At 34.0% G+C, this 144,179-nt stretch overlaps 1 protein-coding gene and 1 long non-coding RNA gene across 9 annotated transcripts; both read right to left on the bottom strand.

Moving 5' to 3' along the window:
- Positions 1 to 38,646: 38,646 nt before the first annotated feature.
- On the bottom strand, positions 38,647 to 140,902 carry GPCPD1 (glycerophosphocholine phosphodiesterase 1). 8 transcript variants are annotated; one of them, XR_012486093.1, is made up of 23 exons: positions 140,145 to 140,231; positions 132,288 to 132,363; positions 127,743 to 127,839; positions 118,962 to 119,046; positions 113,036 to 113,111; positions 110,947 to 110,988; positions 104,271 to 104,394; positions 97,502 to 97,730; positions 96,021 to 96,183; positions 94,911 to 95,043; positions 93,367 to 93,421; positions 92,286 to 92,378; positions 88,195 to 88,272; positions 84,369 to 84,411; positions 82,860 to 82,921; positions 79,148 to 79,213; positions 78,135 to 78,271; positions 70,975 to 71,110; positions 70,619 to 70,779; positions 69,828 to 69,867; positions 44,447 to 44,529; positions 43,458 to 43,639; positions 38,647 to 38,926 (listed from the first exon to the last, which is right to left on the bottom strand). XR_012486093.1 is itself a non-coding variant. In XM_074287916.1 (22 exons), the coding sequence occupies exons 1-22, from the start codon at positions 140,175 to 140,177 to the stop codon at positions 43,633 to 43,635; spliced, it is 2,019 nt and encodes a 672-aa protein (XP_074144017.1). In that variant the 5' UTR covers positions 140,178 to 140,231; the 3' UTR covers positions 43,196 to 43,632. The 8 variants fall into 8 exon arrangements, 6 of the variants coding, with proteins under 6 accessions (XP_074144017.1, XP_074144021.1, XP_074144018.1 ...); XR_012486094.1 differs by lacking the exon at positions 38,647 to 38,926 and adding an exon at positions 56,313 to 56,562 and having other exon boundaries at positions 43,196 to 43,639; positions 140,204 to 140,902; XM_074287916.1 differs by lacking the exon at positions 38,647 to 38,926 and having other exon boundaries at positions 43,196 to 43,639.
- On the bottom strand, positions 124,108 to 125,280 carry LOC141555213 (uncharacterized). Its single transcript, XR_012486095.1, has 2 exons — positions 125,182 to 125,280; positions 124,108 to 124,288 (listed from the first exon to the last, which is right to left on the bottom strand). It is a non-coding gene; the product is annotated as an uncharacterized LOC141555213 (long non-coding RNA).
- Positions 140,903 to 144,179: the final 3,277 nt, after the last annotated feature.

The following is a 144,179-nucleotide window of genomic DNA, read 5'->3' as shown; positions in this document are numbered from 1 at the left end:
TAAAGTTTACAAGATCAGAGGTACAAGTGTCAAGATAAAGATAGAAGTATAATTTACAAGATTAGGGTAGAGGTATAGTTACAGAATATGACCCAAGTGACTTGAAGTTACCTGAGTAGACTTGCAGAAGTAAGAAAAAGCAAAGGGAAATGTTAAATCTAGCGTGATCATTTTAACAAAAGAGAATTAAAACTAGAATTTCAATTTCACACATCAATCATAATATAACATTGTTGGAAAAATAGTAATGTTAAAATAGAAGCATTTGTTTAACAAAGTTTAGTATTATTAAAATTCCTATGTAATTTCTCAAATGCAACTTACCCTACCTAATTAAATTCATGATCCTCATATAGCATCTATCTCAAGATATGTCTTCTGAAGGGAAGTTGTCCCTCCACCTGCATGTTATAGTCTAGATAGTGAACATTTGTTGTTCATCCACTTAGTTTTTTAAAAAATAAATAATCCAAATTTTGTTTGAGTGACTGTCAGTCTCATTAAGGAAGACTTGAAAATTTTTCAGACCTTTAGATTTAATTCACAAAGAATAAATGGAGTATCTCACCATCTGTAGGGAATCTTTCTTTAGTTTAGACTTTTAGGTCTATAGCTCAATAATGAACAATTGGTCAGCTAATGTCTTCTTGCTTTGTGCTTCTCTTGATATTAACAATCAGAGAATAATTGTTATTATATCTTTGAAGAAATGTTAGATGATTTTGACAAATGTCAAAGAAACACCTTGCTTGAGGATAATTTTTTAAAGTGGTGTTTTGATGAACTAAATGATTTTTAATGAACAATAAATAGTAACCCTAAGGATATCTTATCTCTCCAATTCCTACCTTTAGATCAGATTTTTGAGATATGGAAAATTATCTGCCTAGGAGGTTAGGAATGCCATCTAATCACCTTGTTTCTGGCTAATGTTAGGAAACATAAGTCTTTGTTATTTATGCCGTTAACCTATTGGGTAACTGCTCTCTGCAGACTTAGTTCAGTGGCACAACTTAACTGGAGGAGCACAGTTTTATTCATGTCAGTGCCCTCATTAGGGTTTCAAGTTTATTACTTTTGTCTTCTCTCTTTGCTCTAACTGTGGTTAGGAGTGTGGCCTATTTGAAGTCTCTCACTCAGTTTTCTACAGATTATGTCCATACTCAAATATCTGCCTGAATCACCTCTATCACATGATTTCTTTGTGGCTTTCTAAATTAAGTCTCATCTAGTATACATCAGTGTGATATCTTTTTTTTAATTATAGCATTTTATTTACAAAACATATGCATGGGTAATTTTTCCAACATTGACCCTTGCAAAACCTTTTGTTCCAAATTTCCCCCCCCTCCTTACTCCCTCCCCTAGCTGGCAGGTAGTCCAATACATATTAAATATGTTAAAATACCTGTTAAATCCAATATATGTATGCATATTTATACAGTTATCTTGGTGCACAAGAAAAATCAGATCAAGAAGGAAGAAAAAGAAAAACTGAAAAAAGAAAACAAAATGCAAGCAAATAACAGAGAGAGTGAGAATGCTACATTGTGTTCCACAGTGTGATATCTTCAAACAGTTCTTGAAAAAAAAAAAGAGGACAAAAGGCATGGATAAATTTTTTTATTTAAAAAGGCCAATCCTCTTAGAACAAATATATCTGCTATGATAAATAGTCAGTTACACTAAATATTTGATGCAAAAGAAAATCGGTACAGCAAAAGATCTTGCATAGGCTCTTGAAACTTTTTGTAATTGAATTAGCTCTAAATCTATATTTATTTGAAATTTTATGATGGATTTGAAATTATATGATATTGAAGGTCATATGAAACTTGTTCCAATACTAAAAAAATGCCAATATTATCAAAATTAATTACAAATGTATTATTATGCCAATAAAATTATCCAGAAAATACTTTATGGAACTAGTCAAAACAATAATAAAATTCATTTGGAAGAATGAAGCATGTAGAATCTCAAAGTAAATAATAATAAAAATTACTTCCTAAACTGTGTGACCTTGGGAAAGTCATTTAAACCCAATTGCCTCAGCAAAAAAAAAAAAATCATGTTCCAGGTTACTAAAAATAAGAAATATATAAATTAAAAAGACTTTGAGTGTTAACTTCATGTTCTTTAAATCGTCAATAAGGACCAAAAATAGTTAACAGTCAATGCTGGAGAGATATGAGAAGACAAAATCACAATACCCTACTGTTGGAGCTATGAAGTAGTTCAATTACTCTGGATATTAATTCATAAATATTCAAGAAATACAACCAAACTATTAATTTTCTTTGATTTATTGGTCCTGCTACTAGACTCATACCTGTTTAGTATTTTATTTTTCTAAGTTTCATGCAAAAATAATTGTTAACATTCATTTTTAAAACTTTAAGTTCCAGATTCTTTCTTTTCCTTCCTTTCCTGCACCCCCATTGAAAATGCAAGCAATTCAATATAAATTATAGTGTAGTCATGGAAAACATTTCTATAATAATGATGTTGTAAAAAAAAATAAGTTCCCATCACCTCAAAAAAACCTTCAAGAAAAATAAAGTTAAATATATATATGCTTCAATATGCATTCAGACTCTGCATTTCTTTCTCTGGGTATAGAGATCATTTTTCATAGTTCTTTAGAGTTGTCTTAGATAATTGTATTGCTTAGAATAGTCATGTCATTCAAAGACAGTCATCTTATAATATTATGGTTACTTTTTACACAGTACATTTTACTTTGCATCAGCACATGGAGGTCTTTCTTTCCAGCTTTTTTGAGAACATCCTGATCATTACATATAATCATGTTCCACAATTTATTCAGCCATTTCCATTTTGATGGACATCCCCTCAATTTCCAGTTCTCTGCCCCCAGAAAAGAGATACTATAAATAATTTTTGTACACATGGACCCTTTTCTATTTAAAAAAAATATCTCTTTGACAGTATAGACCTAGTAGTGGCATTTGCTAGGTTAAAGGGTATGCATGATATTATGCCTTTGGGCACAGTTCCAAATTGCTTTCCAGAATGATTTGACCAGTTCACAACTCCACCAACAATGTATTAGTGTTCCAATTTTTCTACATTCCCTCCAACATTTATCATTATCTTTTCTTGTCATCTTAGCTAATCTGAGAGGTGGTACTTTAGAATTGTCTTAATTTATGGTTCTCTAATCAATACTGATTAGAACATTTTTTCATATGATTAGAAATGGCTTTATTTTTTTCATTTGAAAATTTTGTATTAGTATCCTTTAACTATTTATCAATTGGGGAAAGACTTGTCTATATATTTTAGAAATGAAGCCTTTATCAGAAACCTGGCAGATTTTATTTTAAAGAGAAAAACTTAAAGGTGAAACCTAATAAGTAAGAAGAGCATCATCAAAAAGTAAACAGAACCTACAAGACTAGATTTAAGAGGAGCTTGAAGTATTAGGAGAAAGGAAGGAATGGATTTATGTTTTATTGACTAAATACTGTGATACTTAAATCAACCTTTAGTGTAAAGGAAAATGCAGGAGGATGTTATGCGAATGGTAAGAAGAGAGGTAATAGAGGGGAGCTAGAGAGAGACTTCTAGTCCATCATTCAGAGAAGGCATAATAATTTTCATTTTCTTAACAAAAGTATGGATTGTGAGAAGATAAAACAAAGGAAAAACAAAAGGAAACAAAAGGAAAAGAAGCAGAAATGAGAAACAATAGGTAAAGGCTAACTGTTTCTAGGTGGTAAATGAAGTGGGAACCACTAAAGAATATTTCCATAGAGTGAGGAGAAATGTCTATCTGTGGTGGGAGATAAGCTCATCATAATGAGTTTTTATCTGGAAGGAGTTTACATATTGGGAGACCAATATCTTTAAGACAAAAGTGTACCTCCCAAGACTTTAGTACATTGTTGAAGAGAATTATAAATCCTTTGAGCAAATACTACTTAGAATAGGAATTGGGTGGGAATACAGAATCAGAGAATATTGAATAAATATGGTAGGGGTAGGAGATAGCTCAAAACCTCACAATACAGAGCAAAACATGATTCCATTTTTGTATTTTTGTATACTATACAACGCTTTTTACATTCAATATTGTTTTCTTTATAAATGGCTGTTTCTAAAATTAACAGAGAGTAGGGGGAAAAGAGAGAGGATTAAGGTAAAATATAAAAAATGCAATTTCATAGAAATGGAGAAAGGGAGTTCAAATTTAGTACCTCAGAAACTCTACTTTCATTAGGGACATAGAATACAGAAGTCTGTCAATAAAAAATAGAATTTGGAATAGACTAGAACAGAAGAGTTATAAGAAGGAAATCAAAGAAATATAAATTTTCTTGGGAAAACATGTCAAAAAAGTTCAAGATGGCTAAGTGATTAAAAGGAAGAGAGATTTTGACCCACACTCTTAATTGCCCAGGAAAGGAGGATAAAAATATAAGAAACTGACAGATAAAGTAATAATTAAATATTTTAAACAAAAAAGCAAAAAACAAACAAACAAAAAACCCTAAAATTAAAATAGTCGCCCAGGTCAGAATTCAGTTCTGAGAAAGCTGGGCAATTTGGAGCACTGTGGCATGTCCAGTATGAGCACTGAAGAGAACCAAGAGGCTGCCACCTAGTGGTAAATATCTTTTTTATGCCCTTTGTTTTCATATTTTAAAAAAATATATATAATTAGGCAAATCCCCTCTAAGTCTCAGCTATGTCTCTTCCTCAATTCAAAATGGCCTATTATACACAAAGAGGAGATATTGTTATCCTCATCTTACTGAAACTGTACCTGAGCTTCAAAAGATGAAACAGTGACATCATAGAAAAGAAAGAACGATTTGCTGAAATTTAGTGGAGTTACAATCAAAGGACCATTGTCACCAATATTGGGAATAGAATATTGTCCTGCTTCTCAAAATAGTGAAAATCAGTTCATGCACTGGTCTTGTCGCAATAATATTAACTCATCTGGCCATTTTTTCACACTCCTATAGTCCTCCATTGATATATGTCAAAAGAAGAAACCCTGGGGACTTCATTAAAAAAAAATTCCTGCTTCTTTACTATGTTCTTTGTTGTGTTCCAGAACATGTAGCTCATCTTCAAGAAGCAATCCGGAATGGAACCTTGATCTTCTACACATGACATTACTAAGGTTATTGTGATCTTGGTCAAGTCATTTAGCTCTATGCACCTCAATTTCAGTGTTTGGGAGGCTCCAAAGGAAAGTGTGTGAGAGAAGGTATTTGACTTCCAAACTGTAGGTCTACAGAGCCATAGTGCTGTAAGGAAACTGAATAGCTTCCATTTGAATCATCTTAGGAAGATTCTGAAGATCATTTGACAGGATAAGATACCAGACACTGAGGTCCTTTTTCAAAATTCCACTAGGCTGGCCACATTGTTTGAATGACAAATATATGATTGCCAAAATGATTATTTTATGGACAATTCACAAAGGGCAAGCACTCACAAGGTGGTCAGAAATAATAGATACTCTCAGGAATTTTCTTAAGAATTTTATAATTGATTGTATGATATGAGAGACACTGGCATAGGACCTCTCAGCATGGCATGCCTTCATTAGAGAAGGTGCTGTGCTTTATGAGCAAAGCAGAATTGAATTAATTCAGAAGAAACTCAAGATGCACCCCAAGTGTTCATAGGGACTATTTGTGTCTGAACTGTGACAGGGCATTCCAAGTCAGCATTGGTCTGACCAGCCACAGTCAGACACACTATAATTCAATTCTAACATAGTGATGTCATTTGGTCCTCTTTGAGAATGAAGGATAACAATCAATCAACCTCAATTTCCTCAAATTAAAATGAAAGATGTGAACTATATCCCCTAAAGTTTCTACTAACTCTGTAATTCAATGAACCTATAATTGCTAGTTCAAGTTGCTTTTTGTATCACTTTTAAATTTATATAGCATCCTCTTAGGGTGCTTAGATTTGAAAACAGGATATGAAAACCTTTTTGATTATCATAAGTAGAAAGACTTTTTTTTAAGGGCAGAAAAAAAATGATGACTATTTCAACAGCTTCAGAGAGCCAAAGTTGGATAAATGGTTATAGGAAAATAGTCTTTGGAGAGGAAGTAGGAATAGGATCTTTTAAATAGATTCAGGAGGTCATTTCCTGGATTTTTCTTCAGAAAACCACTATTTGTTTTACTCAGAGAAATTGTACTGTCCATTTCTGAGCCCATATTAACAAGAAACTTGTGCATTTCCTCTGGGATGCTCTGTTTCTTTTCATTCTCCATCTCTTGGTAGTAAAAGTAGTAGAGATAAGAAAGAATGACAGGTTCAGGAAGAACAATGATGAAGATTCCAGGAATGGTACATCTGGTATCTACAATCTCCCTCTACTCCTAGTGTAACCCACTGTCATCATGGTGATCACTGCCCTAGAACCTATCAGGGAAAAGTGAAATCCTGGCTCATCTACTTCCATAGCAAAGAAAATGCTGGACAAGAAAAAAGAGAATCTATGTAAAAGATCAAGAAGCAAATCCATGGAGAAACTGATTTAATTTTCTGATTCCAGGCAGATCAGCTGGAATATAGGCTCCTTAAGAGCAGCAACTACTATTTTGGTTTCTGTATCTTAAAGACACAACAATATCTTAAACAGCATTTAATACATTCTTGTTGGGTTGAATTGAATTGATGCTATCTGATTGCTCTTAGCTTATTTCAAAATTAGCACAAAATTATAAGCAACAGATAAGTCAGACATTACCCTAAGGATCAGAAGAAAAAAACAAGGGCAACAAAAAAGAAGAAATAAATATTTGGATCTGAGGAGCAATTAGGTGGTGCAGTGGCTAGAACACCATCCCGGAAGTCAGGAGAACCTGAGTTCAAATCAGGCCTCAGAAATTTAGCATTTCCTAGCTGTGTGACCCTGAGCAAGTAACTTTACCCAAATTGCCTCAGAAAAAAAGAAAGAAATAGTCAAAATGATTTAATATCAATGTCACTTGTTCAAGTAGACATTTAAAGGCTAGGATGGCATGGCCACCACCCACCTGATGAAGCAATTAATGATCCAAGAATGGGTTTTGGTTTGTCTTACCTTATTGGCAGTTTTAAAGTTTCTTGAAAGCAGCAGAAACTTTTTATTTCTGGTTCTATAATCAAGCAATCAATAAACATTTATCAAGCCCCTAATATGTCAGACATTGGGCCAAATGATGGGGATACAAAAAGAAGCAAAAAACAGTCTTTGTCTCAAACAAAACAAGATAGGCAAATAGGAAATAATTAAAAGAAGGAAAGCTCTTGAATTGAGAGTCAGAGGAAGCTTCCTCTAGAAAGTAAAATTTTATTTGATACTTAAAGGAAGCCAGGAGTAGAAGGGAGAAAGCATTCTAATATTCTAGAGAAAATGCCTAGAGCCAAGAGATGAAGTGCCCTGCTCATGGAGCAGCCAGGAAGTCATAGTCACTGATTTGAATACTCTAGAAGGAAGTGAGGTGTAAGAAAACTGGAAAGGTGGGAGGATACAGGTTATAAAAGGCTTTGAGGGACAAACAGAAAATTTTGTTTTTTGCTCCTGGACTTTGTAGCATAGTACTCGGCATGTAGTAAGTTCTTAATATATGTTTGTTGAATCCTCCCTAGCCATTAAGAAGTGGGAATGATAAAGACTCCAAGAAAAGTATAGGCAAATTATGGATTATAATTATCCCTATTCTTGACTTACTTTACCTAGAAAGCACTAGGTTAAGAGACATAATCCCTATTTTCTAAAGCAGGACAGACTTCCATCATTCATCCTAGATAACAAGTTTAGCAACTTGCATCTGATCTAAAAAAAAATCTTTATTTTGTCTGTGATGAACCCAGTAGGTAGAAAGAATTATTTGCAATTAGTTTGAGAAACAGCTAAGAAAACATTTCTTATTCAAGAATTTGCCATACTAAGGGTCCTAAATGCCAGTTTACAGCTGGCATTATCTAACTTTAATCCTCCAGAGTCATCTTATCTAACAGATCAAAAAATATAAGTGGAAAATCAACACACATATTACATGAATAATGTATGTATGTATATGTTTTTATTCTTGCTGATATTAAACTAGTGCCACAGCATCCTCTGGTGGCAAAGACTAAGCAATAGTCATTAATAATGCTTTAATTGAAACAGAGGAAGCTCCAAGCAGAAACTGCTGCATTTTACAGGGTGGCAAATAAAATTGCAGAATTTGTAATTATTGTTACATGCAAATTAAATTAGTTTGGAGTGGCTGATCTTTATTATAGCAAAAAGAAAGACAAAGGTCATGTGAATGAATCCTATAGATAGATAGATAGATAGATAGATAGATAGATAGATAGATAGATAGATAGATGTATAATACAAAACAAAATTCTCCCAAGTTGGAAAGGGAGCTACAGTTGATCCCTATAGGTACTTTATCCAGGATCTCCCAAGATTGTAGACTCACATAAACAGGTCTGATCTTGGAAATTGAGAGGTCATTACTTTTCTTAGTCTCGCACTTGCCACCTTACATTATTCCAGTAAAAAAAAATTAATATGGCTTAAATATACTTAAGTTATTCCCAGATTTGGGTAAAACAATTACAGATTTTATAAAAGAACTTTAGGTAGTAAAGTAAGATAGAGTTTATTTCACCCCACTAATAAGTAGAGAAGATACAAAGGACTTCCAGGGGCCCATGAACAGTTGTGACTTCCCTACCCCCACTGCCTATTCTTGCTTTTGTTTTATATTTCAAGACAATTTCATTAAGACCAATCTTTGCCCACAAATATATTACAACACGCATTTTGAAATCACCTGGGATTGTAAGAGAACTAAACATCTTCGAACTTCGTTCACATATAAATTATCTTATGAATTGTCTAAAATAACACTCTTCTTCAAAGTCATTCTGAAAAAGCTAACAAAGTAGATACTCTTTTCATTCATTCAACAAATATTTCTTTAAAGCCACTCATGTACAAGACTCAGTGCCAGGCCTTCTAGTCAGTAGTGATAAATACAAATATATGCCTGCAGGCCACATTCTGACTTAGAAACACATTTTTTTTTTGTTTTAATTTTCCTTCTGTTAAACATTTCCCAACTACATTTTAATCTGGTTCAGGGCCCACTTGAGGATTTTGGTGCTATGAATTTGACATTTCTGTGAAGATATAAAGGTGAATTAGATATCCTCCTTCCAGGAATTTATAATTAAGTTGAAAAGTCCCTCAGTGAATCTTCTCTGTTCTCAAGAATATGACAGGCACAACAAGGCTATGGAGAATAATGGCCATGGACATTTTTTTGGCTCAAACCATTGATTATATACTATATGCTTCTCAATAAGTATGAACTTAAGACTATGTTTGGAGGATCCTTTCTGATGCTACAGAATATAGGTTGCCTTTCCTTGTTAAATCCAGGAAGGTACTCGGAAATAATGACAAGCACAGGTTTCCTGTAGCATGAAATCAGTTGGTGTAACAAAGCTTCTAAACTCTTCTTTGTTCTCACTTGTCTTTGTTTTCTTTTTCTCTGTAATATTTGAAAGGAACTTGTTTGCACTTGGAAATATACCATATCTAGAAATAAACCAGCATAAAGCTTATCCTAACAAGCAGAGCTATTCTACAATACAGATGGACTGTCTTAGGAAGGAGTGGGTTCCTTGGCAATTAGAAACTGTATGATAATTTAACAAGAATATTGCAGAGGAGATTCCAGTCCTGATACAAGGTATACTCCGTCTTCTGAGAATCCTTGTAATTTCAGATATTTTGTCCTATGTGCAAAGATAGCTGTAATATAGGGTACGATATTCTGAGTGCCCTGAGTGGTATGAACAATAAATACTGTAACAGTTTGGAAAGGTGACTTTTGCCTGGCTGTGGAGGTAACATTTAAACCTTGAAAGAAAAAGAGTATCTTGATAAGTGAAAGGAAAGGAGAGAAAAGCAAGGTATATATATACAAAACAAGGGGTCAGAGATAGCAAAGTGTCAAGAATATTTAAGAAATGGTGAGTAAAACACACCTAGGAGTCAGAGTTCAAGTAAATGATAAGGCTGGAAAAGCAGATTGATTTAGATCATGGAGGACCTTAACAAGTGGAAGGATTGATATTTTATTCCATAGGAATGAATGGATATAATCTTTAAAGAAAAGCAAAAAGGGCACATATCCTTTTGATATATGCAAAATTAATTGGAAAGAAAAGAGATTAAAGGAAGAAAGACTAGTAAAGTGACTTTTGAAATAGTAAAATAATACAATTGAGAGCTCATAAGACTGATGACAATCGTAATGGAAAATAAAGACATGGGGAATAAACTGCTGTGGAAGAAAAAGCAACAGGACTGATTAAATCCCAAACTTGCCAGTTTATGATCCCCCACTTATGTTCTTATGATGCACAGGTCCCTTTCATATATCAGAACATACTTATTAAAATCAAAACCAAATGTTCTCAATCAAATAGTCCTTTATTTCAATAAGCACAAGTTCAGAATACCTATGACTTGGATTCTAAAGTTGTTGTTACTTATGATTCTGTGTCTGGACTTGAGTTAAATCTTAAATCTTTTTTTTTTAATACAGTTGTCAATTCCTCAGAGTAAAGGTTCTGATTATAGGCTAGCCTTGAGACTATTGCCCATACGGATCTCTCATATATATGACATTTTTATTCTATCCTCCTGGGAAATAACCCTAAATAAAACCTGTATTCCATTTTCACTTTTTATCACAGAATAGTTTCATTTTTGTGCTCAGAAATAAACATATTACAGTAAAAAAAAAAAAGGCACTGGATTTTGAGTCAGGGATTTGACATCAAATCTGAGCTTTACTACTCACTATCTTCGTGTTACTTTGATCAAGTCACAATTTTCTCATCTATAAAAGAGTGGGGGTTGGGAAGAAATAGATCACCTATTCTCTCTTCTAGCTTTCAGCCAATGACTATGTTCAATGACAGATAAAATGCTCCTTATGATAGATTTTGGAGTTGGGAATTTCTCAGAGTTGTAATTCATGATAAAATCCATTGGGTGTCATTGTTATGCTATGTGAAACTAGAACAGATGGGTAATAATAGAATCACCCCTTTTTATAAGTCCCTAATTTGGAATGATTTATTTCATAGCATCCCTGAACACTTATATTTTATGCCTAATTAAATAGGGTTGGTTTTTTTGTTTTGTTTTGTTTTGTTTTTGGTATCTCATCCAACATCTAGCATTATGCTTCCTAAATAGTGAACACGCAAGTATTTATTGAATGAAGATAAATGTGTTTTGCCACAAAATTCCCAGATCTCACATTTTTCTTTCATGTCCTATCCCTCTGCTACCATAAGATTATTCAGTTCAGTAACCTCCAAGTGACCCCCAAGGTGCACTCTGCTAAGGAAGAAAGAAAGAAGAAAGTTGGAGGGGGACAGAAAGGGGAGATACTGAAAAAAAGAAAAGAGAAAAAGGAAGGAAGGGGTATGCATTCTAATGAAGGAGACAAGTATGTATATAAGTAAAAGACAAGTATATAAATAAATTAAAACAGCATAAATATGAAGTGAATAAAAGATAGTCTTTCCCCTTTGAACATCAATTGATATCTATTAACCAGCCATACTTAATTTTTTTTAAGGGTAACTACTAAAATGATATAAGAACAATTGGTTTTGAGAGCTTGCCCTCTCATAAGTACATAGAGCCCAAGGAAGAATGGGCTCATCCTTAGTTCATATGTGATAGAAGAGGTAACAGAGTTTCTCGATATACTTTTACTAGAGGAAACAAAATCTCTTCTCCTCTTTCCTAAGCAATTTCTCCTCAAGGAGCTTTGGAGAGAACTCCGTGTTCCTTGATACTGTTAGACATTCAAATTCCTGATTCCAAACTAGCTTGTCATTTTTGTTTAAGCCCCAGAGGGCACAAGTGAAACCTCCACACGGAATATATGTTCTGGGTAGTGCTATAAGCAGGAGTCCAGGTCTTCTTAATTATTTAAGTAGGTATATGGAATACCTATCTCACCCAGGGTAATTTGGGTTAAGGGTATCAAGAAAAGATTTATGCAAAAGATTGTGCTTCCCCCAAGGGAAAGAAAGAAGTGTATGAGAACAGAGGGATGGAGATAACAAATGTCCATTAAAACACATGAAGGTAGAAGAGGGAATGATATGTATGAGAAAGAGAGATAAGGCCAGTTTGACTGGATTGCAGAATGAGAAAGAAGAACTGAGACTCAGTTGTATAAGACTTTAAAGACCTATACATAGAAACTCCAAAAGGAGTTTGTATTTTATCCTAGAGGCAATGGGAAGCTAGAGGAATTGACTGAATAGGAGAATCATATTATGATTAAGGAAAATTATTTGGCAGTGATATATAGGATGTTGGTTATTATCCTTCATTCTCAAGTAGTAACACTACTATGTTAGAGTCAAGTTAGGGTGTCCAACTGTGCCTGATCACATCAATACAAGATCAGAATGCTCTGCCACAAGTCAGACACAAATAGCCCATATGAACATTTGGGGTGGATTATCTAACTTAGTGCATCTTACAATTTATCTGAGCAAATTTGCTCTTGTTTTGCACATAGAGCACAATGTCTTCTCTCATGAGGGTACATCATGCACTGGCAGTCCTGTGCCAGCGTCTCTCATGTCATACAATCAATTTTAAAGTGTTTAAGAGAGACCTTGAGAGAGTGTCTTTGTATCACTTCTGATCACCTTTGAGTGTTTTCCCTTTAAGAGTTCTCCATAATATTAGTCTTTTTAGCAAGTGTACATTTGGCATTAGAACAATGTGGCCAGTCGAACGGAATTGTGCTCTCTGCAATAGAGTTGGAATTCTTGGCAGTTTAGTTTGAAAAAGGCCCTCAGTATCTGGTATCTTATTCTGTCAGGTGACAGTTCAAATGGAAAGGATTCGGTTTCCATGGTACTGGTACTGGCACACTATATGGGTTTTATAGTTAAACAACAATCAGATCAGCACAACAGCTCTGTAGACTATTTCAGTTTAATTCCTCTCCTCTCCCACACTTTCCCTTGGAGCCTCTCAAACACAGAACTCTCTCTGGCAATGTGTGTGTCAACCTCATTACAACATGGGCATCAATGGAGAGTATTCTGCCAAGGTAAGTGAACTTATCCACAACATTCAAAACTTCTACACTTGCAATAATCAATGGTTCCATATATGGATGGTGTGGTGCTGGTTGATGGAGCATCTATGTTTTCTTAGTGTTGTTAGGCAAGAATTAGCACAAGCAGCAGAGAATATAGTTGAATAAACACACAATTGGCAACAGTGGAGCAGAAAAAGAGTGAGTAGCTTTCAGAGATTTGATATACAGCACTGCACTGGCTCACATGAATCAGAACATTCACAAACATCAACACTGATCTGACAAAAATTATGGGGAAATTCAGAAGCTGCTAAATGAAAAGTGAGAACTTTAAGGGTATTCCAGTGGGATAATTCATCCATCTCCCAAAAGGTAACCTTCAAATTTATCAAAAGTAAAGTATAATCAAAACTTAGAAAGATGCAGGATTTTTGGTTTAGTAAGAAGGCAGCTGAAATTGAGGTTTTTTTTTTGCCTATAGCAACAATCCAATGTTTTATGATTCATTGAAGGCTATTTATGGGTCAAAGACCTATGATGAATCTCAACTACTCAGTGCTGGTGGAGCTATATTGATTAGTGATAAGGACATAATCTTAGAGAGATGGGCTGAACATTTCCATAGTGTTCTCAACAGACTGTCATAATTAATGTTGAAGCCTTGGGTTGAAATCAATCACTCCCTAGCTGAAGCTCCAGCTAAAGGACTTGGCAAAGCACTTGGTGCTGATTTTATTCCAGCTGAGATTTTATTCCAGCTAAGATTAACAAGGTGGGGGGTCCACTCATGCAAAGGTTGACTGAAATTTTCCAGATTATATGACAAGAGGAGAGTGTGCCCCAGGAGTCCAAGGAGGCTCCGTTGTCCATCTCTATAAAGATAAAGGGAATACACTGTCTTGTAACAATCACAGAGAACCTCTTTCCTAGGTATTGCTGGAAAGAATCTTGCCAGTCCTTAAAGCTGATCCTACACCTGGAAAAAGGTCATCTACTTGAGAACCAGTGTAGCTTCAGAAGAGGCCAAGGAACAGTCAGTACAGTGTCTGCTACCCAACAACTCCAGTAAAATGACAGAAGCACAACAGAAGTCCATATATAACATTTGTAGATCTGATCAAGGCCTTTGATACTGTCAGTGGCAAGGGCACATGGAAAATTAGATCCGGCCCTGTGCCCTGTGCTAGGGATACAAAAAGAGACAAGATTTGTTTGCCAACACTTGGGTCAAAAACTAAGAAATTTCCTAGAATAAATTCTGGTTAGGGACGCAATGAATCAAAGAAATTATGGTCTTTTAGTGGACCCTCAATATAAAATCCAATCCTTATAAACCCAGAGCTTGCTTGGCACTAGCCACAGGTTAGAATAGTATTCTTTCTATCTATCTATCTATCTATCTATCTATCTATCTATCTATCTATCTATCTATCCACACACACACACACACACACACACACACACACACACACACATACACACAGCTATTTCTACATCCTGGCATTCTATCTAGCTATTTCTAGCATTTTAAATGGAAGCATGGGATTTAAACTAGAACATCTATTGTCAAATAACCGAGAACTAATTACTGGTTCTATTATTTACTATTTAATATGATCTTAGTCATATGACTCACCTGACTTCCATAATCCTCAGCTTCCTTTCTAAGATCTCCAACTCTAAATTCTATGACGGTATTCTGACTTTTCGAAAACCACAGAAACATCTCCATCCTGGAAACTCACATAAATGCATGTAAGAACTTTGTCAAATTTATAATTCATGCCATTCTCCAACTGATAAATGGTCAATGCAAATGAATAAGCAGTCATTGAAGAACAAAATGAACAAAACCAAGAGAACATTGTGTACAGTAATAGCACTATTGTTTTAGGACAAACTTTGAATGAATGTTATTTTTACCATTATAAATATTTTAGTATAAAAGACTTAGCATAAAGGACATATGAAGAAAAATACTATTTGCATACAGAGAAAGAACTTATAAATAGGAATATGTATAGAAAAAATTTATGCATCTATTTGCATTTAAGGGCAGCTATCTTTAAGAAGGGGGTGGAGAAGGAAGAAAAAATTTAATGGTAATAACAAATTATGCATAGTAGATTTGCAGTTTCATGCATAATCATCTTTTTATTGTACTCTGTTATGAAAATTCTTGTTTTATTCCCTAAGTTAAATAATAATAATAATGAAAAATATAAATAATGCCCAGGCTAGTCATATATTTAATTCTTCTCCAGATTATATTCCCGACTTTCCAGCACTTTTCTATAATGCCCCCATACAATTTTCATCTCTTCCCTCCTCCCAACTTTTTAGCTTCCTTTTATATGTTGTATCCCTTGGTTCAAATGTATGTTCTTTGGTATTGCCTTTCTTTCTGTTTTTATTTGTATTTCCTGTGTTTAGCATTTTGTCTGGCACATAAATAATAAATGCTGATTGACTTGATTTGATTATTCTTTCATTCGTCATTCAGTAATAAATCAGCAAATATCAATTAAGCATCTACTATGTCCCAGACACTGCTAAATACTAGGAATATAAATTACAGATATTGAAATATTTCCTGCTTTTAAAGGGTTTACATTCTAATGGTGGTGGGGAGGAATAATAAGTATATTTATAAGTAGATAAAGATAACAAATACAATTACAAAAGTAGTTAAATGCTAGGTAGTTTGGGAAGGAGGGTGCTAGTTGTTGGAGGTAATGAAGAAATCCTTCATGTAGAAGTTAGTGTCTGAGTTACATTTTAAAGGAAGAATGTTTCTTTGTGGTGAAGGTATGGGGGGAAATAGTCCAAGCACAGAGTATGATATGAAAAGGAGATGGAATAAGGAGTATGATATGAAAGAAACAGAAAAAATAATTGGGCAGGATCAGATTTGGGGGAAGGAAAGTGATCTGTGATAAAGCTAGAAATACTGATTGTTTTAGTTATCTTAAACCATTTGTAAATTCCTCGTACAAACTCTATTAAACATTTATTAATGTTTAAGCACCTAATGTTTAAACATCATGCTATGTGCTAGGAATAGAGACTAAAACATCATAGTCCCTGCCCTCAAGAAATTTATATTTTACTGATGGATCTATGAATCTTAAATAAATGTCACTTTACTTTCATAACCTCAGTTTTCACTCCAATTATGTAAAAAGATTGCAAAGACATCAATTACTGGAATACAGAATCCCTATTTGAAATAACTGATGACAGAACTTAAAAGCAGCACAAATCAGATCTGGTCAACATATGTCAAGAGGTGGCCGATTATGACCAAAGAGACAAATCTAGCTCCTTCTTTTCTTTTTTTTCTTTTCTTTTTTTTTTTTTGCATGGTTCAGGAATTAAGAATTATTTTTTACATTTTTAAGCATTAAAAAACTATGTAAAATATGTAAAAATGTTTTTTTAGCTCATTGCCATTTAAAAATAGACTGTAGACCAGATTTGGTCTACTGGCTATATTTTGCCAACCAAACCCTGTCATATGCTATAACAAACTCCAAATGAATTTAAACTTTTAAATGCTCAGAAAACAAAAGGTCATATCATTTTTTAAAATACAGGACAAAAGAAGTAGAAGCTCTAGATAACTATGATTAGGAAGAGAATTATTACCTATGTAGTACATAGAAACTCTGAAACTACTGATCCAAACCACGACTCAATAGCAATTGGGCTATCAGAGCCAGGATACAAGTTGCCTCTCAGAATTTTGAAAAAGCTCTAAGAGCTTCAGTCAATAGCTTTTTAAAGACTAACAACAAACTTTTATCAGTATGTTTCCCTTCATATTATCAATTAATATAAATGTCAGCCAGTCTTAATTAGCTTTTAGAAAAGCATAGTCAACAAAGGTGATATAAGAACAGAAAGTACAAAATAAAATGTCTGTTAGTAGTAATCTCTCCTTGTATAAAATCTAAGTGAAACCGGACTCAATTATTAGAGTATATGTGTGTATGTAGTGTGTGTGTGTGTGTGTGTGTGTGTGTGTGTGTGTGCTCACGTGTGTAAGGGGGAAGGTACTGTTGCAGTAACTTAGAGCTCCTTCTGCTAGTCTTTTTTTTTCTTCCTTCCTTCCTTCCTTCCTTCTTTCCTTCCTTCCTTCCTTCCTTCCTTCCTTCTTTCCTTCCTTCCTTCCTTCCTTCCTTCCTTCCTTCCTTCCTTCCTTCCTTCCTTCCTTCCTTCCTTCCTTCCTTCCTTCCTTCCTTCCTCCCTTCCTCCCTTCCTCCCTTCCTCCCTTCCTCCCTTCCTCCCTTTCTCCCTTTCTTTCTCTCTTTCTTTCTCTCTTTCTCTCTTTCTTTCTCTCTTTCTTTCTCTCTTTCTTTCTCTCTTTCTTTCTCTCTTTCTTTCTCTCTTTCTTTCTTTCTTTCTTTCTTTCTTTCTTTCTTTCTTTCTAGAAGTGTTAAGTGTCTGAGGCCAGATTTGAACTCAGGTCCTCCTGAATTCAGGGCTGGTGCTCTATTCACTGTGTCACCTAGCTGCCCTCTCTGCTAGTCTTAAAAATGTTCTGCTTAGTCATGGTGTAATGTATTTCTTCTAGGTTTTTTTTTTATATAAAGCCTTGAATCTGCTTCTATCATTTTATACAATTTATTCTTGGTTCCTCATTTGGCCAATAGTATCAGCTGTTCCAGAAATATTGCTAGGATGCTGATGGAAATATGGGAAATCCACAATTCTCTGGGATATCTCTGGTCAAGATGAAAAGGGAGGGATTTAAGGTATTCTCCTCTTCCCCTAAATGGTTCCTTCTCTTAGTTTGGCTAGAACTCTTTTAGGGCCAACTTTTCCCTATCTTACTATCTTAATAGTTGTAGGGGCAGTAAGATGGTGCAGTGGTTAGAGCAACAGCCCTGAAGGCAGAAGGACCTGAGTTCAAATATGACCTTAGACACTAACACTTCTTAGGTGTGTGACCCTGGGCAAGTCACTTAATTCTAATTGCCTCAGCAAAAAAAAAAAAAAAAAAAAGAATAATTGTAAATAGGTCCTCTATATAAAAATCAAGTACTTTGACCAATCCAAACAAACCTCCAGTCTCCCCCAGAAAGGTGCCTAATTCATACCTAATGAATGAATATATTCTCAATGCTCTCACTTTATCTATCTATCTATCTATCTATCTATCTATCTATCTATATCTATATGTATCTATCTATATCTATATCTATATCTATATCTATATCTATATCTATATCTATATCTATATCTATATCTATATAAGCTTATGGGAGAGATGTTGAGTAGACTTTACCTCAACATCTAATCATGAGATTAAAAGAAAAAACGAACAGTTTCAATTTAGTAAAATAAAAATGAAAAATGAATGTAGTTAGATAGAAAAAATTAACTGGTGTAAATCTTCATTTAAAAAAAAATCTCCCATAAAGATATGACATCTAAGATATATAAGAAATTGACACAAATAATTAAAAACAAGAACCTTTTGACAATAGATAAGTAATCAAAGGATATGTATGGGCAATATTTTTTAATAAAAAGCTCAAGCTCCGTATGAAAAAATACTCCATATCACTATTACAATGAATGTAAAGCAAAACAATGTTGTGATCCTACACCACAGCTATCAGATTAGCAAAAACTTATAAAAGAGGAAAAATGAATTATTGTATAGAAGAACAGGTATATTAAATGTTCCTTAATAGTGAAATTATAAACTCATTTAATCACTCTGAAAGACAGTTTGGAACTATAATCAAAATGTCACTAAACCATACATACTTTTTTTAATACTTTGTTTTTTACTAATTTTATAATTATAACTTTTTTTTTGACAGTACATATGCATGGGTAATTTTTTTGCAACATTATCCTTTGCACTCACTTCTATTCTGAATTTTCCCCTCCTTTTCTCCACCCTCTCCCCTAGATGGCAGGCAGTCCCATACATGTTAACTATGTTGTAGTATATCCTAGATACAATGTATGTGTGCAGAACAGAATTTCTTATTGCACAGGAAGAATTGGATTCAGAAGGTAAAAATAACCTGGGAAGAAAAACAAAAATGCAAACAGTTTACATTCATTTCCCAGTGTTCCTTCTCTGGGGTGTAGCTCATTCTGTCCATCATTGATCAATTGGAAATGAATTAGATCTTCTCTTTGTTGAAGATATCCACTTCCATCAGAATACATCCTCATACAGTATTGCTGTCGAAGTGTATAATGATCTCCTGGTTCTGCTTATTTCACTCAGTATCAGTTCATCATATATGCCTTTTGACCCAGTGGGTAGCTTCCCTTAGATCAATGATGAGGGTCAAAAGATTCTTATGTAAAAGAACATTTATATCTTTTTGATGTAGCAAAGTAATGAAACAAAATAAATTTCAAGCAACCGAGGAATGGCTAAAGAAATTAACATATGAATATAAAGGAATTTTTTGTGCCAATAAAAAATTATAAATATGATGCATTTGAAGAAATATGGAAAGTCTTCTAGGAATCAAGGAAGAATGAAGTGACTAGAACTCAACAGTTTATCCAATGATCATCATAACATGAAGAGAACGATTTCTAAAAGATCTCAGAATTGACCAGAGCTTGCAAGACTAATCCCCATTTCTTGGGAAAGAGAGCATTAACTAGAAATTTAGGATGAAAATGTATTCTCAGACATTGCCAATTTGTTGCTATCTACATATTTGTTACTAAGGAAGGTGGACAGGTTGTTTAACACATGGTAATAGTTTTGAAAATAAAAAAGTATCAATGTGATTTTCAAAAGTGCAAAAGGAAATAAAGTGTATAAAAGGTCCCAAAGTGGGGTAGGTAAATGGAGTACTGGCTCTAAAGTCAGAAGGACCTGAAATACTTAAAGCTCATTAGCAATGTGACCCTTGGCAAATCACTTAACTCTAATTGCCTTGCAAAAAACAAAAACAGAAATGGCCCCAAAACAGAAAAGGCGCATTTTTTACTACATTGTTAAATAGAATACATATTTCTTAAATAAAAAAAAAAACAGATTAGTTTTTTTTATTAATACAGTACTTTTCTAAATTCTTCTTCGTAGTTTGAAATGTTTGTTGGAGGTTTTAAAGTTTACAATAAAAAAGATTTTGGAAAAAAGACATTGAGGAGGTTGTACTAGAAAATCCTTGGAATCTATTCCTGCTCAAAACCCTAAAATGAGACCAATATAAAAGTTAAGGAAAACTATAGTACTTCAAATGGCCACCAGAAAGCAGCTGAGAGCCAAAGACACAGGCAGAGCAGTAGCTTGCAATTTGTGGAACGAGTGGTATTTAAGGGGCTATGCTTGTATTTGATGATAATATTACCACAGCCAGAATATACCACAGCATCAAAACGAAGCAAAAGGGATACAAAAAGCATTTCCTTGCTTTTTTCAATTCCTCTCACCTACCCTGACATAGAAAACTCTATACAGCTTCTCTTTCAATATTTTCCCATCATGAGGCAAATTATCATTTCTACACAAATGACTTTCAAATTTATATATCCAGCCATAATCTTTTTTTTTTTTTTTTACCAAAACTGCAATCCTGAATCAACTTTCTCCTAGAAAGCTTTTAGATGTCAGTATGTTGAATTAAATTTAACTGATTTGATTTATTTATTTATATTTTATATTAAATATTTATATTTATATAGATCAGGACAACTGGAGATGCCCCTGAATGCAAAGGCAAAGCCATATAGTTGGGAGATGGAATAGTCAGAGGGAAAAGTAGCAAGTAAGCTAGTTTGGTTACCACATAGAGCATATTAAAGGGTGGGGGAGTAAAATGTAACAAATGGCCCCGGCTGCTAAAAACCTTTAATCCCAAAAGAGTTTGTGCTTTATTCTCATAGAAGAAATAGCAAGCTATTGAAGCTTTTTGAGTAAGAAGTGGCATTGACATACTTATAATTGAGGAATATAGTCCTATGTGGGACAGATTAGGCAATTAGTGGCACAGTGAATAGAAAGTCAGGTTTGTAGTCAAAGATTCATCTTTTTGAATTCAAATGTAGTCTCAGACACTTATTAGTTGTGTGACCCTTCTCCAGTTCATTTTACAAATGAGGAAACTGAGGCAAACAGAATTAAGTGGCCTGGGATCACATAGCTAGTAAATTTCCTAACCTGTATTTCAAGGTCCTATACTATACATAGTCATGCTATAGAGAAAAATTGGGGAAAAAACATGAGAAAAAAAAACATTTAAAATAAATTTTTTAAAAAAGTAAAAATAGTATGCTTTGAGCTATATTCAGCGTCCATAATTCTTTCTCTAAATATGGAAGACATTTACCTTCACAAGTGTTTTGGAATTATCTTAGATCACTGTGTTTCTGAAAAGAGCTAAATCTATCATACTTGATCATTGCATAATCTTGCTCTCTACAGTGTTCTGATTCTGCTTACTTCATCCAGCATCAGGTTATATAAGTCTTTCCAGGTTTTTTTTGAAATTTGCTTGCCCATAATTTCTTATTGAAAAATAATATTCCATTATATTCACATACCACAACTTATTCAACCATTTCCCAATTGATTGACATCGGCTCAATTACCAATTACCACCACAAAAAAGAGTTGTTACAAATAGTTTTGTACATGTGGGTCCTTTTCCCTTTTTAATGATGTCTTTGGGATAAAGAGTTACTAGTGGTATTGCAAAATTGGAGGGTATGCAGAGTTTTATAGCCCTTTGGCAAAATACTCTCCAGAGTGGTTACATTAGTTCACAACTCCATCAACAGTGTATTGGTGTCCCACACCCGTCCAACATTTATCAATTTCTTTTTCTGCCATCTTAGTCAATCTGATAGATATGAGGTGGTCTTTCATAGTTATTTTAATGTAATTTATCTAATCAATAGTGATTTAGAGCATTTTTCCCCCATATAACTATAGATAACTTTAATCTCTTCATCTGAAAACTACTTGTTCATATCCTCTGGCCACAAATCAATTGGAAAATGACTTGTATTCTCTTAAATCCAGTTCTCTAAATATTTTAGAAATGAGACCTTTATCAGAAACACTGAGTATAAAATTTGTTTTCAGTCTTTCATTTCTCTTCTAATCTTAAGCTACATTGGTTTTCTTTGTGCAAAACTTTTTAAATTTAATGTAATTAAAATTATCCATTTTGCATTTCATAATGTTCTCTATTTCTTGTTTGGTCATAAATTCTTCCCTTGTACATACATCTGATAAGCAAACTATTGCTTGCTCTCCTAATTTGCTTATAATATCAACCTTTATGTCTAATTCATGAACTCATTTCAATCTTATCTTGATATAGGGAGTCCAGAAGTTTTTATCAAATAGTGAGTTCTTATCCCAGAAGTTGGAGCCTTGAGGTTTATCAAATAGTAGATTATTATGGTCATTAACTACTGTGTTTTGTGTACCTAATCCATTCTATTGATCTACCACTCTGTTTCTTAGCCAGTGCCAGATAGTTTGGATGATTATTGTTTTATAATATAGTTTTAGGTCTGGTACAGCTAGGACACCTTCCTCTGCAGTTTTCCCCATTAATTTTCTTGATATTTTTTACCTTTTGTTTTTTCACATGAATTTTGTTATTTGTTTTTTCTAGTGCCATAAAACAAATTTTTGGGAGCTTGATTGGTATGATACTGAATAAATAGAATTGTCACTTTTATTATATTAGTTTGACCTACCCATTATTAATTGATATTTTTCCAACTTTTTAGATCTGATTTTATTTGTATAAGAAGTGTTTTGTAATTGTGTTCATATAGTTTGTTCTTGAATTTGTCTTGGCAGGCAAATTCCGAATATTTTATATTGATTACAGTTATTTTTAAATGAAAGTATTATTTTAAATGACAGTACTCTTTCCCTTGCTGCTGGACAGGTTGGTAATATATAGATTACTAATGTGGGTTTAATTTGCTAAAGTTGATAATTTTTCCAAGTAGTTTTTGAGTTGCTTCTCTAATTCCTAATCTAATTCTCTATTTCTTTTTCTTCTTTTATTGCTGAAGCTAACATTTCTAGTATAATATTGAATAATAATGATGATAACAGGCATCCTTATTTCACTCCTGATCTTACTGAGAATGCTTTTAGCTTATCCCCATTACATGTAATGCTTGCTGGTGGTTTTAGACAGATACAATTAACATTTTAAGGAAAATTCCATTTATTCCAAAATTTTCTAATGTTTTTAATAGAAATGGGTGCTATATTTTGTCAAAAGCTTTCTCTGCATCTATTGAGATAATTATATGATTTCTGTTAATTTTGTTATTGTTATGGTCAATTGTGCTAATAGTTTTTCTAATATTGAACCAACCCTGCATTCCTGATATAAATCCCATTTTGTCACAGTGTTTTACCCTGGTGATAAATTGCCATAATCATTTTTGCTAATACTTTATTTTTTTAAAATTTGCATCAATATCCATTAGTGAAATTGGTCAATAATTTTAATTGATTTTGGCTCTTCTGGAATAGGTATCAGTACCATATTTGTGTCATAAAAAGGAATTTGCAAGGACTCCTTCACCTCTTTTTCCATACTGTTTATATAGTATTAGAATTAATTGTTCTTTAAATGTTTGGTAGAGCTCACTTATAAATCCATCTGTTCCTGGAGATTTTTTCTTAGGGAATTCATTGATGGCTTGAAAGTCTTGAAAATTCCTTTTTTAAAGATGGAGTTCTTTAAATATTATATTTCCTCTTCTGTTAATCAGAAATGTATGTTTTTGTAAATATTCATTCATTTTACTTAGATTGTCAGTTTTATTGGCATATCATTGGGCAAGTTAGCTTCCTAATATATCCTTTAAGTTTCTCTTCATTGGCGGCAAGTTCACTCTTTTCATTTTTAGTACTGGTAATTTGGCTTCTTTCCTTTTTCTAATAAAATTAACCAAAACTGTATCTATCTTATTTTTTTTTCATGAAGCCAGCTCTTAATTTTATTTATTCACTCAATAGTTTTCTTTCAATTTTATTAATCTCTCTTATTTTGTATTTAATTGGGATTTTTAATTTGTTCTTTTTCTAGATTTTTTTAGTTACATGTCAATTCATTGACCTCCTCTTTCTATTTCATTCATGTTAGCATTTAGAAATATCAAATTTCACCTGAGTATTGCTTTGGCTGGATCCCATAGGTTTAGGTATGTTGCCTCATTATTGTCATTCTCTTGGATGAAATGATTGTTTCTATGATTTATTGTTTGTCCAACTCATTGTTTAGGATTAGATCATTTCATTTACAATTAATTTTTTAATCTACCTTTCCATGGCCATTTATTGTAATGTTCAGGCTAGCTTTCTTGGAGGTCCTTTGGACAGACCTTGGTCTCAGCAGGATAGTCACCAGGAGGATAGTCAGGAATAGAGTCTAAAGTTTTTGTTCTTGAATCTCGAGTCTGAGATTGAGCTAGAGCACACTCACACTAACAGTCTCCTTCACTCAGTCTCTCCTCCACAGTCTGACTCTGACTGACTCAGTCTTGATCTTAGTGGAGGAGTGCAGAAATGGGAGAACCACCAGAAGGATGGTCAAACATTGAATGCCTTTTTTCCAGTCCTTCTTAGTCCTTATATACCTTTTTGTTATTGCATCATTACAGCATACTGATTATGTGTGAACTAGAGAACCATTACATTCCCATACTAAGTACTAAGTATATAAATACTAAAGAACTATCATCTCATCAATTCCACTGAGTTAATACCTTATAAGTATCCTTGTTTCAAGCATACTTCTCCAGAGTTCAAGCCCTTTACAATTTATTACCCATAATTTTTATTGCATTGTGATCTGAAAATTATGCATTTAATATTTGTCTTTCTGCATTTTATTGTGAGGTTTTTATGCCCTAATAAATGGTCAGTTTTTGTGTAGGTATCATATACTGCTGAGAAAAAGGTATATTCCTTTCTATAGCCTTCATTTTTCCCAGAGGTCTATAATATCTAACTTTTCTAAAATTCTACTCACCTCCTTACCTTCTTTCTTTTTTTATTTTATGTTTTGATATATCTAATTCTGAGAGAGGGAAGTTGAAGTTCCCACTAGGATAGTATTGATGTCTAATTCTTCCTGTAACTTTATTTCTCTAAGAATTTAGCAAGATGTTTCCTTCCTTATCCCTTTTGACTAGATCTATTTTTGATTTTGCTTTGTATGAGATCAGGATTGTTACTCCTACTGTTTTTTTTTTAAACTTCAGTTGAAGCATATATATTCTGCTCCAGGCTTTTACTTTTATTCTATGCATGTTTCCCTACTTGAAATGTGTTTCTTGTAAACAATATGGTAGGATTCTTTTTGAGCTTTTCTGAGAGAACTTTTTGAGCTTGAGATCAATTCATATTCCCTATCTAGGCTTCACATATAGGCATTTTACTACTACTGTCCTCTTCTGAATTTTTGTTCTAATCTTTTCTGTTGTCATAATAGCTTTCTATGGTCGGGACTCTTCTTGAGATGTTTTGCTCATTTTTAAAAGTTGAACTCTGCTTCTGGGGCATAGGGGACACTGTCCCAAGCTACTTTTTCATGGATACAAAGTCCTCATCACTGGCTTTCCATGTTGGGGCCTGAGATGGTGTGGCCTGTTCTTTATGCTGGCATGGCCCAGCTTACTTTCATCTGTTGTGTTAGGGTTTCACGTATTGCAATTTGCCTTCTGTGTGGGGCTGGAAGCTTTATAGCTGGCCTGATGTGTCATTGACTTCCTAAGTCAGGATTGATGGGCCTTGGTTGATGTTCTGTGCTGCAGATAAAAGTCTTCTACCAGATTGCCCAAGGGAGACATACTTTTTCTGAATTCCTAAATTATTTTAAGCTGGAAAATTGTTTCACTAAGGCTTTTTATGGTTTCTGTCACTCCAGAATCCATTTAAAGGCTTGATTTAGTATTTATTTCCAAAGGAAATGGGGGAGAGCTCAGGCAACTTCCTGGTTTCTCTCTGCCATCTTTCAACTTTATTTATTTGTTTGTTTGTTTTTGTAACAAGAGACAAACATCAGGAAACTTTACAGCTATTATAAGCATCCAAAAACTTCAGAAGATATGGTTATCTGATCAACCAATGAAAATGAATGGCCAGTTAAGATTTAAAATATTTGCTGTTTTACTGACAAGTGAGAAATTATTTATTAAATAATAAATATGCTGAAAGTTTGATTACATGCATATTCTTGTTAAAGAAGAAAATGCATTGGTAGGTAGCTTAATTAAATAATTGTATGTACATACGCATACATACACAGAGATCAACATACACATATCTCTCTTTCAAGCCTTTATTTTTTCCCCTTTTATCCCTCCCTACCCGCAAGCAAGCTACAGTTAAGAAAAGACATGTTGATGTATAGATATGTAGATGTACACATATATAGACTGACACACACATAAATTCCATATACTCACGTGTTTTTCCTATCCCTGCTGACATTTTCATTAAATTCTGCTCCATAACTTGGCTTACTATTACTTAACCTTCCCTCACCCAGGATCCCACTCTTTTCTTCTTCCCTCACCCTTTGCTTCCCCATCCACCTATCCCTCCCCCTTTATTTCTTCATAGATTTTGGAGGATTCTAAACCCTTCATAGTATATATGTAGTGTTGTCTATTTCCGATGCAAATAGGTTTTCAGAAATGAGTCCTCCCTTCTCTAATGCCTTTGAGTCTATTCTTCCTCTGCACCTCATTTGCACAACATGATTAGTATTTTTTACCTATATCTGCCAAACTTTCTTTTGAGAAATCAAACAACTACAAAAAGAGTGGATCCATTCCCAGTAAGATCAGGGGTGAAACAAAGTTGCCCACTATCACTATTATTATTCAATATTGTATTAGAAATGCTAGTTTTGGCAATAAGAGAAGAAAAAGAGATTAAAGGAATTAGAGTAGGTAATGAGGAAACCAAATTATCATTCTTTGCAGATGATATGATGTTATACTTAGAGAATCCTAGAGAATCATCTGAAAAAACTATTAGAAGTAACCCACAACTTTAGCAAAGTTGCAGGATACAAAATAAGTCCACATAAATCATCAGCATTCTTATATATCACTAACAAAATTCAACAGCAAGAGATACAAAGAGAAATTCTATTTTTAAAAACTGTCAATAGGATAAAATTTTGGGGAATCTATCTGCCAAGGGAGAGTTAGGAACTATATGAGCAAAACAACAAAACACTTGCCACAAAAATAAAGTCAGATCTAAGCAATTGGAAAAATATCAAGTGCTCTTTGATAGATCAAGTGAATATAATAAAGATGACAATGCTACTTAAACTTATCTATTTATTTAGTGCTATACCAATCAAATTCCCAAGAAATTATTGTACTGACCTAGAAAAAATAACAACAAAATTAATCTGGAAGAACAAAAGGTCAATAATTAAAATTAAAATTGCCCATTTTACCATCAATGAACCTCTCTATAATTTGGTGATGAATTCTTTCCTTATCCGAATTTGCTTGTTACCCTTTATGCTTAAATCACACATCCATTTGGAATTTATATTGGTTTATCAGGTGAAATGTTAATTGACTCCTAGTTTTCACCAGACTACTTTTCATTTTCCCAATAGTAATTTTTTTTTTTGTCAAATAGTTTTTAACTCAACAGGTAAGATGCATGTTCAAACTAGTTTTTCAATAACCTTTTTTTTTGTTATTACAACTTTGTAATTTTTTCAAAAATATAAATTGCAATCTTATCCTTTATGATTCTTCTTTATGTCCTTCTATTCTTCTTAGGAAAGGCGTGATTAGGTTCAGTTTGAAGAGTATACGGGACGTCCTAGCTCAGAATCCTGGATTTCTGTAAGAAAAAGCTAAGCAATACACCTTAAATTAGTATGGGTAGAAGACAGACAAGTTGGCCTTTATGTTTCTTTGTTCTCTCTTGCCCCTCTTCCATTACAGTATTTTAGGAAATCCTCATATTCTTGGGGGCATACTTAGTTCCTTAAACATGACTTCTGACTGCCTATATTCTACAAAACATAATAGCCAAAATTTTTTCTCTGAGTGAACCCCTCCACACAAACCCCAAATGCTTTTCCTCGAATTTAGCATTTTCTTACCCATAGTATTTGCATTTCTAATGCTTGGAGTGTGACATGGACATGAATGAAGTACTTTATCCCTTAGTATTGAATCACTGGTCATTTAAGCTTCTACTGAAAAGCACTTTCAATAGGGGTCTTTCAATGTTGCTGAAGGGCTGTACTTCAAGTCCTCACATACTGTTTCCCAGGGGAAAGTTGCTATCCAACTAAGGAGTGAACCTAAAGCCCCCAAACTACTAAAGTAAACTAGTGTCATGGAGGCTCACAGAATTAGAGCTAGAGGGAATTTGCATAAATAGCAACATACCTTGAATGTTGTTAGAGAACCCCTAGAGAAGGATCTCTAGAATGAATATGTAGCCTCAGATGAGAAGAGTTAGATGGACACCATAACAGGGAGTACTTATATTTTTAAGGTCATATATCTTAAGTATTGAATTAAATAATCATGCTATTGTCAGGTTGGATTTCTATTATCCTTTGTTCTTACTATATAACCATATCCTATTATGCCATTCAGTTAATTAACTAATTCACTATGAAAATGAAAGAAATAAAGGTTTTGAAATAGGAGAGAATGATGTGGGCTATAAATGTTTTTATAATAACTTATTTTTCAAAATACATGCAAAGAGAGTTTTCAACAAAATTCACCCTTGCAAAACCTTTTGTTCCAAATTTTTCTCCCTGCCTCCTCAGCTTCCTCCTTCCCTAGACAGCAATTAATCCAATAACGTCAAACATGTTCAATTCTCCTAAACATATTAACATACTTATCATGCTGTACAAGAAAAATCAGATTTAAGGGGGGAGGAGATGAAAAAGAAAAAAACCAAGCAAACAAACAACAATAACAAAGATGAAAATACTATGTTGTGATTCATGTTTAGTTACCAAAGTCCTTCCTCTGGATGTGGATGACTCTCTCCATTACATCTATTGAAATTGTCCTAAATCACTTTGATGTTGAAAAGAGCCAAGTCAATCACAGTTGATCATCAAATAATCTTGTTGCTGTATACAATGTTCTCTTGGTTCTACTGACTTCACTTAACATCAGTTCGTTTAAGTCTCTCTAGACCTTTCTGAAATCATGGGCTATGAAATTTAAGGATTATTTCATGCAACAGAAGAAATTAATCTCTCTTTAAAGAATTTATAGGAACTGAAAGGGGAAAACATTTCTCCTAGGGAAAACATCATCAAAATCTGCATTGATGGGGCAGCTAGGTGGTATAGTAGCTAGAGCACCAGCCCTGAGACCCGAATTCAAATCTGGTCTCAGATACTTCAACAGTTCATAGCTGTGTGACCCTGGGCCTCAGCAAAAAGAAAAAAAAAATCTGCATTGATAATGGGCATGGAATATAAGTTAAATCTAAACCGAACAAACAGAAGTATAAGGAAATACAGTAGGGTAGGCAAGGAAGGGGAAAATTATGACAGATTTTGGAAGCCTGGCAGGAATTTAGAGATAATAGGGAGTGATTATAATTCTTGAATAAGGAGGAAAGTCTGATTATTATGGAGAATATAGCATTCAGGAAGGATGGCAGCATGTTTGGCCTATGCAATTCCGAATCTTGAGAGAGGCTAGGTGTAAGGGGCCTTTAAATGGGTGCCACAGCGCATCGGGAGATTGAGGCCCGGAAGTAATTTCTGTGGATATTAGGACTGCCCTTGGGCGGGATCCTGGCCATATTGAGATAGCTTCATAATGGGTGACTCTCTCGCTGATTGGCTGTGTGTGTGACCTCACAGGCCCTATGTAAGCCCACTGCAGGCAGCAAGCGCTCTCTTTAACCTGGCCTTCTTCACCCTGGCTTCCCAGCCTGGGTGGCCAAGCCAAGATGGATAGCCAAAAGAGGTAAGGGTTTTGGTAGTGAACACATGGGTCTTCTGACCAGGTGTTCACTCAGGAACCAACAAGTCAGGGCATCAGTTAGGGCATTATGTGAGTAGGTATAATAAAGGCTTTTAAGATTACACGTGGCTGTTCTTGAGTGCGCTACCGGTTATTAAGCTATAGATTCAAGAGATTGTGGCCAGAGACCTTAGAAGGCCTCAGAGGAGGCGAGCTGGGTAGAGTTCACACTGCAAAGGACAGTGGTCAAAGGTACTCTGGTGGGTCTAGGACAGACTAGTAATTGTAACTGCCAGGAGAGCACATTACAGCTAGGGATCCTGCTTCTGGTAGAATTGTGATAATATGTAATGGAATGACTTTGGAGAAACTTTGGAGCACAAATTTGTTTAGTCATTTTAATCATGTCTAACTCTTCACAACCCATTTGGGATTTTCTTGTTAAAGTACTAGCATGGTTGCCATTTCCTTCTTCAACTCTTTTTACAAATAAGGAAACTGAGAAAAGCAGGGCTAAATGACTTGCCCAAGCTTAGTGTTTGAGGTCAAATTTGAACACAGTGATGAGGGGAGCCCTGAAACTCTAACTCACTCTCTCTCAGACTTTGGGGGGAAACTCCCTCAGAGAAGCAATCCCCTGAGAGACCCGCTCCAGGGAATCAAGATAAAGTGGTTTCATTCCATTATTTGAATGGGACTAGTTGAGTCCATGACCTTCCTACTTAGAGATTTCTATCCAACTCTATTGAGTTGGAGATTAGTCTAGAGGCATTCATTCAATACCAAAATTTTCTATTTTGATTTCAACTCAAACTGCTCCCAGCCTCCACCAAGAGCTGCCCATAAGACACTGATACATTGTTGGTGGAGTTGTGAAAGAATCCAGCCATTCTGGAGAGCAATTTGGAACTATGCCCCAAAAGTTGTCAAACTGTGCATACCCTTTGACCCAGCATTGCTGTTATTGGGATTATATCCCAAAGAAATACTAAAGAGCGGAAAGGGACCTGTATGTGCCAAAATGTTTGTGGCAGCTCTTTTTGTTGTAGCTAGAAACTGGAAGTTGAATGGATGTCCATCAATTGGAGAATGGTTGGGTAAATTGTGGTATATGAAGGTTATGGAATATTATTGCTCTGTAAGAAATGACCAGCAGGAGGAATACAGAGAGGCTTGGAGAGACTTAAATCAACTGTTGCTGAGTGAAATGAGCAGAACCAGAAGATCACTATACACTTCAACAACAATACTGTATGAGGATGTATTCTGATGGAAGTGGAAATCTTCAACATAAAGAAGAGCCAACTCACTTCCAGTTGATCAATGATGGACAGAGGTAGCTACACCCAGAGAAGGAACACTGGGAAGCGAATGTAAATTGTTAGCACTACTGTCTATCTACCCAGGTTACTTATACCTTTGGAAGCTAATAATTAATGTGCAACAAGAAAAAGGTATTTACACACATATATTGTATCTAGGTTACATTGTAACACATGTAAAATGTATGGGATTACCTGCCATCGGGGGGAGGGAGTGGATAATTTGGAAAAATGAATAAAATAAAAAAAAAAAAAAAAGAGCTGCCCATAAAACAAGCCTCCTTCAGCCCAATTCCTTGCAGAGGCCTTAAGGTGCCACACCAAACCTCTCTCTCCTTGGCATAGCTGCAATCCTCTGCCCATTGAAATAAGATTCTCTTTTCAGTGTTACTCCCTCTTTATCTCTCTCACCTATTCCCTTACAAGACCTTATTCACCTCTCTGTTGGGATTTTTCTGCTAGATCTTTAATAATAAACTTTTGCTAGTTTAACTTTTCAGGTTTATAAGTTCATTTATGAAGGACCTTTACTGATCAGAAGGGGGTTCCCACAACTCCCTGCCCTGCGCCAAACCTCATCACTTTCGGCTCCCTGACCAGGAATCGAGGGGAGCCAAATCTCATCAACAGATGAGTCTTCCTAACTTCCTACTACTTTGTGCACTATGGCACCATCTACTTGCCCCTTGGAGTACAACTAGATTTTTATTAACTTCTGGTTTGCCAACCACAGTAAATTTTTTAACTGCAACATTTATAACATAAATACAACTTGAGGTGCTGTCAAAGAACATTAGTTGATCTTTTTTTTTTTTTTCCCCTATTTTATGGACATCTGCTAAACATCTGCTTTTAGTTTGACTCCTTTTCTGACAGTCTCTAGGGGGAAATGATGCTATAAAGGAAAAGAACTTTAATCCTTTCTCTCTGAGACCAACATATGAGCCCAAGAAAAGCAGTACTTTTTGTCGTGGCCTTGAAAAAGGAAGATATCTAAGGGTCGAGGCATCTAAGTGCCCAAGAGTGAAGTCTCTGTTAAGTTTTGCAGCCAGTTTAGCACTGATGTACCAAGAACTGAAGAACAATATTCACAACCCAGTCAGTAATCAGAGACCAGAACTCACATGATAAGCATAACTCATTTAAAATGAACTTGGTGGGAATATGTAGATACTATGTTGAGACTTTTCTTCCCAGAAACTAGTGATACAGGGAAAAGTATACATCTGAGGTGTTGGGAGGGAATGCTTGTAGTTTTGCTCTTGCCATATCTTTGAAATAAATAAAACTTTGTAAAATCTCAATGATGGGGTGGCTGATATGGGAAAACTCCCAGTGGGGCTTGAGCTAATGGCATTGGAGAAAAGACACTTCAACTCATTAGAGGTATACCTATAATAGTAATGGGGAGGTAATACAGCCTGATTCTGGAATGGTGAGCCACAGAACATATTTAATACACCACATTTTTAAAACCTGTATTATCATAAAAATTGTAATATCAAAAATGGCCAGACACTGCAGCACAGACTTCTCCCTCTGGACAGCAAATTATTCATCTTACAACCACATGCCTATAGTAATTTTGATAGTAATGGTAACTGGGGTCTTGCAATGGTGGTTGGTGTAGTCAGTGGCAGGGCAGATCCTAACTTTTAAAAATTAGGCCCTAAATGGAAACAGGAACAAAAACAAAGCCTTCTTCCTCATCAGAGGAAGAATTTTTGACATGTACCTTTTAGGCTGAAACCATTTCAGTTTCTCTGCAGTATGTAGAATCAAGAGCAAGAATAGTCTCTTGATTCCTCTGTCCAATTGACATTTTAATTAAATTATTATTACTCCAGGATGTGTTTCATGATATATACACTCACACACAATGGAGATTTTTGATTTCTTGCTTTCATCTTCCATTAAAACATAGCAGTTCCTAGCAGAAGGTTTGAAGAACAGCACAGTCTTTTTTGACCCAGGCTCCAACACTCATCTTTTTAAAAATAGATTTTTATTGATATCTTTCATTTGACATATTTACATTTCCTGTGTGTTTTCTCCTCCCTCTTTATAAAAGCCATTCCTTATAACAAAGAATAAAAGGGTGTGTGGAGAGTGGAGAAGGGTAGGGTGGAAACAAGCCCAGAAAAGTCAGCAAAAACATAAAGTAATTATTTGTACTGTTTTACATGCACAACGCCCCACCCATGGAAAGACGTGGTGAAGGACCTTCTCACAGCTCTTCTTTGGGGTTCAGTTTCAGCTTTGTTGTTGTTATGTCCAATTATATTACTGAAGTTAATAATTATATTGTTTTTCTGTTTGTGCTTTCTTAACTTTAAATATTTAATATAAATCTTACTAGTGTTCATAATACTCATAATTTTCACTTTCTTACAATGAAGTAATATTCTATTAATTCATGTACAGGAAGTTATTTAGTCATTTTCCAGTTTATGAACATTGACTTTATTTCCAGGTCTTTGCTACTACCAAAAAAAAAAATTTCTAACATTATATAAATGGAACCAACCTTTTTAAAAAATGTTTATCGCATGGAATAAATATGTGGGAGTAGAATCTCTGGGTCAAAATGATGAGGTCCTGAATGGTATGGTAGACAGAGAAACTAAAGAACTGATCCCTGAGGTAAGCAGGGAAAAGGGACTGGTCCCACCCTTTAGGGAGATCGTCTAGTCAGAAAATCAAGTTATGTCAAACCCCTAAGATCCACCCTCTATCGGGGTCTTGAACCATTTCACCTTGCAATGTCTTGTCAAAAATCATAATCATGTCCCTGAGGTTTAAATTTTCCCTATAAAATCTACTTATAGGCTATGCCTTTGCTTCTGCCTTCCTTTGGGTCAGTCCACCAAGGCACTCTGCTTTAGGTGTCTTTTCCCTTACCTCTCCCTCCTATCATGTGTTGTCTCTTAACCCCACCATGCCTTGTGGTGTCCAGACTCCACTTTTCTTCCTCATACTAACTACTTTTGGGATGCTACATCCCTTTCAGGATTTAGTCTCCCAACTAAAGGCATAATGGAATGTTTCCTTTCTCCTGGTAAATGGCAAATTTCATTAGTGAACTTGCCCTTTCCCTGAATAATTATTAAAACTCCTTTCTATGTTCTCCTCTTTCATATTTACCATTCCTGATATCTATTGTACCCATTTATTTTGTTTGTAATCTGTTCACTAAATAAATTTATCCTCTGCCAAAGATAATGGCCACTGTGAATTCTTCACATGCTCAAATCCCAACTTTTGGTGCCTACCATTATTTGGTGTCTATATTGCCCATATCAAAAGGGTATGAACATTTTAGTCACTTTCTTAGAATAATTCAAAACTGCTTGACAGAATGATTGAACCAATTTATTTTCACCAACTATGCATCTGTGTCCAGTCTTTACATAACTACTCTAACATTCACTAGTTCTATATTTTGTCAACTTTGCAAATTTATTGGATTTGAGATGAAACTTCAAAATTGTTTTGATCTACATTTTTCTTATAATTAGTGATTTGAAGTATTCTTTCATGTGATTTTAATAGTTTAGAATTCTTTTGAGAACCATTTGTTCATATTCTTTGACCACTTTGACCATTTACCTGTTGGTGGAAGCTTTTGGTAATATGTTGCTATTATTTGCTTATATGTCTTAGATATCAGACACATCATATACACATACAAATATATGAGCTAAAGATTTTTTTATTTATTTTTTCCTTCAAATCTTAATCTAATTTTGCTAATGAAAAAAACCAAAACTTTTCAATTTGATGTAACTGAAATTATCCATTTTATGTTTCCTTTGTTTGATTAAGAAGAAATTGTTCTCTACCTGTGAAAGACACCTGATCTAATTCTCTTGTAATTTTAGAGTTGGAATACCTGCAAGTGCAGGTATGCAAGCTGGAGAGCCTGTGCTTGATCCTTTCTGCTCCTTCCTTATTGATGGGGTAGGGACTAAACTGAATCCTTTCCAGGCAGGTGGGTTTAAAGTAGAGGTTTGATTGGGCTGTCTTTATGTGGTATACACCAACAAAACTCTCAACCTAACTCAGATTAAAACAATTGGAAATTCTTTTTTAAAAATACAATAAAACACGGGTAGCATTACATTTTAAAAGTAAGTCTATATGCAATGCAGGGATACTTATGTACCAATTAGTGGCCTGTTTCTATTCAAGTTTGACACTATTGATTTAGAATGTGGTTTTTTTTTTTTTTTTTTGCTACCTTCCTCTTCTTCCTAACCACTTTTAATTCTGGAGATTTAAGCAATTGCACCCTGTTACAACAGTTAACTTGGTTTTTTAGTTTGAGGAAAACATGTTAGTTCCTCATGTCTATGTGTTCCCTTCTGCTATTTTATGGACTCTATAATAGATTTTTAAAAAGTTTGTAGTATAAGATTCAAGCAGAGGTTTGGCTTTCTGTTACAATTTACATTTATATTTACCTTCAACTAATTCATGGACTCTTGGAGGCAAAAATAAAAACACAGGAAATTATTAAATAAAAGTTGTGGGAAGAAGGAGGATCTTTAGAACTTTATTATGTTCTTTGACATAAAATGAGGATACCTCATCTTTTCTTCATAACATCAGTAGTAGGTGCTATTATTATCCCCATTTTAGAGTTGAAAAACTCTAGCAGATAGAGGTTAAGTCACTTTTCCTATGTCTCAAAGTAAATAAGTTTCTGATGCTACATTTGAACTCGGGTCTTCCTGACTTCAAGCTTAGCACTCTATCCACTGTATCATCTAGCTACCCCATTCTCCACAGGATATTCAGAGTTTTTGTTACTAGACAGAAATAGAAAGGAGAATGAGGAAAAAGCATGTATGTATGTAATTTGAGATCATTCTAGGGAGCTGACAGAACCCCTTGACCGAGTCTCCTTTCTTGCTGTATAGCTCAGTTTTCTTTCATGTTTTCAATTTTTCTTTTCAGTTCTTTTTTCACCTGATGTTTTTATTCATTAATTCTTTCTTGCTCTGCTCACTAAATCATGGGTAGGACTGAGAATACTGTCTTCCACTGATGCTGCTTCTTGGCTCTTCTAACAACATTTCTTGTTGTAACCCTTTAAGAATGTCTGAGTGTGACAATTCTGCTTTAAACCTCATCCCTTCTAAACTACAAATTCTAGGATTCCAATAAGTTTTAAAAGTCTATGTTACAACAGTATGACCATTTAACATCTAATTTAGTATTCAATTCACATCCATTTTAAGTTTATTTAGTATACAGTCTATGATATTTTAAATCTAATTTCTAGCAGATTTTTCCAATTTTCCGAACAATTTTTGCCAAATAGAGAATTCTTTCTCAGGTAATTTCTTTTGGTATCATATAATGAGTTGTTGAATTCAGTTATCTCTTATTCTTCCTTAAATTTTCTTTTCTAATGTGACTATTTCTAGGTTTAGGGTGGCTTGTTTGCTTCACTAATCTGGGCTCCAGGCCTGTGGAAACAAGTTCTGAAAGTCTTTAGGGTGATGGAAAAAATGTCTCTGTGATTTCAGGTTTTCTTCAGTCTATCTATTCCTCTCCAGAATTAACAAGTGACAGACTCAGCAACTCATGAAAATTGAAAATCACTACATGTGTAAATATAAAGTTTAGCTTTTCACAAGAAATATAGTCACTCAGTCCAAGAGAAAACTCTTACAAATTGCTCTTCTTGTTGACCTTTTGTTCCTTCTCTGTTTTTATGAATTTTAGCAGACATTTTTTCTGCTGTAATATAAAGAAAAAAGCCAGTAATCTATTTCAGAAAATGCCACAGACAGTTTCAGACAGGACCATAAGGGCATGGGATTCTACATCGTTGGCAAGATTTTAAATCTAACTGCTAACTTCAGATCTAAATGTTATTAGGTCAGCCAGAAGTAATCAAGCTTTGGTCAAATGATTCGCACTAGCCAAATTCATAAGAGATTGACAAATCAGTATGTCAATTTATTAATTGGTACTGAGGAATCTTTGTAGTCTATGAGGCTATTTATGCTTGTTAATCTACATATCCTCTTTCTAATAATCAGGAGAATCCAAAGGTTACTTGGTGAATATAAGATTCTTATCAAAGGGAGTTGAATGATCTTAAGGCAAAAATGTACTTACCACAGGAGCAGAGTGACTCCATGGGTACTGTATTTAAGATAATAAAAATTAATGATTACACAACAAGGACATTCTGAGGGTTTAGCACCAGGCATGATCAGGGGGCAGATTTTAGCTAGCAGATCCCTAGGTAAGCAGTTCCCCTCTCCCTCTTTCCTCAATGTGTCACTCACACACACACACACACACACACACACACACACACACACATTTTTTAAGTGAATATAAAGAATTTCAAAATTAAGGTTTCTCATTAGTGGAGAGAATGACTATTAGAAGCTGTGTGTGAACATGAGGAGAACGTAACAAGAGCTTGCATATCCTTTCTCCAAGCAAGAGACAAGAAGCTTTTCAAGTCTTGTCATCTCTGTCCTCAAGAAAAACTTATGAAGCTTTAAGTTATCTTTTTTTCTTTCCCACCAATGAGAATAGTATGTAGGGGGCAGCTAGGTGGCACAATGGATAGAGCACCAGCTTTGAATTCAGGAGGACCCGAGTTCAAATCTGGTCTCAGACACTTATTTCCTAGCTGTGTGACCCTGGGCCAGTGACTTAACTCCAGCCTCAGAGGGGAGGGGAAAAAAATACAAAGAGAATAGTATGTAAATATGACAGGGTTAAACGAGAGGAGAGGGAGAGGGAGAGGGAGAGGGAGAGGGAGAGGGAGAGATATGAAAAAGCTCCTAAGATCTTATTCTTGCATTCTTGTCTTATTTTCTCACTTATCATTTTACTGTAGTCCTCCTTCTTAACATTAGCAAGTAATTCCTTTCTCTTAAAAATAGATTTCAGGGTACCTGTGAGGGTACACAAAGGGAAATATTTGCATCTCTAATTTCCCTAATTTCTAACTGAAATGTAACATTTCTTTCATTTACAAATGTATATAATAATTCTGGGAAAGAGTCTATAAGGCTTCACTTGACTGCCAAAGTAGTCCATGACTAAAAAAAGTTAAAAAGCCCTATCTTAAACATTAAGTGAGGTAAACTAAAAAGTAGTCACTGCCCCCAGGATAGATAGGGTAAGGTTGCCTCTGAGGTCTTGGGCTCTAGATAAAGGTTTGAAAATCACTATACTGAGAATGCACTATATTGAGAATGTACTTCCACTTACACAAGACAAATAGGATACACTGCTGATGAATACACACTCAAAGCTGAGAGTTCTCAAAGCCATAATTGTCTGGGTGTGGCTAGAAAGACTAGTTCCTACGAACAAGCCTTTCCACAGGATACATAGATGAAGATTCTGCTTTGATTTTTCTACTGGAATGGCTTCTTGCAGAGCTAGTTGTGATTTGCAGACTGACTATTAGACTTGTGATCAGCTTCACTCATGGAAGGGCAAAGGGAGCTGGAAGGAAAGCAAACAATTTCTTTTAAGCAACATCTGTAGTGAAGGAAGCACAGTTAAATATTACGGAAAGAACTATATAGCAACGTATGGGGCTTAGTTTGTAGCCCAAAACATACTTGCAGAACTGTTCCTCTATCACTTAAAGTCTCTCTTTAGCAAATAGGTGTCAAAAATATAGTTTCAATATAACAGAAGAAAACTAGAGCAGAGACAGGAAATTTGAATACATTGCAAAGTTTATCTCTTAAGAGTCAGCATGTCATACTAAAAAGTAGCACATCGCATAACAGATCATCCTGACACAAGGAAACTATCTGTTTACTAGCTCTGTGACTTTTCTACAAATTATTTAAGTTCTTTCAATCTATAAAATGGGAATAATAATACATTACTTATTTTATAGGTAATTTACTGTGAAAAGTTTTTTCTTCTCAAGATCACCAAATTACTTAACTCATATGTGTACAAACTTTTGTACAGACCTTTGATGTTAAGAAATGCAGTACTACCCCCATTTTATAAAGAAACTGAGAAGTCCTTTGAACTAAATGATCTATAAAATTCCTAAAGTACAGTAAAAATAGCTGCTATCAATATAAAGTGACCAGAATCAAATAGGATGTAAAACACAAACATAACACACATAAGGACCCCTGATCTTTACTCTTTTCCTTACATTAACAAATTATCCATCTCTCTCTAGTTCTTCAAGCTGAGTATACTGAAACTATTATAATCAATCAACCAATTTCAATCAATAAGTATTTATTAGGCACCCATTATAGGCCAGGCATTGTACTAAGTGCTTGGGATACAAAAGAGACAAAATACAGTCCCTACCCTCAAGGAGCTTACAATCTAATGAAGGAGACAACATGCAAACAAATATACATAAACAAGTTATATACAGGATAAATAGGAAATAATTAACAAGAGAAAACACTAGAATTAAAAAGGGTTGGGAAAAGCTCCTCATAAACAATAAAATTTAAGGGGAAATTAAAGGAAGCATGGAAGTTGATAGGAAGCGTTAAGGAGAGAAAGAGAATTCCAGACATGGAGAACAGATGAAAAAAAAAAAAAAAAAAGCTGGGAGTTGAGAGATGGATTTTTTTTTTCAGGAACAAGACAGTGTCACTGAATTGAAAAGCACACAAAAAAGATAAAGGCATAAGAAGACTGGAAAGGTAGAAAGGGGCTACATTATGAAGAGCTTTGAATGCCAAACACAGCATTTTGTATTTGATTTTAGAAGTGATGAGAAGCCATTGGAGTTTATTAAGTGGGGGGAAGGGGGGTGACATGGACAGAACTGCATGTTAGTAAAATCTCTTCAAAGGCTGGAGGACGAACAGGAGTGAAGAGAGACCTAAGGCTGGCAAGACCATCAGCAAGTTATTGCAATAGTCCCAGCATGAAATGATGAGGGTTGTGCTGAAGAGATAGTAAGTAGTCTCAGAGAGAGAAGGGAACATATTTCAGAGATGTTGCAAAGGTGAAATTGACAGACCTTGGCAAGAGCTTAGATGTGAGGAATGAGAGAAGAGTTGAGGATCACTCCTAGGTTGTACACCTGAGGGACCAGGAGAATGGAGCCGCCCTCATATCAGTGGAGACAGAAGACACTTTTTGGGAAGGGTGTAGAAGGAAAGAATGAATTCTGCTTTTGTCATGTTGAGTTTAAGATGTCTACTGGACATCCAGTTTGAAATGCTGGAAAATCACTGTAAATACAATGTGTTGGAGGTCAATGGAGAGTTTGGGGAGAGGATAGGTAGATTTGAAAATCATCAATATAGAGATGATAATTAAAACCAAGGGAGTTGATAAGATCAACATGAGGAAAGCATAATATCAAAAACAAAATATCAAAGTGTTAAAGTATTAAAGTTAACATCAGTGTTAAAAGGCTGCAGAGAAATCAAGGAGAGTGAGAGTTGAGAGAGACCACTTTGGAGAGAGTTTCAGTGGAAAGATAAAGCCAGAAGTCAAATGTAAGGGGTTTAAAAGAGTGAGAAGAAAGAAAGTAGAGGCATTTCTCGTAGATAGTCTTTTCAAGGAGTTTAGCTAGAAGAGATGTGGGATGACAGTTGCCTGTGAGGCGAAGTTCAAGTGGGGCTTTTTGTTTGTCTTTTCAGAATAGAGGAGACATGAACATGTTCATAGTCAACTGGGAATGAGCCAGTAGAAAAGGAAACATTGAAAATAAGTGAAAAAATAGAGAGGATAGAGGGATAAATCTGTTAGAAGAGAGGATGAAGTGGGACTACTTGTGTAAGTAGAGGGGTTTGCCTTGGTAGCAAGACTACCATATCATGAGACAGGGGTAAAAAGGATAGTGGCAGAAATTATTTGAGTGATAGGAGATCACAGAGAATGTTCTTAATTTTTGTTTTCTGTAAATCACGAAGGAAAGATGTCAGCTGAGAGAGTGGGGGGGAGGGGGGAGAGTGTTAAGGTTAGAGGAGAGATAAAGAGCTATTATGGAGAATGGCATAATGAGTTGATAAGGGAAGTACTACAGAATTGCATAAAAGAAATGAGGGCCCTGTTGACATTGTATTACATACATGTATAGCAGACTCAAAACAGTTGCATTATTTTCTTTCTTCATTCCTCAGTATATGTGTGGGAGCACAAACAGTGAATGGTAGGAGTGGTTCAAAGACTAGAGCTTGGGGGTGGGCCCATAATCAGCAATATGTTAAAAGGAATAGGCATTTAAGAGAAGAGGATAGTATAGAGTTGAATTGTTTCACCAAGGACTCAGGATAGGGAGAAGAGGAGAGAATGGTTAATACAGGAGAGATGACTAGGAGAGAACTGAGGGGACAAGAAATTGGAGGTCATGGTACAAATGAAGAATAGAACTTTATAAAGGGAAGCAAAGGGAAAGGTGAAAAGCCTATAGATTATGGTGAAACAAGGGGATTTCAGGATTCTTGAATACAGAGATGTACCTTTGTAGGTGATGGCAAGATCATGAATATGACTGTATGTCTTTGTGTGTGTGTATGTGTGTTGTGTGTGTGTGTATGCTCTGTGCACAAGCATGCACATCTGAAACTGAGTGGAAAAATAGTTCATGAAAACTGAGGTTAAAGAACTGAATGGCTAAAATGTAATAGCCTTAGGTGATATGTTGTAAGGTGATATGTATGTTGAAATCTCCTGGTATGAGGGCAGGAGTTGGGGAGGAAAGAAAAATTGAGTCATGTACCAACTTACTGAGGAAGGAAAGAGAATGATCTAAAGATAAAGATACTAAGATTCTGATTGAATGGTAGATATGAGTAACATGAACTCAAAGGAGAAAGATTATTGAATAATAGAGGTAAGGGGAGAATTTAGAAGTTACATTAAGAATAAGGAATATTCCTACTCCCTTCCTTTGATCAGTGAACTGAGAATAAGTGAAGTTGCACCAAGGATTTCTGGGAAGGCTGTGTAATCTAGAGGGAATCAGGTTTCAATAATAGCTACTAGAAGAAAAGGGAAATTTGTTGACTGCAACAGGTATTCCAGAGAGCACAGTAGAAAGACCTGGTTATATTTATTTGAAACTTTGGTTGAGGAGGAGAGGGAATAAGTAATCAAATAACAGAGGGTGAGGAATAGGGTTTAGATGATGATCTAGATGAGGCTGGAGACAAGTGCAGCATGAGATGGAAGAGATATCATTAGATGGTTGGATGGGAGGTCCTGCTTCACTACTTGTCTTCCCTTTCTCAAATGGTTAGAGATTAGGCTATAAAAGCATGCAATAGGAGATAGAACCTTCCCAGGAGGAGAAAGAAGTTCTATTTCCCACCAACTTTTCTCTCTTTGTTCCTCCAAAGGGCAAATGCAGCAGGAGATGGAAGGTAGGAAATCAAAGTGTATGTTGCGCCTCATTGCATTGGAGATTCTTCACATCCCAGCTGGGAGTCTGGGCTGGCAGAGGACATGGAAACTGCCTTTTGTGCTGGGATAGATGGAAGTTTGGAGCAGGGAAAAATCCTTTGGGGCAGATGAAAAATGCCTAGTTTGGTCCCTTGCCACCTTTCCTCCGGGGAATACACCGTTTCCAGCAGGAGTTGGAAGGCATAAAATGTACCATGACCATCACAGATTTGCTGTGATGTCAGAATTTATTAACTTCTCTCTAAATTCTTTTTATGCTACCTGTCTGTATATATCCCCTCTCAAATTGGGAATTCCTAGAATATGTACCCCAGATTTAACATATTCTTTATGCCTATATTCACTCAAAAGATGCAAGCCCACAAATCTCATTGTGTTTACTTTTTCCTTGGTCAATCAGATAATTCAATCAGTTCAAAGCAAAGAAAATGAAAGAAATGTCAGAGTAAGATTTTCAATAGAATATTGCCACATAGCTCATAACCACAAGGTATGCATGCCATCAGTGGGAGAAGAATCATGTATACAAATCTTTCATGAGGCAACAACACCCATGCTTCAAGGCCTGTGACATCTTCTAGTGAACCCCAAATGTTTTCTGGCAATGTCACTGAGCTGCTCTCACCCATGATATCTTCTGGTGATATCATTTCACTGCTTTCTCCAAGAGTGTTCCTTGCTGTAAAAGGTCTCTGTTGGATATGTTGCTCCACTGGGCTTATGGGCTCACTATCTGCTCTTCATTTGACATGTTGCTCTGTTGCACTTGTTTTTACTGGCATGTTCATCTCTTCAGAATCTTACAACCTGAATTAGAAAAAAAAAAAGTAAAAATAAATAAGCTAACTAAAAGAGAGACAAATGCAGGGGGAAATGTGTCAGTCCTGGCATTGGAAGGATCTCATTGCTCTGGAGCTAAGGACTTCTGGTGCTGCCACTCTCACTGGAACGACTGCTTCACAGAATCACCCCAAATCCTGACAAGCTTTCATAGTTTATCTCTCAACACTGGCTCCTAATCTCTATAAGCTGTCTCTCTACCTCCAATGGCTTTTTCTGACATTCTACTGGTTTTCCTTCTGCCTTCCTTCTGTCACCTTGTTCTCCAAAGTAAAGCAACCAAAGAACAACTGAATCCTGTGGAATTTTGGGTAAGCTGCTGGACTGAAGACAGCTTCCTAATTCCCACTCCATGTCTAAGCCTGGCTCAATTATATAATGGTCATGTGAAAAGATTTAACTTCTCTCTGGAAATTTTTCTGATTTTACCATTTGTCTTTCCTAGGCAATAAAATTAATCTGTTTACCCAGTATTACTGGAATATCCTAGCATTCAAGATGCTATATGTAGATATACATATACATATATATATATATATATATATATATATATATATATATATATATATATATATATATATATATATATATATATATACACACACTCACACACACACACACACATATATATGTCTGTGCATGTGTGTATGTATATGTACCCACACATATACACACACATACATAAATAGTCATGTACTAAGTTCATTCTTCTCTTCAACAGTTTGGAAGCTTTCATTCCCACTAAAGAATAGTAGTATGGTTTAAGGGTCATACTTAAAAGTTCCAACATCTTGTAATTTGACTGTTTTCAGAGATGAGGCATCTGAAGAAAGTTGCTTGTCTCTGTTCTCCAGGACCTACACACACACACACACACACACACACAAAAAAAAAAAAAAAAAAAAAAAAATATCAAAATGTTTTGTTATTGTTATCGGCATTTTTTGCATACAGAAAAATTCACTTTATAGTATCGCTACTTAATCTTTTTCCTTCTTTAGCTAGTCAGTATAAACTGAGGGCATTGCTTGCATTGTTAACCTAGATCTCAGTGTATTCTTCGTTGTGATTATTTTGATAACTTCTAATTGCTTGGTCACAGCTCCCCAGATTTCAAGGATAACCTCCAAAGCTAGTCTAAGTTTCGTTTTGTTTTGTTTTAAACTCCAAATCCCAGCCTGAGATTCTCCTTGATGATAGAAGAATAAATATTTGTGTAGGGGGGAAAAGGCAAGCAGGAAGATAATTAACACAATGGGATCCAGAGTATATGATTATGACTCATTAACCTTACTTCCCCCAGAAACTGGCTTTTAATGCTTTTCTATGGATAAACAGTCTTTCACAGGAATATCCCTTTTATGTTTTTGTGATTGCTTTCTCATCACCATTTGAATTGGTCAGCCTTCAAATGAGTGACAAAGACATTCTCTCACTTGCTTTCAAGTCTCTTCCATTAAAAACAAAGCCTGGCAATTCCAACAGACTTGTGATGGAGAGAGCCATCTGCATCCAGAAAAGAGGACTGTTGGGGCTGAATGTGAATCACAACATAATATTTTCACCTTTTTTGTTGTTTTTTGTTTTCTTTCTCATTTTTTCCCTTTTTGATCTCATTTTACAAGTGCAGCATGATAAAAGAATTGCCCATATTTAACCTATATTGGATTACTTGTTGTCTAGGGGAGAGAGTAGGGAAAAAAAATTGGAACACAAGGTTTTCCAAGGGTGAATGATGAAAACTACCTTTGCATATATTATGAAAATAAAAAGTGATTATTTTAACAAAAACAAAAAAACAAAGCCTGGCCATTGAGCACAGGAGGTGCAGGAGGCTCCAGCAGTCTTAGAAAAAGGCCAATCCTCCAGTTCTATCTCCTGGGCCACACTTCAAAGGAGACATTGGCCCCAGTCCGGCAGCCTTGGGCAAGACCACAAGGAAGGTTAGCCGAGAAAGCTTTCATTAACACCAAGAAGGACTGGCTGAAGGAAAAAGAATGGCCTTGAAGTTAGATTTAGCTTAAAAAAAAAAAAAAAAAAACTAGTACTCTTTTAGCTGCAAGAGAACAGGGAACTTGGGTTCAGATCCATGGTCAAGAGGAGATTTAGTGCTTTGGCTGCAGGAGATCAAGGGTCCTTCCTAGATGAAGAACTAAATCCAGATGAGGAAAATATGGCCACACCTCTCCCTGGACCATACTATTTTAGAATCACCAAAAATTTACAGGGCCTCCAAACTAACTCTAAAAACAAAAGCACAAAAAAAGTCTGAAACTTGGAACCCAAGGTGAGATAAGCCCAACTTTAATAAACTCTAAGAAATAGGCTAGAAAACTCAGCAAAGAACAAAAAAAAACCTTGACCATACAAAGCTATTACAATGGCAAAGAAGACCAAGACCAAACTCAGACGACAATAATGTGAAAAGAGATACAAGCCAAGCCTCAAAAGAAAAGATTAATTAGAATCATGTCCAACAAAAATTCCTGAAAGCATTAAAGGATTAAGAATAACAAAGGAAAATGAGAGTGATACAAGAAAATTAAGGAGAATAAACAAAAATTTGGTAAAGGAGGTTAAAAAATGCTAAAGAAAATTGAATATAATCCTCCAGGAAGAAAAAAAGTAATTAATGAAGACGAGGCATTTCAATTATTCCTAAAATTGTATACTTGTAGAAAGACTACTTTCTTATGAATGGCCTAAGTGATTTTCATTTTATGGAATAATCTGTTTCTTGTGACTTGACAAAGAGTTTCCCATGACTCCTCTGGTGTGGCTCAGATTGGTTCCTATACCAAAGGTGTGAGTAATGTTGTCACGTGTTACATGGCTCACTAAAGAGCAATTCTTCAGAAATGAAAGGTTGGTCAATTTCTCCAGAAGCACCTATCACAGGTAATTTAGCATTATTCTGTTCCAAGGCACTGAGGCTGTAATGGGGGCAAAGGATGATAACACATGGGTCTACTGTACATGGGAGAGTGGCCTGTGACTTTCATTAAAATTAAAGTCATTAAAATTGAACCAGTTAGGAACATTCTATTGGGTCCTTGAAGATCTACAGTTTTTTGTTTTTATCATATGCTGATTCATTTTCCTTTGTCTTTCAATATTTATTTATAGATGTCTAGACTAATCTGTAAGTCATATTTACTTCTGTTATTTTAATTTCTTCACTGCTAATTTATCTGCTAAAGGTCTCTAATTGAATTTTCTTCTGAGATTTTTAGCAATTTGTCTTTTTTTTTTCTTTTCTTCTTATAGTTTACTTTATGACTCCTTTCCCTGTGAGTCTGATTGCTTTGGGGGTGGACCTCAAAGCCATCTCAGCCTTCTTCCATGCTGGGAAAATTCACTATTCACCAATTAGACTCTCCCTTAGGCTTATGTCCTGTTCCATTCCTTCTTTACCTTAGTTCTCTTAAGCTCTATTGTGGCACAAAGTATTTTTTCGATTTCTGTGGCCCTGGGAAGAGGAAGATATGTAGACTTGAATTCTATTTCAAAACTGTGGGTTAGATTATACACTACTGCAACAGGAACATAGTAGTGGGGAAAGAGGTGGTGAATTAAAATATTAATGGCTGATGAGTTTTCTTTGTGCCAGTTCACTGAAATCTGGAATTTAGAAAGCTGGGAGCATTATGGTGGGGAAAAGATAATGAGCTTTGGGGTTTGGTTTGTTGGGGTTTTTTTTTGACATGTGAATATATATGATGCCTTCTTTAGTCTTGTGGTTTGAAATATATAAATTAATCATGAGAAACTAGAGCTTAGGCAAAAGACAATAACCTCTGTGATTCTATCACTCTATAATTTTGATTACTCAAATTATTAATATAAAATTTAGAAAAAACCATCCAGTAGAATTCCTTCATTTTGCAGATAAATAAACTGAGGCTGAAAGAGATAAAGTGACTTTCTCAAGGTCAGATATTATATCAATTGCGAAGTTAAGTGGCAAAACTGGGATTTCAGCTATTGTCCCCTGATTCCAAAGCTAGTACTCTTTTAACTGTTTAGCATTATCTCTATGCAACAATGAAATAGGATTTTAAAGTAGAATAAAATATAAAATTAGCCAAAATAAAAGATAAGCATATTGGAGATTGTACTAGGTTGAGTCTTAGAAATAACAAAAATATGTGTAAAAGATGACAATGACCCTGGGAGCCAAAAGTATGGAGTATGGACAGCAACTCAGCTGAACTCTCCCAATATTCTCCTTCAAACAACTTTAAAATTCTATAAAATAAATTTTATAATAGTGCCAACAAAAGATCAGAATGAAACATTTTTCCTATTTATGACAACTTAAAAGGTCAATAAAAGAGGCCCATGAGAGGTAGCAGTCAGCATACTTTGCAGTAGGCCTTGGAGGCAGCTATATAACAAGAGTAGAAGCAGCAGCGGTTTCAGGAGCTCTCAGTTTAGAGACAATAAGGAGGTTGGACACTATTCAGAAAAAGATTACAGAGGACCCTTTTCTAGTGTAGGGGGTGCTAACTGGCAACTCTTTTGCCTGTATGTAGTCCTGGGTCACAGTTTCAGGGAAGGGAGTAGTGTTTGTGGTCAGTTACAAAAGAGCAAGGGCCTTGGTTGCATTTCCAAGACAAGAAGGACGACTAGCTCTTTTAGCTGCAAGAGAACAGGGAACTTGGGTTCAGATCCATGGTCAAGAGGAGATCTAGTGCTTTGGCTGCAGGAGATCAGGGGTCCTTCCTAGATGAAGAACTAAGTCCAGTTGAGGAAAATATGGCCACACCTCTCCCTGGACCATACTATTTTAGAATCACCAAAAATTTACAGGGCCTTCAAACTAACTCTAAAAACAGAAGCACAAAAAAAAGTCTGAAACTTGGAACCCAAGGTGAGATAAGCCCAACTTTAATAAAACTCTAAGAAATAGGCTAGAAAACTCAGCAAAGAACAAAAAAAAAACCTTGACCATACAAAGCTATTATAATGGCAAAGAAGACCAAGACCAAACTCAGACGACAATAATGTGAAGAGATACAAGCCAAGCCTCAAAAGAAAAGATTAATTAGAATCATGTCCAACAAAAATTCCTGAAAGCATTAAAGGATTAAGAATAACAAAGGAAAATGAGAGTGATACAAGAAAATTAAGGAGAATAAACAAAAAATTGGTAAGGGTGGTTTAAAAAAATGCTAAAGAAAACTGAATATAATCCTCCAGGAGGAAAAAAAGTAATTAATGAAGAAGAGGTATTTCAATTATTCCTAAAATTATATAAAAAGCTAGAGCTGAATATAAAACTTGACATTCAAACATGAGACTCAAAAGAAGCATAAAAAGGTAAACATGAAAGAGAAATCTAAGGAACTTAAAAAGGTTAAACTGTTTATATTTTTATATGGGAAGATGATATGTATAACTCCTAAGGATATTATCATTAGGGGCAATTTGGAATCTACATAGAGGCCACCAATATAAGTCAATTATGTATAATCTCAAAAAAAAATGCATGGATAATAAAGGAAGGGAGTTTTGTATAAAAAAAGGGAGACTGTATTAAGAAATTCAGTAATCAGAAGCAAAACACTTTTGAAGAGGAATAGGTAAAAAGAAATAGGGAGAAGGAGAAAGAAGAAAATAGACAGTTGATAATCATAATTGTTAATGTGAATGGGATCAACTCACCCATAAAATAGAAGAATAAACCAGGAACTGAAATCCAACAATATATTATTTAGAAGAGACATATTTGAAACAGAGACACTCAAAGAGTTTTTAAAAAGATGGAGGAGTCTAGAAGAATTTATTATGCTTCAGCTGAGATAAGGCAGGGATATCAATTATGATCTTAGACAAAGCAAAGTAAAAAACAGACCTAATTGAAAGAGATAATCAGGGAAACAACATTTTGCTAAAAGGTACCAAAGGCAAAGAATGCTTTACTAAACATACATACACATACATAAACATACAAACATACATATATAGTAAAATGGCAGAACATCCAAATTCTTAAAGGAAAAGTAAAGTTACAGGAAGAAGTAAATAATAAAACTTTACTAGAAGGGGACATCAACTTTACCCTCTCAGAACTATATAAATCTTACCAAAAAATAAATTAGAAACAAGTAGATGAAAAGAAATGTTTAAAAGTTAGGTATGATAGACTTCTGAAGAAAACTGAATATGAATATCAGAGTATATCCTTTTCTCAGCTGTATATGGCATAGTCACAAAAACTAACCATGTATTAAGGTACAAAAACTTCCCAAGTAAACACATAAAACCAGAAATACTAAATATACTCTTTTAAGACCATAATGCAATATCAATGCAATTCAATAAAGGGCCTCAGAAGCAAAAGATTAAAAATTAATTGGAAACAAAACAATCCAATCATAAAGAATAAGTAGATCAAGAAACAAATCATAGAAACAATTTCATTAAAGAGAATAACAATAATGAGACAACATTCCAAAATTTGTGGAATACAACCAAAGAATATTTAGGGGGAATTTTATATCTCTAAATGCTTACATCAACCAAAAAAAAGAAAAAAAAAAAAAAGAGCAGATCAATGAATTGGGTGTGCAATTAAAGAAAAACCAGAAAAAGACCAAATTAAAGATCCCCAATTAAATACTTAATATGGAAATCCTAGAAATCAAAGTACAGATTAATACCAGTGGAATTTTTTAAAAAACCATTACATTAATAAAAGTAGAAGCTGGTTTTCTGGGGGGAGGGAAAACACTAAAATAGGTAAACCATTGGTTAATTTGATTTAAAAAGAAAAGAAATTTCAATTACCAGTATCAAAAATGAAAAGGGTGAATGCATCACCAAAAAAGATGAAGTTAAAGTAATAGGAGTCATTTTGCCAAATTTTATGCCAATAAAACTGACAAAAAGTAAAATGCTTGAATATTTGCAAAAATATAACAACTTAACAGAAAAAATTAATATATTTAAATAGCCCTGTCTTAGAAAAAGAAACTGGACAAGCCATCAATGAACTCTCTAAGAAATGAATTTACTAAGGAATTCTGCCAAAATTTTAATTCCTATACCATGTCAACTGTTTGAAAAAATAGATAAAGAGGTAGTCAAATTAAATTTCTTTAATGAGACAAATAAAGCTTTGATACCTAAATCAGGAAAAATTAAAACAAAAAAAGAAAACTATAGACCAACTTCCTTAATGCAAAAATATTAAATAAAGCATTAGCAAGAAGATTACAGTAATATCATATACTATAACTAAGTAAAATTTATACCTGAAATCAAGGCTGGATAAATATTGATTATATCAATAAAAAAAATGAAAAAATCATACGAATAAATATATAAAAAATCTTCGACATAATACAATATCCCTATTGTATTAGAAATGCTCGCTATAGCAATAAGATAAGAAAAAAAAATCAAAAGAATAAGAATAGATTGACACATAGCTGTCTTTGAAGATGATATGATAGTATATTAGAGTAACAGTAATCAATTAAAAAGTTATTGAAATTAATAATTTCAGCAAAGTTGTAGAATATGAAATTGATATAAATCATCTGTATTTCTGTATGTTACCAACAAAATTTAGCAGGAGGAGATAGAGAAATTACATAAAATGATTGTAGACAATATAAATAATTGGGAGTCAACCTGGCAAGCCAAACCCAGGGAACAAAATTACAAAACACTTCACACAAATAAAGATATATCTAAGCAACTGAAGAAATATTGTTTCAGCATAGACTGAGCCAACATAATAAAAAGACAATCCTACTTAAGTTAATTTACCTATCCAGTGTCATACCAATCAAACTACTAACGATTTACTTATATAGGTAGAAAAAAAAATAGTACCAAAATTCATCTGGAAGAACAAAAGGTCAATAATATCAAGGGAATCAATGGGGGGGAAAAGTGACATAGCAGTAGCAGATCTCAAACTGTACCAAAGTGGTAATCATTAAAAACAGTCTGTTACTGACTAAAAGATACTGGCTATAAAAAATAGAGTGGTGGCTCAATAGAATAGACTTATACATAATAATAAATGACGATAGTAACTTAGTGTTTGATAACTCAAAGATTCAAGCTTTTGAGGCAAGACTCAGTATTTATCAAAAATTGCTGGAAAAATTTGAAAACAGTGTGGTAGGAAATAATTTAGACCAACATCTCATACCATATACCAAGATATGGTCAAAATATATAGATGAATTAGGTATAAAGAGTGACATCATAAATAAATTAGGGGAGTATGGAAAATTTTACCTGTCAGAACTATGGATAAGGAGAGAGGTTTATAACCAATGATAGAGAAGATCACAAAAGTATAATGGATAATTTCACTTACCTGAAATTTCAAAGTTTTTGCACAAATAAAACTAATATAGTCAAAATTTTAAAAATAGAAGGAAACGAGAGTGTGGAAAATTATATTAAATTTCTCTGATAAAAGCCTCATTTCTCAAATATATAGGGAAGTGAGCTAAATTTATTAGAATTATAGTCATTCTCCAATTGATAAATGCTCAAAGGATATGAACAGGTAGTTTTCAGAAGAATAGATTAAATCTACCTACAGCCATATGAGAAGATGATCCAAATCACTAACTGATTAGAGAAACACATTAAAATAACTCTGAGGTACCACTTCACACCTATCGGATTGATTAACATGACAAAAAAAAGTAAAGTTACAAATCCTGGAGGGGAGATGGAAAAATGGGAACACTAAGGCACTATTGGTAGAGTGGTGAGCTACTCCATTCTAGAGAATAATTTGTAACTATATCCAAAGGCCTGTAAAACCACACATAACCTTTGATTCAGCAACACCATTGTTACTTTAAATCCCAAAAATATCAAACAATAAGGAAGAGAACATATATGTGCAAAAATATAGCACCCTTTTTTTGTGATGCCAAAGACCTGGAAATTGGAGGAAATCAATTGGAGAATACTTGAAGGAGTTGTAGAGTATGACTGTGATGAAATACCATTGTGCTCTAAGAAATTATGAGGGGAGTGGTTTCAGAAAAATCTATATGAAATGATGTGAAGTGAGCAGAATCAGAATATTTTACATAGGAAGAGCAGTATTATAAGTATGATCAACTATGAGAAACTTAGTTACAATGATGAATATGATTCAGCATAAATCCAAAGGACTTATGAGAAAAATACTATCTAGCTCTAGAGAAAACTGACAAACTTTGAATTCAGTCTGAATACTTTTTTCACTTTATTTTCCCTGCTTCTTCTTGTTATTGCAACACAGCTAATCTAAAATGTTTTGATAGATTTCAAATGTGTAACATATCACATTGCTTGTTTTTGCAATGAGAGAAAAGTTTGAGAGAGGGAATTTAGAAATATTTTTAAAAGGCTATTCCAATTGTCTGGTGAGAAGTAATAAAGAAGGTAGGTTGTAGTAGTAGGTGCAAAACATGTTATAATTGAAAAGAAAAGACTTGGCAATTGGTTAGATTTGGGATGTGAATAAGAGGGCAGAGAGGAAAATGACTAAAAATTCTGGGGCCTCCAACCTAAATAGGGACATTAGGAGAAAGGGCAGATTTTTTGGGAAAAGATAGTTCGTTTAGTGAGGTATAGGAATAGATTACATCAGGCTTCATACTTCAAAAAGAGGGCTCACTAACACTAACATGTAAAAACATTAAATTTTTACATTAGGTTTAGAAGGGCTAACAATGGCATTCATTAAATTGGTCAACTAGAACAATGCTATTTCCCCTTGCATTTTTTTTTTTTCTGGCTAGTCTCTAATTATCCTCCTTCCTAACTCTCCTCAACAGCTTTTCATGATCAGGAAAGAAACATTGTGATTTTCTTTGTTGAATATACAACAGGCAGACAGCCAGGAGATATCAGCAGCTTTTCAGTGGACAAGCCAGGAACTAGATGGACAGTGCTCAGTGTATAAATGACAGTCTCAGTAGTAACAGAAGCAAGAATGCCAACATCAGATCAGCTGTCAGAGGATCTGTCACACCTTCTTCTGAGAGACGTGTTTTACTTTTTAAATGTAGACTACTCTCCATGAAATTCCACAATGGTAATTTAATAAGCAAAGTAGAAACTGAATCTGAAGAAGGGCAGAGGTAACATTATCACTCACTCATTGTTCCCCTACGAGAACATTTCTTTCTTTAATAATGTTTTATATGTTAAATAAGTAAACAGGCAGTAGAGAGTTCTGTGGTTATTAAAGGATTCATTTATACTTAGAAGTAACCTAATTATTCAACATTTCTCTTTATTTCAGAAACCAAGGAATAAATATGTAATTTTTTATGCACATAATGCTAGGCAGTGATACAGGGAGAAAGAAATAAGTGACTCTACCATATGGTGTTTAAAACAAAAAAGCTTGGAATATACATAACTATAGCACACAAAGCAGAGACAAAAGACTACAATTTCCAGGAGTCCTGGGTGCAGAATTCTACTGCTAATTAGGGGGAAAGACTTCATTTTCCAAGAGACTGTGCATTTACAGTAAAATGGTTAATTAGTAGGAAGACGTCTTGGAAGATGAGAAATTGAGGCTACTGCTAGAAGCCACATGAACATGTGGAAAGGAAAATGAGCCAGGAAGGAAATGATATCACTGGCCAAATGATTGATAATATCCTTGAAGAAAACAAATCAAATGCTAATTGGAAATAATAGTGATTCAGAACAAGAGATGAACTAAAGATACTGGTTGGAGCAATATCTGGCAATAATAAAGCTATGGGCTCTAAATACTAACCTCAGCTTCTACAGCAAAGAGAAACATGTCTCATGCCTTCATTTCAGAGTCTGGAAGGGCTCTGAACCCAAAATTCACAGGAAAAGGAAAGGAGCAAATATAAAATGTGAGTTGCAATTTGTTATTGTTGTTTCATTATTCTTTTTTCAGCAAATAAACGTTTTTGAGTTAGTGCTCTTTCTCACCATTATCCACTAGCATATCAAATTGCTGAATGCCTGAGTTAGCTTTAGAAGTTCCCAGTTTTCTAAAGGGGTGGGAACAAAAAACAGGTTAGCAGTTTAAATTACTATTGAAAAATTACCAAATTTGAATCCAAGTCTGTGAGGATCCAGATCCATTTAGGCCAAGGGCTAAATAACCCATATAAATTGCCAGTAATATAAAAGTAAAGATCTTTCTTTTCATTTTCAGAAGCCATCTTTTCCTACCCAGTTCAATGTTGATTGTTGTTATTCAGTCATTTTTCAGTCATGTTGGACTCTGTGACTCATTTGGTGTTTTCTTGGCAAAGAGACTAAAGGGGCTTGACCTCTCCTTCCCCAGCAAACAAGTTTAAGTGACTTGCTCAGGTCACACAACTAGTAAGTTTCTGAGGCCAGATTTGAACTCAGAAAGATGAGTCTTCCTGACTTCAGGCCCAGCACACTCTCCACTGTGTCACTTAACTGCTCACTTGCTTCAGTATCAAGTAACCCTGCTTTGGAAAGAATATTGAACTGAAGAGACTCTTAACTCATCAAATCCTTATACTTAAAGGCCTTAAAATATCTCAGTATCCAGGAGCGATTTTAGAGTAACTCCGTATCAGAAATACTTATAGCATCCCCTCAGTAAAGGTGTTGGAGTAGACTAGAGATGGATAGATTTGTATCAAGGTAGAAATGTCCAGTATACGCTGACTCAAGGACTAAAGGGGTTGTGACTATCTTTACCATCTCCCTCTCTGCCCATGTGGCATCAGGCATTATGCTATGAAGATGGAAGACCTTGACCTTTATATTAGGATTATGTGATCAGTTTAAGCCAAACAGAGCAAAATAGAGTTTTGTACCCAAAGTTGACAGAAATGGAAGCCAACACTTTTTTTTTATTTCCATCCTTTGCCTTTTATATGCCTGTTATCTTTCTAGGGTAATATAAGTCTATGCTTATTAAGACCCTGCTACTTGTTTTAAAAGAAACCAATCCCTAAAACCTTACTTATTAGCGATTTGTCCTCAGCATAGCAAACCTGCATCAAAAAAGGTGCTATGCTCTATAAACAAAACTGGAGCACAAAAGAAATGTGAAATGTGCAAATGTAGAGATATAATGTTCAAATGGACTATGTGTGTCCAACATGTAGCAGAATATTCTGAATTCATATTGCACTGATCAACTACAGGTGAATACAATGAACTTGGGACCCCAACAGAGTGATGTCACTAGTCCTTTTTGAAAACAAAGGATAATAAACAACTATGTGTGGAAGTCTGTAGTGAGTTATGTGCATGTGCATTTAGAGATTTAATGCCACTGAGAGAAGTGAATAAATGGGGTGGAGATATATATGTATGTATGAATCTAGGTATGTATGCATAAGAAAGAGGAAGACATCATTCAAATATGGCTCCAGACACTAGCTGTGTGATCCTGAAGAATTCAATTAGTCTCTGTCTGCTTCCTTCCTGTAAAATGGAGATTAATAATAGCACCTACCTCTAACAGTTTGCTGTGGTGATAAAATACTGGTCAAGTGTTTTTCATAGCTTTAAGAGTCATATAAATACTAACAATTGAGAAAAGAGAAAGGAGATAGAGACAGAAACAGTTATAACTTCTGACAACAGCATAGGGGTTTGTAGCTAGAAACAATATTTTATTGATTCATACCTTTATAATTCCCCAAAGCAGAAAAAGGACCAGTGAATCAGACCAAGAGTAACCAAGATGAAATTGTACTTGTCTAATGGTTTGTTGGGCAGAATATGAAGGGTGGAAGCTGTACAAATTACTGCCTGTTGATTCCCCCACTCTCACGTAGACAGAAGTCTGTTTTCCCATTTCTTTTCTTCAGGAGTGACTTTCTCTCTGACCATCACCTCGACCCCTGCCTCTAGAGGGATAGGTTTCCTTAAACACGCTGTAAAGAACAATGATTAAAGATGTATGAAGCAATTGACTTTCTCCAACAGAGAAAGCTATAGGCTCTGTTATGCCTAGTTTTCTAAGCACTCTTTCCATTGAACAATAATATTTACCTTTCTCTCAGATGAGAATGCCAATACTGCATATTAAAAAAAAAAAAAAAAAAAAAAAAAAAAAAAAAAAAAAAAAACAGTGGAAGGAGAGGGAATCTTCTAGGCTATATATAGATTTTTGAGCATTCGTTATCCTGATGTTTCAAAGAGTGTCCATTACAATCCCTTCAGTCTCTGATCTCAATGATCTACTATCCTATGCTTTTTCTGGCAGGAGAGAAGAGTAAATAACACTTTTTTCAAAAAGTCTAAATGGTTCACCTTGTTTGTCATGCATGAATAGGGACCTGAATGTTTCCTTCTGTGGATTCTGATATCATTCCTAAGAGATAGGTTTTGTAAAATTTTGTAAGATTTGGTTCATTAATTATTCTAGCTCTAAAGTTGTCCATTTAGTGACTATACATTGGCATTTCATATGAGATGGCTTACATTTTCAACTCGTTTCCCTGTACAAATTGTGACTGATTTTTACAGATGGAACTATAAAGGGTAATATAATGATTTTGAATGTAACAAAGAAAGAACTTACTAGTCTCTAAGGTCCCTTTGAACTCTCAAATTCTTTCTTTTTAGGTTTATTTTCAACATTAGGCATTTGTAGAGTACATAGTGGAGCAGCTAAGTGACCCAGTAGATAGAGTGCTGGGCCTGAAGTCAGGAACATTCATCCTCATGAATTCAAATCTGGTCTTGGATACTTACTAGCTGTGTGACCCTGGGCAAGTCATTTAACCTTGTTTGCTTCAGTTCCTCATTTGTAAAAATGAGCTGGAGAAGAAAATGGCAAACCATCCCAGAATCTTTGCCAAGAAAACCTCAAATGGGATCAAGAAAAGTTGAACACAACTTAGTGACATCAAATGATAAAGACAAGTAAGTGGCACAGTGGATAGAATACCAGGCCTCCAGTTCAAATCTAGCCACAGACACTTACTTGCTGTGTGACCCTGGGCAAGTCATTTAACACTGTTTGCTTATTTGCCTCAGTTTCCTCATATATAAAAATGAGCTGGAGAAGGAAACCACTCCAGTATCTTTGCTAAGAAAATCTCTAAAGGGATTTAAAAGAGTTGGAAATGACTGAAACAACTAAACAAAGGATAGGAACTTAGTAGTTTCAAAGCAATCATTTCATCAGTCAACCTGAAAAAGGGGATCAATTAATCAATGAAAAATCAAAAAGCATTTATGGAGCATTTACTATGTCCTAGGCACTGTTAAATGCTAGAAATTAATAAATGCTAGAAATTAAAAGAAAAAATAACCGTCCTTCAAGAAATTTATGTGGGGAAATATTACACATTCATCTATTTTCTGTCACTTTACATATATACACACACGTGTGTAGACACAATGTATGACTACATATAGTAATACATTTACATACACACACAAACACACATATCTGTGTATCTATCTAATCTATCTATCCATCCATCCATCCATCCACCTACCCATAAATTAGTAAATATAAGGTAAATACTGAATAGGTAAAAGGTAGCCCTTGAAAGTAAGGCCCTAGCTGCTAATAGGGGTGAAGTGGAAAGGACTTCTGCAGGAACTACAATAATAATAGCTAACATTCATATTTTAAGATTTGTTAAGAGCATCACAAATTTTGTCTCATTTTATCAGAACAGGTAGATGGATGGCACTGGGCTTAGAGTCAGAAAGCCCTGAATCCAACTATACCCTCAAACATTTACCAGCTTTGTGACCCTAGGAAGGTCTCTTAACCTCTGTTTACCTTATTTTCATTTATAAAGTGAGCTGGAAAAGAAAATGGCAAATCACTTCAGTATCTCTGTCCAGAAAGATATGTGTGTATACACACACACACACACACACACACACACACACACACACACACACACACACACACACACACACAGTCTGTATGTGTATGTATACACATATATGCAAAGTTATTGCGTATATCAGATGGAATAGTTGTAAAGCATTTAATACAACACTAGGCATTGTGCTAAGTGATGGTGATAAATGTTAAAAAAAAAAAAAAAAAAAAAGTTTCTACTTTCCAACTCAGAGCCTGAAGGACATAACATGAAAACAACAATGTATAAACAAGATATGTTAAGAATTGGAGATAAACAAAAAGTTGCGTTAAAGAAGATTGGGAAATGCTTCTTAAGAGAAGGTGGAAATTAAACTGAAACTTGAAAAAAGCCAGGAGCCAGAAGGAAAAGAATTCTAGGCAGTGAAAACACACAGTTCAAAGATACAGCATTTTATTTAAGAAACAATGAGGCTAGTGTTATAGAGAGTATATACGGATAAGTAAAGTGCAAGAAGACTAAAAAGGTAAATGGGGGCAGGTTTATAAGTCCTTTATAAGGACTTTGAATGCCAAAAAGATTTTTATATGTTTGGCCCAGGAGTGACAGAGAGCTATTGGAGTTTATTGAATGGAGGGAAGGAATGACATTGCAAGGCCTGAACTTTAGGAAGATCAATTTGACAGCTGATTGCAGGACAGACTGAAATGGAGAGAGACTTGAGGCAGGGAGATCAACCAGAAGGCTATTGATGTAGTCTAAGCATGAGGTAATGAGGACATGAACCAGGGTGGTGACACTATAAGAGATAAAAGGTATTTAAGGCATGTTATGAAGGTAAAATCAGGAGGACTTGGTAACTAACTAATGGATATGGGAGAGATGAGAAAGTAAAGAGTAGAGAATAGCACATACATTGTGAACCTTGTGACTGAGAGGCGTAATGACTGAGTAATTAATGAAATTTAGAATGAGGGAAAGTTTTAAGAGATTAAAAACAATGAGTTTAGTTTAAGACATGTTGAGTTAAATGTGTTTGAGACATCTTAGTCAAAATGTCCAATAAGCAGCAGATGAAAGTCTGAAGGTTAGGACTCAGACTAGGAATGGATCGATAGATCTAAAAGTGATACTTTAATCCAAGGAAGCTGATGAGAGTAAAGTGAAGAGAAGAAAGAAAAGATGAAGAAAAAAAGGGTCCAGGAGAGAGGCCTGGAGGATTCTGTTATAGAACATTATTTAGAACAAACAAGGTAGACTGAAAAACAGTCAGATAGACAGGAGAACCACCAAGAATATAGTTGAAGTACAAAAACCTAGAGAGAAAAAGAGTATCAAATAAAAGCAGAAGCTAAATGCTGTAGGGAGACCAAGAAGGATAAGAAAAGGTCACTGGACTTAGAAATTCTGAGATCAATGGTAATTTTGGATTATAATGGCATATGACTGTAATGAAGTATTAGGATATAAGAAATGATGAAAGGGATGATTTCAGAAAAAACCTGAAAAGATTTATATGAACTAGTGCAAAGTGAAGTGAGCAAAACTAAAAAAAATGTTGTACACAGTAATAGCAATGTTGATTACAACAATCATCTATGAAACTTAGCTATTGTAAATAATACAATGTTTCATGACATTTCCAAAGGACTCATGATGAAAAATGTTATCCACCTCCAGAGAGAGAACTGATAGATTCTGATTTCAGATTAAACTATGTTATTTTCTCTTTTTTTTTTTTTTTTTTTGGGGGGGGGGGATGTTTTGCCTGACTTAGTATAATAGATACATGAAATTTCTTGCCTTCTCAATGGGTAAGGGAGATGTGGAGGAAGAAAGAAAATTTGGAATTGGAAATAAAAATATTTAAAAAAAATAAAACATGTTTAGAATACTGATTTTTTAAAGAAAATTATTTGTTGAATGTTGAGGCCCAAAGATAAATTGTAGAGAGGTTTAAAAAAAAAAAAGTGAGAAAAAAAGGTTGTGGAGGTATGTAGGTGCCTTCTCAACTTTAGCCACAAAAGAGAATTAGAGTGGCTTCTGAAGATGGAAGAGACATGAATGTGTTTGTAAGTAATAAGAAAGCATACTGTAGGTAGGAGAGACTGAAGATCATTAGTAAGAGAATGGGAATGACAGAGGGCATAGTTTTATTTGGAGAACATAGGACAGAATAAGTTCCTCTGCAGGTAAAAAGATGTCTTGACAATGAGGATGACTAACTTCATATAAGACATGGATGAAGGAAAAAGTAGCAGAACATATCTGAAAGATGTAAAATGTAGAGTTGAAGAGAAGACATAGCTATTGGCAAATGACATTTTTTTCCCCCCCAGGGAAATATGAGGCAAAGTTCTCAGATGACAGGATGAGAGATTATGGGAGATTATGGGAGATTAGAAGAGGGAAAGGTCTAGAAAAACTCTATATTAAAGAGTCATTTAGGGAGGTTTAAAGGACTGCTTTGCTACAGTGAGGGCCCATTTGAGATTACATAACAAATTTGTAACGGATCTTATTACATGGTTTTATGATTTTCTCCAGCTTTGTCCAACTTGTGAGTAGGCCCCACAATTTATAACAGGGAGACAAAATGCAAACAACTATGTATAAATAAGATACACTACTATTCAGGATAAATAAGCAGGACTTCCAAGTTCACCTATTTTTGACTCAGATAAAATTCTGATAATAGACTATTGGAGAGAGCTCCCAGCTGGCTCTCTCTGGTCCTTTTTTATACCTTCCCAGGAAAATACCCTGGAGGTCAAAGTATTTGGTCCCTTTAAAGGCTTCACATGCCTGGGAAAATATGATATGCTCATATACTCAACTGGCAATTCTTTCTTCTAGAATGGTCTTGGAATGGTGTTGTTGGGAAGTCCTTTGTTTTCTAACAGCTTGGGAAAGGTGAAATTGTCACTATATGATTATGGGGAATGTGTATTTACCTAAAAGAGTAGGGATATGTCAGCAGACTTCATGGTAATCTTGAATCTCTGGATTAAAGTGAGAGTACTTTAGCTTTTGTGGAAGGCACTAGTCTTTTTCCCAAGGCCTCTAAGGTTTGGGTGAGTGAGTTAAGGACCACCACATGATTTGTAACATTATTAGTGCCTCAATATTATCTCCTGGAAAAGCTTGTGTGACCTCTTAAGTTATTTTATAAACCATATTTATCATCCAATCAAGATTCGGATAATTATTTTCCAATCTCCAATGACTATTTCAGTTTTTCCTCTCATCTTCAACTCCTGCCTCATTCTAGGGGACTTAAACATTAATTCTGATATTTCTTCAAATACCATACCTTCTCAGTTCCTTAATTTTTCCCCATAATCTAGTCCAACGAACCTTATTCTTCCACCTTTTTAACTAAAGATCTTAACTTTCATTTCATTGAAAAAAAAATTAGGCTCTTCACTAAGAGCTTTTTCCTCCCATCCTCCTACTACCATTACTCAGATGTCTTCACCTACTGTCAGAGTAAATCCTGACTCCTGACCCTTTGATGGCTAAGCTTGAGGCCAACTAATCAGTGTCCTCACTTTCATTCCTCTTTGCAGTCTGACTTGTGACCTCATTTATTCAATTCAAATAGCTTTCTCCAAAGTTAACAATAATCTCTGAACTGTTAAATCTAATGGCCCTTCCTAATCTATAAATTCTCATATATATATTCTTTTCTAATTTTAGAAATGCTTTTCTCTTGGGCCTGCTCCTGTTTGTTGAACTGCTCATTTTCTTTTCCTGGACTTCAGGCCACAACTATTAGCAAAGTGTCCCCTAAGTCACAATCCTGTGTTCTCATTATTTTACTTTGGATTATATTATCATCTCTGTTGATTCTACATATGCAATCCCAACCTATTTCCTAAAATCCAGTATCACATCTTCACTAAAAGATGGATTTCTCAAATTGGATGTCCCATAGACACCGTGTCATCTAAATCTGCTTTCATTATCTTCCTCAAAAACCTTCTTCTTTATTATTAAAGTATCACCATTTTCCCTGTCACGTAGGTTCACAAATTTAAATATTGACTCCATTCTCACTGCTTCATATCCATCAGTTAATGATTCCCTCATATTATGCCCCATTCCTTCCTCTTGACACTGCTGCCCCGGAGCAGTCTCAACACCTTAATACCCAGACTATTGCAATAATCTTCTGGTTTGTCTTTCTTATTTGTGTCTTCCCACTTCAGTCCATCCACTTAGCTATGAAAAAATGCTGTCCTAACCCAAGTTAACCCCATCTCCCTCCATTCTTTCCATTCATAAATACTAGTGGTTCCCATTACCTCCAAGACAAAACAAAATCTTTTTGCCTTTTAAAAATTACCTGGTTTCTTCCTTTTTTCCTTATACCTTATTTCCCTACATGTAATCTATGATCCAGTGACAGTGGCCTCAATCTCCTGACATTTTCACTGACAATCCTCCAAACCTGGAATGGTCTTTATCTTTCTGCCTCCTGGCTTCTCTTAAAATCTCCTTTTTCAATTTTCCTTAGTGCTAGTGCCTTTCCTTTGTGATTAATTCCAATTGTGTTATCCTGTTTATACCTAGTCTACATGTTGTCACACACATTTATTTATATGTCAGATTTTTGGGAGTAGTGTCTATTTTTGCAGCACAGTGCCTAGTACACAGAAATTTCTATGTGCTTGACGACTTGACCCTCACACAGGATTGCTGACCATGCTGGAGGTGTCATCTGTGGTATTCCTGATCTTCCTTATGTTGCTCCTGCTCACATCACTGCCTTGCATCTGGAAACGCAATGTGAAGTGCAAAGACCAGGTATCACCTACCACATGGACCAGATCTCTGACACTAAGTCCTCTGCAAATAAGAGGAAGAGCCTAGCATTGAAGGGTTTTGTTCTATCATTTTTTTCTTTATTAATGGCTTCAAGAAAGCTTATGTTATTTTTTGTTCTGTATGTGTTGTACCTTAAAATTTTTTGTTTTATTTGAGTATTATCCAGCAAAAGTCCTAAAAGCATTTAAATGTAAATTCCTCTGGAAGAGTCTTAGGACCTTGCAACATGGGATAATATTATATAAGATCATTCCCTATGAGAGTTCCCCACTCATTCCACATTATATTATCCAAGTTTATTGAAAAGTGGCAAAGTTCTCCCTGAAAACTTAACTGATGTTGGGGAAAGGATGCAGCTTCCTGGAACTCATACTGACATGAAATTTTGTTCCTCTAAGGGCATAAAAGACCTACTTCAATTTCCTTCCTCTCCTTTGATACTGCTACCACTCTAGAGTGGTGACTTACTTGGTGAATACCTCAAGACACTGCTAGTCACTACACCTGGCTCTGATGAATGGATACCTTTCCAACTGGGAATAAAATGGGGTTGTTCTATCAAGGTGTTGATATATCCTTGTTGAATGTCTTTTCCATTAAATGGCTAAGTAAACCCCTTTTCATTAACTGTAGAATGACACGAGTACCTCTTTTTATTTGAATATCAAATCTGACCTACTGAAATATCTACAAGTAGGAGTAAGCACACCTGTCACTATTTTCCTCCTCTGGAATACCCAATCCAACATGGCAGACTATTAAAAGCAGGGGAATGAAATAAGACAAAAAGACATTTGGGAGTTTTTTTGCAGAATTAGAAGATAAGTTTGCTGGGATAATAATTATTTGTAGCAGAGCATTAGAAAACCAGGTTAGAAAGGTAGGTAGAGCTGATTGTGGAATATCTGTAGAAGGAGGTGGGGAGGAAATGTGGATAGGACAGCAGTAATAAAAATTTCACATAAGTGAAGCAAAATCTTATTTTTAAACAAATCAAAATAAGACTATCAAGGTATTAAATCTATTCTCAAAATTATATTGGTCCTTTTAGTTCCAGAGCTGGGGAGGCTTGCTATTTCAAGTTTATATCTTTTCATCCCAGTAAGAAAAATTCAAGTATTTAACGAAAATCTTACCATTTCAAATTAAAATCTAAGGAAATACCAAAATCTTTGAAAAAGCTGGCTAATTCAAAAAATTAAGTTTTTAGGCAAAGTTAAATTTCAGTAATTCAGAGGACAGTTAGTATGGATTTCACTCTGAAAGACCCATTTTGATGCTGCTTCCTATTGATTTCCCATACATTCGTGATTACCATGCCATTAGAAAGCAAGCTCTAGCAAGGCTACAAAGTGTAAAAGTTCTTTTATAAATATAGCAATGACTTTTGCAGAGGAGAACCAATCTGAGGCTTATCCTTAAAAAGGGGATCACAAACATGTGATGAAATTGTTCAACCATAGCAATTCATGAAGACTATTTACAAAGGCTGAGAAGGGTTACCTTAACCATCTATACCTATGTATGAAATCACATTCCTCCTCCAAGCTTAATCGCCTTCTGAATTTTCTATTACTATTATTAACTAGGGTCATATCCATAGCCTTGATAGCATCACCTCTTATTACCTCACCTATCCATTCAATTAATAAACCTTACTATTTCTAGCTCCACATTATCTCTCATATGTACCTTCTTTCCATGCACAAAGCCACTTTCCTTCCCCCCCATATAGAACACTGCAGTAATTTACTTTCCCTACAAGTCTCCCCATTCTAATCCATTCTCCATACAATTTTCCTAAAGTATGTCTTACTGTGCTACCACACTGTTCAGTAAATTCATGTGGCTCCCTATTTTACTGCCCCAACCTCTCTGCTGACCTCCAATGTCTCACCTCCAGCTACCTTTCCTATTACTGTAGAGGGTAGCACCACATCCTCCCAGTACCTCAAGAATCCCAAGCTAGGAGTCAATCCTGGATTCCTTACTAGTTCTTACTTCCATATTTAATTTGATGCCAAAGACTGTAGGTTTTACCTCTGCAACATCTCTTAAAAATGCCCCTTCCTCTCCTTTGATACTATTACCACTCTAGGGCAGATCCCTCATCATTTCATGCCTGAAGTACTGCAGAAACCTGCTGGTGGGTTTGTCTGCTTTAAGTTTCTATCTATTCCAATGAAGGTTTAACTATGTCACTCAATGAATTCCAGTGACTACTGCCTCCAGGAACAAAGTCCTTCATAACTCAATCTCTTCCTACTTTTCCATCTTAATCCCCAACTCTTTGATCCAGTGACAATGGCCTCCTATGTACCCCACAAACAAGACACTCAACTACAGGTATTTTCTGTTAGTCCTCCATGTCTGGAATACTCTCCCTCCTCTGCTCCAAATATTGACCTCTCACTTCCTTAAAAGTCTCAACTAAAATCTCACCTTGTATATGAAGCCTACCCTAACTCCTTAATTCTACTACTTTCCTGCTTTTAATATTTCCTATTTATCCTGTATATATATAACCTGCTCTGTATATATTTGTTTGCCTATTGTCTTCCTTGTTAGATTGTAAACTCTTTTAAGGAAGAAACTCTCTTTTAGTATCCCAGAACTTAATACAATTCCTGGGATATAGTAAGCCTATAATGAAGAGGATCAAATATAAAATCCTGCTTGGTATCCAAAGCTTTTTACAAGCTTCTCCAAATTTATCCTGATAGTCCAATTCAAATTAATCTCCTTTATGAATTCTACAACTGAGGCAAAAAAAAGCCTTATTGCTCCTCATTGTTCCTCATACATGACACATCTCTAGCTATCTTCATACCTGGAATGCTTCAATTTTCCTAATGGATCCCCAGCTTCCTTCTAAAGTGAGCTCAAACACTACCACCTACAAAAGAAGGCTACTCACAACTACTAGTGCTTTCCTCCTAAAAACTTAAAGCATGTATATTTTATACATTCTAGTGTCTAGAAACAGGATTATAGATTTAAAGCTGGAATAAATCGTATTAGCCAAGTCCAATTCCTTCATTATAGAAATAAATAAATAAATAAAGGAATTTGAAGGATAGATTTGTCCAAGAAGAAACAGGTAGTGTCTGAGGTGGGATTTAATGATGCTGTCTTCCCTCATGGAACATAAGACCATATGAGACAAATGCCATTTTCATTTTTGGTTTTATCGCCAGCTCTTACCATAATAGAAGGCACACAGGAGAAAAGAAAGTTACAAATGAATATCCCATAGGAAGGATATCATAAATTTGGTGTTAGAAAAGTGTTGTCCTATCATTAAAAAAAAAAAAAAAAAAAAAAAAAAAATTGGTAACAGTGATTTTAATTCTACTTAACCACCTCTGAATGCAAAATTACTATCCTTCCAACCTCTTTTCTTTCCTTAATTTCCTTTAAATTTAAATTTTTCTTTTCACCTAGAGTTTCCCATAACATGACTCATAACAGAATCCGAGAATCACATAAGTTACAAACTTATAAAACAGAACTCATTTTCCCTCAAATCCTTTGTTCTAACCTTTCATTTTAAATTCCTTATAACACATAGCCAATTATGTTGTCAGGCCTTGCTTCTACTATTACAGCTCTCCTATACATGTTGTTCTTTCCATTCACACAAGTGCAATTCCCGTCTAAGTCTTTACTACATCTTGCATGGATCATGACCAGCTTTCTGGTTAATTTCTCTGTCTCAGGTCTCCTCCACTATAATCCACTGATTCTGCCAAAGGGATTAGGAAAATCTAATACTGCTATTCCAGTAGATCCCTGTTGTTTCCAAAATGAAACATTAAAATGCTATGTTTAGCATTCAAACATTTTACAACCCAGCTTGTTTCTATTTTTCCAGTCTTTTCATTTACTACTCTGTGAGAAGCAGCTGGTAAAAGTTTTTCTACCTCTGACTCTGAAGATATAGTTAGATCTGAGATAAACTCTGGTTTCATTTTACTAGTTCTGTGACTCTCTGAGCAAATCATTTAACCTGCCTGCCTCAGTTTCCTCAATTGCAAAATGGGGATAAAAATAGCACTTCCCTTGTATAGTTGTTATGGCTATCAAGTGCTATATAAATGCTTATATTCTTCTTCTATATACACTTTGAGTCAAGTACTTTCCTGCTGTTCCTCTCAAACACCATTCCACTGCCTTACTCCATTTATGGTGACTCCATGTCACAGGTTATATTCCATACCTAGAATGTTCTCACTCCTTATCTCTGCTCCTTCAGGATTACTCAAAGCCCACCTTTTAAAGGAAATCTTTGAAGCTCAGCTCTCCAATAGCTGTTAGATGCCTTATTTCTGAAATTACCTTGACAGTGAAAATATTTTCTATATTCAGTTTTTTGTATGTTATTTTCCCCCATAAGAATGAAAAAAGACCATGTTTTGGAATCTCTTTGTATGCCTAGCAGATAATAAAAGCGTCCATTGACCCAAAAACCTGAGCTAAATTATGGCATGGTAATTTTATGCTACATTAAAAAAGAAAAAAAAAAATCTTGACTAAAAGTTTCCTTAAGTACAAATCAATTTTAAAATACTATCTATAGCATCCCTTCACAGAAAATTAAATTATCTAAAATACTTCCAATGATAAAATGCTAATAAATGAAAATAGGATGTTTTAGATTTTATAATGAAAACAAATTTTTCTTTTATAATTAGTTTTTTCCCTAAATTTTAACTGAATCTTAACTATAGTCAGTATATTCTTTTGCATAAATCCTGGACATCAAATAATACAGAGAAAATAACTAAGTGCAAGGTAAGACATGTCCTTCAGAGACAGACACTCAGATTTTCAATTTGCTTTCATAGAATTTCCATGAAACAGAATCTATGAAAACAATATCTTCTTGAAATATTTTATAATGAAATAAATCTGTCATTTATCATATAGTAACACATAAGTTACAGTTGTCTCTTAACAATCTCCTACCAATGAAAAAATCTTAGAAATATCAATCTAAGAACATGCATACATATGTAGGAAAAGCTTATACATGACATTTATGAATAAATTATACATGATATATATTAACCAATGAATACAGAGCTGAGATTTCAGGACATTTATTATTTCATTTGGAGACAACTTCTAACATACACACACGCACACACATGCACGCACACATACACATCCCAAGAGCTAACGGCATGTAATAGGTACAAGTCAGTTCTCAATTGATAAGTTGACCACTCTGCAGTCTTCCCCCTCCTACTGGGAGAACTCCACATGGCCCAGTGCCTGGGCCCCTGCACCCTGATGGGCTTCAGTGTCTGGGGCAGAGAACCCCTGCCACCCACCACTGCCCCTGATGCTGCCTGAGGTTCTGGAGTCCCACTGTCTGGCAGTTGAATTTGAATAATGTGAATTCACATAAAGCGAGAACTGTCTGTAATAGTAAGACACACTTTAAATGGTAGCAAAATTTAAATTGCCTACAAATAGGCTTATTTTTCGGCAACAAAAAATTTTTATTTTAGTCCTTATCACCTTCTCACACTTACCTAGCACCACAGGATGCAAGGACTTATGGTAAACATGAATAATTCCATGCTTAAAACCTGAAGCATGCATTCAGTAGAATTTATACATCATGTGATGTTTCACTTAAGATATGTGCAATACTTTTTTTAAAGCTGCAGAAATGTCTTCAATGACTCATTCATATATTAGATATTAAATTATCTGCTGCATTTAAAATATGACAAGTTGATGCAAAACAACTATTAGAGATGTTATACAAATTCACTTTTTTACCCCAAGACTTTTTACACAGGCATATATCTGGCAGAGTGGGAAAATGGCAGCAGCCTCAAGGTTCATACTTAACAAAAATGGTTTATATGTATAACAATCTACATAAGAAACATGTACAGATGGCACAAATATTTGTGCAGTTGGAACCACCAGTGCAAATGCATGCATTTGAGGTACTTATTTTTTTCATGGTCAGGTATAATTAATGCATAGTCATTTTCTGATAATCATCTTAGATCTCATAAAACAAAAACTTAGAACAAGCATGTTAATATCTTTAGATTCCAAAGTGCTACTCTTTTAATTTAAAAATGTTTAAAATGTGAATTTTTTTTTTTCCGAGGTTTATGACAGCCACTTAATTTTTTTTTTTCTTATAAGTGGAGACTCTAGAAATTATACCTGGCCAAGAATATTTGAAATTCTAGCAAGAACTGTAGTAAATAGTAATAAGTAAAATACTTAATTATTGCTTCATTTGGACTGAGAAAACCAAAAGGCATAAGCAGTGCTGAATGATGAAAAACTACATATCCCAAGTAGTAGTACATGACCTTAAAAGGCCTCTCTGTGCAATAAAGGATTAAGCATTTTTAAGTTAGCTGTTAGCTTTGGGGGGGCCTACATACACACACATGCTGTGCATGGGAAAAATGGCTAATAGTGGGGCATGTGCAACTCCTGAGCTCTGGTAATTCTTTCTTTAGACGCTCCAGCTGCTCTACCTGGAATATATTTGGCTGTTCAGGCATCGAATCATATATCCTATAAAGGTAAAAAACAAACACAAATAAAACCATTATGACAATGATTTGCACTGTTTAACAACTTTTAGTAAAACTCAATTATAAATACTTCTGGAAATTTAAAAAATTCATTTTCTTGGAGGAAAAGTCTATAATTCTAAAATTTTAGGATATTTATGTTCCCTTTAGCAAATTCAAATATACTCAGTAGCAATGCATCAAATAACAGATTAAACTCTATACTGCAAAAGAGATTCTAAACTTTACCAATACGTATCAATTTCTTTACAAGCTTCATGATAGTTGACTTGAGAAGTAGCAGCTTCTGAAAATAGTAGGTATACTCTCTAAAAGTTTTTTTTTTAAGTCACCAATAAGTTTATTCTTTTTAATAGCCTTCTTGGCATCTCAAATAAGACAATTGTTGACTTCATACTGGTTTATTAAACTTTTTCCTCTGTTTCCATTATTCTACACTGAATGAAGTATTGGAAACTTCAGGTTCTAGACTTTAACAGAATCTAAATTCATATACAAAGTAAGCATAAAAAAAATTAAATAGCCTTCCCCAATTAATATTCTAATTTCATTAGATTGGACAACTTTTTTTTCATAGGTAGAATATTTTATTCTAACCTTGGTAGAATGACCACAAAAGACACTTAATATATCTTAGAATAAAATATATATTTAATTGTACTTTTAAACTTATTTCAATATAAGAAACTATGACTAAGTTACAGGGAAATTTTCCATAAAACATGTAATACCTGTCATAGATTAAGCCATGAACACCAAATTCTCTCAGCTTCCTTCTGTTTTCAGGATCATTGGTATCATCACCCCAACAAAATATTACTAAGCCCTTAGATCTAGCTTCATCAATATATGACGGATTCCTAAGAAGTTCTTCACTATGTGCATTTATTCCCTAGAAAGAAAAAAGTTAATAAGAAATAATAAAAATATCCATTATACGTTTAAGTCTATAATTTTCTATACTTGAATTGCATAATAGAAATCCTAATTATTCTCATTCAAGTACTTTCCAGTCAGAGTTAATTTAAATTAGGATTATTTTAGATATTTTTTCTCTCAAACCCCTTAAAATTAAACCTTAACTTACCAGCAAATTTTCAAATTGTGCAAAACTCATTGCAATGGAAATTGTTCTAGATCTTAGATCCATGAGTTGAGGATAAGCACCAGTTTTTCCTTGAGTCAAAAACAAAACAGGATATTTGTTTTGCTTGTGTCGAATCCTGTAACAGAGAGTTAACATTTATCAAATAATAAGACAAGATGTCTTACAAATAGTAAGACATGACAATATCTTCAAGCTGTAAGACAGTATCTTTGGTTCCTTTCTCTACTCACACATTAATATAAAGCTTTCAATTCTTCACTCTTGTCTATTTTAATAAACTTCTATTTTTAATAAAGGTCTATTTTGGCGACCTTGTTTTTAGTCTCTTCATTTTCCAATTAATCAACTATGTCACTACCTCCAAACTTTTGATTGTAGTGTCTACTTAACATCAACAACTGAGGAGCCTTCTAGTTTACTGAGAGGATTCCTTATAGAGGTATGAGGACACAATCAAGTCACAGAACAAGAAGGCACATAATCAATAAACATTAAGCACCTGATATTAATTCAGGCATTATGCTATGTTCTGGGGACACCAAAAGAGGCAAAAGATTGACTTCAAGGAACTTATAATCTAATGGAGAAGACAATATGTAAAACAATATATAAAAAGTAAGTAATACACAAAATAGGAGTAATTAACAAAAGGAAGAACCTACACAAGTAAGAGGAGTTAAGAAAGAAAGGGTTCCTGTAGAAGGCAAGATTTTCACTGGTACAGGAAATCAAGTCATTCAGCAGTCACAAAAAAAGAAGGAAGAGTGTTTCAAACATGGTCAACAGACAAGGTCCCCAGAGCTGAGAGACAGAATGTTTTCTTTGTGGAATAGGTCAGTGTCATTGGATTCAAGAGTACATGTCATTGGATTCAAGAGTACATGTTGGGAAGTTAAGGTATAAGAGGAAGACTAGAAAAGTGGACTTAGTTAAGAAGGGCTTTCAGAAGCTGAACATTTATATTTGATCTTGGAGGCAAAAAAGACCCAGACACTGAAATTTATTGGGGGTAATGCTGTGACATAATCAGACCTATGCTTGAGGAAAATAAATTTAATTGGTAAATGGTTTGGAGTTAGGAGAATCTTACAGCAGGAGACTCAGCAGCAGACAATTGCAATAATCTGAACATGAAAGGATAAAAGCATACACTAAAGTGATGACAGTATCAGAGAAAGAGAGGAGCATATTTAAGAGATGTTGCAAAGGTGAAATCATAGGCCTTGGATGTAGGTAATAAAGAAGAGTCAAGGATAACTTCGAGTGTGCAAGTCTGAAGAACCAGGAAGATGTTGCCTTCTACAATGATAGGGAGGGTGTGTGAGATGGTCTGAGTTTAAAATGTCTACTGGATATCCAGTCTGAAATATCTGAAAGGCTCTTGGTTTGAGACTAGAGGTCAGCAAAAGACTGATTTGAGAATCATCAGCATAGAGAAGGTAATTAAATTTTGGGAACTGATGAAGATACCAAGTGAAGTAGTACAGAGGATTCAGAAGAGAATCCTAAGGGATATCCTCTGATTACAGATGTGATCTGAATAAGAATCCAGCAAAAGAGACATAGAAACAATGGTCAGATAAGTAAATAAAGAATCAGGGAAAAGGGGTGTTTTATCAATCTAGAGAAAAGAAAACATGAAGGAGATCACCATGAGAAAAGAAAATCAAAGAGAAAGTGATCAGCATTGTCAAAGACTATAAAGTGGTCAAGAAGAATGAGGACTGAGAAAATTCAGCACCACGTGTATAGAATAAAAGTAATGAATAGCAGGAATGACTGAAGATTGGGGGTTGGCCGGATGTAATTGACAATATAAAAAGGCTAGAGATTCAAGAAGAGATGACAGTGTAGAGTTGAAATGCGGTTAAGAAAGGGAGAAGAAAAGAAGAGGAAAGGGTGGTTAGTACAGAGAGAGATGGTCCAGGAGAGATTTGAGAGGTCAAGGGATTGGAAGCCATGACAGAGATGAAGAGTAGGATTTTATAAGGGGAAATAGAGGGAGAGAAGAAAGGTCAATAGATTATAATCAGATAAGAGGATTTCAGAATTCTTGAATATGGAGCTGGTACCTTTGTGGATGATAGCAAAAATCAAAAACCAAATTCTCTAAGGAAGGAAAGAGTGATTTGAGGTTTTATAAACAAGATATTACAATTTTGAGTCACATAAACCTCAAAACTACTAAATGATAAAAGTATGGGGGAGAACTTGGAAGAAGCAGGGGGTATTTCCTCTCCCCTGCTTGATGAGTGGGCTGCGAGCAGAGTAAGTAAAGGTACAACTACCATGAAAAGGAGTGGCAGGGAAAGCTGTGCCATCTGAGGGGAGACAAGTCTTAGTAATAATCACTAGTAGACGAAAGAAGTGAGAGAAGAAAAAATTTAAGATAAGGGAGGCTTGTTTCCTATGGAGCAGGCATTTCAGAAGACACAATGAGTAACTGGGTAAAATTGAGTTGAAACTGAGAAGTACAAAAATTGAGAATAGGACTGAGGCATCGGGTGGCAGGAGGTATGTAATGAGATTTTTGATGTGAATCATTAGGAATTCAGGATCATTCGGATGTGAAAAATTATGACCAGGTATGAGAATGTTTATCTTTGATTGGAGGATGCCACTCTTCCACCTTCAAAAAGTATAGCAGTACATGGGAGGTTTTAAAGTCAGAGGGAAGGAGTTCTTCTTTGTACTAGAGGTTTTCCACATCCCAACTGGGAGATTGGATTAACAGCAAGACATGGAAATTGTCTTGTGCTGGAAGAGATGGAAGTGCTCCTTTGGTGCAAATAAGAGATTCCAGACTTGGCCCTCAGCAGTTTTTTCTTAGAAGACATGCTGCACCCAGCAGGGATGGAAGATTCAAGGCGCTAGCACTCATACTTACATATATAGCCAAAGCATTTTTAAGAAACATCACTAAATAGAAAGGGAAGTGAAGATTTAAAGAGCCAACATGACTTCTTTGGGACAAGCTTCTTCCTCAAAAACTAGCTTTGTGTCTTTTTTTTTTTTTTTTTTTTTTAGAAAGAATTACAAGAATGTTATAGTCATAATTTATTTAGATTTTAGCAAATTATTTAAAAGTCTTATTTTTCTTATAAAAAAGGAGAAATGTTAGCTAAATTATAATACAATATATATAGTAAGTTAGGATTCCCTATTTCTGTTGAGGACTTTACCATTCTTCCTGTCACTAAAGTCCTCAATGCTGTCATTATCTTCAACAATTTACTTTACACCTCACTCCACATAACAAACCAATTGTCAAACTATGTCTTTCACATAAGTCTCCTTCTACTGACTCATATGGTCTCTAGCTCAGGCCCTCATTACCCTTCTCTCCTGAAATACTGCAATAGCCTCCTATTTACTTCAAATACAATTTATTCTCCATACAACTATAAAAACAATTTTCCTAAATTATAAATATTACCATGACAATGCCCTTCTCAGTAAGCTCCAAGAGCTCCCTATTGCCTTTAAAATCAAATAAACTCCTCTGATGGCTTTTAAAGTCCTCAGTCCTCATTCAAAAAAAAAAAAAAAAAAAAAAAAAAAAAAATATATATATATATATATATATATATATACACACACACATTTATAATTTTTTTTCAACAACTTTATACATGAATCTATTGCCCATTCAGCCCATTGCCCATTCAGCCCAGCCTTTTTGCTGCTCTTCACATAACATAAAACACTCCATGTCTTTGCATTGGCTATATACCCCATGGTTAACATGCATTCCTTCTAACTTCTACTTCTTAGAATTCCCCAGTTCCTTCAAAGTTCACCTCAAGTGCTGTAGCCTTTTTTATATGAAACCCTTCATAATTTCTTCCAATTCCCTAAGACCTACCCCCCTCAGGAATGTCTTTATATTTATTTTGTATATACTTATATGCATGCATGTTGCCTTCACTAATGTTCTTTGAAGTAACTAAAATTTAAGAAACTTAAACATTTTTCTTTTTGTATTCCTAGCACTGTGCCTGACCATGGAAGGTATTTACCATTTGGTAATTGGCTAATTTCTGATTGGTTGAATGGCCAAACAAAAGGGGAAACATTAATGATCCAACATTAACTTGCAAGCTTTCCAATGAGTTGTCTCAGATCTATGCTTGATCCATTGTTAATTCACATTTTAACTAACAGCTTAGATTAAAACAAGGATGGAATACTTTTCAAATCTACCAATGATGCTGAGTTAAGAAGGATAGTAAACATCCTGTAAAACAGGATTCAAAAAGATTCTGAAAGGCTAAAATACTAAACTTAAATTATGATGAATTTCAATAGAGATAAATATATTATATCTCATCCACCCCCAAAAATAAAAAAATACAACCTATGATCTGTTACTCACTTTTCTTCTCCATCCTTTCCTTTCCAGTTTCTGACTATGCTGCTTGATTAAAACTGCTCTCTCCAGAATTACCAGTTATGTCTTCACTGCTAAACCTGATTACCTCTTTCAAGTCTTCTTAGACTTTGTGTAGCCTTTAACATTACTGACAACTCCCTATTCTTAATGTCCTCCTCTCAAGGGTATCTTGACATCATTATGGTCCAATTTATTTATCTGTAATTCATGTATCGCTCCTTATACATATACTGTTGTTCTTCCCAATATGACATTTTTCTTTTAAAATTCAAATTGCTTGTTGAAATTAAGTTCACAAAATTAACTTCACAGGTATAAGATAGGAGAGATGTGATTAGACACACTTGTCTGAAAAGATTAGAGGAAATAGGCATGCGCAGTGTACAAGTAGAATATGCTAGCACACTCATTCATGACTCATATTATCATATCTTTTCCCCTCCCCATCAGAGTACACCTATGTCAGGAGGTTTCAGTGAACCATAAGCTCAATGAGACAATGGTATGATATGGCAAGCAACAACTTCAATGCAATATTAGGCTGCATTAAGAATGACAAAGTTTTTAAGAGTAAGGAGCCAATAGGAACTACTATATTCTCTAGGTCAAACTGTGTGTGTGTGTATATGTGTATATCTGTGTGTGTGTGTATGTGTGTGTGTACATATATATAGAAAGACAACTAAAATTTGTGAAGAACAATGAGATCAACACATAGACCAAATCAGACTGAAATATAAAGGAGATGAAGAAAATAGGAACTGTAGTATGAAGAGAAGATTTAGAAAGAACATGATTATTATCTTCAAAGAATCTCAAGTTGGCACACAAATAAGGAATAAAAACTTGTACTGTTTGGTCTAAAAAGGAAGAAATAGGAGAAATAGGTAAAAGATGCAAAAAGGAGATGTTTTAGGTCTCTGTAAGAAAAATATGGCCTCATATAAGATAATGACTATAGGTCTTTAAAACAAAGTGTACCCAAGTGTCAGCAATATATAGAGGAAAATTTGGAGGGATTAAGTTGTTTTTGCCTCTTAACTGAATTCCCAGAACTTTTCTGGCACAAAGTAAATACTTACTGACTGCTGGTTAGTTGGTTAGGTATGGCTGCACTTAACGGCCACTGAGGTCCTATCCAACTCAAGTGGGTAAATGATAAGTAAGGAGATGTGAAAATATGAAGATATGATCTTATGTGGCTTAAAGATCTTCACCAAAAAGTTTCAGGAAGAAGTGGGATTTAGGCAGAAAGATGATTAGTTTCATTTTGGATATGGCAAATTTGAAATGCCAAGGGAATGGTCAGTAATTAGGTAGGTAACAGGTAACTGGTAATACAAATCAACTAATAAGGGATAGTTATATTTAGGTATAAAAATATCAATTAAACCAATGGAAATTAAGTGAGATCACTAAATGAAGATAAGAGGAGCCACTTATAAGATTACACAGATTAGAGGATATTCTTTGTTAGGAATGATGAACGAATGAGCATTCCTAAAAAAGTGTTATCTAAAGCTGAAGGGAGGTAAGGAACAGAAAGGAGAGAAAAAGTACTTAGAAGTTAAAATATTTCTTGGAAAGAAGATATTCCCAGAAATCAGAATGGAAAGAGCTAAATGGTGGTAGGCAACTTAAGTGAGATGATATTCTAGAAAGCTAGCTGTTAAAAGAAAAAATAGACTGATCACTTGAGATAATACAATGGACTTAACAAAAGGAATAATTAGAGAAAGCGCCAGAAAAAGACTAGAGAAAAAGGTTGGTCTTTATTAGGAATGGGAAAGAAAAAGCAAGTAAAGATGTATAGGCATGAAATAAAAAAGGAAAAATACGTTATGATCACAGGAGAAAATTTCAGACTTTAAAGACAGATTTCATTTAATATTTTAAAAGTGAACTTATTGCCTTCAATTGGCTATTAAATAACATAACCCCATTCACTTACACCATCCTATTTAAATCTTTGCTCAAGTGATCTACGCCCTGAAGACTGCTTATCCTTTTTTCTTTATGAAGCTATTTAATAAGTTCAGTCTTCCATATTATCCTTAATCTTGCTCTCACACTTCAATATGAACTATATCTTTGCTCAATCTTAGTCATTTCTGAAATGGTTATATCTTAAGAGATCATCATCAATAATAACTACATCACTTTTATGTTCGTCAATGCTGAAACTCTTCTCTAATCATAATGTTCTGTTATGCATATTCCTCTTCTCACCTCATTCCTTCAGAACCCATTTTTTCCCTCATTTCAGACATTCTAATCCATTAGCCTCCCTATAACTGTATTCCCAAGAGTGAATTTAGAGGGATATGAAAAACAGTACTACTAGTATGCAATACTCAGGCTTTGTTTAAGCCATATTTATTTTTTTTGGGGGGGGGGAGGAGAGGAAGGAGGTAAAGCAGGTAGCAAATATAGCTTATATTTGTTTCATTATTGACAAGAAAGCTAAAAAATAGAAAAGTATTACAATGCTTTTTTTTTTTGGTAGTTTTAATTACACTTACCCATGTCTACACAAATGCAAAATCTTTTAGAGATACTTTCTACTTTCTTCATTCCTCCTTCCATTTGTGTTTATTTCCCCAAATAAAAAGGATTGAGAAATTGTGGAGGAATGGAAAAGGAAGACCAGATACAAAGGTGCTTTAGCTTTCCACCAAACTGGGGTTAAAATTATGATATAAGAATTATATTACTTAAATTATGATATAAGAATTATATTACTTACATTGTGCAGACATCTGGATCAAATGAAGAAAATATAATTCTTCTATTTCCAGACTTTTCTAAAACAGTCTTTAAAATTATATCCAAGAACATGTTCATGTCAAAAAATGCTGATAAATTGCCATCCCATATTCCATCCTAGATGAAAAAAGTATGTTGAACTAAATTAGAACAATTCATATTTCCTAATGGTTCAGTCATTTTCACTTAAAAAAATAAAGTTGACAAGAAAAAAATCTTTATTTTAAAAAAATAACAAGGTATATTCATCATTCATTGGTTCTTATCTCACACATACATACATATACGCACACACACACAAATATTCACATAATGTTATCAAAAGTTATTTGAAATACTGCAAACATTTTCAAGAATCTAGGGAGCACTGAAGTGTGCTGAAAATGTAATATTATTCTAGAAATATTGAGTACCTATTAGGATAACCACCATCAATCCTACACGTATAGTAGGTCAAATAACCAACTGATGTTTGAAAATTTCCAAGTGGCTACAATGAACAAAACATTTATTTCCCTGTTTATCTTTCTTTTTTGATATCATGATTCTCAATCTTCCATTCATGTAAATGAATAAAGGTATTTTGTAATATGAGCGAATTAATTTTTAGTGGTTAATTCACTGCCAAGTTCTGCAACTTATAAAAGCAAAGCTCTTGTGAAAGAAGTAAATTTTGACTAGAAGTAAAGCAGAGTTTAACAGATAAGGTGTTATCCAGCTTTGGTCAAATTGTGAGGAAAGACCTTAAGGACAATTGAATATAAATCTTGTTTAAGGCCATCTCTGACAAACATTAATATCATATTGTGTTCAATAGAAAATGTATCATGTTTTAAGTACAGTTATTAATATACCAATATATTAATGTGTGTATTGATAAAGAAGTTCAATATATTTTCTTTATGCTAAAATAAAATAACTCCACTTGCACAATAGTCATTTATAATATTGCAAATATAACCCAAAGACTATAAAGGTATGAAATTTACTTACTCTTTGTTGGCAAATCCATTTTATTTCAATGTTAAATCCAACATTCTCTGGCAAAGCCTCTAAAACCTAAAAAAAAAAATTTAAGGGGGTAGGAGAATATAGGATAAAGAAAAAGAAATAAGTATTACCAAAAGAATAGAATAAAAGTAAAAAAGAATAGAAAAAAAATTAAAGTATTATTTTAAATTTTATGCTGCAGCAAGTACCATTTTTACTGGGCTTATATAATTACTGCCAACATTTTACATAGGCCTATAAGGTTTATAAAGAGTTTGGTTATTAATTCATTTATCCTTATACAATCCTAAGGTGTAGATGCTTTGATTTCTATTTTACAGATGATGATACTGAAGAAAGAAAGGTTAAGTGACTTGTCTAGAGTCCTTCAGTTTAAAGGTGTCTAAGGATGGTTTTGAAGTCTTCTTGACTCCAGGCTATATGCTCTATCACTGTATGACCTCACTGCCTAATGTATTACCTGGCAACAGACCACCAGTTATGTCTAACCAAATTTAAATTCTTATTCTCAATATTCTCATTCAACCTTCTTTGCTTCACTCAGAAGCTACTAAGTGCTAATGGGGAAAGTGATAATTTTTACTTAGCAGGTAAATTATTAATTCATATTCTAACATCAATTTTTTTTGTTTTTGTTTTTTTGCTGTGGCAATTTAGGTTAAGTGGCTTGCCCAGGATCACACAGCTAGGAAGTATTAAGTGTCTAAGACTAGATTTGAATTCGGGTCCTTCTGACTTCAGCACTGCTGTTCTATCCACTGCACCATCTAGCTGCCTCATCAATTGGGTTCTTACTACTATCTGACAGTCATCTTAGCTTTCTTAAGGAGATTCTCCATCATATTCTCCACTTATTCATTCTACTCATACTTTCTATGCCACATCCTTCTCAACAAATCAGAAAGAACTTTATGAATAACTTTATGTTCTCTATTCACTTCTACCTTTTAGAATATTAGTTTCCTTCAAAATGTAGGTGCCAGCTTCTTTTTAATATGATTCTTTCCTACCATCCCAAATATTAATTCACTCTCCCTCTTGAAATTACTTTGTATATATTTAATTCATGTATGTAAGAGAAAGAGGAAAGGGGGATGGGGTGTAGAATAAACATGTATTAATTCCCTAGTATATGCCAGACACTGTGTTTTAGAAATATTAATTAATTTGATTCTCAGAACAACCTCAGAAGGTATAGGTGCTATTATTTTCCTCATTTTATAGTTAAGAAAACAGGCAAATAAAAATTTAAGTGATTTATTCAGGATCATATAGTGCTACTAAATGTCTGAAGTTGGATTTAAAATCAGGGTTTCCTAACTCAAGGCCCATTGTTCTATTCATTTTATGCATTGCACCATCCAGATGCCTTTTATACTTTCCCCCAGCTCCTAGAGGGCAGAAACTAATTTATCATCCAAGGAACTTGACAAATGTTCAAGAATTATATAAATCCTAGCTATTATTGTTATTATTATGAGTATTCAGTACAATACCTAGCATTTAATAGGTAAATAATATTAAATTGAATTAAGCAAAGATTTTAAAAGTGGTATCAAGACCACTAAGAGAGTCACAGCAGCAACTGTCACAAAAAATGATCACTCCCATCTTTGTTATTGTTTAACTATACCAAGTTCAATTACCAGAACCCATAACTATTCATATCTGCCTAGTATTTTCCTTTTAATACTCAGAAATATTATACTACTAATCCAATTACATCCCTCTATGTCAACTTCTGGGCCTTATTGCCAATTCACTTCATTTACCTAGCAACTGTCTTATTATTGCCAAAAAAAATTTATTTTTAATAAAAAAACACACCTCTTCTTTATAATTGTTAATTCTAAGGACTACAAGGTTTTTTTTTTAATTATTAGATATATGTATGCATGCAAGCATAGACACCCCCCCCAAAAAAAAGAGACAGAGAATTTACATAGAATTTGCTTACAAATTTATTAGTTTTCAAAACAGAACACCAGTAGCCATATGTATTTCTGCTAATGAGCAACCAGGAAGAAAAAGAACCTTGGAAACACACCATAGGAAACTACATAAACTGAAATGGAGATGTTTACCCTAAAAAAAGACTTAGGTTGACATAAGAACTGAATTATTAAAGGGTTTTCATGTTGAAGGATTAAAGTTGTTCAAAGCATTTTAGACATTACCTCATTTGATCCATTATGAGGACATTTGTAAATATGTCTACATGTATGAATGTATCTATACATATCTGTATACTTATATGTGTGTGACACATATATTCAAATATATGTGATATATTTGTATACATATATCTATTATCTACATAAAGTAACTCAGAAATTAATATAAGAATTACAATTCCTAAGTAACAGTACACATTTGAAACAGATCCAATCAGTCAAAAATCCTTTATTAAGTACTTTGTACAACATAGCATACAAAGCACAAAAAATTACAAAAAAAGAGTATGTCTTCAAGAAATTCACATTCTAATAGGATATGACATGCAAATAGCAAGATACAAACCATATCTATATAAAGTAGATGGAAAGTAATTTTAAATGGAAGGTGCTAGGTAGGACTCTGAAGGGAACAAGAAAAGATTTCCTGAAAAAGTTGGATTTGAACTGAGCCTTGAAAGATGCTAAAGGATCCAAAGGCAGAAGTGAGGAGCAAGATCATTCCAGACATGGGAGAATGCAAGTGTAAAAAGCACAGCGGGGGCAGCTAGGTAGCACAGTGGATAGAACACCAGCCTTGAATTCAGGAGGACCTGAGTTCAAATCTGATCTCAGACACTTAACACTTCCTAGCTGTGTGACCCTGGACAAGTCACTTAACCCCAGCCTAAAATTAAAAAAAAAAAAAAAAGCACAGCGACAGGTGACAGGGTTGTGTGTAAACAAGTAAATCAATGAAACTGGGTTATAGTATGAGAAACCTGGGAAGTTAAGAAGGGTCCAGGTTGTGAAAAGGTTTGACTACTGAAGATAAGAGCTAGAAGATTTCTTATGGTCCAACTTATGTTTCTGAAAAATCATTTGGCAGCTAAGTAGAAAATAGATTGAATTGAGGAGGGATAGGAATACAAGAGACCAACTAGAAGCAAGAGGTGATGAGGTCCTGAATTAAGGTAATGGCTGAGTGGAGAAGGCACTGTGCTATGTAGTAAGCATACAAAGAGAAGCAAAAAAAAAAAAAAAAAACCCAAGTCCTTGTCAAGGAGCTTACAGACAAATGGATAATAACAACAATAAATTTCGTTTTGGACATATTGAATTTAAGAGATCATCTAAAGTTAGTGGTTGGTAGGATGATAATGGAAACTAGGCCTTGATAAAACAGATTTATGAATCATAAGTACAAAGAATACAGATCTCTGTTGAATATTAAAGCTTCTTCTCAGCTGTTAAATGGCACATTTTAAAAACTCATCAACCTATTTTTAATAATAATTCAACAAATATTTCTAAACTAGCTACAATGGTCTGAGTATTACACATTGGAGATTACAAAACTAAATAAAGTTGCTTATTTCAAGAACTTGCTTAGTACTTAAATTTATTTACTTCAATATGATTAATATGGAATCAGAAGGAAATATTTAAAGTAAAATAAAACATTTTTATACCAGTAAGAATTATTCAACATAAAAATTTTAAGGCTATTGTTTTTGTAAATAGCTTTGCAAAGTACTTACCATCTGGAGAGAAGGGAATGGTTGATTTTCAGAGATATAATTTTCTTCCATGCTTAACGATGCTGAAAATTAAATTTATAAACTTATCAATGAAAAAGAAACAAAATCTCATAACCAAGTCCCCTTTTCCTATAGATATTTTAGGACAATACAGTAAATTTAATTCACAAATATTTATTTTAAAGTAGAATCAGTCAATAAACATTCATAAGCATTGTATAAACTCTTTAGGATATGAAGAAAACAGCAAAAGATAGTTCCTGATCTTGATGAATTAGCCTAATGAGGGAGATAATAAATAAACAGCTATGTAATAACAAATTTATACATAGGATAACTTGGAATAATTAATAATAGAAAAGCATTAGGAAAAAAAAGGAAGACTGGAAAAAATCCTCCTGTTAAGGTTTAATGTAGCCAGGAGTTGGGGTTCAAGAGGAAAAATATTTCAGGCGTGAGAGTTGACCAGTAAAAATGTAAGTTAAAATGGCTTGTTTAAGAAACCAGCAAAGAGGGCAGTGCCATGGGATCACAGAGTATGGGGCAAGGTAGAGAAAAGTGTAAGGAAATATAAATGGTATTTGGAGGGGGAAGGGTTATAAAGGGCTTTGAATGTGAAATTAAGGATTTTATATTTTATCCTGAAGCATGGGACTGGAGGTTATTAAGTTACTGATATGGTCAGACTGGCACTTTGGGAAAATAATTTTGATAGCTAACTGCAAGAATAAATCTATTTAGGAGAGACTTTCAGCAGACAGATCAATTAGCAGACTATAGCAATACAAGTATGATATGATAGAGGCTTGCTTCAGGAAAGAAGGCTTTTATGAGAGACATAAAACTAACAGGTTGTGACAACTGATTAGATATGGGGAAGAATGTTGAAAGAAATGAGAAATCAAGGCTAAAACCAAGGCGCTAAGCCTGGGTGATTGGGAAGATGGCAGTACTCCCAATAGAAATAGAAAAGAGGTGAGGAATTGCAATGAGGGAAAAGAGAGATAATAAGTTCAGTTCTGGTCATGTTGAATTTTAAATCTCTTATGGCATATTCAGTTTGAGATATTCATTAGGCAGCTGAAGATGTGAGATTTGAGGTCAGTCACTACTATAGAAATGATAATTAAATCCACTGGAGCTGATGAGACCACCAAGCAAGTAATATAAAGGGAAAAGAGAAGACCCAGGACAAAGCCCTGTTGGATAACCACAGTGAGTTAATAGGCATAACCTAGATGAAGATCCAGTAAAGGAGACTAAGAAGGAGCAGTCAGATAGGTAGCAGGAGAACCAGAGGACAGTAGTGCTACAAAACTCTAATATTCTATGATTCCATGAAACAGTTAAGTTTTGTTCCTCGTTAAATATATGTCTGGACTGACATATAAAGAATGTAAAATTTCACCTTTAAAAATCAAGTTTAGAAAACACTAATTCAAATTAGAAATAAATAAAATATAAATGTTAATTTTTAAATTAATCATTTTTTTCAGTGCTGCTACATACCATTTAAGAACTGTTTTGATTTTAGTGCAGTTACATGAGACAGCTGGAAAATACAAAAGAAAAATTAGTTATTTTTACGTCTCAACATACACATGCTTTATAATTAAGAGATGAAAGAGAAATCAGAAAAGGAAAAAAGTTTAAAATGTTTGCAAAATTGAGCATAATCTAAAGTACAACACTTAAAACAACCAATTTAAGAATGACTTCTAATAAATCATATATTCCATAAATATACTATGGCAAAAAAACTAAAAACACCCCCTTGTTCCCCAAAAAAATACCCAGAACAGAAGACTCCTCACTTGGTAACAAATGTGAGTGTAAGGTAGCACTGAATGAGCTTCAGTCTAATCTGTGAAATGATTTATAACATTAGATCTTTCAGAAATGAATTTAGAAAGCAGGGATAAGCTATAAAAATTACACTGTAGACTAATATAGCTCACATGATCTGAACATTTTCATGGTAAATAGCTATGCTCTCTGAAAGCAAAGGATTTTGATAAGCTCAGAGAAGGCAAAAGTAATTAGTGAAAAAGAAACATTCACTGTTTGGCTTACCTCAAGCTCCACATTAATCTAAAGTTATGAGGGTAAATTCTAAAAGTGATGTTACCTTTACAATTTGACATGGCTTATGATTCAAAAAAATCACAAAATATTAAAAGCTGAAAGGGATCTTAATTCCAGTTAGCCATTTCATAAATGCTAGACATTAGAAGAACTGCCTTAATTAAACGGATAAATCAGCAAAAATATGAAGCAGTACTGACATTAGGATATGCTATATCTGGACAGAAAAAAATATGAGTTAAAGAAACATATCAAAAGCATGGTTCTAGCAGTAAGGGAAAATTTTAAATACCCAGATGTCTACTGGAACTCTAGTGTCAAAAACAGAGTAATTCTTTGCCTGCCTAAATAATGAGATTTCATCATTCAAAAAGTAGTATAATGAATGAGAAGAAAATTTAACCAGATTTAACTTTTACAAAATCAAGGAATTGTTGAAATAAAAATGACAGGAACTTTGGGAGAACAAAGCAGCTCTTCTCTCAGAGACTATGATAAAGAAGAAACCCAGGCATTCTTAACACATATCACAGGGAATTTGAGGAGATAAGATTTCAAAAAAGTTCAGAAAAAGGATAGCTGGGGATTTCATGGCCTGAAATTCAGTCAGGTTTGGCTATGAAAGAATGGGAAGATACTAAGAAGGAAATTCTAAAGACAGAAAAATAATTCTAATAAGAAATTGGGAGCAAGGGGGCAGCTAGGTGGCGCAGTGGATAGAGCACCAGCCTTGAATTCATGAGGACCGGAGTTCGAATCTGATCTCAGACACTTAACACTTCCTAGCTGTGTGACCCTGGGCAAGTCACTTAACCCCAGCCTCAAAAAAAAAAAAAAAATTTATTAAAAAAAAAAAAAAAGAAAGAAATTGGGAGCAATGTAAAGAGACTTGATGTGAATGCATTAGGAACTCACCAATATATCTATAAATGTCTATATATAGATATACATGTGTCAATAAGTGAAGTATATATTCATATGTGTAAATACATATTGCATACAATAGAATTGACTCTTATATTTAGTTAATTTTCATATAGCCATATGATAAACATATGCTTTCTCATTTCAATGACAAAAAGTTGTTTTAACTGTTTCATCTATTCCAGGAATTCTAGCTGAATTTATGCCGAAAATTATATTTTTCGTTAAAACTTTACTTGTAGATGCTTTGAAATCCTTTTCTTCTAGGTTTGTGCTTTGTTGAGCATCCCTGTCACCATAAGGTCTTTTTATGACACGACTTTTTTTTTGCTTGCTCATTCTCATAACCCGCTTATAACCCAACATCAGGTTCTTTTTAAATGAGATTTGTATTTACAACAAATGGTCTGCATTAATTTAAGTATTAACTGATTTGTTGTTCTTCTTATCCAAGGGATTCTCAAAAGTCTTCTCTGGCACCACAAAAGCATAAATTCTGAGGAACTAAAAATTTCCTGGTAGTTCAACTCTCAGAGCCATACATTAATATTTGAAAAGCCATAGCTTTGACTATATGGACCTTTGTTTTGCTTCTTGAGTATGCTGTCTAGATTTGCTATACTTTTCCTTCCAAGAAGCTTTAAAAATTTTTTTTTAAATTTTATGGCTGCAGTTGCTGTCTGCAGTGGTCTTTGAGGCTAAGAATGTGAAATCTGACACTGCTTCTATTTTTTCTCCCTCTATCAGTCAGAAAGTAATGAGAAGAGTTGCCACAACCTTAAGTTTGCTTGATATTAAATTTCAGGCCAACTTCTCTTCTTTCACCTTCATCAAGTGACTTTTCCAATTTCTCTTTAGTTTCTGCCACCAGAGTAGTTGATTAGATGTCCAAACTTAAGATTTTGAGCTAATAGTTCTATGTTAATAGAAGTCTCCATTTGAGTTACCCAGAGATCTATTCTTGGCCCTATACTATGCTTCTGTCTTTTTCAATGATTTGAATAAAGACATATAGGCATATATGGCACAGTTATCAAATTTAGAGGACAAAAAATGGACATGAGATTTAGAATTTGAAGTAGTTTATGTTGAATCTGATGAAATGACATTTAAAAAAGTTAAATGTAATTTTTGATACCCAGATTCCAGAAATTGATTTAAATAAACTCTAGACAGAAGTCTGAGCTAAAAGTACAACTAAGTCAGCCAAACACAGAAGTCAAGAAAACCAATGAAATCTTCAGGTGCACTGAGAAATAGAGTGTCTAGGAAAATGACAAACTATTTATTACTCGACCTGGTTTGACCACATAAAGAAAGTTACAAATGTTAGGAGACTCTTATAAACTGGAGAGAATCCAGTGGACAACCAAGATGATGGAGGGCATCAAGACTAACAAATATTGTTTTCAAATTTTTCAAGAGGTGTCACATAAATAAGGAATTAGGCTTGCCCTGGCTGAACACAAAAGATAAAGTTAAGAGCAACAGGTGAAAGTTGTACAAAGCAAAATTAGTAAGATTTCTTATCTATTATAACTAACCAAAAATTGAATAGACCTCCTTCTTCCTTGGAAAGAACTGGATTCCCTGGAAGTATTATTAAATCAAATATCAAATTTGCTACCTGCCAAGGATAGCTTTAAAAACATTCTTGTTTCAACTGAATGCCCATCAATTGGGGAATGACTGAATAAATTGATATATGAAAGCAATGGACTATTATTGTTCTATAAAAAATGATAAGCAAGCTGATTTTAAAAGAGTCTAGAAAGATTTACATGAACTGATACTGAGCAAAACAAGCAGAACCAGGAATACATTGTATACAGTAATAACAAGATTGTGTGATCAATTATGATCAATTATGAAAGACTTGGCTCTTCTCATCTGTGGTTCAGTGATTCACTGAATAGATCCAATGAATAGAAAATGCCATCTGTATCCAGAAAGAGAAATGTAGAGATTGAATGTAAATCAACACATGCTATTATGTTCACTTCTTTTTCTGTTTTGTTTTTTTTTTTCTCCTCTTATGGATTTTCCCTTTTGTTCTGATTTTTCTCTCCCAAAATGATTCAAAAAGAAATGTGTATTTAAGAAGTTAAAATCCATGTATAACCAGAAAAAGAAAAAAAAAAAGATTGTTTCTATGTTTTGATTCAGTAGTCTGAAGTCCTTTACATTTCAAATTCTGAATTTTATTAATTTATTCCCAGTAAGGGAAATATGAAGCACACTCCTAATTTTTGACAGCAAATTAACTGAATTTTTCATATGAAAAAAGCTACTTCTAAACTTAAAGAAAAATGAAAATTCTCATTACCTTCAACAGCTGGAGCTGTTCAAAAGTTAACTCTTTCACTGGAATTTCAAACAGTTCTGTTGGTTCATCACCAAATTTCTTAAAAAAAAAAAAAAAAAAAAATCAGAAAGATTAACCTTCACTAAATGCATTCCAAGTTATGAACAAACTATTATTTCAAATAAATTATTTATTTAAAAAAACTTTGGAAAGTAAGAATTTTAGATTGTAAAAAACAAATTGTTTATTATTTCTCTGTTACTACAATAATAGTCTCATTATTTCATCTTCCCTCCTTGAAGACTAGAACTGTTTGAATTTTTTTCTTGGTACCCTCTTAAGCCTAGCACAATGACTAGCACATTGTAGATGTTTAATAAATATTTGCTTATTGATTAATTTTCAATCAGCCAGAATTTTGACATACTTTATCATGAAGTGAAGATAAAACTTTAGTGGGGTACATTTTTATTTCTTTAAAAAAAAAAAAAGATAAATGTATTACTCAGAGAAGAGCATTTAGTCTAGAGTTTGACATCTTTATTATACTTTGATGGCCCTGTGCTTTACTTTATTGATGGAGGAATCCTTTTCACATACTATCACTTACAGTTACACACTTTCCCAGCCTCTACAACATTTCTTCGTGTTCTCCCATGAAAACCTTTACAGGAGATTCATCTAATGTGTTTGGTGCATTCTTTCTTACTACATGACTGACCCATTTTCTTTTCTGGTTATGTCTTTTATGCTACTTCCCCTGCAGTCTATTTGTGCCCAGCATGTTACCTTTATCCAGCTACTTTAATTCTTTAGACACTATTATTTCACAACTTATATATAGCCTTACAAAATGAAAAGGGCAGGGGACTTATTAAACACCTATTACATGCTAGACATTGTGCTAACTAATCACCTTATAAATATTATTTTATTGATCTTTACAATAATAGTATGAGGTAGGCAGAGATTTAATGACTGGCCAAGGATCACAGAGCTAGTAACTGAAGCTGAATTTCATTAAAGATTTTCCCTGACTATGAATCCACTGCACAACTCGGCTTCCTTTTCATTCCCTCCATCACTTTATATTCACTGAGATCTAGCTCCTTTTTGATGATATGGAATTCCTGAGGAGTACCTTCCAGAACTTGGTATATTTTCACTAATATTCCTTGAATCATGTTAGATTCAGAATACTCTTTGCTCCCAATGTTGCATCCATTCTCTTTCTACAAGGAACAATTAGCCATCTCTACTCCTTTAAAGTTCTCTTAATCTAAGACTACATCTGTTTGAGACTGTGGTAAGCATTATCAACTAACCTCAAAGACATTCTTCTTGATTCCTCAATGAGTTTAATGCATGGCTTTTTCCTTCCCAATGCCTGCCCTCATACAAAGGGACTTCAATATACTTGTTAACAATCCCTTAAAAAACATAAACTTCTTTGTTCTTCAATTTATTAAATTCTCATGACCTCAACTACAGGATTTTCATAAATATGAGCTTGCTATTACCCATAAGTATTCTATTCAAGTTCATGAACTCTGAAATACCTTTATCTGACCAATCTTCCATCATTCTACTTTCTTCTCTGTCTTACAATTCCTAATCTGGTTTTTAGCTCTTATTATGATCCAATTCCTCAACCTCAGTTCTTTCCTATGCATCATCCTTACAGTGGCTAGTATTCTCCCCATTTTCCTTAGTGGAAAGTTCAAATCTACACTATCGTCTTTTTGCCAGCTCCTTTTTTTTTTTTTTTTTTTTTGGCTAATTTTTCCCTACCATGCCCAGTCTTCAATTACTCCCACCATTCCTTATCCTCATTACTACACACATGCTGCTGAATAACACTGGGAAAAAAAAAAAAAAGAAAATATTCTCACTACCTAGTCAGATTTGTATTACATTTTCAAATGGGCCCCTACAGCAAGGCAATCCTTTTACACTTTCCTAATTTAATCACTATACATCATCACTGTGGTTTTTCCAAACCTTTTTATCCTTCAAACTTCTCATAGTATCCTGGACCCCACACTATTACCCAAGAACGTCGATCAATTAGTTCACTGAAAAAATTGAGGTAATTTACCAAGAAATGACTTCTTTTGCCCTTGTCATTTTACATTATTCAGATGCCTTTGCCTTTATCTCTTCCTTCATCCCTGTTTTACGTGAAGAAAGAGCAATTCTCTTAGCCAAGTATTTCTACCAATACAATGGATCCTTTTCCATCCGATTTTCTCCAGCAAACTGCCCCCTCTATCATCCCCACTCTCTAATTCCATTGCTGAACCTTCATCTAGATCATATCCAGTAATAGTGAACTTATATCCAATTCACTTGCAAGTCATGGCATCACACTTCCCTGATATCATGGCCCTCTTTTAGATTGAAAGACAAACAGCAGGTCAACAAGGATGATGAAGGATTTTGAGCTCATTTAATAAGAATTAGTTGAAAGAACTGGGTACATTTTATATAAAAAGGATAGCCTCGGGGAAGGTAGAAGCTGTTTTTAAATATCTGAAGGGTAGTCATGGGTTAGACAGATTGTTCTACTTGAGGGCAAAAGGCAGATCGAAGGGCAGAATTTGGAAATTTCAAGGAAAGCTTGCAAATAATTAGAGCTTTCTATTAGTAGAATAGACTATCTCAAGAAATAGCATGCCTCACTTGAAGGTTTTTCAAGAATGGCCTGCAAGTTGGATATATGATGAGGATTCCTTTCCATATGATTAGTTGTTGATGTCACTTATTTAAGTAATAAAATTAAAGAAAATCCAAAATGTTACAGATGTTAGAGCTTAAAAGGCATACCAGCAGACTGGATTGTTGTTTGTCCTTTGTTCTTGAAGAGGATCATGACACCAGGGAAGTCATGTCATGATAGGCAAATGAATTGGATTTAAGTGAGGAAGGGCTAGAAATATTGGTATATATTTTCCAGGACTCTATCCTGTGCTTTCTCTTCTCCTTTTACACAAATTCTCTTGGTGATCTCATAAGTTCCCATAAATTCAATTATCATCTGTATAAATAAGAACCCTAACCCTAACCACTTTTCTAACTTCTGGCCTCTAACTGCCAAGTGGAAATCTTGAACTAAATATATTACCACAAACTTCTTATACTCAGCATGTCTAAAACTTAACACATCTTTTCCCACAAACCCCTCTGCCTCCTTCTAACTTTCTTATTACTGTAGATCAGGGGAAGGGAGCCTTTTTTTCTGCCAAGAGGTATTTGAATATTTATAACACCATTCATGGACCATACAAAATTATCAATTTATAGAACTCAAGCAGTGGGAAGTTGTTGTATTCCATTTTCAGGTCATCATTGCCTGACAGTACCTTAGCAAATAATTTTGCTGGCCATATGTACCCCTCAAGACACACATTTTCTAATCCTTCTGTAGAGAGTACCATCGTTTTCTCAGTCAACTAGAATTGCAACCAAGGAGTCGTTAGGACCCCTTACTCGCATTCATGCCCATATCCAATCTGTTGTTCTCTTGTAAATTCAAACTTTTTACCTCTGACACTGCAACAATCCTGGCACAGACCATCATCACCTCATGAAGCTGGCTATTGTTTGTAGGGTTGACTTCTCTGTCTCAAGTTTCTCCTTAGTTTAACCCATTCTTTGCTCAGTATCAAAATGATCTTGGAAGCAGTTAGGTGACATCCTACTTACTGATGTCACCAGTTAGGTGACACTTAAAGTGTCTAAAATACTTCCAGAACACTAACAGATTAAGAGATTTGAGTAGGGTCACATAGTCAATATATTTTGGAAGTAGAATTTGAAATCAGAATATAAACTTGAAGGCCAAAGATGATAAAGGAGGAAAGGGAAACCAATCTATCTATCTTTCTCCTACACCCTCTTCTTGCTGTTTCAGTATACTGTTGGTTTTGGCATCAGTATTTCCCTCCAACAAAAAATGTTCAAAGAGGAAAATAAAATGAAAAAGATTTTATACTATTTAACATTTGATAAGAAAAGTTATATTTCATTAGGAAATTCAACTAGACATTTAAAAAAAATTTATGAAAGAACACTTCACTAGTTCTTACTTTAATAAAACATTTTTAGCATACCTTTTTCATAGTCATGCAACAAGTGAGATCATGATATACAATAGGTACAAAATCCTTTGAAAGATGAACATCAAATTCTACATAAGCTGCACCCTAAAGAAAACAAGTGAGTAAGAATTAAGGTAAATTTTATGGGATTATAAGAAATCTTTAAAATTATGCAAAAGGATAGATACAATATTAGGATATGATTCAGTTAATCTTTACAAATGTGTTGTGTATTTGTAGAAGAGAAAGACAACTACTATCCAGAATTGTTATTGACAAAGCTCTATTAAACAATTGCTATTATTCTTACTAAAATATAAGAGCTATAATAATGCTAAAAAAACAAAAAACAAACAAAAAAAAAAAAACAAAAAAAACCCACCTATGCTATATAACAATAAGAATGGTTTTTCTAATGAGGTAATGAAAGAGACACAAGGTGGAAGTGCTGCTCCCCCTTCACAGATACAGATCACAACCCATTTAGCACATTTTCAGTGCCTATAAAGTACCATTGAGTATAAAGTGGTAAGAAAAGAGGGTAGTAAGTTTAACAAAATAAAATTTGTTACAAGTAAAACTAACTTCTCAAAGTGAAAAGTGAGTGTAGAGACTCATTATTTTCCTCAAAGCTTTTCTCCTTTTATTCAAAAGTACAAGCTGATTGATATTTGAAAAATTCCATCTCTCATCTCTATAAGACTAGCCTATATATTTGAATAAGAAATAGGTCCATTCTATAACTCAGTTATTAAAGACATCAATAAAAAATATTCCTCATTTGTTGAATAATAGTTAATTACTCAATTTTCAAAACTCATCTAAAATTTGTAAATCGCTTTCCTCAAAAACAAAACAAAAAATACCTTATGAGTAAATGATGGATTATACCATTTTTACATAAGAAACTAAGAGAAATAATCTACCCAGAATTTTCAGAAGTACAAATTCTAATAAACATATTTTTAAAAAATTGATTGATAAAGCATTTCCTACAGATTTCTTTTTGATTCTAAAATCAGTGAAAATTTACACATCATTTTCTTTATATAAATAATTATAAATTATTTAAGAGGAAAAAAGAGTTACATACATGACTAGCTGCACTTCTTAAAGAAGCAATTGTATTTTCTTGTACTTTAGCAAGCCTGAAATAGAGGAGACAATGTTTTACTTTTTGTATTCTTTTAAATATATATATTTTTTAAAACACAAAAGAAAGCAAAGAAGTTCAGAAGATGATGGAAAGCAAGACAATGTGGGTACTACTACATTAAATTTAATGTTTTAGAAAAGCTGTATGGAAATATTCATGGTTTAATATAAATTTTTTTTCTGATCTCTATATATGGAAATGTTTATGTTTGATGATTTTCTAATTCATAATAAAAATGTAAAGAACATAAAATCAGAGAATTGAAGTGTGAGACTTGCATGTGACTTAACTATTCTAAAATACTTTTTGCTAATGGAGGTAAGGATGGTAAAACACTAACCAAGGTGACCGATAGGAAGAAAATTTAAAAATGGGAAGAACTATTTATTCTCTACCTGCCTGGCTTACTAATTCCAAAGCTATTGGTTTTTATGGCTCTAGGTTTCTACTTCTTTGATAGATGGCTATGTTATTTTTAAAAGGCAATAAATCTTTGATGTAAATTCATTTAAATTCCATTCCTTCCTTCCTGGATATCCTTTCTTCTTGAAATGTTTGTGACACTTTTCGCTGGTTCTCTTACTGCTTATATCTAAAAGTGCTTATGTCAGTCTCCTTTGCTGGTCCTTCAGGAAAAAGTCAAACTCACTAGTTGTAGGTGTATTCCCCCAAGACTCTAACCTGGGTTCTCTTCTTGCCTCCTTCTATCCCTGACAGATTCTGCCAAGGGACATTTGGATATTTCTTACATAAGTCACAAGTCATATAACATTATCAACTTATAGAATTCAAACAGTGGGAGTCTTATACCTAATTTTCACTTCATTATCACCTGCAGTTGTCTTAGCAAGTCATTCTGCTGGCCTTATAAAGCCCACAGGCCGGACATTCTCTAACCCTGTTCTATATTACAATCATACTTGATGATTAGGTTCCATACAGTCTAATATCTTTATAAAGATGATCACACATATACAATATGCATGTATGCATGTGTGTGTGTATGTGTATAAAATCTCTCACTTAAACTAAGGGAAGTAGAGCAGAAATGAGTTCTGCCCTGGAACAGTTTGCAAAAACCTTCGCAAAAATAATGTTCTAGTTGTCTGTCTGAGTGAGAGTCCCCAAATGTATTTCCAACTATCATCTGTTCAAAACTCCAACCTTCTATTTCCTATATGAAAAAATTTTAAGAGATAAAAAGGATAGGAGATCATTATTAAAGATAAGGGAGCCAAAAAGGAATTCAATGTGCTTGTTGTAAATTTTTGATAAAATTTCAAATTCTTTGCAGTAGATCCTACAAAAAAAATTTAAATACTTTTAAAAAATCTATTTGCTTCTTTCAAAATAAACCTGTAACCATCACACAAAGGCAAAATTAAACATACAATTATGATAGATAGAAAAAAATTCAATTTTTCGTCAACTATCATAAGTGACTTTTTTGTTTCATAATTATAAATTTACACAGAACTTACTTGGTAGTAGTTGTAGAGTTTCCTGCACCTCGATGTCCAACATCCAGAGGTGATCTCGGATTCCAATACTTTGAAAATGAACACTTCATATTACAACTGTATCCAGCTAATGGCTTAATAATTATATAATCAACTTTTAAGAAAAAAAAGAAGAAAAAGCAAAATGAGAATTTCTCATTACTTATATATTGAATCCTACTTACAAACATTACATATTTCCCCATTATGTTCAATTCTTGAGAGTCTATTGTGTTCTATGTCTCATAGACATATCACCACTGATGTAAATGTGGTATTTAAAAGATAAGCTCTTGCTTCCAGGCACAATTTGAGCTTATTAAAGGCAGTATGCAATTTCCCAAAATCAAAGGACCAAAAATCTCCCTCAAGTTTAATTCTTGACCCAACTTTTCCATTTGCATTTTATTTTTCATATATACACACTGACAGACAAGCCCTACATGTTGTCTAAAAGTATGTCATCATTCTTGCAATATGAATTCTTCAGGTACTATGCCTTTCCTATGTGGATAAGGTGAAATTTTTTGAATAGTTATGGATCTTTTCCAAAAGGTTCTGCAATGTTCTGAATTCTTTGACCAGCAAACAAAAATATTTAGAGACTCTCACCATCCACAAGGAACCTCTCTATAACCTGGGAAATGTTTTGGATCTCCTGGAGTACTGACAAAAATCTTTAGATAGGACAAGTTTCTGTTTCATGCACTGCATAACATGAATGATTATTAATAACATTTACACAATGCTCAACTACCTGTCATGAGAAAGTCTTCCAGTATAAAATGGATGCTATCATTAGCTTCATTTTACAGATGAGAACTGTTTTTCAACAGTTAAGTGACTTGCTCAAAATCAGATGACAAAGTGGTACCAGAACAGAGATGGGCACTCACACTGTTCCCATTAGATATATAATTAAGAGTCAAAAAACAAAGATATACCCACAATGACAATGAAAAGGAATAAGAATTATTTTTGCAATCTATTCTAATGCTATAATTTAAAGTCAATTAAAATTATAATTAAGGATAGTAACTTTAGCTTACATTGCAAAACTTCACATAACCTCTGATTTGCCATCAGAAATACCTCTAACTTTGCCAATTGCTTTTCTTGACATCCTGCTCATGATGGGAAGGGAGAGAATTCCTGCACTTCTTCTACTTTCAGCAATAGTAGAGGACAACAGACAAGCAGTGCCAACATGTCCTGGAAGTGCATCTCCCTGCACAACTGGTTCACTTAAATCTTCCTGAAAAATTTAAGTATTAGAACAAGTAATTCATTTTATATAAACTTTTTATAATTTGATAGTGTTCAATATCAATTTCTGAACTTCTGAATGGTTTAAGGGAAGAAAACAGTCAATGTAAATGTATTATTTAGATGAATTTAAAAAACTAAATTAATACGACTAATATACTTTAAACTAATTTTTATTTATCTCAGGTTCTATTAAACTACTTGCAAACATCTAATTATGTAAGTTGTATTCAGCTGATAACCTTGAACTCATACTAAAATTCACTGTAATTAATTTACAGAAAAATTTTATGACTGTAATATCCCCTACCCAGGTAGTCTCATGTTGTCTCCTGAGGAAATATGATACAGTGTTAATTGTAAATACTAAGGGACATATAACTTCTTACTAGCAGACAGAGAAGGACAAAGATAGTTAATAGGTAAGGTACGTATTAAATAAAGGAGAAGTCCAACAACTACAGGTACTTAGGCAAAAGCCAGCACACCACAACATACCTTGGTTCCTTGTACTTTAGAGACTGCTAAGAGTAGACTACCAGGGCAAGAGCATTTTATCAGCTGAGGTAAATTTCATTTTATTTCTGAGTCACAGAGCCCCTAAATCATGTGAGCTCTCTCTTTAAACTAATCAATCACTCTGACGTTACCAATTTTTCTTATTATTTGATTTAATAAATACTTGCTTGGAGAAGTAGGCCTTTAATGCCAAAATTCTTCTCCTAGTTACATTATAGACAGTAGAATCTATTTCCTGTATGTTTAATCCATTTACTTTTTGAAAATTTGTAATCCACATATATAGTATGAAATATATACAAACCACACTTGGATTTTGTGGACACAAAATGTAAATGACTTTGAGGGGGAAGGGTTATAAAAGCCTTTGAAAAAATTTTTCTAGATAGATAGGTATCTACCTGACAAAGGCTGGGACCATCTTAATTCACTTTAAATCAACTGAAATAAATTAATTATCAATAGGCATTTATTAAGTATCTACTTTGTGCATATTCAATGGATAGAAATGAAAAAATAACTACTCTCAAAGAGTTTGCACTCTTTGAGGTACAATTATATGCATATGTAAGAAATATAACAGTTAAATATAACATGTATGATAACTTGTGTCTAAAGATTAATTTACATGATACTGACTTTTTCAGTTATATAAAGTTAAGAATTTATTTAAAAAAATAACAAAACAACATATATATGTTAGGATTACAAGGTATATACACTCTGAAAACACATATACCTACAAATAACACTGAGTTCTCACTGATGGTACAATTAAAATAACTCACTTCAAAAAAGTCAAAGAGTAATTCCAAATTATCTGGTTCCATTGTTTGTATGTGATACTCTGTCCATCGATCAGGTTGTAATCCGTAACCACATTCTGGCTGAGAATGTCGACATTTGAATTCAGTATCACTTACTAAGGATATTTCTAAGTTTTTTGCCATTTTGTGATGGATAATGGGAGATAAGCAATCTTCATCATCTTCTGGACCTTCTAATGTCACCTTTACCCTATAAACCGTAAAAAAGAAAGTCAAAAAAAAATTTCATCTAGCATAAAAAAACATATACAAAATGTTATATATATATAACAGAATATAAAATTAAAAGCACTCAAAATGATCTCAAAATATGTATATTAACTAAACCTTTAAAATAAACAAGATAGTACATCTCTTGCATGAATACTTAAATGAAGATGAGCCATAAACTATAGTTTTACAGCATACAGCATGATTCTAAATATAAATTTGATCAACAATATCTTAATGATGATTTTGTTGTGTTATTTTTTCTAAATCATTTGTTACAATGTTAACTTTGATTCTGCTTCAGGCTCCCTAAACTCTAGTTGACATACTAACATAATTACTTCATTTTGAGAATTATATAAATTTGACTGTATATATGTGTAAAGATTCAACACAAACTTATATGTGGGTATCCAGTATTTTAAAACATGACAGGAGATTGGGTGACTAAAGTGATTATCAATCATTTTAACAAATGGCATGGGTTTGAAGAATTAAAATTCAATAGTTTTAGTTTTTTGACACTTTTCTGAATTAGTCACCTCAAAAAAAGTTTTGATTGAAAAAATCTTGAATCTGAATAGATTTAAAACAGAATCAAGCATAATTTTTAGATTAATTAAAATTGACACAATAAGCCAATATAATAAAATTTGCCTTCTTTTAATTATACTATTTATTAATTTTCTACATCTAATTTGTGCCAACACAGAACTCACCTAAAATCTTTTTAAAAAATTTCTCATTAGGGATATATTTAAAAACAAGTATAATTTACTAGATTTCTACTATTTATACAATGATAACCATTTAAAAACCAATGCTTCACAAGCTGAGTAATTTCAATGAATCAATTCTTGTAATTAAATTCACAGCATATAACCAATCTTTTTCTTTCCAAAGAGATCTCTTTTTAGAAGTATAATCCCACAAACAGGCCAATGAGAAAAAGATATGTAAAATGAAATTTCCTAACTCTTTATACTCCTATGTAAATTAATCTTTTCAAGAGAATTAAAATAAAATACTTTCAATGCATGGTAAATAACTGAAACAATAAGAAAAATTTTCTAATTCACTTTAGGCCAGGTTTATACCTCAATGTATTTAAATCCTGGTTATATCAACCAATTTTAACAGAAAAGTATATATCCCTAGCCTAAAATGAATAGAAAAAAATCTTTTGACTTTCTGTTTTAAAATTTATTTTATTAAAATATAGAAAGAAAAACAACAAAGGAAAGCAAAACAAAACAAAACAAAACACAACACTGGCATGTGCCCAGCAAAATATCAAGGAGGATTCAAAATATCTAACAATTTATTACCAGTTCAAGAAAAGATATATAGTAGTAAAAGAAATTATTTTCATGAGTGTCCCATCTTTTTTTGTTTGTGTGTTTCCTTGTAGATGGTTCTTTGTTCTCTGTAATTATAATTTTACTTTTTCCTTTTTCATTCCATTTTCCCCAAGCAGGCTATAGTTAAGGATATACTTATTTATACATAGATATATACACACTCACACACACACATTCACATCCACCCATAGAACCACTCACTTGTACATATCTATACACACATGCATTTACCCATATGTAAACATGGCATCTAAACCAATATTAGTATGGCTGATATATTGTAGATTTCTCTCAATTGAATCTGATTTTGTCCAAGATCAATTGTTACTAGCTTTGGGGGTTTTTTTTGTTTGTTTTTTTTTTAATTCTATTCCTGATTCTTTCCTGACCTTGCTGACTCTGCTTTAATTGTGTTCCTTAACTTGCCTTGCTATTTAACCTCCCTCTACTCATCTTCTTCCCCCATCCTTTGCTTCCCATTTCCACCCCTCCCTCACCTCTTATTTCTTTATAGGTTTTGGAGAGTGCTATATTCTGCATGGAACATATGTTGCTTATTTAACCCAATCCCAATTTGAGTAGGTTTTCAGACCTATGAACCGTCCTCCCGTCTCCAATGCCTGTTTCTATTCTTCCTGTATACTTCATTTGTAAAACATGATTTACTATCTTTACATTTTTTTAGGTGGTTTTGCTTTTTAAGAATCAGATCATACTCAACTCTATCCCAATCTTTCTTCTAAGCTACTCAACTACTTATGTCAATCTTAAAACATAGGTGTATATTTCCTTGTATAAAAACAAAAACAAAAACAAACGTGTCCATGTTAGATTCCTGGAAATTGATCTTTAATACTGGTTCTTATATGTTAAATTTTCTATTGAGCTTGGGTTTGGTTTAAAGAAAATCCTAAAAACCTACAAGTCTTTTGAATGTCCATTTTTTTCTATTCAACATGATGGATAATTCTGCTGGATATATTTTTGGCCTCAAGCCTGGTTCTTTTGATGGTCAATACATAATTCTAGAGCCTGCAATCTTTTATTGTGGCTGCTGATAAATTCTCTACAATTCTAATTATTGCTACAGCATACTTTTTTTCTTGTTTCTTGATCAGGGATTCTGAAATTTGGCAATAATATTCCTGTGTTTTCCACAAAGGATCTCTTTTGAGATAGTGATCAGTGGATCTTTTTCTATTTCTACTTTCCTGTTCTATCACTCCAAGGCAATTTTCTTGAATTATTTCTTGCATTGTTGTGTCAAGATTCTTCTTTTGATCACACCTTTGAGGTAGTCCAATTATTCTTATATTTTCTCTTCTTGATTTATTCTCCTGATCTTCTATATATTGTTTTTTTCATTTCTTGGTCTCTTACAACTTCACTGGTTTCCCTTACCCAGTTCTAATTTTTAAAGTTATTTTTGTCTTTAAGACTGTATCTCTTTCTAACTAATTAGCATTCCCCCCCCCCCAATAATCTTGTTTATAATGGATAGCTATTTACTTATTTATTATAGTTAGCTTTTCCTTAATGTCTCTCATTTGATTTTGAGTAGTTCTACAAATTCTCTCTGGGCAGGGAGCAATTTACCATTACTTTTTGTGGTAAAAGCAGCTTTGACGATAAATTAGTCTTCCCTATACTACAGTTACACTTCTATGGGTGGTTCTTTCTTTGCTGGTTCTTATTTATTTTATTTTTTTAAATGAGAAGTATTAGTGTAAATACCTCTAATCCTATGCTGGGGAGATGGTGTCCCTAGCTTCACTTCAGTCCTATTCTTTGACCTTGAACCCTAAACCCAAAATTCTATCCTTCTGCTAGTACCCACGGCTAGTAACATTCTTGTCCTTTTGCTTCTGTACTCACCCAGTATGCTGGCTTCTTCCTATCCAGGGCCATGTCTCTGTAACAGAGCTGGGCCTGGTGACTTAATCAGCAGAGTTTCCCAGACTCAGGACCCCACCTCAACTCTGCAAGTTGGGAGATGAAAGTTTCTATGGTTCCTACTGAGGCTCCAGCCAAACCTAGCTAACCCCAGGGGTTCCTACTAGGTGTTTGTATGGAGCCAGTCGGGGGTCTTTCTTCAGATCTTCTCAGGTTGTACCAGGAGAACCTCTATTTTGTCCGAAGTCTTGATTTTTCACAAATCTATGATTACTCTGAGACACAAATTTCTTCTGTTGGTGGGGAAAATCTGAATTTACTAACCCAATCTGCCATCTTCCCAGAATTCCTCAAGACCTATGACTTTACTAATGTACAACTTCCAATAAAGACTACCAAGTGTCTTTGCTCTAATGGACAATATGCTATGACTTAATCTTTTGGTCTCTCCAAATTTAGTAAGCCTAGGCCTTATATGATAATAGCATCTATGACCAGTGATGATCTCTAAGCTTTTCTAACTTGGCAGAACATGCCACCATTGGCATAGCCTTGAAGAACTCAGAAATTATCTTTAAGCCAGCATGAGGCAGTTGAGTAGGCCTATAAAATAGGAATAGAAACATGTGCACTATTTTCAGTATATTCAGGGTTAGTACTGAGTAAGTCCATAAACAGAAAGAGTCCAGACCAGGTACTACTTAAGATCTGCTCTATGTAAGGGCTCAACTCAAAACAGTGGCTCACTCTCTCCCTTAATAATGAAAGAAGGACACACTCAAAATAAATTTAGGATAATCTTGATGGAGAATGCATGTGTCTGGAACAAGGCATCATAACAACTATGCTATTTACAATTCTGTTTTGACAAATATCTTATTATCAATATTTACTGTTATTTACAACCCTGTTATGAGAGCTATCTTGTTATTGCTAGTTAGGGTGGAACTAAAATGTCCAAGTATGGTCTATGCATTAACCCTGGATGATATATGGCATCACCAGGAGATAGGTAGTGTTAATGCAAGACTAACTTAAAGAGTATATAAACCCTGGCTCTCAGATTAATAAATGGAGATTGCAAAGCATACCTTCCGCCTTGCCTTAAATAGTCATTTCAGATTCATACTCTCTTTCACTGGAGTTATGAGTCCAACAGATTACAGAGAGCAGGTCTCAAGTAATACCAGAATTCTTCCTATTCATGGATTTAGTCAATACTGGCCCTCTACATTAAAGATTCTAATTAATGTGTACTTTCTATATTTCAATGTAAGAAAAAAATTCTAAGTTTATGAACAACTAAGCAACTCAAGAGCTTATTTTATTTTCTATTCTACTTTGGAATCTCACAAGTAAGTCACTACTGGGGCAGGTAGGTGGCGCAGTGGACAGAGCAGCACCAGCCTTGAATTCAAGAGGATCCGAGTTCAAATGTGATCTCAGACACTTAACACTTCCTAGCTGTGTGATCCTGGGCAAGTCACTTGACCCCAGCCTCAAAAAAACAAAACAAAAAACAAAAAAAAAACAAGTAAGTCACTACTTTAGAAGCAGTTAACTTATTTACTTTGTGTTATAAAATGTATAGACAGAATAACTGACTTAAATTTAATCATACAATCATACAATTAAATTAAATTTAATTTAATCATACAATTACCTCACTAAGCATTTTATAGCTAAAAAGAATTTCTAGAGATTATCTAAATCAGAAATTCATTTTACAAATGAGTGAAGTAAGGTTTATAAAGTCAAGAAACTTACCTTAATACAGTGTCATAAACAGAACTAAAACCTAAATCTCTTGAATCCCCTTGTAACTTTTTAACCATTCCATTACAGTACATTTTAAAATTCTACAAAGATTTAGAAAGAGAAATATAATGGGCAAACTATTTTGATTCACTATGACTAAAATATTATGGGTATATTTTTGTGATAGAAATCTTACAAGTATAGTCTTCAAATGTTTTATCATAAACCAACATCATTTTCTTTCCCAACAAAGAGGGTAAAATAACAAAATAGTTGTTTTTAAAGCAACCATACTAATTTTGATCTTTATATACTTACTGATTAAAAGAAACACATATTTCCCTATAGTATCATTTCCCTATGTACTCAGCAATAGTGTTTCGTAGAACAATTGAATAACTAAATGATAAAAATGGAAACTGAAATGCCTCTTTCTAATTTTTATTTTTAAAAAATTATTAGACAAAGGATTAACAATCCTCTAAAATAATTTAGACATAATTTTATTTCTGTCTGGCAAGTCAGTCATCCAGCATTTTTATCAATTGTAGGTTATTCTTTTGAAAGTAGTTGATAGTCAAGAAAGAGTAGCATTATAAAAATGAAAGTTCCTTAAAGTTATTTCTTTCAGTACCTTACTGTCATATGACTTGTGTAAACTTCTAAGTTGTACAGAATTTAAAATATATAAGGGCTATTATTTCTCAGGAAAGTTTACCCATCTGAAGAGTTTGGGTATTCACTATCAACTTTTTTAAAAAAGCACAAATTTACTTCTGACTTGATGATATATGCGGAGTTTCAGTTCTATTTCTTAAAATTATTACTCAGGACTGCAAAATGCTAACAAAAAGCTTAATACTGACATTATCTTATAATGTGATCTTATAATGACAAAGATTCCTATGAAAGAATTCATAATGAAAGATTATCCTAATACTAACATTTCCTACTGATTTTTACAATATAAATTATAATTACACACGTAATTTAAGTATTTTAAAGAGAGTCAAGATAAAGATTAGACTCAAAATGTATGTGCACATACATACACAATATTTATAGCTTCCACATTCTCTAGTTCACAGCGTCATTTATCTATGATATGATGGCAACAATGTATAAGTAAAAGTAAACCCAAACCGCAAGTATCTTCTTTGATATAAAATGGATTAGGAAATTATATGATAAAAGAAGCAAATACATGATATTATCAACAATTAAGTATTATTATTTTAGATTACCAACTACAGAGGCAGCTAGGTGGCGCAGTGGATAGAGCACCAGCCTTGAATTCAGGAGGACCTGAGTTCAAATTTGGTCTCAGACACTTAACACTTCCTAACTGTGTGACCCTGGGCAAGTCACAACCCTAGCCTCAGAAAAAGAAAAAAAAAAAAAAAAAAAATAGATTACCAACTATAAAAGCTATTTTGGTCTGAATTCTATAAAGAAGGATAAAATGCAATAATAAATTCTTGTACCTTATGACAAACATATGGTCCTACCTAAATCTAGATTTTTTAAATTTTTTCTTCGATATTAAAACAGGTGGTCTTGAAGAAAAATGTAGACGTAATCTTATTTCAGTTTGACATGTCAGCCATCCAGTATCGATAGTTTCAACACCATCTAGCAAAGTAAGATGGAGAATAGTAACTGTTACATTAAAAAAAAAAAAAAAAAATAGCAACAACCTGAGATATGCAACAAGCATTCACAGATGTAATAACGTAAATATCATTTAAAATATACGATTGTGTTTTAAGTATGGTACCTTCACATCAAAAAAGATACATCAATAAACATGCAAATTTCATAGTTAATTAACTACACACAACAATCTGAAAACAACTGAGATTGGATAGGCATATATCTATGTATTAGCTTCTTCCAAAAAGCAAGAATAAACACATGTTTATAGCTAACGGTATTTAATTTATATTATACTAAGGGTGCTATTATAAAATGTAAGAGCTAAAAAGTGAGAGATGGATGTTAACTTGTTTCATTCAGTATCTAAATTATTTTTAGCCATTTTAAATGAATACAATTTTTTTTTATTTAAAAGCTAAAAAAAACCCATGACAAATGGATGTCATCTGTTTTTGATACAACCTATCAATAAATCAACTTTAAATTGTATTTAGCAAAGGGAAGAAATAGTATAGCTGTATTAATATATTCATCTAATTAAATCCCCAGATCCTTGTAACTAGATATTTTCTAGTTGTTGTTTTGTCCTTCACTGGAAAAGACCATGATATCAGGAAGTTGATACCATAACATGCAAATGAACTGGATTTGAGTACTAAGTAAGGTCACCTGCCTCCCTTTCCCCTCCAGAGTCTAGTGGCAAGATATAGAAGAAGATTACTGGAGATGGCCCTGGATGAAATGGGAGACCTTAGCCTTTTAAGCTAAAGTCTTCAACAGGTCTCTCTGACTGAAGCAGTACCCATTTAGTGATTAAGCTGGGTAGCAACTGAGGCAAAGAATCCTCTCAAGAATCCTCTTTAACCTATCAATCAATCAACCAATCAATAAATCAATAAATGACTCTGGGAGCGGAAGACCCTTAGGGTTTCTAGCCAAAGCAGAAATGACTGCTACTTACATTCAATCTGAATCAATCAGGACCCAAACAATGACTAAATGGGGTTTAGTGGATTGAAATCAGATTGGTTTTGGTTTAAGGCCAGGGCTTAGAGAGAAATCTAGCCAGTAAACCTCAAGATATCTTGGGAGAGTTCAAAGGTGCAAAAGAGAAAAAAATATGCTTTTAAGAGCATTTGTAGATGAGGGTATGAGCAAGGTCATGTTCTAAAGGGGAACACAATACATATAGAAAGTTTCAGCTACAAGTCAAATATTTCCTGAGGCACAGTGGCAATGCTATAGTAATATCTTTAAATACCAGTATACATTATGTAAGAGATTCTCTAATACAATCTATTAAGTTACTGGTGAACTAAGTCTCTGGTAAGTGGAAATGATTTGCACAAGGAACAGTATATTGATGAGGTATGAGAATGTAGCAATTCCTGAGAAGCTCTTAGGCTATCTTAGGCTATCTAACCTTGGAAGTGCCACAAACAATGATGGCTGTCAGAGAGCAATCTGTTGGTCAAGCCATAAAATCCAAGGATGGGTACTACTCCATCCCAACCACTCCTCAATGATACCTCTAAGCCATAAAATTACACATCAGTGTCTTTTTTCCTATTAAACTTTACCTTCTAACTTTTGGCTCTTCACTATATTCCTAGTAGAACTTTAGCCCACTCCAATTGGCATTACAATTATAATAAATCTCTGCCCCTTAACTTGGAGACTGAGTATGCAAATTCTTTTGCCAAATTTGTGACACGGACTTGAGGACCTTAATATTGTTATCTTCCACCTCAACATTTTGGCACCCAATGGAGTCCAAATTTTATGTCATCCTTGTTAAGCTCCCTTTTACCCCTATTGTATCACTGGGACACCTAGAAAGGCTTGTCTGGGTCATTGGAGCTCCACACACTGCAAATTTTCTTTGATCAAGGATACCTGACCTTGGAATTTCTTGTCATTTCTCAGCAAAGTTTCTTCTTGACTAAGGAATCTTTGCCATTTTTTCACCCTCCCTGGGACAGGGCCCTGTAGGACTTTCAATTCTAAAGCTTGTGGCAAAGATGGGACAGTTCACCTCTACCATAACCTCTTGTAGGGGAATTTTGGACCAGCTCCTTTTCACTCCTCTAGGGACATGTGATCCCCCATTTGTCCCCTCATGTAATCCTTCTCAGGAAGCCCAAGAATCTCTTCTAGGACCACTCCCCCTATCAAGATCCAGCAATATTTCTTCAACTCAGTACCCTTCCCACAGGTCCCCTGGACCCTCAGTCCCTGAAACCTTCCAGCCCCCACTCCTCAGTCCCTCCCATACTAGGAGCTGGATCCCTTTTTCTCTCCCTCAGGATCCAGATTCAGCCATCCCTTCTAAACTCTGCCCATTGAGTGAAGTAGCAGACTCTTGAGGTGGAATAATCAGGGTGTATGTACCTTTTTCAATATCAGACCTTTCCCAGATTAAGGAAAAACTTGGACATTACTCTGAGGACCCCACTAGATATACTGAGGGCTTTAAAGTCATCTCCCTCCAATTTGATCTTACCTGCAGAGATGTTAACACCATTATCTCCTCTTGCTGCACCATAGAGGAGAAAAAGAGAATCTGGGATCTAGCCCAGAAGTTTGGGGATGATATGGTTGAGTCCTCCTCTGGTAGCTACCCCCAGGGGCTATTGCTGTCCCAATCGGGGACCCTGGGTGGGATTATCAGGAGGGAAGCAGAGACAGAGAGAGAAGGGATCATTTTCTAATCTGCCTCATTGAAGGCATGAAGAAGGGAATTAAGAAGCAGGTTAATTATGAAAAACTTAAAGAAGTTACCCAAGGAGCTATGGAAAATCCTGTCTTATTTCAGGGCTTTAAAGAAATACACTAACCTGGACCCACTTCCCCAGGGTGGAATCACTGTCCTCAGCATGCATTTCATTAGTCTGCCCCAGATACTTGGTGAAGCTGCAGAAATTAGCTATGGGTCCTCAAACTCCCCAGACAAAAATGTTGGAAACCGCCTTTAGAGTTTTTAATAATAGGGATCAAGCTATGGCAGACGAGGAAAACTGCAGAGCCAGGGTGAGAATCAGAAAGGAGGCTCAAGTTTTAACTCCTTCCATATCTGGGAATCATGGGGGTTTGCGCCTCAGTTGCCATGGTCAAGGCCGTGTCTTTGGAAGAATCCCCAGGCCCCGTGCCATAAGTGCAAACAGGAGGGGCACTGAAAGGGAGACTGCTTGCAGAGGGATAGAGCTGTCTCTTCCCAATACCCTGTCTTCTAGTCTCCTCAGGACCAGAAGAGATGGTGCTCAGAGTTTGGCCAGGCTCCCCATTACTCTATCATGATGGCTGAACTCAGTGTAACTATTTGAATTTATGGAAGCCTTGTATTCTGTCCTGACCTTATACTCTAGCTCCAACTGTCCTCCCTCCCTTCATAGGGTGGTGGAAATTGGAAGGAAAACTTAGGAACTCTTTTGAGATCTTCCCTCTGCCTTGTCAGTTTGGTGATCTTCACTCTTTTTCTTATCATTTCCTTCTGTCCTGCCCCCTTGTTGAGGAGTGATTTAACAGGACATAAAATTGGGGACTTCACTTTCTCTTCTCAGACCTCCATGTGAATTTTTTGTGCTTCTCTCAAAGCCCTCCCATATTCCATCTGAAATCTTGGAGGAAGTAGATTCCTCTGTCTGGGACCAAAGACTCCCTGAACCACTCTTACTTTTATCTGGGATCTCACTGCATTCCAGTACCAGTACTCAATGAAGCCAAAGGCCAGAGAAGGATTGCAAACTCCAACAGAAAAATTTCTTAAGCACAAGCTTTTAGTTCTTTGTCAGTTTCTCTGGGGAGTAAGGTAGGGAATCTCAGAGCTGTTAATGAGGCGGCTAAATTTCTACGCTTCCAAGGCTAAAAAGTTTCTTTGTCTAAGGCCCATACAGTTTTCTCCCTCAATACTTGTTAGCATTCTATCTTTCAGACTCCAGGCCATGAACCTCCCAACCTGAATACCAAAAGCTATCTAATCACAAGATTCAGCACCCCATGGATGCTGTTGCCACCATTTTCAAGTTTCTTCTCCTCAGTCTGGATTTAATTAGGCAGGGGCAGATCTACACCCTTTGTCAGCCTGAAGCAGCTCCAGAGGATGAGAGCTTTCTCCCTCAGCCCCAAAAGCATTTAGGGTTTTGGATTGCTTAAGAGGGGAATAATGAGGTGTGAGAATGTAGCAGTTCCTGAGAAGCTCTAAGGAAGTGCCATAAACAATGCAGGCTGTCAGAGAACAATCTGTAGGTCAGTAAGCCATAGAATCTAAAGATGGGAACTACCCTACTGTAATATGCTTCAATGATATCTCTAAGTCATAAAATTAGATTATCACTGACCTCTTTCCTATAAAATTATTTTCTTTTAGCTCTTTGCTAGATTCCCTTGAAACTTTAGCTTGCATCAATTGGCATTATAATTATAATAAATCTTTATCTCTTAATGTGAAGACTGAGTATACAAGTGCCTTCACCAAATCTGTGACACCAAGTTGGAGACCCTAATCTTGTTGGGGTATCTTCTATCTCAATAATATGGTTATTTAATGGCATTCAAAACTACTCAGGTATCCCAATTTCCAATCCATTGTTCTGTACCACAACATACTTAACAAATTAAATAGGTTAAACTTGGCAGACTCAAGTCTGTGTTCCAAGATGGGAGTAGGTCTAGCAAATCTTCCACAAAATATCTCCTCACATTTCAGACTACTCACTTCAAACATAAGGCATTACAAATAATAAACTATAAATTATAATTGAACTGCATAATTTCATATTACTCCATACAGTTCACATGATCATATGGCATCTACAATAAGAAAGCATCTTTTGAGAGTTGTTTACTCTCATAAATTTAGTATTTAATAGCAAAAGAAAAGAGACCATAAATTCAGCAAGCTCTTTTGTAAAAATGCCAAGTACTTTAGAACTAAGACTTTTCACCAATGTCTGATGTTCAAGAAAGTTTTCTTTTTAAAGATTCTTAAGAAACTGTTTGAGCTATTCTCAAATCAAAATGTAAAATAACAGCAATTAGATGTTATCTTTTAATTTAAAATTAATCTTTTTAACTTTAAAAAGTAGATCCACAGGAGTAATTTCTTTTTAATTACTCACAAAGTTTTGTTTGATTCTAGAAAACAAATGGGCAATTATCCACTTAAAACTAAAATAAAATATTACAACAAAAATGTAATAATGTCATATGCACTACACTTGGAGAAATTAGAAAAAAAAATTCATATAATTAAATCTCTCTACAAAAAACCCTGTCAAATTAAATTTCATGTATATTTTGTGTATAATATATATGTATGATGCATATATTATATATGTTAACTTGCATATAATTCAAAAGAAGCTAAGCTTTAACACAAAAAGTTTAAATCATTCAAATATTTTAGACCAAAATTCTGATATAAAACAGTTTCTTTTCAACATAGGGAAAAAACTAAATTTTTATTTCTTTCAAATGTTAACCAATCAAATGCTATATAGTCCCGACATATATATGCATATAAATACGTAAGTACATGTACAATACACACACACAGCTGAAGGAAAACCTCAATTAACTTAAATCTTCAGATATTATCCTGGGTGTTAAAAACAAAAACAAGCTAAAATGAAAAATTTTTTTTTAAATACTACTTCTAAGCGATAACCTAAAGTCTGTATTCATTCAATGCAATATCCTACAGCATTTATATTCACAATAAGGTATTATAATTGTTATTCAGCAACCAAAATAGAAACCTGAATAAGATATCTTAGCAAAAATATGCAACAATGTCTAAAATAAAAAGCATCTTGTTTATTTGCCAATTAAAGGGAAAAATTCAATTACTCATTTATTATTCCACAGTAGTATAGTCATTCCTGACTATTCTGAAGGACTTATGATGAAAAATCCTATCTATTCCCAGAGAAGGAACTAATTATATCTGAATACAGATCAAAGTTCTTTCTTTCTTAATTTAATTTTTCTTGAAGGTTTTTATTTTCATTAGGATTGAAGATCTGTGCTTTTCCCCCCATAGTATGACTTTTATGAAAACGTTTTACAAACTTTACAAGTGGTTTCTTAATTATAGGTGTGGATAGGGGAGAGAACCTAGAACTCAAAAATTTTTTTAAAATGTAAAAAAATATTTTTGTTCCAAAGTAACTGGGGGAAAAAAAAAAAATCAATTAAATAAATAAATAAAACTAGGATTATCATAAAATATATACTAAAGTAAAATGCAATAATTTAAATTTTCTATTAACTTCTTGAAACCAAGAAGTTACACAAGCACCAAGATTAAGTAGCTTTTTTTAAAAGCAAGGTTAGTATGCAGAATAACGTTTTCTGCTGTCATAGTGGAATCAATGCTTACTGAAATTTATTTAATATTTCCAAAATAGTAAAAAAAAAAAAAAAAAAAAAAGCAAATGCATCATTTAAACCATTTTATATAATTAATTTTTTTTTTTTTTTTTTTACTTTACAAAATTTAGGAACATACTAAATATAAGTCTCACTTACTGTGGATTCCAAACTGTCCATCATCAATAGTGCTTTCGCCCTCTAAAAGTAAAGGGGAAAAAAAAAAGTAGATAAATAAAATTAAAAGTTACAATTTATGCAAAAGGAATAACTATGATAACTATTCTATTTTTAAAGACTTTATTGATGCCTTCAGTAAGATTTTTTTTTCTCTTGACATTAAGTTATCCCATTTTCCCATGGTAGCATAAGAAATTACCAAAACAGAAAAAGGGAATATATGTGGTATTTCCCCACCATAATAAATAGTAATTCTAACCTCATGCTATTAGAGAATCAGAGATTTTGAGCTAAAAGGAACTTGAGTCATTGAATCCAACACTTCTTGCTTTCAGAGATAATGAAAATTATGCTGAATAGAAAATGTTCCTTGCATTATATTGCTTCTTTTAGATTGGCTTTTAAACATCAATATGCACAACCAAAGTGTGTTTTGATTTTTGTTTTTTTTATTGTAAAGGAGGAGCAAATCAAACTATGGATTTTTCTAGATCAAAGATTTGGCACAATTAAAATGCTTGTACTTATGACATAGATCCTGACTAAAATTCCATTTTCCACTGAAACTTTGACTATTCTCTAATAACCAACCAGAGTTAAAAAAAAAAAAAAATCCTACAGATAGTACAAACTTACCTGTATATTCAATAGAACTGTGAGAAAAAGTGCATCTAATAAAAAACCCAAAATTTGTCCTTGAATAGCCCCTTTCCTGCCAGAAATAATGATTAAGTAAAAAAGATTGCAAACTTCCAACTTCTGAGAAAAATAAGTAATTTCCTATTACACTATGATAGACACCATCAACTAGTTCTTTTTTAAGTGCTTACTCTCTACCCCCAACTGCAGAATGTTTTTTAATCTATAAAAATGTGCATGTTATGTTTAGAAAATATAGAATTAAAAATCAAATGTACTTTTTCCAGAATGATTTCTAGATCATTTCATAAGGATCTCAAATTTAATGGTATAATTTGCTAAAATTTAAGTTAAACATCTTTAAACATGACTAAAAATGAATTTCCACTTAACATTTGACTGTTCTGAAACACAACATGTCAGTATTTGAACTCTTGCTTAAAAGTTTATTTAATATGTATGTTAATATTTTCCACCCTCAATACAGGATTTACTATGTACATTATTACTATAAGAAAATCCAATAAAGAGGATGGAAAATGATAAACCAAAAATAACAGAAATGTTAGCTCTACTATGCCAAGCAGAAATATTCATTGCTTCCAAAGCTAAAGTAGCAGGCCCTTAAATTCTAATGCCCACAAAGATATAACTTCCCTAGCAATCAGGCAACTCGAGGTAAAGAGAGGCAGATAATTTAAAATATGTGAAAAATATGAGACTGTGTCATATAAAGTTAGTATATATTTTTAAAAGTATAAATGTCTTAAGTTTCAAAAGAACTTAATGACACCAAAAGATAATCATCTCAAAGTCCAATACATTCAGCAATGATGCTTCTTTTAAAAAATATTCTAAATTGGGGAATATGTATCCAAGAAGTGTGGTTTCAATTTATTCAAACAAGCTGAATTTTAATATCAGGCAAAAAATAATCATCACTAATTAAATTTTTATAATCCTTTGGAATATATAGCTAAAAAGTAAAGTTACCAAGATAAGTCTTATTGCTTAGATCATGTTTTTCTTTAAATTTCATTTTTAAAAGCCTGAACTAATTAAAGTAACATAATAAAGCCATGGATACTCAGTCTCAAAAACAAGGAAATTAGTTCAGAAAAAAAAAAATTTATGGCTCCAATTGAGATTCATTCAATGTATATTTTATAATAAATGAAATCCACTAAAAAATAGGAATATAACTAAAAAAGCATTTTTTTCCACAGTGTTAACTAAAAAGCTGAGGCAAATTAAGAATTATTTATTTTTGAGAGTAAGCTCCATGATGTGCTAAGTGAAATTTGTAGAACTGGTAATGCATTAAGTTCTCAACTTGCTAATAAAACTTGTCAAATTTCACTAAGCCATTGTGCAGCATTATTAGTAACTTTATGCATATGCCTCAAACAGATGCAGTTAATGCCCATACCTAAAGGGGTTATTGATCGTGGTTGTAGATGAGTCTCCCACTTGTGAACTATGACTTGACATGGACCTCCGATAGTCTGCAATTTAAAAGTTAAACGTCTGCAATAATTTCTCATATCTTGTTTTCTACCCATGACTCCACTAGATGTTTGTGGGGAAAAGTATTAAACTATGAATATGAATATGAAACCAAGAGATTCATCTCCTTTACTATGCTCTAAGCCAACAAGTAGAAATCCACCAGGTAACAAAATAACCTAGTTGCTAAAAGGAAGTAAAGGTGGAAGTAGTAAAGGAAACTACATTAAGCATAGTCAACATATTATTTAAAAATACATCCTATGTACATGTCAAATAAACATCAAATACACTTTGCATTCCAGCTACAAATTTTAGAATGCTACTTTCTATAATATTATTAGTATGTTCTATTTTATTCCATTAACTACAAAAACATTTTGGAGGGGGAAAAAAAAAAAATCACCAAACTTACTTATCTTTACACATATTAAAAAAGAAACAAGAGGACATACTGAATTAAGGAATATAACTCCATTATTTGGTAATGAAAAGCAGAATTTGTGACAAATAAGTAGGAATGAATTGTGATTTCCTTAGTTTTACTATGAATATTTTTTAGTGCATAAGCTAAATTTATTTCAAGATTCAAATGGATGAAATTTTTTATTAATTTATTTAATATATCTATTTTAAGATGAACCCAACCCCTCAACTATTGGGTATGAACATTTTTAATAATAACAAGAAAATTTGTGGAAAATATACTCGACAAAAATAAGTTGTCCCCTTCCTAAACTATATGTAGTTTATAGATGCTTCCTATTTTTTGCAGCAATTTGTACATTTTAAAAGACTCTTTAAAAAAACAGTAACAATGAAACTACTGCTACTCTTTTCGGAAAAAAAAAAAAAAAAAAAAAAAAAAAAAACCTAACTCTAAACCTACATCATAGATGTTGCCAATTACTTAGAGATTAATGTTGATTAAAGAATTAAATGACTATATATACCCTTACTACAATAGTTACCCAGCTAATTTATATATTTTGTATATACTATTTTGTCTATTTTTTCCTCTCAACAAAATACCTTCTTAAGATCAAAAGGATAGTTACTATTTTGTCTTTTTATTACCAATATCTTAGCATCACGTCAGATACAAAATATGTCTTTTGAAATGCCTGTCCCTTAACAGTTGCACTCATTTTTAAAAAATCAAATCTACTAAAATACCTGAATTTTCTAATACAAATCAGAGGGAACATGACATTAAATATTGTTAATTGCCAGTCAAATGATAAGAAATCTAATTAAGGAGAAATGTTATGGTTACAATGCAAAGAACTGCTCAAAGCAGTTAGAAGACTTGCATTCAAATATTTGCTATGACAGTTACTACCTGTTATGTATCATGGATGAGACATTTCTCCGCTCAGGACTTCTGTTTCTTTGTAAAGTAAGGAAATTGGACTGGGTGATTTATATAGTTCCTTCAAGTTCTAAAACCTACAATTGACCTAAAACTTATGAAATATACATTTTATCTCATCAACATACTAAGTTCATTAAGAAGAGGAACCCTATTTTGTATTTTTAGCTCCTAAAACAACACTATCATCATAGCAGGAACTTAATGTTTGTTGCTAAATTGGGCTTTCATATTACTTCAAAGATCCTGTTGAGTTTACCAACATAAAACAGGTCAAAATAAAACATACTGATATCTAAATTTTCAAGTATTCTCTTACATTTTATTAATTAAAACTACCAACAAAATGTCAAAAATGGCAGTGATATAGAAAAACAATCAACTATGTGCATTTCTGACTGCTCTTAAAAATATCACTTAAATTGATAGGCTGATAAGAAATGCCCAAATTCTGATGATAAAGACTTTTTAAAATGTTTTTTCCTCCAAAACATTGCCAATTGTTTTGAAAAGCCAACATTCAAATTATTCTTGAAGGCTGAAATTTACTTCAAATTTCAAGGCTGCTGAAAGGCATGCTTATTTTGTCTATTTACCTGGCTTTATAAAAGGCAAAATAACCAAAAATTGGAAATTTCATAGAAAAAAACTGCCTTTACCAAAATAAGGAAAATTTCACTTAAGTTTTATAACTGTATGAAGATGTTTTTATTAACTTTTGCTAATGCTTTCTCCTCTTTTGATACAATTTTTCCACCTTACAAAAGTCATAATGATCTTCAATGATGGAAAAGTATGATCACTAACAAGAATTTAGCCTTTTTTTTGGAGGGAGAGGGAATTATTATTATTACAGCTAAGGTAAACTTTAAAATTTAGCTAGTGAAATACATTGCCAAAAGCAAGAAAGTGGTAATTAGGAGTCCTGAAAGAATTGATAACTCCAAAAATAAAAAAGCAATTCGATCTTTTTACTCTTCAAATCAGAGGACCTATATATTTAAAAATTTAATAAAATTGTTAAAGCTTTGCAATGAAATCCACTTCAAATAAATCTAGATATTCACAAATTTGCATAATAATAAATCCAAACATTTATGAAATACAAAAGATAAATATTTACTAGTTAAAAAACATTTATAAGGGACATAAAAACTTTCACTTCAAATTTACTACATGTATTACATTGTACTGAAGTTTTACTACATAAAATGTGACACTAGACAACCATCTATTTACATGTAAATCCAGAGTGTGAATTGGAGAAAATTTCTTACAAACTTTTCCATCTCTCCAAATCTCCAAAATCTCTAAAAGATATGCTAACAAAGTCTAACATTAGAACATGGCTCAAGTTTGAAACATTCAATATATCTGGCAGTCCTACATGATATTTGTATAAGCTCTTATTGTGAACAGTTGTAAATCTGTAACCCATATTTCAAAAAAGCAGCAAAAATAAACCTTGGAAAGTCAATATAACAATAACATCACTAAACTTTAAGATAGCTTGCAATATGTTAAAGATAACCTGTCTAATCTCAGAGAAATATTTTCTTTTTGTATAAAAATTGAGAAAGCTTTTCTAAAAAAAAAAAAAGAGTACCAATACCAGCCCAAAACAATATAAACTGTATTTGAACAGTATTTTTTAATCGAATAAAAGTAGAATTACTAAATGTTCTTAAATAATCATGCAAATTAACTTTAAGATAGGAAAAAAATGAGCAGGTTCAATCCAAAGATGATATTTAATGTCCGAATTGCAGTTTTTCAAGGACAGAAAATAAACTTCTCCTATAGGCAGTATTAAGACACTGTACTTTTTTTTAACTATCAAATTGAACGATGGGCTTTTCTCTGGAGATTTTTACTATTGTTATTTGATATAAACTGTCATGACATTTGGACAATTTCTTCTCAAAACTTCTTTTTCACAATTATACTGAGAACACCTGCAAACTGATATGAGAAATTTTATTATGGGCCAAATCAAATATGCATAAATTAGCTATTGAAAAAATTTTAACAGATGATTTAAAAAAAAGGCCACCTAAGATAGTGAACATGACTCATTTAAAAAAAAAAAAAAAAACCAAACTTTTTCATTTTGAGATTTTTAGTTTCTAAATAAAATTATTAAAAATATGACTATGAAATAGATTAAGAATACATTTCCTCAAATAAAAACAATCTGAAGGGATATGACATGTTATCAAACAATTACCTATTCCACGTTAATAATTATTACTGGCTTCTTGAGTTTTGTTCTTGTTAAGTCATTAATCCTACACTTTTTGCATATTGGAGATGACCATGTCAGCTTTACAATTACTATAAGCTATGGCTCAAACTCATTTCTAACAGCTTTTTAAAATTACTAAAAGTAAATAAATTCTATTATGAAAAGTGAAAGGAAAAATCACATTCCATGCCCCTTAACTTCTAAAATGTAAAATACCCATGCTAAAAAGCCAGATATACCAGAGTAAATATAAAGTGTGAAATGTGATTTACCCCTATGAATTTATTTCTTGAAAGACTACCCTGAAAAACAGCAAAGAATGCTGATGCTCTGATTCCTATTTAGCTTCCTTTCACTTTATTTTTCAAGTGATCAAGTGCCTCATCACACTACTATTCAACCACAGTATTGAAATAATTTCAGACTGTTTCTAACCAAAAATCTCTCTCCCTTAAAATGGCTACAAATTGTGGCATAAGAGGAAGAGGGTATCATTTAAACTGATATGTGAGGGGGAAAACACTTTATCCATATATGTATGGGATATTAAGTAGCTATTTATTCTATTCCATGAAAAACATACTTACCATGGCAGCCTCTGCATCACACGGTACATGTATACACGATACAGAGTACCTACTTAAAGAAACACACTAACCAACATATACTGTAAACTTTTGCAAGTATTACAAGGGGGGAAAAATTTTTGTTGCTCTTGTTTTTACTATAAGCAAATGTATAGCCAATTCTTTTGAAAAAGGCATTGTGGAACTGTTCTTTACATTTTAAAAGAAAAGATTATAGATGGGCTTAATTCGAACTGTGTTGACAACAGTCCTACTTTTTAGAAAGCTCTTAGCCAAAAAAAAAAAAAAAAAAAAAAAAAAAAAGCAGAGATTTCTTCTTTTTAATCAAAACTGGATTTCTCAAGTACAAATCTGGTTGGTCTTAACAGTCATATGAATTTAAAACAGCATAATGGCTGTCAGTAATGTGAACTCACAACAGTAATGTAGCATCTGATATGATGTACACATATAATAATTTTTACTTCAAACTTCAAATAATTTTCTTGACATTACCCCTATAATTAAAGAGACTTAGATGCCATTCTAAAGAAAAATAAAAAATAAGACTACTGTCAAGGTAAGCCAATATTCAGTTCTAACAATAATTATTATTCAAATTCAGATACTGAATATTTACTATATATTCTTAGAATAATGAAAGTAACAGGTACAACAAACAACTGGGATAGGTTTGTCAATTTTATACTGGTGACTAAAAGAATGAAGCAAGAGTGATTGCTTGATTTACTTCAGAAGTAATTTTTAAAAACTTTCTGAAGGGAAGAAAATGTATCATTTTTCTGTCATTCCATCTTTCCTATGCTAAATTTATTTTCACTTCTCTTGCCTGAACACTAGGCCAATCATATGCAGTCCCATTATTTTTAAAGAAAAAAACCCTTCAATTCAATGAACTGTATGAAACTCTTTTTTGAAAAAGAAAGTAGCTAAATTCTTTCTACCACAAAGAAGAGAAAATTACTGAAATCTCATATCATTACAAATTATTGGGTTCAGGGAGCTTTTAACATCTTTTTATGATCTTTGAAATAGGCTGTGGCCTTAATTATCAGTGCTATTATACTAAGAATTTTAGAGAAATCAATCTAATTTAGCTAATTGCAAAATACTACCTATTTAAGTATTTGAAATGCAATCCTATGCAGTCGACAGGTAACAGTTGCTATTTAAAAAAAAAAAAAAAAAAAAAAAAAGCTATCTAAAACTACAAACTTCCATAGATAATCCCATAATATTACTGCAACTAAGAAGAAAAGCATACTCTTTGAGACTAATGGCTATTTTATGGTCACCTTTTCATTTAAAAAAAAAAAAAATCACATTTATAAAAATGCCATCTTAATTTCAAATGCATACAAGTTCACGATAAAGAACAATTTTAGCACACATACTTACAAATTACCTCAATTCCACTGTAGACTAATTGTCCATGCACCAAAGGCTATTTGTTTTAACATTTTAGCACCATGACAGAAATTACTTTTGATCACAGAAATTCTTACAGATGGTTTCTTGTTCAGTTTAAAAAAAATTTTTACAAATGGGTTTCTAGTTCATTTTTTCCATAAATTATATTAGTAATTTTTGGGAAGAAATTAAGAAAATTATTATAGAACTGGAAATTAGATTAAAAAGTACATACCTTTGGTTCTACAAAGTATCCTTTAAAGTAACGATACTGAACTGGGACTCCTTTACTGAGTGCAACTGTTGTTCTCCATAGAATACTGTGGATAAAGTTTGAGGAGAAAAAAAACAAATGTGTAAGATTCTTGACATATTTCAAAATTTAATAAAAATTTCTTTGAAAACTGGGGCTGGTTTAAAAAGTTTTAAGTTTTAGTCAAAACATGTTTCAAATAACAAAAAAGTTGACAAGCTATATCATGTAGGTTGTTTTATATCTTTATTGGCATTATTTTTGTATTTTTATAACTCCAACTCAGACAATATGCCGACAAATACCTACAAACTTAGCAGTCAAATACAATCAATTCTCTTCTTCTACTTGCAAGTTCTAGGACAGTTAAATCTCAGGTTTGCTCTGTGTAAAATAAAAAAATCATCTAAGTGGTTTATGATCAACCCTTAGAAGTAAAGTCTCCTCCACATAAAGGATTTTTTTAATCTGGGGTTGTTTAGGTGTGAGTAGGAGTTATTCTATGAGAACATTAACCCACTTTCTGGTATCTTAGTTCTCAAATATCTAGCTGACCAATTAATCATCTATTTCTACAATGACGTAGTAGATAGATGGAACACTGGACCTGGAGTCAAGAAGAACTGAATTCAAATTCAGACTCAGACACTTACTAGCTTATATAACTCTACACAAATCACTTCACCTGTCTGCCTCAGTTACTTCAAGTGCATAATAGGGGTAATAATAGTAGCACCTACCCTTCCAGGATTGTTGTAATGATCAAATGATACATTAAAAGTACACAGGACATAGCTTGCACAAAGTGGATAAATGCTTATTCTTTTCCCCCTTTTCCTACTTTAACTTGCCACTCAATACACTGATTTCTGAATGTTTTGTGTCAATTTAATAGTGTTCTGAACTATGATATTTGTATATTTCCAAACTATAGACTCCTAGTTCTGATTTTTACTCAAGGTTCTTGGGTAGTTCTAAGCTCTAGCTCATCCCTAGTCCAATTCCTATTTTTAGTACAATTTCTGATATTCTCAGTCCTAGTTCTGCACTCTTCATCTATGGGTCACTATTATCCTTATGTAATTTTAAGCTACTTGACAGGAGGGTCTATGTGATATCTATATTTTTAAATTTTGGGTATCTTACCCATATTACTTAAAAGTAATTTGTTGAACTGCATGGTTATAGCATTGACCCTACTTATTTGGTATTTATAATATATTGCTTCTATTATTTGCCAAGTACAGTATCAATACAACACTTTTAAGAAATATATATTTAGCAATGTTTTACTATTATCTGAGATGGTTTCCTAAATAAAATTCCCAAAAGCAAAAAGGTGAAGATTTAAAATGCTACAATAGGCATTAGAATTTGACCTAAAATACTCTTGCTTCCTAATAATATTACTTCCTTAGCTTACATTCATTTTACAGAACTTAGCCAGCTTTGAAATTTGCCTTCTTTTACCAGAACTCCCCTTTGAGTAAAAGAAATCTAACCCACATCTTAATTCTATATTCACAATTGGAGACATTTCTTTTGACTACTGCTGAAAGTAATTATTAAGTGCCTTTTCTGTCTGGAACATTCTAAGTGATACTAATGAAGTGCTGGGTATTTGAATTCCAAATAGAGCTTATTCATAAAAAAGGATTTCGGCATAATAATTTAAAGTCTATAAGTGTCCTATTTTCTGAAATGATATGGAATAATGATAGAAACCTGGTTCCATTTATTGTACACAGCAACTCCAATTGCTAAGGTGGTTAACAATGGCCTTATATTCCATTCCTTCTCATTTTTCCTATTTCCTCCTTCCAGCTTCAGATACTCTGCCAAAGTCAGACTTAATTCTTTTCGCCAACATTTACATTACAACAGTCATTACGTAGAATGCTCAAAGAATATTAGGGGATTTACTTTTTGGATAAACTGAAGTTAAACAGAAAACATCTATTTATTTCAGCTTTGATGGGAGACAGTGAGGGCTGTAGTCACGTACTGGAAACAGAAGACCTGTTTCATGTCAATTTTTATTAGATTTAGAATAAGCTTTTCAAAGCACTAAACAGTTTGAAATCTTACTGAATAATCCTGCTTAAATAGAACAGTATAATGAAGATAACATTCTTAGTATTCAAAAAAAGTTAAGTGTTTCTCAAGATTACTCACTCTAAAATAGAAAGTATAAGAAACTAGGATTAATATATACTGATCATAAGGAAATTCTCTGATGGTTGTTTTTTGAACAAAATGTTAATGTTAGCTTATCCATTTCTTTCTGAAGAACAGAGTATGGGAAAATAAATTCTTGATAAAACATTATTATATAAAGAACAGATCTATTAATAAATTATATCACAGGATTAGCTTTATCAAGATCTTAATTTTGGTGTCTGATTTTTAAACCAGGATTTGCGTTTGTGATCATGCCTATTATATGAAATGTGAACCAAAATGCTATAGAGTTTGAAATACTACCGATGTTCTACTGAAATTCAACAGAAAACTAAGTAGAAGGTGTGCGAGAGAATGATTTCAGAAGTGTCACTATATTCAAATTTTTGAATCAATATGGTTTCAGCATTACACAGAAATACTCATAACATAATATACCACCATAACATAATACCACATAACACATAGTTCAAAGGAGTTATTTCCCAGGATTAGGGCATATAGAGAGGAAAGGTTCTTTAACATCCAAGTACTATGTAGCAATTATTCAGTTATTTAAAAATTTCAAGAATTTAATCAGTCACCCAACCAGTAAGAACCAGTAGAGATAGATTGAAGTGTGGAGCTGTGAAATCCTCATAGGCTTCTACTATTTATAAAAATAGTTTATCATCTCCAAAGAGAAGAATCAAAAGATTTACCTGTTTTAAAGAGACTAGATAAAACATGGGGATTTTCAATCCAAAAAGTCTTACTTCAGAATACAGTTATTTTTATGAGTCTGGAAATTGGTTGTCTGTATAAAACTTATTTGTATATGTAGCATCTTTTAACTTTTGTGTATATTCTGGATTCTTTTATTAGACTGAGTTCCAGAAGGAACTTGCCTATTTAACTAAAGTCTATCATAATTCTCTACAAACTGTGGGAATCTAATGTCTTACGGCATTAGAAAGGGCATACAAAACACTTTTGCAGCCCTCTAAGTCCTATATATATTTTTTAATTAATTTTTATAATTATAACATTTTCTTTGACAGTACATATGCAGAGGTAATTTTTTTTTTTTTTAAAACATTATCCCTTGTACTCCCTTCTATTCCGAGTTTTTCCCCTCCTTCCCTCCACTCCCTCCCCTAGATGGCAGGCATTCCCATACATATTAAATATCTTATAGTATATCCTAGGTACAATATATATGTGCAGAACCGTATTTTTTTTGTTGTTGTTGCAAAGTAAGGATTGTATTTGCAAGGTAAAAATAATCCGGGAAGAGAAACAAAACAAAACAAAACAAAACAAAACAAAACAAAACAAAACAAAACAGTTTACACTCATTTCCCAGTGTTCCTTTTCTGGGTATAGCTGATTCTGTCCATCATTGATCAATTGGAATTGAATTAGCTCTTCTCTATGTTGAAGATATCCACTTCCATCAGAATACATCCTCATACAGTAACGTTGTTGAAGTGTATAATGATCTTCTGGTTCTGCTCATTTCACTCAGCATCACTTCATGTAAGTCTCTCCAAGCCTCTCTGTATTCTTCCAGTTAGTCATTTCTTACAGAACAATAATATTCCATAACATTCATATACCATAATTTACCCAACCATTCTCCAATTGATGGACATCCATTCATTTTCCAGTTTCTAGCCACTATGAAAAGGGCTGTCACAAACATTTTGGCACATACAGGTCCCTTTCCCTTCTTTAGTATTTCCTTGGGATATAAGCCCAGTAGTAGAACGGCTGGGTCAAAGGGTATGCACATTTTGATAACTTTTTGGGCATAATTCCAGATTGCTCTCCAGAATGGTTGGATTCTTTCAAAACTCCACCAACAATGCATCAGTGTCCCAGTTTTCCCACAGCCCCTCCAACATTCATTGTTATTAGTTCCTGTCATCTTAGCCAATCTGACAGGTGTACAATGATATCTGAGTTGTCTTAATTTGCATTTCTCTGATCAATAGTGATTTGGAACACTCTTTCATATGAGTGGAAATAGTTTTAATTTCATCATCTGAAAATTGTCTATTCATATCCTTTGACCATTTATCAATTGGAGAATGGTTTGATTTCTTATAAATTAAAGTCAATTCTCTGTATATTTTGGAGATGAGGCCTTTATCAGAACCTTTCACTGTAAAAATGTTTTCCCAATTTGTTACTTCCCTTCTAATCTTGTTTGCATTAGTTTTGTTTGTGCAGAAACTTTTTAATTTGGCGTAATCAAAATTTTCTATTTTGTGATCAATAATGGTCTCTAGTTCTCTCTTGGACACAAACTCCTTCCTCTTCCACAAGTCCTAAAGGTAAACCATCCCATATTCCTCCAATTTATTTATGATTACGTTCTTTATGCCTAAATCTTGGACCCATTTTGATCTTATATTAGTATGTGGTGTTAAATGTGGGTCCATGCCTAGTTTCTGCCATACTAATTTCCAGTTTTCCCAGCAGTTTTTGTCAAATAATGAATTCTTATCCCAAAATGTGGAATCTTTGGGTTTAAGTCCTATATTTTAAAAAAATAAGTAGAAATAAATAATAAAAATGATGAAAATTAAGTCAGTGCATATCCTTTTACTATAATGAACCCAGATAAGATCAAACCCTGATAAGGATCTTTATGAAGTTCCAGAGACCCTCATCATCAATGTGCCAAAAGAGAGCAACCTTATAGTTCTGGGTGACTTTAATATAAGAACAGGCACAGATTATTGGCTTGGCAGGAAGTTCTTGGGAGGAATGGAGTCCGAAACAGCAATAGCATCAATCACTTCTGTGAAAGATTTGAGCATATCATAACCTTCTCATTATCAACACTTATCTTCCATTTACCTAAACCCTCCCAAAAAATCTTCTATGTACCTTCATAGCAAACACTGGTATTTAATAGATTCATTGAAAGAAGAAAAAAAAAAAAAAAAAAGCCAGAAGAGTTGGTACATGATTTTTGTTGTTGTTGTTCATAAGGTGATTGTGCACTGGATACAGTCTCTGAAGCGAAGATACAACAAAGTATGGATCCATTCTCTGCTACTTAACTTGGTAGGATACTTTTCAGCAATATACGCATAGGCGATGCAGGTATTGCCAGAGCAAATTCAGGGTTTGACAAGCTTGAAAGAAATGTGCAGGAGAGGGAAAAATGTTAAAACTGTCTACCAAAGTCTAGAGAGCCTACAATGACTTCATTGTAGTGTACCTATGAAACCTGGATAGTCTATAGCACCATGCTGTAGAATTACTTTCATTTGAATTATCTTAGGAAGATTCTGAAGATCACCTGGCAAGATAAAATACTAGATACTTAAATTCTTTCTCAAGGTGAACTATCAAACATTCAACTCCATTCTTGACAGATTGACACTTCATTCAAACGCTGAATGTATGTTTGCCTAAAAGATTAGGCATTTTGAACTTACAAAGAAGCCAGAAGAAGCAATATAAGGACACTCTCAAGAACTCTAGAATAAATTGCATGACTTGGGAGAAGAGAATTACCCAGCACAGCATACCCACATCAAAGAAGGTTGTGTGCTCTATGAGCAAAGCACAATTCCAATAGCTCAAGAAAAGTGAGATGCACAAACTTAGGGATTATCTATTCCAAATGGTCCTTCCAAGCTCATATTGGTCTAATCAGACTCATATGGACACATTGAATTAAGCTAGACTAACACAGTGATGTCATTTTGGTCTTCTGAGAAAGTAGGAATCATAAAAATCAATCAGACCAATTTGGTTCTTAAGAACTTATCCTAACCATTCAAAGGACAACAGAAATATCATCCTTCCTTACTACCCCTATAATGCATTATACTTTTTATTTACTGTTGAACTAATCCCTTTTGCAAATGCTTTAGCTCTTGAGATTTTTACTTAATTTTCTCTATATTACTTTGTACATGTTTTGTCTTTACTTAGCTGCGCATGCTGCTTTGCTCCATTAGAATGTAAGCTCCTTATGTTTAAGGACTGTTTCAATTTTGTTTTTTTATTATTTATATACCTTTATATACCTTCATTCTCCAGGGCCCAGCACAATGCCCAGTACATGTAGATTCTTTCTTGCTGAATAAAAGCTTTTGTGGTATCTTTTACCTAGTTCTTCAAAATAATGAGAGGCATAAATCATAGTGTGCACTTTCCACATGAATGCACAAAGTATTTCTTAAAATTACTATACTATGAGCAAAATATTGTTCTTAGTTGTTGTTTGTCCTTCACTTCAAAGAGGACCATGACACCAGAGAGCTGATGCTATGACATGTAAATGAATTGGACTTAAGTGAGGGAAGCTGTGCAAGGTCACCTGCCTCACTTTCCTCTCCAGAGCCATCTGAGTCCAGTGGCAGGATATAAAAACTGGAGATGGCCCTGGATGCAATGGGAAACCTTGCCTTTTTTTAAGCTAAGATATTCAACAGGTCTCAATTTGACTGAGGCCTCACCCATTCAGCAAAAGTCTAGGTAACAATTGAGGCAAAGAATCTTTCAGATTTAAAAAAAAAAAATCTAAATAAACAAATAAATGAATCTAGGAGGTGAAGACCTTCAGGGTTTCTAGCCAAAGCAGAAATGACTATTTACATTCTATCTGAGTCAATCAGGACCCAAACAATCACCAAATGGGGTTTGGCCAATTAGAATCAGATCATTTTGGTGTAAGGTCTGAGCTTTAAGAGAAAAATCTATCTAGTAAACCCCAATATATCTTGGGAGAGTTCAGAGGTGCAAAATAGAAAAAAATGCTTCTATGACCGAGCTCACTTTCTAAAGTGGGACATAATACATACAGAAAGTTTCAGCTGCAAATCAAATGGTTCCTCAGACACAATGGCAATGCAATGGTAATTATCTCTTAAAAACCAAGTGACATTATGTAAATGAAGAATGAATAGATATCTGGTAGAAGTTCAAGATTGGACAGAATATATGTATCAATATTAGAACATTTGCAAAAAGAAAACTTTTTTTTTTTTAACTGAGGCAATTGGGGTTAAGAGACTTGCCCAAGGTCACACAGCTAGGAAGTGTTAAATGTCTGAAACCAGATTTGAACTCAGGTCCTCCTGACTTCAGGACTGATCCATTGCACCAGCTAGCTGCCCAGAAAAAAAAAAAAACTTTAAAAACATAGTCTAAAAATTCATTTTCTCTAACACTAAAAAAAAATTTATGCAAGATAAACAAACATAACTTCAATAACATTTTTGTTACTGTATTCTAGCACCAAAGAATATACTTCATATTTCAAAGGCATGCAAATGGTGTGGTCATTAATATCCTTGATGTAAATGTCAATTCTTCTATTATTTGGTTTAAAAACAAAAACAAACAAAAAACTTCTAGAGTTACTATGATCAGAAAAATTCATCTTTTTGAGGCCAACAATAAATCTTTTCTATTCATACTTGTCTATTGATCATAGGCATACAACTAGTAACTAGGCCCATCCTTGGAAATGTTGAGGGGTAAGACAACCTAACAGTGTTTGGAGGCCCTCAGGGCAGTGTCACAGGTTTTGCTAAAGAATTCATAGTCTGGTCTCCAAGTTGAGGTTGGCAAAAAAGGGTTATTTACATTGAGCAGTTCTCAGTGGGCTCCATGGGATTAGGAAAGTAACCATGTATTAGGAGACAGAGTTCAATTTTATTTAGCCTTCTGTGGCTTGAAGACTAGGGATGAATTGAGGGACTCCAGGTAAATTATGGATGGTGATTATTCCCCACCTGAAACTAAAGAGTAATCTCAGGTGAATTGAAGGTAGAGGATTATTTTAGGAGTTTCCTAAAGCCAAGTAAAAGGGGAATGGAAGACTTGTCAGAAGATTCAGGGTTTTCTGACCCAGGCCCCCCAGACAAAGATCAGGGGACCAAAGAATATTATTACATCAGAAACATTTAGATCTTTAAAAGAATCTGCCTTTGGGCTGATTTCAGAAAAGCCTGGAAAGACTTACATGACTGATATTTAATAAAGTGAGTAGAACCAAGAAAACACTTTACACAGCAACAAGACATGTGATGGACTTGGCTCTTTTCAACAATAAGATGATTCAAGGCAATTCCAATAGACTTGTGATGAAAAGAGCCATCTGCATCCAGAGAGAGAACTATGGAGACTGAATGTAGATCAAAGCATAATATTTTTCCCTTTTTATTGTTGTTTTTTCTTTTCTTTTCTTGTGTTTTTTTTTTTCTCATGTGATCTAATTTTTCTTAAACAACATGACGAATATGAAAATTTGTTTCAAAGAATTGCACATGTTTAACCTACACTGGATTGCTTGCAGCCTGTGGGGGAGGGAGAAAGAAAAATTTGGAACACAAGGTTTTGCAAAAATGAATGTTGAAAACTAACTGTGCATGTATTTAAAAAAATAAAAAGCTAATTTTAAAAATTTACATGAGTTAAAAAGAAAAAAAAAAATCTGTTATCTCCAAGAAAAAACATTCCAAAAATTTGAGTTGGTTGCTGTAATTTATCAGAAATGTATTACATAGCTTTGAACAGTTTAAAAATCTGAATAGACAACACTATATGACCATCAAATGCTCTCATACTTACCCCTCATTTGGCTTCTCTTCAGGTTTAAGAGCCACACCATATTGAGGATTCCAGTTTCCCAAAGCGTCACAATCTCCACATATTGCAAAAATTTCTCCTAAAAGAGAATGTCATAAATAACCATTTAGTTTAAATGACAGACATGATATCAGTTTTGAATTTATGAAAGAAAAAAAGTTCAGTCAATAAAATCCTCTCTTTACAGGCCCAGACCAGTAAGATGATTGGCAATCTGATCTTAAATATCTACTGTATTGGGCATCGAATAGGAAAATCTAATGAGAAAGGTATAAAAACAATGTTTTTCAAAAAATAATCTAGTGGCCCAAAGCATTCCTAAATAAGCTCTTCTAAAATGTAGGATCTTGAATGTATTACTTTAGTTTCAATCTATTATAGAACTATTATATAGTATAATGTATATGAAGCCATTTTATGATTATTATAGTGTCTTATTTGACTTAAATGCACTTTAAAAATTAAATGGTACAGGACATTCATACAGCATTTTGATGAACTATTTCCTACTTGAAAAACTAATTTGAATAAGGTATATGTGATTATTTCTATCAAAATAAAATGGCCATCAGATTCTCAAATTTGAAAACAAGGCCTATCTATTGCCATAGTAGGAAAATATTATTCAACTTAAAGCACCATTTTATGTAAACTTCCATAAAGATGAAGACTTCCTATACTACAATTATTAGAACTGGGTTTTTTCTCTCTACATTATTGTCAGAGAAATTTTAAAAAAAAATGTTAAAAAAAATAGAAACAAAGAAAAACAGGAAAAGTGGTCATTTTCTCCCAGGCAATACAAAAACCTCTAATACTCAGAAAACTTTTAAGTGTCTTGACAACACTTCATAAAATAATAGAAAGAGGGAGGACAGTTATGGAAGATGACAGATTAGAGTTTAAAGAGACCTTTGAGACTCATTTTACAGAAGAGGAAACAGGTTATACTATGTGCAAGGCATAATGCTTGCTTCAGAAAGTATTCAATGCAGCAACAATCACATTAATTTGGGGAGTTCCCTCAAACAAAGCAGAAAAATCCATCTACATGTCTTTCTTCCTTAAAAATCAGGAAAGAGGTTCTACCTAAAGTGCTGGAGCATTTCTTCACCTTCTCTCAACACAATAAAAATGGCAGGAGTATACTCAACTTGTCCATAGATATCCCTTGATCCTTGGCATGTAACCTACTCATCTTATCTTTGTCATACAATTCCCTCATGACATCCTTTTCTTCTTTGGAGATCCTCACTAAGTATTCATTGCTCACACCCAGTATGTGTCTTTTCATTACACTCTATGTGACGTGCATCTTTAGTTCTTGAGAATTTCTTTCTAGGCTTTGCAGCCATAGAACAATAACAGTGAAATGTTTGTATTGAAAACATGGTCCTTTGTTTTTATAGATAATTTGGTGTCAGGAAATGTGTTCTGGAATTTTTAAAAGCAGTCCAGCCCACTTTCTTCCTCCTTTTCATCCCTTGTTGTCTATCTGTTGTGTCCAATCTAGACTAGATGCATGTTAAAATCTGGGCAAAAGATAATATTCATCTATTTGGTCTCTTCTATATGAAAAGACAAATCAAAACTCTTTTGAGTAATTACAAGCATCTTCAAGGAGGCCCTGAAAAATTCTGGGTCTTAAAAATATCAACACAAATCATCCATAAAGAGGAAAATTGGAGAACCTCTTCACCCACTGGATGCCCTACAATTAAAGTGGCAAATACTTTTAGCCAAGCACTAAATTAAAGATGAGAACTCCTTGTTTCTTACCTTTCCTGATATTATTTATTAGGAAATTTCTGTTATTGTTGTTGCTATATTTTCCAAGAAATCCTGAATGATCTTGATAAAATAGATAGGAGTAACTTTGTTAAAAAAAAAGAGATAAGTTTTCATTTTGTACTGACAATGTTTACCTTTCTTTATACTGAAAAGTATTTTTTTTCTTTCTTTCTTCATCTCTGACACTCCTGGCTCATAGTAAGCATTTAATACTTGCTGTTTGACTAGTATAGTCCCCCTCCTTCAGATTGACTTGTATACTAATTTCTCAGTACCATCATAAAGGTACTGATTGATTCTCTGAAAGATAGATCCCATCTGTCTATTTTTCCCATTTTTGCCCTCTTTAGTGAAAATTCCTACCTCCTGTATAATCACTTCAAGGATTATGTGATATTTCCACTATTCTTGATGAAAGTTTGTTGAAATGACTTTGCTTAGTTAGCTATCTTGCCAAGTATTCTTTAGACCGATTTATATACTTCTTTCTGCTTTTACATGCTACTGCTCATCCTTCTTCAAAAGATTGCACAAAAGAATAAATATTTTAAGCTGCTGTTACCTTTGACAAAATCTCTCTTTGGCAATTAAGTCAATTGTATTTAATGTATGTAAACAAAGGAATTTTCTGGTCTCTTTTTTGTCTCTTGGTTGCAGTAATTAATTTACATGGATTTAAATTCTTAATGAAATAACTGATATTAATATAAATTCTCAAACATTTATTTGTTGTGTTTATTATCTAATTTTAAAATATTATTTTATTTATTATTATTAAAGTGAAAATTTAAAATTTTCAATGGCTTTCTTAAGGCAGTATTAAATCTTAGTTTTATATCATCTTTTTCTCATAATTATACTTTCCTCTTGTTTTTTATATAAATATATTTACTCTGATGACCTCATGATATAACTGCACACAGATAATTCAGGAATGTGTATTTTCCCATTTCTTAAATCAATATCAGTCCTTATGATTTTACTGGTGCTTGCCATAGCCAGTGCCTAGAATTTTTTTCAAGTGTTTATAATAAATATATATAAAACTTCTGTTTAAAATAAAATTTTGACTTCACTCATTTCTTCCTAAATTATAATTTCACATAAATTCTCTTCATTCTCATCTTTATCACTCTGGTATTAAACTCCACAAAGATGAGAGTGTATGTTGATTTGAAGAGTTTTATGAAGTTGCTAATAGAATTCCTTATCCGCTGCACTGAGCAACCAACACTAGCAAATAAATAGCAATTATTTTCAATGTGGGTTTTTAAATTAATTTTAAAATGACAACTAGTTATTAATAAATATTAATAGCTAGCAATAGTAGCATGCCTACTACCATGTGCCATGTAAACGCTTTACAAATATGCTATAATTTGATCAACCATTTTCCCATCGATGGATACCCCTGCAATCTCCTATTTACTACTTCCAAAAGAGTTGCTATATTTTTGAATATATAAGATCTTTCCCTTTTTCACTAATCTCTTCCCTATAACTTGAAAGTACCACCATTCTCCAAGTCACCTGGACTATAACTTGGATGTTACCCTTGATTCTTCAATCTGTCATCACCCTCCCACATATCCAGTCAGTTGCCAAAGTCCAGGAGTTTTATCTTTGTAACATCTCAGCCTCTTTTTGTTCTCTTGACACTGCTACTACCACAGAGCAGTCTCTCATCTCCTTTCCTCTGGAGTGTTGAAACAACCTTCTGGCTGGTCTTCCTGCCTCAAGTCTTTTCCTACTCCAGTCTATTCTTCACTCAGCTGTCAAATTAATTTTCTCAAATTGATCTGACAATATTCATTGCCCCCTCAATTAAATAAATTCTAATGGGAGTTTATTTCCAAGATCAAATATAAAGTCTTCTGTTCAGCATGCAAAGCCTTTCACAACATGACACCATCTTCCTTTTCCAACTCTTACTTCTATCCATCTGTATTCCAGTGATAGACCTTCTTATTATTCTACACACAAGACACTATCTCCAGACTCCAGACAGTTTTTGGATGGCTGTACCTCTTGCCTGCTATATTCTCTCTCCTAGCTTCCTTCAAGTCCCAACTAAATCCCATCTTCTCCAAATCCTCTTTAAGGCTAGTGTCTTCCCTCTACTGATCACTTCCAATTTCTTATAAAATGGGGATAATAATAGCATATACCTTGCAGAATTGTTGCTAGGTAGGATAGAGTTCTAATTTATCTACTAGATAAGAGTAGAGTCTGGACTCAGTAAGATCTCAGAATTCAAATCTACCCACAGATATTTACTACCTGTGTGACCTTGGACAAGTCACGACCTCTGTTTGCCTCAGTTTCCTCATTTATAAAATAGAGTTATAATAATAATAGCACCTATCTCCCAGTTTATTGCAATAACCAAATAGGATAATATTTGCAAAGCATTAGCAAACTGCCTGACATAGTAAGCACTATATAAATGTTAGCTAGTATTATACTACTGTTACTACTAATAATATTTGTAAAAAATGACTCGCAATGTGCCTAACACATAAAAATCTCTATATACTTATTTTCCTTTCCCTGTTTTGGTGAAGGAAAGCCTTTTCAAAGTATAATACATAAACAATTTTATGCAAAACTTTAAAAATATTTATATCATCCTCAAATTCCTTCTTTTACTTAATTAATTCTATAGTTTAAAACATTTCAGGATGAATATGGAAATGCTAGGTAAGAATTTTAAAAGTAAAACTAAGTTCTCAATACCTGGTAATGGAGTTCCTCTTATTTCAAAGGTAAGTTGAGAATGTGTCATCTTGGCAGATTTATTGAGGATGTTGAACTAGAAAAAATATAAAATACAGGAAAACATTAGCTATAGATATTGTCTTATCTAAAATGCATTAGTTATTTGTAGTCAACTTTAAAAATTCAAGAGAGGTGAACTATTATTGAATCCCAACTTTTAGTAAGGTGGTTAATTTCAGAGACATGTAGGTATAAGTAGGTATAACTTAGTAACGGCACTTGTCTACTGTTAGTACTTGTGCTGTCCCTGAAACTATTCAGAGGGAGAAAATTTACAAAAATACTAAATAGAAACCTCAAATTTTATGCTATTAAAATTTCTAACTTTCCTTTATGAATATATTTATAAGGAATGATGAAAATGTGATGATTCTCTGATCACAAATGTCCTCTTTTGATAAGCAGCTCTTCTGATGTCTCTGCTACTATCTTTCTCAAACAGCTTTGAATGATAATGGGAAGCAATTTTACTATAAAAAACTACATAAGAAAAAAAAAAGATGTTTCTGATCTAGCAAAATGGTAAGAGTTGAAACAAAATTAATTTACATAAAAGTCATTATTCAACAAATTGTACTTGACATCAATGATGGCATTCAATTTCCAAGACATAATATATTCAGTCAATATTCAATATCTATCACAAGTCACCTTTTTCAATTTCCTCTTTACAAACTGTATCAATATCATTCAACTCCCATTGGGCTACAAATGAGGCAATCATTTTTTCTATCCTTTCCTTCCTTAGTACTTACATCTAATATATTACTAAGGTTTTTTTTGTTTTGTTTTTTTCCTATGAGCCATATTCCTTTTTATTTCTATAGTTACCATTCCCATTCTCCTCTTTTGGAACTGTCTGGATCACTATAACTTAGCCTTTTCTGTCACCAATGTCCTCTTTACCATTCTATACACAATTACTATAAAAAATTAACAAAGCTAGTTTTTTAATGTAATCCTTGTATTGGGACAAATGTCCTCTGAGGTTAGTTTTTTTTTTTCCCTCCTTCGTTTATTTTTTAAATACCCTGTCCCAAATCCCGGGAAGATCTTTTTCATACAGACACATACATACACAAACAAAATAATTTTTTATTTTTCCAAATACATATAGTTTTCAACATTCACCTTTGCAAAACCTTGTGTTCCAAATTTATCTCCCTCCTTCTACTTCTTGCCTCTCCCCAAACAGCAAGTAGTCCAATATAGATTAAACATGTGCAATTCTTCTAAACATATTTCCATATTTGCTATGCTGCATGAAAATAAATAGATCAAAAGGAAAAAAAAAAAAAAAAAGCTAACAAAATAGCCAAGAAAAGGTAAAAATACTTGATCCATATTCAGGTTCCAGAGCTCTAACTCTCTGGATGTGGATGGCTCTTTTTATCACAGGTCTTTTGGAACTGCCTTGAATCGTCTCATTGTTGGAAAGAAACAAGTCCAGTATAGTTTCATCACAACCTTGTTGCTGCGGTTGTGTACAATGTTCTCTTGGTTCTAACTCACTGCACTTAGCATCAGTTCATGGAAGTCTTTCCAGGCTACTTTTCAGTCTACTCTTCATTTCTTATAGAACAATAATATTCTATTATATCCACATAACCATAACTTATTCAGCCATTCCCCAATTGATGGGCATCCACTCAATTTCCATTGCCACTACAAAAAAGGCTACTACAAACATTTTTGCACATGTGGTCCTTTCCCCTTTTCTATGATTTCTTTGGAATACAGACCCAACAGAAATACTTCTGCATCAAAGAATATGCAGTTTTATAGTTCTCTGGGCATAGTTCTGAGAAGATCTTTATATCAGATAACCAAGAATGTGAATGCCAATTCAAACCTTGTAAACACTCCGATTACTTGAGTTTCTTGAAAAATTCTCTCTCTCTCTCTCTCTCTCTCTCTCTCTCTCTCTCTCTCTCTCTATTTCTCTACTATGACCCATTTCCCTCCAAATTATACAGTTGCTATATAAATGGAGACAAATCTAGTTCTGGAAACCTTTCTTGTTAACTAAATCTAGGGGTATCACTAAGTGATTATGTGATATTCTCAAAACAAATTTCTATCTCTGCCTTCAACTACTCTCAGCATGCTGACTACTGCTCCTATCCTCATGGCATAACAAAATGGGGTCTATCATGCCTATCTCAGCAAACACATGCTTATTTTAATATCTAGAGATCTAGGATCTAATTAATACTTCCCCACTAATACCCTGACACTCCCTCCCCAAATGCAGAACTTTTGACAGCATATCTGGGAGGTTATAAGAAAACTAAGGCCAAAACATGTAATAGTGAACTACAACTTCCATGGCTATAGTAACAGTCTTTATATAAGAAATGTGTATCTGGCATTCCACTGCCAAATCTGCCTTAAAAATATATATATACACACACACACATAAAGTTTTGCAGGTCATTTACTAATTTATTCCACTCTTTTTTAACTTCTGTTTTTTTTTGGTTTTTAATTAAAGCTTTTTATTTACAAAACATGTACATGGGTAATTTTTCAACACTGACCCTTGCAAAAGCTTGTGTTCCATATTTTCCCCTCCTTCTCCCTACTCCCTTCCCTAGATGGCAGGTAATCCAATCAATACATGTTAAATATTTAACTTACTTTTATTGAGGCAAACTATCTCAGTTACAGTAAAATGATTAAGGTATTTAGTTGTACTAGAACAGGAGCTATCCTTTTCTGACATGAGTTCCTTTTAGCTATCTGGTGAAGCCTCTGGAGGTCTTTTTCAAAATAATGTCTTTAAATGCATAAAATAAACAGAATACAAAGGAAACCAAATATATTGGAAGTTATTAATTTTTTTTAAGTCCAAAGGTCCCAAGTAAAGAAACACTGTACCATATGATCTAAATCCAAGTAAAGACTCCTAGCTCTAAATTTTTTTTACTGCTATGATTACTGCATTAGATACTTATAATGAATTTAAAAGGTTAAAAAAAATAGTCCTAACTCAAAGAAATAATTTCAATTAAAAGAAAAACATTTTAAACCAAAAAAAGCTCAAAACAATGTAATAGGTATACCACTTTCATCCACCTGAGATAACCCACCTATTCTTTATTAAAGTTATAAAACACTATGAAATGTTTTTATTAATTCCATTAAAAAGCCATCTCAACTAATCTCTAAGTGTGATGATCAATGTTCTACTCTTATCGTCTACTGATCTATCCAGGGTGTCTTATAATGCCCCTATTTGTATGTTTCTTTTTTTGGTCATTATTTACAATTTTTCAAGTATAGATGTTCCTACAAATTGTTTTCCTACACTGAAAACATGCAATTTCGAAACAAATAATAAATAGTAAGTATATCCAACATCATTATATGGACATAATTCACCTATATAAACTATGAGTAACCAGAAAAACCATATAAATATATATTAACAAGAACACTCCCAAGATACCTTGGCAACCTCAATATAGACAAACTTAACTCTGCCTCTAATCTTCACTTACCCCCTCTAAAAGCCTAAATAATAATATTTGCACCAAGACAGTGGGCTGTTGTTAACAAAATACTTTGCAAATCTTATGGTTTCATAGGTTCATGAGTTATTTTTGCCTTACCTGTTGAATGATAGACATTTTAATTCTGCCCTCAATTAGGGGGAAAAAAAATATTTGGAGAAAAAAACTAAATGATAAAGGAAGTTCACTCTAAAATGAATTAAAGCTACTATTAATATGTTTTATGTCTAAGAGTAAGCACCATATACTAAATGCACATAAAAAATTCCTTGGACTGATATAGAAATAAGAAGATGACCTTCTGAGTTCCATTTCAGTTTTGGATGTATGTTCCTAAAATCCTCTATTTGAAACAGAGTCTCTTAAACAATTTTTGTATTTCCTTCTCCCTTTTACTCTTAGGGGAGTATGTAACCTATGAATGTGGTGGCTATAACAGGAGGAGAATTACTCTGATGTTTCATGTTTCTTTATACAGGTAGGATCTGTAGTAAATACCGCAGCCGACATGTAAGAATAGGCATATGAAAAATATCGAGGCTTGTAATATGATGTAACTGACACTATTAGCTAAAATGCTAGCCACCAATGAGGCTGTCTGGCTGCAGGGGTTAAGTGTTTCTAATGACAGCACCTCAACAAAATTGCCTTAAATGGCAGTGTCAACTCCTTAAACTTGCAGGGTCAAGACTCTAAATGTCAAGAGAAATGACCCTAACCATAACTCTAAATAATGTTGAGACAGTTCCTTAAACAAAAATGACTTAATGAAACTCTTTTACTGACAGGGATAATTGGATGATTAGAATAACCTTCTCCTAAGCTTACATTTCTATAATGTTTTATATAGACCAAGTGCTTTCTTCATAGTAACCCTCTTGTGAGAACACATTTTACAGAATAAGAAATTAAGTCTCAAAAAAGGAAAATGATTTTTCCATAATCAGAGTGCTAGTGAATGAATAACTTGAATTTAAAAGCAGGTCTTTCCAGTATACTTTACTGTTCCTCTAAATATTAATTATAAATACATACTATATAGCTCTCCTTTCTAAATCCCAAAAAGATTTCATTTATATTTCATCCCAAAACTTGCTGTCATATTTCTAAAAGTATAGCAACTCCCTACAACTGCACTGTGCTCATAAGCATAAGCCAAAACTCTGGTGTAGGATTTAACTGTACAGTTTTCTAGCACTACCAGCGATATAGTATTTGCAACATATAATCTTGTTAATACTTTTGTAGAGAAAATCTCTTGAGTTTTTCTTTCAAGAAAACATCCCAATTTTAGAAAGGGGGGGGGGGGGGGAGAGATCCTGGGAAGTTATCTTATTAGATATATATTATATACTTTAGACAGACAGACAGACACACACACACACACACACACACACACACACACACACACACACACACACAACTCACACACAGGAGAGGAAGGAGGAAAGAAAGAAAAAAAGTAATATAGATATTTGATATCCTCATTTTTATGGCATAACTGTTATATTAACACTTTCCTATGATTTGTAATGTCACCTTAGGCAAAGAATAATCTTCATATATCCCACAAATTAATGTTTTTTTAAATAGAAAATTTTAAAGAAAACTCAATTTTACTCGAGTGTGCCTATATTAGTTGTTATTTTTAAAAGATAGAGCACCAGCCTTGAATTCAGGAGGACCCGAGTTCAAATCTGGTCTCAGACACTCAACACTTCCTAGTGTGTGACCCTGGGAAACTCACTTAACAGGGGGGGGGGGGGGAGGGATTCAAATAAGTTGACAGAAAAAATACATGGCAATAAATTTTACTCTCTTATTACTCTGTGAATACATTAGTTTTTACCAGGTAAATTTTTATCCCTAAATTTGAAAACAAGAGTTATAAGAACCTTTTCAAACTAAAACTTAATATATACTTTTAAATTACAAGTGTTTTTAGATTCTTAGCAGCATTACAATAATAGCCGAAGGGAACCATCATTCAGTTTTCCTTTTCTAAATAAAAGATAAAAAATGCAATTTCTTCTTACTCCCTCTCAGAATTAAAGTAATACTGGATATACATGCCTTTAGTTATTGCAGAAGAGCAAAGAAAAACTTCAAGATTAAGTACTTAAGATTCTCCATTTCATATTTATTGACATGGGTTCACTCAAAATTGCCTCCCTCCCACTTTCTGATAGTTTTACACCATCACATTTCCCAATGGGTTATTACTTCTGCCTGAAGATGCCACTTAACCTTTGTCAGTCAGTTTTCTTATCTGTTAGAAAAAAAGATGTACTTGCTTCACAAGACTTTATGAGGATCAAATGATACTTTGTGTATGTGTATGTAGAACTTTTCAAACTTTAAAGTATTATATAACTTTAGATATTATTATAACTTAAGAAGAACAAAAATATGGACTAGACCTGTGATTTTATTGGTACAGGCAACAGAGAGGAAACTGGTTCTACAATACAGGTTACCATCCTTCTTTGCCACTAAGAGTCTCACAGAGTTGCCTAGGATACTTCAATGTTATGTTAAGTGACTTACCCAGGCTCATAAATCAATATATGTCAGAGGTAGGACTTGAACCCAGATCTTCCAGACCCAGAAGTCAGCCAACTCTCTCTATCCACTCCACCACTCAGTCAGTCTCTTAAAGAGACAGTAAAAAAAAAAAAAAATGTTAAAGGAAAGCAAGGTTCTTTCGGCCTATAAAACAATCCGAAAGGTTGATGGCATTAAAACTGCATAATTTTAGAAAGAAAAAATACAGCGTTCTTAAGTATTCATATTGAAACATTCCTTCTAATTCCCAAAATCCAATATTCCTGGGGATAATATGAATGCTCTACATTTTCATGATATTCCATGATGCTCTTCCCCAAAGGCATGATTTCAGAATTCTCCAAGAATTTCTACAAATAATTCTCTACAACTAGAAAAAAATGTTATCTCCTGTTTAATTTTCCTAAGATCCCTATACAAAGCATAGGAGGGAACACCTGGGAATAGAGAGGAGTCAGACTTCTGTTCAAATCCCATTTTAGTCTGGGTGTGTAATCTGGACATGTCACTTCCAGTCTATCTCAGTTGCCTCATCAGTAAAATGAGGAGGTTGGCCTGGATAACCTCTTAAAGTTACTTCCAACTCCAAATCTACAGCCATGGTGTATTCATTTAACGTACATTAGGAAATGCAGCAACAAAAAAAGTGACAGAATCCTCCAACTGAGTAGTGTGAATATATCGACAGCAAACTTATGAAGCAAAACTTCAGGATTGGAAAAGAAAACTACCTGTCAAATTATCTGAATGACAGGAACCCTTCGCACGCTCTCCAATATGAATCATGATGCACTACATCAATTCCTTTCACTAAGATAACGTGAAGTTGTGAAAGGAAATTTCTGGAATTCCAAGATTATAAAGCTGAGGGTTTAAGATGGGCCTTTTATCATTCTAAACGAATAAAAATTCTTTGAGGAAAGTGATTATTTGAGGGTCGGTATCCCGGCCCGTAATCCTTAAGGACACAAACTAAAATTTAGACACAGACATAACCGTATTATTTTGGTAAAGGACAGACCACATCGAGGTAAAATGTGGAGACTAGTTCACTAAGCATCTTCATGAAATTTTCATTTTCATTTCAATAAAATTCATTTCTAAGTTCATGAATTTTAAAAGCTTTTTAATAGTTAGGAACTGTTTCATCGCAAGTACATTTACTCCCCACACCTAGCACTTAGAGCACTTAATTGCCCGTAGACTGATAGATTAGCCCGCAACTCCGGCATTATTTATGAAGCCCACGAAGAGGTAGTGCTCCGGTCCCGCACCCAAGAGAAATGGAATGATTAAGCAGATTCATCACCTAGGTCTCAGTTTAGGGGGGGAAAAGAAAAGAAACCAAGGAAAACTCTATTCCTTCTCTCCAGACTGGGAGCCGCCCCCCGTCCCTTACATCCCAGCAGATTCTCCAGCCCCGGAATATCTCGAGACGCCGGTGACCTAGGCTTTCCGACAGTCCGCCCCGAGATCGTCCCCTGTGACCCCTCAGGACCCCCCGCCGAAGCCTAAGAGAACCTCGCCTCCACCACCCAGACTCGGTTGGGGACCTGTCCGCCCCAGGCATCCCTTAGCGGAGCACCCCGGTCTTAGGGCAGTGGGAAAAAGGGTCTCTGGTCCCTCCATGGGCTCGTCAACTTCCAGCTCTAGACCACAGGGGTACACGACCCCCGCAGGCGAGACAGTCCTCACCTGACAGCATTCCCCAACGCCTAGCAGCTCACCAGCTCACCTGCGGTGTATCACGCGAGTGCCCCTCCCCCATCGTCCTCCCCGCCTCCACGCGCTCACCTGTCAAGGGGGGGTTAGAGGGGGCGTCAGGAGCGGGGAGAAGGTGGAGGGTTCGGAGCGTTGCCGGCGCTGCCTCTGCAGCTGCTTCGGTAAGAGTGTCAGGTCTCAGGCCCCTTCCTCGACCGAAGAACCAACGAGAAGAAAATTCCGCTCCGCGACGCTGCCCCCGGTCTTATCTCCGTCTCGGGGCAGGCGGTCACAGCAGCAGCCGCGAGAGCACTTCACGAGGGCTGCCCTGAGGCAGCCCAGAGAAAGAGGAAACGGCTTCTCTCAAACCGGTTTCAGCTGCTCTTGACCAAACAGCCGAAACCACCCGGGGAGGGGGGGGCGGGCGGAGAAGAGTGGTGACGTCACAAGGCAGCGCCGCGCTAAGGCCAATCAGCGCCAGGGACGCGGCCCCGAAATGAAGACTGCGGTTCTTGGAAAGCCTTTTCTTTCCCTTCCGAGGTTGGGGGCCGGCCCTGGAGCGTCCTCCAAGATCTTGTTCTCTTTGGTCTCCGCCATCTGGCCCCTCGTCAGGGGGAGATGGGGCTGAAGGCGATGGCTAGGTTGTCAATTAGAAGAGCCCCGCGCCCGCCCCTCCACCGCCGCGGATCTTTTTGTTTCCTGTCGGTCGCGGAGGGATGGGGGGTGAGGTGTAGGGTGGGGTCGAGGGAAAGAACCCCGCCCTGGACCCCTGCGAGCTGGCGGGGAAGTGGTAGGTACCCGGACGACCCCCTCCCCCCTGCGTGGTCCTCGGGGATGCGCGCCGTGTGGGGACGATGCTTCGAAACAGGAAGATGAGAAATTTTTTTTTTTTTTAATTCCCTGAATTGTTTTAAAACATGGAAAACTATCATTTTGCACTTACCAACACGTCACCGAAAGTTACCGCAGGGCTGCAGTAATCATAGGAAGGGTTGGAAATTAGTTCGATTAACATTTTTTGAAGACATCTGTCCATGCCAGAAAAAAAACAACCACAAAAAAAAAAAGGCTTTCGTTGAATTTGTGAAAAGTGGAGGCTACAGCAAAGAAACTAGTTCGCCAAGTTTTGTTTTGTTTTGTTTTGTTTTTTATCCGTGGAAAAACAAGAATGCATAATTTGAATGTTTATGTATCTGAAAACTTGTCCATCATAATTATAAAGGTATAAAGTTAAATTGTCTTTTATTGTCATTAGCATGACTGAAAATCATTGAGGGAGCTGGATTAACTAAAGGTCGGAAAATATTGGAGTTGAGAAAAGCTTTTATCTTTTCATAACAGAAAATTCTCTTCTCTGATGGGCTGATTTGAACTAGATAATCAACTCCCAGCCTTAGGAGTCTGCAAATTTTATCGTTACTTTTTACATTAAACTTTTAAATAGTAAAAGAAAAAATTCCTTCCAATTACATAACACGTGTAGGAATTAATTAACTCAATCCTGCAGTCCATTTTACAGATGGCAAAAAAAAAAATTTTTTTTATATAACAAGTTGATGGCAGAGCAAGAATAAAAACATTCTCCACTGTAACCCGATAACTGACTAAATCCGGGCCCTTGAACGTAATCCAAAATTTTTTTAAGTTCTATTTTTCAGGTTAAATAAAATTTAAATGAGATAATGTGGATGACAGTATTTTATAGGTAGACATGTGAATTATTGCTATAATTAAGATTTTCTTGATAATCTGATATTGATATTTTGTTGCTAGACTTACCCTAGATTTATCCAATGAATTTTCTTTCTCGTTGTTGACGCCCTCTAAATGTTTATAAACAGAACTTTATTTCATCACCTAGAATTCCCTGTAGTCATCATTTAGTCAAATCATTTGCCAAAACATGTATGTTTCCAAGATGCAAACCAGAATCTTTCTGCTTAGAAATTAGCTGTAATATGTTTCAGATTAAGAACTGTGTTTAATTTATCTTTTTTCACATTATCAGTTTTTAAGGTTTCTACTAGCTGTCATTTCTTCAGGCTTTTAAACTTTACATATAATTTGACTTTTTGTTACTTTGAACCTTATGACTTCAGTATGTTGATAAGGCCCAGTATGAAAATTAACTCCCAGTACAGGTCATCAAATGTTAATGTAATGTGTGATTTTGCAGAGTAGACTGGGCAACTAAAAATTAAGTGACTTGCCAGTGGCCACTCAAATTTGTCAGAAACAATACTTGAACGCAGCTCTTCCCGAGTCCGAGGCTGACTCCTGCTCCATACTACCTTTCTTAGTTTAACTAGTCAGTTGCTCTCTTCTATATTGAGATGATTCAAACCAATTCCACTTGTGCAATGAGTTGCAGAGTAGACTGGGCAACTAAGAAATTAAGTGACTTGCCAGTGGCCACTCAAATTTGTCAGAAACAATACTCGAACCCAGTTTTTCTTGAGTCCAAGGCTGACTCCTGCTCCATACCACCTTTCTTAGTTTAACTAGTCAGTGTCTCTCTTCAATATTGAGATGATTCAAACCAGTTCATTTGTGTAGTGAGGAAGAGAGCCATCTACACCCAGAGAACCATGGGAACAGAGTATAATACAACATAGCATTCTCACTCTCTCTGTTATTTGCTTGCATTGTGTTTTCTTTCTCAGTTTTTCTTTTTCTTCTTGATTTGATTTTTCTTGCAAAACAAGATAATCGTATAAATATGTATACATATATTGGATCTGACATGTGTTTCAACATGTTTAACATGTATTGGACTACCTGTCATCTAGGGTACAGGGTGGGGGGAAGGAGGGGAAATTTTGCAACAAAAGGTTATACAAGGATCAATATTGGAAAAATTACCCATGCATATGCTTTGCAAATAAAAAACTTCAATTAAAAAAAAAAAAAAAGGTTCAATTCTCTAATAAACCCATAAAAGAAAGGTAGTGATTAGAGAATCCGGAGTTTGGAGCCATGAAGACTTGAGTTCAAATGTGGCCTCACACTTTTAGTAGTTGTATGACATTAGGCAAGTCAATTTATCTGTCTTCCTCAGTTTCTCCTTCTGTAAAATAAGTATAATAATAGCATCTACATCCCAGGGTTGTTGTAAGAATCACATGAGATAATAATTGTAAAATACCTGGTGTACAGTAAGGACTATATAAATATTAGCTGAATTATTATTGCAAACACTAAAAGGCTACATGATCTGTGTGTTTATTTAAAAATAGATTTACTGACTGATATTGTAAAGTTATGTTTAGAAATAAACTTAATATGGAATATTTTATGTTCATTGGAAGAATAAACTAGAAAAATTACTGGAGCACCACAGATGAAAACCTTAAAAAAAAAAAAAAAATAAGACTAAGTTCTTTTTTCCAAGTTAGGAAAAATTCTACTCTTAATTTTGGCTAAAATCTTGACTCCTGGTACATTCCTTTTCTCATTACAGCACTTTTAGTATGTCACTTTTAAAATGAAATATTACAATATACTAGAATTGGGTATTTTATAATTAACATGTCACTTTTTATCCTTTGTAATTTCAAACATGTTTTATACTTTCTCCAATTAAAATTGATTCTTCTAAAACAGTTCATCTGCTTATTGCTTAGAGAAGCTAGGTGTGCCTTTGAGCAGATATTATCAGGTCTGAAATCAGGAAGATTCATCTTCCTGAGTTCAAATGCATCTTCAGATATTTAGTATCTGTGTGACCCTGGGCAAGTCAATTAACCTTGTTTGGCTGAATTGGAGAAGGAAGTGGCAAATGTTGCCAGTGTCTTTGCCAGGAAAACCCCAAATGAGGTAATGAAGAGACAGACACAATTGAAATGATTGAAAAACATTTTTTTTTTCTTTTTATGGTGCCTTATAGGCAGGTAGTTTCCCATTGATATAATTGCAGTGAGGAAGGCTGCCATTGAAAACTGAAAGTGCCTGTTAAAATGATTACATTAAGGAAGGTTGATGGTGCTAGAGACTGAAGGAAACTTTTGCCTGTCCCTCCCTCTCAAGTGAAGGACTCACTCAGATAACTGCAGTTATCAAGGAGTGAAGG

Source organism: Sminthopsis crassicaudata, chromosome 2, assembly GCF_048593235.1.
Source record: "Sminthopsis crassicaudata isolate SCR6 chromosome 2, ASM4859323v1, whole genome shotgun sequence".
Classification (NCBI taxonomy): domain Eukaryota; kingdom Metazoa; phylum Chordata; class Mammalia; order Dasyuromorphia; family Dasyuridae; genus Sminthopsis; species Sminthopsis crassicaudata.
Note: the sequence above shows the minus strand (reverse complement) of the source record. Positions and strands in the feature narration are given on the sequence as shown.

What these genes read in the sequence shown, in the direction of transcription:
- GPCPD1 (XM_074287921.1), bottom strand. Translation starts at nt 140,177, where the DNA reads ATGGGGGAGGGGCACTCGCGTGATACACCGCAG. An exon ending in GTTGCATGACTATGAAAAAG is followed by an intron (nt 88,273 to 92,285) that starts GTATGCTAAAAA and finishes TTTTTTTTTAAG; the next exon opens with AAATTTGGTGATGAACCAAC. An exon ending in ATCAAAACAGTTCTTAAATG is followed by an intron (nt 82,922 to 84,368) that starts GTATGTAGCAGC and finishes TTTAATTTTCAG; the next exon opens with CATCGTTAAGCATGGAAGAA.